The 144,179-nt window shown below is 38.2% G+C and overlaps 5 protein-coding genes and 2 pseudogenes across 7 annotated transcripts in view; 1 reads left to right on the top strand and 6 right to left on the bottom strand.

The window, feature by feature from the left end:
• Positions 1-17,188, top strand: part of Akr1e2 (aldo-keto reductase family 1 member E2) — a 17,468-nt gene extending 280 nt beyond the window's left edge. Inside the window, exons 2-10 of one of the 2 annotated variants that reach the window (XM_026412706.2) lie at positions 2,103-2,270; positions 4,897-5,013; positions 5,788-5,865; positions 7,614-7,736; positions 9,867-9,964; positions 11,835-11,907; positions 12,469-12,552; positions 15,238-15,320; positions 15,588-17,188. In XM_026412706.2, the coding sequence (XP_026268491.2) occupies positions 2,103-2,270; positions 4,897-5,013; positions 5,788-5,865; positions 7,614-7,736; positions 9,867-9,964; positions 11,835-11,907; positions 12,469-12,552; positions 15,238-15,320; positions 15,588-15,630 (867 nt within the window). In that variant the 3' untranslated portion in view covers positions 15,631-17,188. The remainder of the gene's footprint in view (positions 1-2,102; positions 2,271-4,896; positions 5,014-5,787; positions 5,866-7,613; positions 7,737-9,866; positions 9,965-11,834; positions 11,908-12,468; positions 12,553-15,237; positions 15,321-15,587) is intronic. The other variant, XM_026412708.2, reaches the window with a different exon arrangement.
• Positions 17,189-29,318: 12,130 nt separating this feature from the next.
• On the bottom strand, positions 29,319-45,159 carry LOC113199644 (aldo-keto reductase family 1 member C3-like). The gene is made up of 9 exons (XM_026412696.2): positions 45,076-45,159; positions 39,004-39,171; positions 38,117-38,233; positions 37,195-37,272; positions 36,653-36,775; positions 34,454-34,563; positions 33,881-34,046; positions 30,501-30,583; positions 29,319-29,361 (listed from the first exon to the last, which is right to left on the bottom strand). Exons 1-9 carry the CDS (start codon positions 45,157-45,159, stop codon positions 29,319-29,321), a joined length of 972 nt encoding a protein of 323 aa, XP_026268481.2.
• Positions 45,160-50,270: 5,111 nt separating this feature from the next.
• On the bottom strand, positions 50,271-60,501 carry LOC113199195 (aldo-keto reductase family 1 member C4-like). 2 transcript variants are annotated; one of them, XM_026412077.2, is made up of 9 exons: positions 60,418-60,501; positions 59,414-59,581; positions 58,449-58,565; positions 57,511-57,588; positions 56,828-56,950; positions 54,705-54,814; positions 54,056-54,221; positions 51,618-51,700; positions 50,271-50,313 (listed from the first exon to the last, which is right to left on the bottom strand). In XM_026412077.2, exons 1-9 carry the CDS (start codon positions 60,499-60,501, stop codon positions 50,271-50,273), a joined length of 972 nt encoding a protein of 323 aa, XP_026267862.2. The 2 variants fall into 2 exon arrangements, with proteins under 2 accessions (XP_026267862.2, XP_077658633.1); XM_077802507.1 differs by lacking the exon at positions 57,511-57,588.
• Positions 60,502-81,935: 21,434 nt separating this feature from the next.
• LOC113199189 (aldo-keto reductase family 1 member C4-like) lies at positions 81,936-96,658 on the bottom strand. Its single transcript, XM_077802462.1, has 9 exons — positions 96,575-96,658; positions 92,682-92,849; positions 91,719-91,835; positions 90,770-90,847; positions 90,088-90,210; positions 87,893-88,002; positions 87,094-87,259; positions 83,358-83,440; positions 81,936-82,146 (listed from the first exon to the last, which is right to left on the bottom strand). The coding sequence occupies exons 1-9, from the start codon at positions 96,656-96,658 to the stop codon at positions 82,104-82,106; spliced, it is 972 nt and encodes a 323-aa protein (XP_077658588.1). The 3' UTR covers positions 81,936-82,103.
• A 461-nt stretch (positions 96,659-97,119) lies between these two features.
• LOC113200195 (bifunctional phosphoribosylaminoimidazole carboxylase/phosphoribosylaminoimidazole succinocarboxamide synthetase pseudogene) lies at positions 97,120-98,502 on the bottom strand (annotated as a pseudogene).
• An 8,130-nt stretch (positions 98,503-106,632) lies between these two features.
• On the bottom strand, positions 106,633-121,060 carry LOC113200200 (aldo-keto reductase family 1 member C1-like). Its single transcript, XM_026413579.2, has 9 exons — positions 120,777-121,060; positions 116,114-116,281; positions 115,071-115,187; positions 114,167-114,244; positions 113,640-113,762; positions 111,357-111,466; positions 110,727-110,892; positions 108,096-108,178; positions 106,633-106,900 (listed from the first exon to the last, which is right to left on the bottom strand). The coding sequence occupies exons 1-9, from the start codon at positions 120,858-120,860 to the stop codon at positions 106,858-106,860; spliced, it is 972 nt and encodes a 323-aa protein (XP_026269364.1). The 5' UTR covers positions 120,861-121,060; the 3' UTR covers positions 106,633-106,857.
• Positions 121,061-134,635: 13,575 nt separating this feature from the next.
• Positions 134,636-141,367, bottom strand: LOC113199179 (aldo-keto reductase family 1 member C3-like; annotated as a pseudogene).
• Positions 141,368-144,179: the final 2,812 nt, after the last annotated feature.

The raw sequence follows: 144,179 nt of genomic DNA, 5'->3' as shown, positions 1-144,179 counted from the left end.
GGCCTGCCTCCCCTCCCTCCTTCGGAAACCTGATGCAGGGGCCTAGGTGCCCGCCTGCTGCGAAATCGGGCGGGCCCAAACTTTCCAAAACAAAATCTTTTTTTTTTTCCTTTTAAAATTATAATTATTACCCTCTGATAATTGTTCAAAATAACGGGGTTCGTTATGACAGTTTCATATATTCTTAAACAGTGCGTTGATCATATCTACCCTCCCTACTGCTCTTTCTTTCCTCTTTGCCCCTCCTCCTGTTCTCTTTCCCCTTCCTTAATAGTAGCCTGCTTTATCTCCCCTCCCCTCCCCTCCCCTCCCCTCCCCTCCCCTCCCCTCCCCTCCCCTCCCCTCTCCCTCCTTTCATTCCTTCCTCGTTTGAGAGAAAATATTCAATAATGGTTCTTTCTGAGTCTGGTTTATTTTTGTAATGTAGAATTATCCCTTTGTGTAAATGATGGAATATTTAGGCAAACACTTGTCTGAAAATGGGGAGTGCAGCTAGGTATTTCAAAATGGTAGGTGAGATCCAGGCCAAGTCAATAATCCTGAAGATGTTAAGTTTGGGGAAGCCAAGAGGAGAGGCTGTTAGGCTTGGGTAAGGCAGAAGACTAGAAGCCCAGGAAGGTTATCTCTATCGAAGAGATGAGGAAATGTTAGAATTGCCAACTTGGTTTTTAAAATAAACTTTGGAACTTCAATTTCCCTATCTAGAAATAACCCCCTTAGTGGCTGATAGTATTAGCAGTTTGGACTTTTCCCTGCCTGAACTTTGTAATCTCTGCCTGTGATTTGAAAGACAGCACTGACTACCAACGTGCTCTTAAAAAAAATAAATTTAGTCCTTGATAAAAAGATGTTCATATGAAAAGTCAAATGGGAGTTATTGATTGAGTCAGGTTTAGAATACTCACTCAGTCCCTGCTAGTCCAATGTTTAAATTATTTCTCCCATCTGCCAGCCAACTTTTGAATGTCAAGGATATGCTTTGTTCATATTGGTTCTCAGCAAATAGCCGGGAGTGTGATATTTCGTAGCCATCTTGATGGATTAAATTGATTTCACTTTTATGTTAGTGTTGTAGAACAAGTTGAGAGAATTTCTTCTTTTTCTGTTATGTGAAAGATTTCATGATAAATTGGGATTAATCTTCTTGGAAATTTTCTAGAAATGTATGTAGCTTTAAGTTGTGGTTTTCTTTTATTTCTAGTTGCTTCATTTCTTTAATAATTAACTATTCAAATTTTATTTCTTTTTGAGTTAAATTTCTCTGGGGATTCTTCTATTACCTGGCATTTTTCCAAATTGTTGGCATAAGTTCTTTTTTTGTGGGGGGGGTGTGGTTTCAGAAAGCCACCTTTTTTTATTTATTTATTTATTTATTTATTTATTTATTTATTTATTTATTTTTATTAGTTGCTCAAAATATTACAATGATCTTGACTTATCATACATTTAATTCAAATGGGCATATGTTCTTTTAAATCTATTTTATATTCATATCCTGCTTTTCATTCATGTCATTTTATTTTTTAAAATTGATGTTATTTGACTAATCTTACCAGAATTTTTGTCTATCATGTTAAGGTTTTTCAAATAACTTATTTCTAGATTTTCTGGTCTTCTCTCTTACATCTTTGTTTCCAAGCTCATTAACAACATTTTTATTTTTATTTTCTCTTTTCAACTTAAGATGGATGTTTGATTTACTAGCTTTCAGCCACTCTGAATCTATTGCTTGTTAAATGAAGACAGTTATACTGATATATTTTATAGTTGAAGTTCAGAGGATGTTGTCAATTACCCTTCAACTGAGGATATAAGAATCCTCAGTTTGCTGAGACTATAAACTTTCTCCCACAATCTTCCCATAGTTCCAGTCCCTTGCCTTGCTAGAGCTCAATTTGCAGTAACTGCTTTCTTTTCTGAATTTCTCTATTGCTGTGGGATCCAGACTACTTATGTGGATTTGTGCCTATGCTCATTTGTGTGGTAGATTACCTTTATGTAAGTATGTATCATTTGCTTCTCTATTCTCAGGTGGTCAGAGAGAACTGGGGGTTGCATTTCTCTGACTTTGATGGAACACTTTTCTTCTGCTGATTTTGCAGGCATCTCCAGGAGAAGCTGCTGAGGCAGTGAAGGTGGCCATTGATGCGGGGTACCGGCACTTTGACTGTGCTTACTTATACCACAATGAGAATGAGATAGGAGCAGGAATTCGACAAAAGATCAAGGAGGGTGTTGTGAGACGAGAGGACCTGTTTGTTGTCAGTAAGGTAGGTTTTTTAGCTGCAGGGACAGTGGAGTCCCTGCCACTGTACTCTTAGGCAATGGAAGAGCTGAACTTGCCTTGCTTGGAGCACTCACCAGTCTCCTGATGGGAAGAGATGGCTTTGTTTTCTGCTTGAACCAAAACTAACAAGAAGTATCACAGCTTAATAAACATGCTAAGTTATATTGTATGTAGCTTTATTTGCTTCATATTATGCATTTGATCACTCAGGTAGGAGTGCAGAGATCCCCCAATTGGTAAAATGTTCTTTTTTTCCTTCTATAATAATTTATCACAATACAAAGATGTCTAAAAACAGAGTTAATCATTTTCCTCTTCCCTGGCCACATTCCAAATCCTGTATCTTCCTCTTTCTGACTGATTCATGTGAACAATCTTCTGCACTTTCTCTGGCTGATGCAGTGCATGTGCTCATATGCAGGGTATTGGTTTGTTTGCTTTTTCAGGAGCAGAACTACACCAAACACATTATTCTACAGCCTGCTTTTTTCACTTATTATTATTAAGTTCTCTTGCTCCATCTTTTTTGCTAACATATATTTTTATTTTTTATTGTGCATTATAATTATACATATTAGTATAATTCACTATGCCATATTAATACATGCACATTACATAATTTGAACATTATCATTTCCTAATACCTTCCCTTTTCCTCCCCTCCTCATAATCCACTTGCTGATCTCTACTGATCTCCCTTCCATTATTATTATTTCAATTAGGTGCATTCTTAAAATTAAAATTGATTGAGTAATAGGCACTTTGGCTCCAGAGGTGAGTAGGATAAAGTTTCAACCTTCATGAACTCTGTCTATACAGAAATTCCCAAGCTCAGAATTACCTGGAGTGATTGGAAAAATGCAGATTCCAAATTCCCCAGCAGATCTGCGGAATAGGAAGCTCTGGGAGTGGTGCAGGTAAAGAAGGTTCAGGATAGAATTGCAAACCGAGGGAGCAGATTGCATATAGACACAGGGAATGAACCACAGAACAGATGCAGGGATCTGTAAGAAGCTTGATGTTCCTGGATTACACAGTGGGAGGTGGCAGGGTGATGAGAAATGAGGCTGGGCCAGGCTGTGAAGGTTTTGGTATGCTATTCAAGGAGCCTTTCCTTTTTCTGGAGACAAAGTAAAACCAAGAGGTCTTTAAGTCAGGCAGTGTGTATTATAGGTAAGTGATATTTATGTTGTATATTGGATATTGTAGCAGCTGAAAGGAGCATGCATTTGAGACAGGCAGGAGACCAGTAAAGAGCAGTGTAGGTGGGAAGTATTGAAAGCCTAAACTGCATCAGGAGAAGGATGCAGAAGAAGGGAATGAGTGCGAAGGATATTTAAAAAGGTAATCCTTCTAAACAGTACAGGAGGTAGACTAAGTAGTACAGAATTAATGAATTCCTTTGCTTTTGACCTTGAAGCAAATGTTAAAACCAGGAGACCAGAAGTCATGGGTCCAAGTTCTAGCTGTCATTCAGGAATTGTGAATATTAGTTGTTGGACAGCTCATAGTCACAGTGTCAGCATTTGTAAAATGAGAGTTTGAATCTGATAATCTTCTGAATGAATTCCAAATCTAAACTCCCATAATTCTGAGACTTAGTGAACTCTCTATAGGAAGTTTGCCTTTCTGTTTTACTGAAATATAGTTAAATTTTATCATTCATTGTTGCTGTCTAAGCTGGGCAGAGGCTAAAGGAGAAGCCTTGGTGTATGCTTGACCAAGAAAGGAGACTTCTGAATATCAAGGTAGTGAGATGGGTAATGGGATTTCTGAGTCTTGCCCTGCAGTCTGAGGATGGGTTACTTCTGAGTGGATCACAGCCAGCAGCAGAAACTTGGGGATTTCAAAAAGTCATAAAAAAATATAATTCAGTCAATATACTTACTGCCTAGAAGCAACTACTGTTAACAATGTGATGTATTTGCATTTTGTTTTTGTCTGTCCCCCCATTTCTGTTAATATACTATACTTGTCATTTGATTTCATTTAGTCTCCTTTCTTTTACTTTATCTTATGAATTTTCGTGTTCACTTGCTGTGATAGAGCCTTCAGGTCAGCTTCTGTCACAATTAATAAAAATATAGGAGAAGTAATGAGGAGAAAAGCAATCATAAATTTTTCTATTTCCTAGAAGTGAGATGGAAATATCTACATTAATATAAGGCAACATATGTTAACTCATCTGGTTTAACCCACATGGTTATCTACCTTAGTAACGGAGAACCTTGAACATAAAGCCTATTTGCTTTGGAAACAAAACGTTTGATTGTTACTTCTATCTTTTCTGCCCAATGGCATGGTTTTCTTTTTCTTGTAATGGTTTCAGTGGATCCAAATAACCATCAGCCCTCCCACCAAATGTCTTCTGGTGTCCTGAATGTCCCCTGTGTAGGAGGGAGGCAGCAAAGCCCTGTGTGTAGACTCCTGTGGAGCTTTGCTAAGGGTGCTGCCGCTGTCCTCTCCTGAGAACCTGCCCTGTTGTATTTGTTGTCATCTCAACTTGAATGTTTTGGTCTCCCAGAGAGTAGCTCTGTAGGAACACGGAGCGGATGCTGTGTTGGCTCTGGATAGTGGCTGTGTGACTGTGGTCTCCCTTCTCCCTGTAGCTATGGTGCACCTATCATGAGCCGTCCTTGGTGAAAGTGGCATGCAAAAAGAGTCTGAAGGCCTTGAAGCTGGATTACTTGGATCTGTACCTGATGCACTGGCCAATGGGCTTCCAGGTACTGCTCAGTAAGTGGTTAGACTTATGTGGGTGTTTAAAAATATATCAAGATGGGAAATAGCTGTGAAGTAAACAATTACTTCTCATTAACACGGAAAATACCTCTAAAATATGGATCGGGCCAGAACTTTCAAAATTTTTAATGCTTAAGGATTAATAAAAGGATATGTATTTTCTGCCACTTGCCCTGTGACAATGTTAGTGAGGTAGGACTGTAAATGAACAAGGGGCAGATTACAAAGCAATATCTACAGCTGCTCTAAGGGTAACTCTAGATTTTGAGACTTTAGGGTATCTTTCTCTACCCTTCACTTCCTATAACCTTTGGATTCTCACTTCATTATCTATCATCATGATGGTGGTTCTAAGAAAAGGAAAGATCCTAGTAATGGAGTCACAAGAAGACTTAAGACTTGAAGGAGATCCCCGTTAATACCCCATTCCTAGTCTGAAGTTATTAAACATTTAACAATAAGCAGGGAACCAAGATCTTTATTTCTTACCTTGTGAGAAGTGAACAGTGAACTTCAAGGCTGGCATAGACTTTGCTGACCACTCAGTCTTCACAACCCTTGATTTCATCAAAGTAGAGGCTGAGGCCTGCAGAACGGAAGTGGTCAAGCCAGATTAGTACTGCTTAGTGACAAGGCCAAGGCTTAGATGGATGTCTCACAACAGAGCTCTTCCCAAACATCTGGATTCTCTCTCCCCCTAGTTTCTAATCAGGGATGATCACAAGCCCCAGTAAGCTCCTTTCTTCTGGTTCTCACAGCCTGGAGAAGAAGATGTCCCTTTGGATCTCAGCGGTATAGTTATACCTAGTGATACAAGCTTCCTGAAAACATGGGAGGTAAGCTGAGACACCTCCTCTGGCAACATCATCCCTGGTGATACACCTCCAGATAGGAATGGGTATGAGACTTGAATACCTTATGTTCAGACCCTGCGTTGTCTACTTGAGACACAGTATTTGCAGTGTAAATTAGGAAAGAAGACCTGAAGAACTCGGAGACCTCACATGACTTTCTTATTACCTTTCGCTTATGGTGGTATGTCTCTCTGAAATATTATTTTAGGAATAATTAATACAGACCTCCTTTGTTCCCACCCAAAGTTTACTTATTTTTAATTAAAATTATCACACTTTTGTTTCAGAAAATATAGAAGAGTATAAAAAAGAAAATTCAAAATTCCGTGTTCCTGTTACACCATGATAGCCACCAGTAGTACGTGGTAGTTCCTTTTAGTTCTCTTTTAAGCAGACAGGTTGTGAGGGCCCAAGTCAGTGGTGAGGGGAACCAGGGAAGTGGTGGATTTGAGTGTTTGGATGCCAACTGCCAGGCTGGTGCAGGGAGAGCCCGGTAAGATTCCCTGAGGGCTCTAGCAGAGCTGGCCCAGTGCGGGACAGAGCCTGGTCATGTTTGAAGCCCAGGAAGAAAATGCACTTGCTGAATTCAGGACAGAACTTAAATTCAGGAGATGACATCTGGAGCCACTGGTGTGAGGCTGCAAGGTGAAGCCAGGGGGGAACCTGGGGTCACCCAGTTAGAGACATGAGAGAAATGACAGGACACACTGGGCTGAGCACCACTGTCCTCTCCTCTTATGAATAAGGGGAACGTGGAGACGTGCTACCATGTGTCTCAGGTGTCAGGAGCAGTGCCCAGGGGCTCCTGCCCTTCCTGTCACATTGGGGTGCCTCTCTTTAAAGATTTGGGGTAAATTCTAGGATTTTCATGTAGCACAAGCAAGGTTCTGGTGTTGGCAGCAGCACGGCACCAATGGTGCACCTGTGCTCATCAGTCACTGTCCTCATGACCTGGTAGGATTTACTCCTGACCATCCACACTGACAGGAAGGCCGAGCACTTCTGAAGAAAGAGGCAGGCTGGCTTGTGGTCAGTGGCAGCTCATGGCTTCAGGTTGCTCTGCTCGTGAGTTCTTTAAAATGCTAAATGGCTAAGGTGGAATAGGAGAGTGACGGTGTACCACTGTGCTTTAAGAAGATGGTCACAGAGGTGAAAAGGAAAGTGGAAAAATGAAACCAACAGGGCCCACATTGCCAAGCACCAGATCAACAATTATTGAGGGCAATAGAAATATTAGTACTTAAAATTAGCTGGGTTTGCTCAATGCCAGCATTATATCATTTGTATATCATTTCATGTAGCCTTGAAACAACCCTCCGATGGGTGTAGACAATATTGTCCTCATTTTGTGACTGAGGAAGTTGAGGCTTATCAAGGTCATGTAATTTGCCCAGTATCTCCCACTATTAAGAGATGGAACTGGGGGCTGGGGCTGTAGCTCAATGGTAGAGCACCTGCCTCACACATGTGAGGCACGGGGTTTGATCCTCAGCCCCACATCCATCCATCCATACATACATACATACATACATACATAAATAAATAAATGTATTAAAAGATGGAACTGGGACTAGACCTACGTTCAACGGTGGTTTTGAAGTTTCAAGTAAAATATTTTACAGTTTGGGGTGGATCCAGTTTTAGAAGTCCATGCAGAGTTGGTGAGAGAGGGAGTTTATCAGATAAATAGACAGAGCTTGTACATACAGCAAAGTGCTTTGTTCTTTTAGGCCATGGAGGACTTGGTGATTAAAGGGCTCGTGAAGGACATTGGTGTGTCAAACTTCAACCATGAACAGCTTGAGAGTCTTTTGAATAAGCCTGATTTGAAGTTCAAGCCAATAACTAATCAGGTGAGCTGGTAGGAGGATGGGGAGGGCTTAAGTAGGGTAGTTGGCTGCCCAGCTATTACCTCTGTTTGGCTATGCTGGAAATGGCAGAATGCATGAATCACAAAGGAGGTGTTTTTCTCCGATGTTTGTCAAAATTATAACTTAAGTTAGCAGTTAGGCAATGTCACAGTGTGAGCAGGCAAGCGGCAATCTTAAAGCCTTGTATGATTGGACAGCGCCATTGACATGTAGGGTGTGATCTGGAGCTTGATTCTCTATGCACACCTGTAGGCATATCCTTGGGTGTATTCAGAAGGGGAGGTCCTAGAAGGCCCCTCCTCCTTATCAGAGGAAAGCAGCCCTTCCCACTGCCTCTCCTGGCCCTTGCAGACTGGCAGCAAGAAAGGGACAGATGACCCAATACCTTCGGTGCAGCCCCTCAGGCTGCAGAGGTAGAGGTACGTATTTTTTTCTTAATGCAGAGAAAAGACTTGGGAGCAAAGGACTATTTTGTTTGCTAATCTGACTGACTGGCTTTGAATGTCCAAAGAGCATTTTTGCAACACTTTATTTTACTTAAACTTTTCATTTACATAGACAGAGACGCTCACACCTGTGAGTGGAGCTTTGTACATTCTTTAAACTGAGCATAGCTCCCAACCTGCATCTAGTATACTGCTTCTCCTTTCCACTCTGTATCCCTGTCCTGCAGGGGTAGCCACTGTTCTGATGTCCAGTGACATTAACATTTATAGTTGAGATAGTAACGTGCCATCATTTCTCGTGTCAGGGTGCTTGCCCACAGCGTTGTTTGTCAGGTCCCTCCACATGCACGTGGGAGTACAGACTTCCTTCCCATTTCTGTGTGGAATTCCACTGTGCAGATAGTGAACTTGCCCATTTTACTGGTGTTGGCCCCAGGGTGGGCACTTGGTAGCTTCCAGTTTGCAAAAATTAAGATTGAAGCATCACTTTCTTCTTTTTCTCTCCTTTTTCTCAATAAATAAGCTTTTTTTTAAAAAAAAAATGTGATATATAACATACATACAGAAAATGCATAAGTCATAAAGAGTGTAGCTCAAGGAGTGTTCACTAGTGAACATATTCTGGTATTCAGCACCCAGAACAAGAAACGTGATCCTCAGCCTTCTGTAAACTCTATGTCCTGTGCTATTCCCCATAGGAGTAAGTCCTATGGGGACATGAAAACAGTGACTGATGAGCTTGGGCTGGAGAGGCAGTGGTGTTCCCCTGACTTCTAAGACAGGGCAGCCTTTTCTAAGACCTCATGTGCACACAATCTACTTATGTGCATGACAGCTTCTGTTTTGAGTCAGAATTTTTTCTTGAGCAGCATTTTAAATACCTAAGAATGGCTGTTGCCTGAGCAACCAGGAGCACAAGAACAGGACCACTTTTCTAGGTTTTCCCAAAAGCTTACCTTGCTGGACACACAACAGTCCTGAGCAGTCATAGTTCTTTCTAATTCCATCTGAGCAAACACTTATTTTAAGTCCACTTATAATCTGGAATAGCCAGGAGAATTCAGAGCATATGGAAGGGACCACAACCCTGCTCTCAAGTTTCTCAAAATGTTCACCAACATCACCTATAGTGTGTATTTGTCATATGTGATACCTTTATTTCATTTATTTATTCAACAAATATTTGCTGAGCATCTTCTCTATATCTCCGTTGCTCTCAATGTTGGGGTACACCCATGAACAAAACCAGTTGAGACAAAAATCCTTATTTTCATGTAACTTAAATCCTGGTGACAACAGACAAAATAATGAAATGTATGGGGTGTGTCAGATAATTGTAGGTACTGTAGATGAAAATAAAGGACAGGAGAGAGGTAGGAGCCACAGAATGAAGCAGCTTTTCTCTGAGTGACTGAGGAAGGCCACACCAAGCAGGTGATGCTACAGCAAGTGGGTGTTTATGAGGGTGCAGACTTGTAGGCCTTTATAGGACCTGGCATTGTGGCCATGGCATGGCCCAGCCTGCTCACATGCAGATGAGGATATTTAGGCCTCGGCCTGGGGCCTGCAGCTAGTCAACGGTAACCAAGACACCAATCCCATCTTTTAGAACTTTCTTAGCATGCTGTTATCTGAATTGTGTGGTATGCTGTGATTCTGTTTATAGATTGAGTGCCATCCATATCTTACTCAGAAGAATTTGATTAGCTTTTGCAAAGCCAGAGATGTGTCTGTGACTGCTTACCGTCCTCTTGGTGGCTCGAGGTAAGGATGAGTCAGTGACTGTGTTATTTGGAGTCCTGGCAGCAATAGATGCCACCCTCTCCTTTCATCTGGAGAACTGGAAGAACTCCATCAAGAAGGATGGGCAGAATGTGGGAGGTCGCAAAGGGCAGTCACACCTCCCAAGTCCCTGGGCTGGAGATAGGGAACTGTTACTGGAAGCTAGAGTCACTTTTTCCCTTTTTAATTTACATAACCAGCCTCAAGTGACCCCTTTTGCTGAGCTCCCCAGTAGTAAATCAGTCAGCTACTGACTTCTTTAAAGGGACTTTTCACAGACCTCTTAATCATTAGATAATGTTAATTCCACGTGTTATCTTCCCTTCAGCCTTAAATTTGTACTGTGCTCCCTTAATCAGCTACCACCACCCACTTAGCCACCTAAGCCAGAACTATGGAAATCATCTTTCCCCTTCCCATGGTCCACCAAGACTTACTGATTATGGTGCCAAGAGAACTCAGATGTCTTTTGATCTCTGTTGTCACCATCTCAACTTGGGTGAAGCAAGGATTCCCTCGGGTTCTTAGAGAAGCACCTTAGCTCCTTCCCAGAGCTATCCCATTCCAGTGCACTGCTCAAGGGTAGCTGAAGTAGCTGTTTTCATATAATCATGTCACTTTCCTGCTCAAAAATTTTTCAGGTCTTAGCTGGCCCCTGAGCTGTAGCTGGCCTGGCCTCTGGCTGCCTCTGGCTTCCTCCCTCCCCTTGCTGCTGAACTTTACTGCATCAACCACACAGGACTCCCAGTAGTTCCTTGGATAGAAAAGGGTCTTTCTACTCTCTGTGCTTTTGCTTATACTGATCTTTTTACCCACAAATCTATGTTTTCTCAATTCATACCCTCCTGTTTCTAAATGAAGTTCAATTCAGCATTACCTCCTCCAGGAAGCCCTCCTTCACACAGTCCATGCCACCCCATCTTGTCACTATTTTATTATTACTTTGTCCCACTGAGTAAAGTCTCCTGAATGCAGGGACTGTATCTTATTCATTCTTCTGCTCTCAGAACTTAGCTCAGTGCCTAGATCATATTAGGATCCTAGGACAGGCTGAAATTATTTGAATTTTATCACTTGCATGTTTTCCATATGAAATGGGGCATATGTATTTGAACTTGGTAGCAGCCAAGGAATACTTGGAAGGCTGGTCATAAATCAAAGCTGAACTTTGGGATAGAAGGGCCTCTGATGGATGAGTGGGAGAGCCAGCAAAGGAAGGGATACAACATGGGTCTTTGGAAAGAAAATTGGGCCGTATTTGCTACCTTAGGGACCCTTTGAGGACTCTAACTAGCCCAGTGCTTGAAGCACAGTAACTACTTAAAAATTCATAATAAATGGCTCTTGAAAAAATGGTTCCCCACAGATGTATCATAGTCTTTCAAAAGTTCTTGTAGTGAAGTTTTCATGTGTTCAGTGTCCACCTTTTCATGGTATTGGAGATATACTTTTCTGAGATTCTCTCCATCATCACAAGATTACCTGGCAGTGCTGGAGACCTCGGCCAGGTCTGAAAGGAGACAGCCCAGCCGAGGCATTAGAGGGCCTCTGTGTCATTGGGCCTGCCACAGCTTGGAGAGCCCACTGCATGGTGGTTTTTGTTGCCACTTGGTTCTTGATAAGAAGTTCAAAATGCCATGAAAAAGGGATGATATGTAGATATCACCAAAATTTATCCCTGATTTTCTCCAGACAAGTATTTGGGGTGATGTGCTTTTCTGCATCCTTCAAATTTCCAACAGTGAGTGTGTATTGTGATTAGAAAATATGGAACCTTTCATTTGGGGGAAAGGTTTTATTTTAAAGAAAGAAACATCTGTGCTGGCTTACCCACTGCGCTGTCTCTCTCTAGGGAGGGAACGGACTTACTGAATAATCCCACGATTCGGAGAATTGCAAATCACTATAACAAGTCATGTGCTCAGGTACTGGGGAGGGCTGTCACACCTGGGAACTACTTTCCCATATCCTCTCCCTCCTGAATTCCTGAGGCTTGTCAGTTTCTAGGAAAGGGTTAGCTTACCTGGATGAGTCCAGGACTCACCAGAACTTCCCAGTGTGGAAAGTGAGTCGTTGCCTCATAGTCCCATTGATTCAAGGCTTGTGCTCCTGCCCCCTCCCCTGCCAGGACTCAGGAGGAGTTCGCAGGCAGTCCCCTCTGCCCCACCACTGCATGGGAGTCTAGTGCAAAAGGGAACAGAAGAGTCCTTTATTACAATGGCTTGTTCTTGCCCTGATTTCTCTGGAGACTGGACACATGTTAAGGAAATCCCATTAAGGTGTGAGCACATCCTTGATCTCTCCTTGGGCCAATGGCAGTTACTACTGAGAGAACTGTTTGGAAAATGCCAGTGAGATTTCTCAAGGACTTAGCAGGAAGGAGACTTGTGGATTCTTGCTCTATGGTAAGGCTCAAGCTGTTAGGGAAATGACTTAGGTTTGACCTCATGAGAATACCACTGTGTGATGTCAACTCTCCTCTGCAGATTCTGATCCGGTTTCAGATCCAGAGGGATTTGATAGTGATTCCCAAGTCTACCAACCCAAAGCGGATTCAAGAAAACATCCAGGTAGGTGTTTTCTTTCTTTGATGCTAGAGGGTTTGGGAATTTATATTAGTTAGGGTGGGCTAGCCACCATAACAAACAGGCCCAGCATCCTGTGGCCTTGACACATCTGCTGTCTATTCCTCTGCAATGTCTTGGCAATCAATCTTTCTCTCAGTGACCTAAGGCCCTGGGTTCCTTCCATCTCAAAGCTTCCCTGTCCACCAGAGCTTGGTTTCTTTGCCATGCAGCCCACCATCGGAAGGAGGGAAATGGATCTGATAGGAGAAATTGGGGGAGGCCAGACTTTGGAGTGCACCTCACTTCCTTTCACATTCAGTGGGCTGACATGATGATGGGGCCACACTGACCCTCAAGGGAGGCTGGATGTTGACCAGCAACATAGTCATGAGGAAGAGGAAGAAGGTTGGTAGCATCTCGTCCATCTGCCACATGGAGGCATGCTCACTGGTTGCAGGAGAGCATGGACCTTGGGTGGTGTTGGTTGAAGGATCTATCCCTGACTCCCATTTAGAGACTAGAGAGGTAGGAGTAAAAAACCAATGGGTAGGTATCTTTATTTACCAGAATATGTATAAAACATAAAAGATGGTGGTTCTTGTAAGGACAGCATTTTGAAACTCAACCAAGAATCACAGAAGTATGTGAAGTTTATTTTTAGAACTAGGTGTGCCTTCAACCCAGAGCACACTCCATAACACAGTAGTTAAGATCTCGGACTTAGGATCTGACAGGCCTACACACCACTTAGCAGCTGTGGGTCCTCTCTAAGCCTTGGTTCCCATCAGGTGCATCTCACAGGATACTGTAGAGTTAAACATAATGTACATAGTGATTGGCACAGTGCCTGGGGCAGGAAAATGCCTGGCATTAGCTGCTAGTCATCATCATGGAAAATCTCTCATGTAGCCCACACTCATTAGTAACGTCAGTGCAGTGTAGACCTGTGTGTGCTGGGGATTGCTAGGTGCCTGGATCTGCAGTAAACATAGTTCTCTGCCCAGAGATTGTGTCAGTCTTTGGGCTTCCCATCTCCTGTGCGAGGCACTGCTGGATTCTCGGGGCTCAGTACAATAGCTGGCACAAAGCATGCATGCCCAGATGTACCCACCAATTGACCTATTTGGGGCAGTGTCGATGCCTTAGGGCTCACTGTTTGTGTGTCAGGCTGATTGGTTTGGGAACAGCCTCTTTGTTGGCAAGAGCTGCATTCCCAGTAGTGGAGGCAGGGTATCCATGAGGATACATTCTCAAGAGGAGACCTTGAGAATGGGGCAGAGAACCTTGCAGTGCTCAGTCCTTTCCCGACTGGGCCCTTGCCTGTGGGTCACAGATTCCCTTTCCCACCTGCCACCTGTGCACTACCCTTCATCATTCCTGGAGCATCATGGTTTTAAACAGTTCAAATCAGGTAAAGGTGACCAGCCAACTCACATACGTGAGGAATGTGAATTTAGCAAGTAAAAGTTCTCTCTTAGATGGCTTCTGACAGGCTTCTGGAACGTAGGCCCAGTCTTGGGCCAGAGGTTAGAATTTGGCATACAGTAGCTGACATTGACTCCTACCTGGGCCCGGCTATGGTGCTCTCAGCCCCCACAGGGCAGCCAGGATTGCTGCTGGAAGGTCAGATACTCAAGAAGATCATCCGACTCTCTGAATCTGAGGACCTCCAACCCATGATGGTTCATAGCTGCACAAAGGTTTGGCAGACGCTAGAAGAGCCACACTGCCCTTCAGTTCACCTGTAGCAGCTCAGCTCTCAGTGCTTTGGATTGGCATGGCCCCTTATGGAAATGGATTTGACTCTAGGACTTTGGGGCACAGTCAGGGTGCCCTGTTCCTTTGCATTAAGTCAGCCACCCACTGGGGAAGATGCTGTCCCTGGGCCAGCCAGAGACAACCGCCTGATCTTAGGGACTCTCTAAAGCTGTTTTCTTCCCTCCTTAACCCAAACTACTCCACTAGCATATCTGCTCCTCCGATCAGAATTCCCACATTGTGTGTAACCAATTTCTCATGGCTTCAAGATGGTCATCTCCTGGGGTAGAGGCTGGCTCCCACAGGCCTCTCAACCGCCAGGGTATATTGGAATCACTTGCTGTGCCTTCGTGCCCTTCTCTGATCAGCCCCTCCACACTGTTGGGTGACACTCATGAAGCACTGTTGTTGTGGGAGTGGGTCACTGTCATCATCCTCAAGTGTGAATGAGGATGGGAGGGGGCAAGAATACTATTCCAGAAGAAACAAAACGTGATTACTCAGAAGAATGGTTCTGTGACATTGATGCTGATAGTGAACAGTTTCAGGGGCAGGTGGCTCCCTAGTTGGTGGGGTGTATGAAACAAAGTCTTCGTCTTTTGCAGGGGAGAAGGTGGGTCAATGGAAAAAACTTTTTGCTGCACCTTTTGACCGTTTCCATATGTTCTTTACTTCCAAAAGATAAAAGCAGCATGTGTCCTATCTTTTCAAGGTTTCCTAAAGTAGCCAAGGGTAAGCCAACTCCAACCAAGGGATTCAAATCAAAGTGCATTTCGGCCAGGTCGGCTGTGATACAGGGCAAGTTCCAGAGGCCTGATGAAGTATTTCTTTCCCATCCTCTTGTCCCTTGCAGGTATATTACAGTGGTTTGTAGGTAGTATGCAAATTAAATATGAATGAGTGAATTTCCTTTGAAAATTTTATTTCCAGGTGTTCGATTTTGAATTAACAGAGAATCATATGGATGAAATCATGAGTCTTAACAGGAACCTTCGATTGGCCACATTCCCCACGTAAATATGCCTCTTTTACTCCTTTGTAAAATAAACAGAGAAATATTCCAATTGGATGGTTGACTCATAGTTAGTTACAACATAAATTCTAGGTTAATTAATCCTTCTTACCATAATTCTTCCTTGTTTGAAAATGGGCCACCAAATGAAGTCAAAGACTAATTTATAATCTAGGACATTAAAAATACATAATTATGTCATTTCAAATGTTTCTCTTAAAATAATAATTCTTTGTTTCTATTTTTTATTCACTTTTCTGTTTTTCAGAACTGAAAGCCACAAAGACTATCCTTTCCACATAGATTTCTGAGAGAGCGTCTCTTCTGGCTGCTGCTGTGTTCACACAAATCGGAAGGTTGGCACCATTGAGCCACCTCTGCAAGGCTCTGTGGTTGCCATAGACCAGCGTTAGCCAGGTATAGGACAATAGAGTGAGTGTCAGGGGATGCTTTCCTGGAGCAGAGCCTGCTTCTCCGAGAAATTCAAAGAACTAAGTGTCATCTAAGAAATGGAAAGAGTGTAGTTCTCTGAGGGCTTAGGAACTGTCCAGGAAATCCCCACAGTTCTGAAGGATCATGTCATGCAAGTTAATCCATGTGGCTTCTATGCTCTAAAAAAAGATATCCTGCTTCCTAGATGGAGAGGTAGCAGTGCACCCTCTACATGATCTTAAAGCAAAATCCTTACCTGTATGGAAAGGAAACCAGTAAATCTAGAGCTCCATCTTCGTCAATACAGAGGTTTTTTTTTTCTTATTTTAAAATCTAAATTTTAATTTTTAATACTATTTTTAAATAAGGTCTTCTAGTAAGTCAAATTATTCTTGTGGAAACCCCAAATCAGAGGGGAAATATGGCTCCTGCCCCCCATACCCCCTGGTATGGCCTATCCTCCCTCACTGTAACAGGAAGCAGCCTCCCAGGTGAGCCGAGTGTGAGGTGGTCTGAGGCACTGAGTGCTGCCTTTCCCACCCCTCAGAGTATCTAGCCTCATTCTACACACAGTTCCATACCAACTCTCTGGGGACCCTAGGGGATAGATCTTCTGTCACTGACCTCAGGCTCCTACCCAGGGAAGTTAAGAAGAAAGAATGTCCAATGCTGCCCCACAGTGTTCCTTATAGCCTCTCCCCTTTTCACATGTCTCCACTTCCATCTTAGTATGAGCCTGTCAGCATTTCTGGTGCAAGACTCAGGGTAGGCAGGGTGTGATGTCCCAGCGGCTATAGGAGCTGGATGGGGATGGCTTCCCTCCATATCTGTTCCATTCCCATCTTATCCCCATTGGGCCAACTGAGTTAGGAGAGCAGGTTCTGTAGTCAGTAGTGGTGACTTTCAAGCTCTGTGATACTGAGCAAATGAGTTTGCTTTCCAGAGCCTCAGTTTCTGCATCTGTTCAATAAGAACAGGCTATTTCTCAGTTCCTCATACAGATTGTCTCCTAGAGGTAGGAATATCTCTTGGGGCTCTGGGCCCCAAGAGGGTTTTGCCACAAAAAAACATCTATTACTAATACAACAGCCTCATGTGAGAATCATCATGGCAGAGGTAGAATTGGGGTCAGTTTTGTATGGATTGATCAAATCTCCAAGGAAAGGTTTAATAAAAAGACTGTCCTTAAAGACTCTGGGGAGTGCAGGGGTATTTGGGGGTCTCCTACCACCTGCATATTCTCAGGCAGTGTCTAACTACTCCTTCCCTGCTCCACAACCATGCACTTTAATTTTTCCAGGTCCATGAAAATTTTGACCAAGGCATAAGAGTAGTTATGAAGACAGATAGAACCATTTTATTACCCTAAGGCAATAATCAGCCAGGCAAACTTAAAATATAACTGTTAGGTGTTTAGGATGCCATGCAACTGGGCAAAACCCTTTCATTGGAAGTTGTTTTTTTTTTTTAATTTTCTGATCTTAGCTGAAATGCCAAAAGAAAAACTTTTAAGTGGATTTGTGTTTCAATTTGTATTTATTTTAATAGAAGAAAAAAGAAAGAAAATATAAAAAAGATAAAAAAATAGAGGTATTATTGAAGCCAATTCTTACCTGCTCACTGCTTGAAAGCCAATATTAGGAGAGGAGAATTGGTGCAGAGGAAATCAGGTTTCATCAAGGGCAGCACCTGCCCCCAAAAGACCATTTTAGAGAACCCAGGTATGCCCCAGGGCTTTTATAGAGTAGGAAAGGAGGTGCAGCCTGGGACAACAGGCAGGAAGGTGTGTCTTTCCTTCTCTCCTTTTTTTCTTTTATTCTTTCTGTCTAGAACACCACAATTGACCTTGGGCTAGCTTGTTCAGTTATTTAGACAAATACGTTACTTTTCTGTAAGTTAAACATCTCAACAGTTTATGGATTGTGTGTTAGTTGATGCTCAGGATTGCAGAGTAAGAACGGGTGTTCTACATTCTGATGTTATCCAAAGGTGCACAACATGTTCTGGGGTCTGTAAATCTGAAGAAAGATTATTTAGCCAGTAACATCTAGATCATTTAGGTGCAGCTTTTTTTTAGAATTTAGGATGTCAGACAAAAGGAGAATGTTGTGGTTTAGATCTGGAGTGTCCTCAAAAGCTCATGTGTTAGGCATTGTAGCATGTTCAGAGGGCAAATGACTGGATCATGAGGGCTCTGATCTCTCCAGTGGATTATAATTTGACTCCACTTACTGGGAGGTGGTGAATACTACTGGCTGGGGCAGTGTGGCCTTGGGGATTATATCTGCCCCTGAGCCCTTCCTGTCTCTCCACCCTTCCCAGCTGCCTTGAGCTGAGCAGATTTCCCACCACCAATGTTACTATGTACACCCAGCAAAGCTTACTTTCAAATTTGAGGGGGAAATAAAAATTTCCTATGACAAGAATAAGCTAAAATAATTAATGAGCACCAATCCAGTGCTACAATGAATATTCAAAGATAAACTTTACACAGAGGAAATACAAAATGATTCTCAAAGGTTACAAACAGAAGTTTGATAGAAGAATAATCCAACAAAAGACAGTCAAAATGGGATAGAATATACAAAAAAAAAAAAAAGGCAGGAAACCACAAACACATATCCATACTAACACTGAATGTTAATGGTCTCAACTCCCCATTTAAAAGAAACGGATTGGCAGAATGGATCAAAAAGCAAGATTAAACTGTATGTTGTTTATAAGAGACTCATAGGCAAAGACATGCCCAGGCTGAAGATGAAAGTATAGCAAAAGATATTCCAAACAAATTGTCCAAGGAAACAAGCAGAAGTAGCTATTCTCATATCTGACAAAACAGATTTCAAGCAAAAATCAATCAGAAGTGACAAAGAAATCCACTGCATCTTAGTAAAGGGAACAATCCAACAAGAAGATATCATGATATTTATTCCCCCAAAGTCAATATACCCAATTACATGGAGAAAATACTCCATGAGATTAAATCCCATATAGAACCCAAAATAATAATTAGAAAAAAGTAATTATTAAATAAAAAGCAGCATGTAAGGCCATCAATTTCCCAAAATTACAAGAGACCCCATTGGAATTTCTGGATCAGCTTATGAAAGCCCTTCAGCACTAACCCTGGATCCCAAAACCCCAGATGGCTGTCATGTCCTTATGACATATTTCCTCTCACAGAACTACCCCAACATCTGGGCCAAACTAAAAAAGCTCTAACATGGCCTGCCACCTCCCAGACTAAGAAATTTCAGATGCTTGCCCAGGCCCTGCAGGGTGCTTCCTTGGGTCGCCGCCCATCACCGAACCAACCCCCCGTCCCTGTGCCTGCTTCAAGTGTGGCAAGGAGGGACATTGGGCCAGGGCATGCCCCACACCACATACTCTGCATACTCCATGCCCTAAATGTCAACAACAAGGTCATTGGGGCTCTGACTGTCCTAGATCCTGTAGGAGGCCTATGGCCAGGGAACCCTCTGACCTTCTGGGCATGGCAATCGATTGATAGTGTCTTGGGTCCTTGTCCCTGGCCGTACGATCAATAGACAGGAACCCAGGATGCGGATTCAGGTGGCTGGATGCAAGGTCGACTTTCTCCTTGACACCAAGGCTACCTTCTCAGTCCTGACAGAATTCTGAGGGCAAATAGTGCTGTCCACCTCTCCTATTGTCGGGGTAATAGGAGGAAAGACCATCTATCCAAGAAAGACTCCCCTATTACTCTGTTCCATAGACAACTTCCCATTCTCTCAGACATTCCTAGTTATGCCCCAATGTCCAGTTCCTTTGCTCAGCCGAGATATTCTCTCTAAATTCAATACAACAATCAACATATGAACTCCTGTCATCAGTCAGGCCCCAGCATTGGCCTGTTCATCTTTTCTGGCCCTTTTGGCAGAAGACTGGCCATTTTGCTCCACTTGTGAGGCTGACATGAAATACCATACTAACCTGGTTGACCCAATTGTATGGGATACCCACACTCCCTCCACCATTTCCTGCCCACCAGTTAACATTCATCTCAAAGATCCTAACACCTTCCCAAATCAGGCTCAATACCCCTGTCCACAAAAGCTCTTCTGGGCCTACAACCTATTATTCAGGACCTTCTTAGCAAGGGGTACCTCCGTCCTGCTTATTCCCCTTACAATACTCCCATACTAGTGGTAAAAAAGCCCAACGGGTCCTATTGCTTAGTTCAGGACCTATGACTCATCAACACCTCCGTTAGGCCCATACATCCTTTGGTTCCCAACCCATACACTCTGCTGTCTCAGATCCCTCACACTGCCACCCACTTCTCGGTCACAGATTTAAAGGATATCTTTTTGCCTTTAACCTGGACTGTCCTTCCTCAGGGATTTCAAGATATTCCACACCTCTTTGGACAAATCTTGGCCTCTGACCTCTAATCTTTTCACCCCCAGTGCCCTGAATCCACCCTCTTGCAATATGTTGATTATCGTTCGGCAAATCTATTTGCCCACCTGTGGGGAGGAAAGCACCCCACCACAGCCTTTAAGGCTACAGTGGCCCTCAGGGACTCCTTCCTTGGGCAGATTCAAAAGTCCTAGTCCTCTCACCTTAAGACTCCACCGCTAGAGAGACACTTACTCTCCCCTTCCTCTCCCCTCTTTGCAGCCCTGGGAGTATCCAGCCTCTCCAGGAGGGGTTCCGAAAAGCCTTGGTCAAGGTCTTTCATGGCTTCAGGTCCATCCAGGACGAGAGCTTTGACTGTTAGTATTTGGTGACGACCAATCTCTGCAGCTCGAACCTGCCACTTAGGCACTCCTGATTTTTTGGCTCTAGCGGGGATGCCCCTTTTGTCAATAAATCAGTTTCCTCCTTCTCTGCGTCCTCTTCCCTCCTCCTTACATGGGTAATGTGTCCTCTCTGATGGTCGACTCTCCCCTACAATGCCTCTTGGATCAAATATAGCACCCAGGCCTGGCCAACTTATCCCTTAGACAACCCAAGCAGATGGCCCCTTTTTGGGTCCCTGGATCCATCCATTCTAAGGGATCTCTTCCAGGCTTTCTTCTTGCTCCAATCCAATCCTGCTCTCTGCACCCCTTACAAACCTCTACAAATTCTTCTAGCCTGTCCAAAGGGTGCTCAACAGATGACACAGTTCTCCTACTTAATTTCTTGGCCTTAAAGGCCCAAATAGCATGTATCTAGGGTTCTCTATCTCTCAAGGGAAAATGGCCATTACAGTGGACAGAAAACAGCTTATTGTGTCTATACCTACTCCAAAGACCAAAGATGACTCTCCTTCTTGGGTTTGGCTGGGTACTTCAGGGCCTAGATTACTTTTGAATTTCTCCCTCCTCACCAGGCTGCTATATAATCTAGCCAAGGGCCCCCAAGATGAACCCCGACCCTCAGCGATAGGGAAATCCTTTACAAAAAGACCCTCCTCTGGGCACCCACCCTGCATCTCCCTGATCTCTCCCAACCCTTCACCTTCTATGTAATGAAAAACAGGGACAAAGTCTGGGCGCTCTGGGTCAGGAATATGGCCCCACATTTGCACTACTGGCCTACCTATCCAAACAGTTCGACCCCACCATCAGGTGCTGGCTTCCATGCCTCAGAGACCTAGCAGCAGCCCATGACCTCCAGAAAGAAGCACACAAGCTTACCTTTGGCTCCCCACTAACCATCTCATCTCCTCACCATCTAAAGGATTTCCTCACTTACAAGGGGCTACAGTCACTTCCTCCTTCCAGGGTTCTAAACCCTGCCTCCCTCCTCCCATCTTTTCCCTCACAAGATCCCATCCACAAATGCCTGGAGGTATTAGAGACGATTTTACCCTGCCCTACCACCATTTCTGAGGGACCCCTGCTCTCTTTGGACCTTGTCTGGTTCTCAGATGGTAGTTCCTTTATACACAAAGGGGTTAAAGTGGCGGGGTATAGAGACAAAACCTCTCCCACCCAGTACCACCAACCAACAAGCTGAACTCATAGCTGCCACAAGGGCATGCGAGCTAGTGGAGGGAAAAACCCTCTCCCTATATACAGATTCTAAATACATCTTCCATATTCTGATCTCCCACACAGCCATTTGAAAAGAAAGGGGAACTACCACCAGAGGGACAGCAGTCATTAATTCCACATTTATTTCTGGCCTACTACGAGCCTCCAGGCTGCCTTCCCAATGGGAATAATCCATTGCAAGGCCCACCAAACTGACTCCTCCCTTACTACTATGGGGAACTCGGCTCGATTAGCCGCCCTATAGAGCGTTATCTCCTCTCTGCTACTCTTTGTTACCACCAGGGATTGGCCCAAAGATCCCCAACAACTCTTCCAGTTTCTTCACTCTCTATTCCATTCTAGTCCACAGAGTCTCACTAACTTTCCTTCACTCGTTTTTCACCCTTTCACCATGCGATAAGATCCTCCTACAACAGATCACTTCCGCTTGTCAGATCTTCCAGAGAACCAATACCAATACTCCATTAAAACCTAAACCTTTCCCTTCTCATCAGGCCCGTGGTCATACCCCAGCTGCAGACTGGCAGATTGATTTCACCAACATTCCCTGAGTAAAAAACAAGCCTTTCCCACTTCTAACAAGCAGGCCTCCATGGTAGTTGACTCACATAATCCCCCATTTTGGATGCCCACTTCTATCCAATCAGACAATGGCCCAGAATTCACCTCGCAGGTAACTCAGGGACTGGTTCATGTGCTATCACTCCCTTGGCATTTCCATTGCCCTTACCACCCCCAGGCTTCTGGAAAGGTTGAAAGGACCAATCCATCCCTTAAAGAGACCCTCACAAGCTCACCAAGCTCACTGGGTAAAGGTGCTTCCCTTGCTCTCCCCTTGCTTTGTTGTGCATAAGAGCCTTGCCAAAGAAGCCTTCTAATCTCTCACCTTTAAAAGTCATATATGGCCATCCCCTCATTCCTCCTGGATTGCCTACAGAACCCCTACCCATCTCCAAAACCTATGTCCTGCCCCTCCTCTTCCATCTATGCTCTGAACTCTGGCACTATCAAGACTGGCTCCTTCCTGACCCCAGTCTCTCTCAAAACCCTACCTCCTTAACACCTGGTCAAGTTGTTTACTATTGCCCTCTGAGGGAACAGCCCCCTCTAAAACCAAAATGGAAGGGCCCTGCTCAGGTGATCATGTGCACTCTCTTGGCTGCCAAACTCAAGCTGTCTAAAAACCAACTTACCCCATGGATTCACATTTCCAGGCTTAAGCCCTGCACTCCTACATCTTCATCAGAAGAGCCAACGATCGTCACCTATCATTAAGTACTCTTGTCATCCCTCCCCACAAGATCTCCTCAAGCTCTGCCTCTCCTGTGTCTCTGTTCTTAGCCCAATGTTCCATAAATGGGTTCTGCTAATGCTCCACCTCATTTCTGGCCCCTCTTGTGTCCTCTCTTTGCTCTACATTTCAAGGCAGGTGACCCTAAGGGCCCCCTCCAGCCATACCCCCTTCTCTTCCTTACAGACCCCCTACTTGTTTGGATCTGGCCAGTAGTGGGACCGTTGTGTGTTGTCCTTTTGACAAACCACTTAGGTGTCCAGAACATGGTGACCCCTGAATAAGTGTGATCATAAGAGAGAACTTTACCAGTTGCCTTTTGGGCCTAAGGAGGAACATGTGTGTTTTGTTTACCCTCCCAGTTTCGTAAGAATTTCAAGTATCAGTATTTAAAATTGAGGTGTTTCACATAAAACCTGGAGAGATCTGACTGCTCTCAAAGGGAAATATGGTAACAATGGGCCACCGTCCTCCATTGGTCCCCTTCGAGAAAAGCAAAGAGAGAAGCAAGCTGGTACATCCAGTTAGGAGAAAATTTGAAGAGCAGCCTTAATAGAGAGGGGAGGGAGATAGATTGTACTAGGAATGAAGAGTGGAATTGAGGGTGTTAGGTGTAAGACAGGCTGGTCTGCAGGTCATGCCAAACAAAGTTAGCTGCAGGGTGACCTGGCTTCTCAAACCCTCTGTCTGGTTCTTTATCACCTATTTGCTTTAAGCCCAAATGCCCAAGCCCCCGCTCAAGGCTAAACACTTAACCCCACTTGTGCCAACAAGGCAGCTTACAGACCCAGAGACCCCATTAGATTTGAGCTATAAAAACTCCCTGTGCCTATTCCTTCCCTTTATCATAAAGTTCATTCAGACTCAGGTGGGTAAAATTTCTAATCAAGCTTTTAACCAGCTTCTCCTCAGGAATTACCAACTCCTGGCTACTGATGATACCTCCAGTCGAGACCTATACCGAATGGACTGACATCATCATGGATCTGTGGTGGCAAGGAACCTTTGATACTGGTCTTCTCTGCCCTCCTGTGGGGGCCCCTTACTTCCCTCCTCTCTTTCTCCTACACCGACCCATCTCAGCAGGAAGCAGCCAGAATGAGTCAATGCCCACTCTCATTTAATAACAAAGAGGAGGAAATGTTGGGAGTCGCCCCCGGCTCCAAAGACTAACTTCCCCATCCCCCAAGAAGAGCTATCCAATGGTGAGCCCTGCGACTCACATGATCCTGCGTCCAATGGTGAGCCCTGCTGGCTCATGATCCTTACCCACCAATCAGACTAGCCCTGCTGGCTCACATGATCCTTACCCACCAATCAGAAAGCACCCCAGCCAAATGTCAAACCATTCAATCATTAAACTGTCATAACTGTCAAACCACCCCTGGCTCTGTAAATATGTAAAGCTGTTCCTCAATAAACGGGCATTTTCTCTGATGGCATTCTTTCAGTAAGGACTAAAGAGGAATTAGTAGAGGTTAGCTGTTAGCATGAGAGAAGTGAGAAAGAAAATACAAGAAGACAGATTAGAGAGAGAAAAAAATATATACAGATTTTTTTAAGTCAAAAATATAAGAATATACAACTAAACTGTAATATACTATTCTGACTTTCCACTCTCCAATAAATTGATGTGTAAAAAATGTTTTAATTCTGAGATGTTTGAGATGCAAGAGAGAAGGGAAAGAAAAAAAAGAAAGGAAAGAAAAGTCTCTATGGGAAATTGCCAATTGCTTTCATTGGCTTTCAAAAATTTTCTCAGCTTTCCTTCTCTGCTGGTAGGTGGGGGTTGTCTGAAGTTTGATATTAGCTCTAGTCCGGTGGGTGTCAGACCAGTTGGCAGTGCCAGCAGATAGCAAGATTCTCTCACACCCTCTTCCAGTCTTCCCACCCATTGTAGCCAGGGCCTTCGGTCATGGCTCACTTCAGGACTTACTAAGCAGATGACAGCCCAGTTTTTTCGAGTTTCTCCAACCTGTGTTCCCCCCAGCAAACTTCCTCCAGTCTCTGTCTTTCCACAGGCTTCTCAGGCCCAGACTGGCCCACATAGACCCTGCTGCAATCTGATGGACCTGGGTTTCAGCTTCCCCAGGCTCAGCCTTGCTGCAGTCCTGCGATCTCTGTGCTTTTCCAACTTGCAGGGAGACCACCAGGGATACACTCACACAAAGGAGCAATACTGCAAAGAGGTCATCAGATGCCTGCCACTAGCACACTCAGCAGGAAGACCTCAGGTGCAACCAGACCTTCAGGTACTCCAACAATATATCATACAAACCTGGACAGTGTCCTCAGACTGAGGCAGCCACACCCTGAAATGGTGGAGGTAGCTGCAGCAAACCTGCAGGGCCCTTGGCTCTGGACCCCCAGGTCCTGGCTGGTGTCCCAAGATGACAGCTGCCATGTGCTGGTACCCTGACAATGGATTTCCAAGTAGCAGCGGGCACTCTGTGGTCAGTCTGGGGTAGTCTGCTGGCAAACTTCAGATGCTCAGCAGGTAGATATCAGGTGGCTGGTGATGTGCAGGGTAAAGGTAAGCAATGGGCACCTGGATTGTGGATCAGTGGTGGAAGATGCCTATAGACTCCAAACATCCCTCTCAGATCCCAAGAGGAAACTGTCTTTAAAAATGAGGTCCTTTAAGGCTGCTGTTATTGTGACTGTTAACTTTACCCATTTCTTGGTACACTGCTTTTATTCTCTTAGTTTAAATTTCTGCCCAAGATATATTGATGTCACCCCCATTCATCCTAGACACAACTGAGTTTCCAGATTTGGGGCATTTTCAACTTCTGGAATTTGATGGTTTCAACTCCTAGGAATTTCTACTCACACTTAAAGTATGCTTGAAGTAAATAAGATGAAATCTTAACTTTAACCATTCCATAAGCAGTTCTCTTGCTCTGTAGCTTCTACCACATCTCCATGCATCAAATTCCTGATCCACCAGAGCTGCAGTCATTGAGTCTCTCTTCTTTCCTCAGTTAAGTTCCCATACAAGCCAATGTATTCACATTGCATTGAATAACAGAGTAAATGAAAGCTGGTCAGGCTCCTCTTACTCTGCATTTCTCCTGTAACTGACTTACTGCTGGGTGAAGCCTGTCAATTTCCCCTATTGGTCTGTCCTTGTACCAACTAACTAGGAGAAACATGTCTATAATGAGAAGTAATCATTCTGCTTCTATTTACATGAACCCATTCTTTTAAAACTGAGTATCCAACCAAAAGACTCATTTGGTCTGTAGTAAAGCTTAAGGTATTAAAAGTTTTTAAGAACATGCTAAGCAGGTCAAAATCTAGGCAACTAGAAACCTCAAATATAAAAAAAAATCATTGTTTTTTCATTATGACTTCAGTGACCAAGATGGTTGTCTCCCCAAAATTCCTTTTCCTCCAGATTATTTCTTTGGGTCACTTACCTTAATTCATTTGGCCTTACCATGTGGTAAACCATGGAAAAGACCCAGTATGAGGTAATCCACATGAGAAGAATACTGCTGGGGGTTGCCTTCCCTGTAAATATCTAAGAAGTTTATTAAACAAAGACGTGGCTCCTCCTCCTACACTGGATATTAAGCTGCTGTGCTGGGTGGTCTGCTGTCGGTCTGAGAATGGTGTCAACCCCCAGAAGTGGAAGAGCCAGGAGCAGATGGGAGAATTTTTGGACTCATGTGAACAAGATCCAAAACTTATTCTTTCTTTGGGTTTTTTGTTATAGAAATAAATCTGTCTATGAGGTTTAAGCCAAAATGATATTTGTATAAGCTTTTTTTGCCTTGATGTAGCCAAACAAAAGCAATCACCAGAGATAACAAGTTTCTCCTTGAAACCTCTAGTCTTCACTGCATTTTGCCCACATGCAAGAGCATTCAGAATCACTAAGAACTTCTCAAAGCCTCTGGAGACATAAGCCCCATAGGTTTCTTTCTTTCTTTCTTTTTTGTTTTGTGTTTTGTTTCCATTCTTTAAAAAAAAATTTTAATTGATTTTTTAAAAAAAATGATAGCAGAATGCATTACAATTCTTATTAGCACATTTTTTCATATCTGTATATAAAGTATGTTGACACCAATTAGTGTCTTCATACATGTACTTTGGATAATGGTGTCCAGCACATCCCACCATCCTTGCTAAACCTCTGTTTCCTCCCTTCCCCTCCAACCCCTTCTAAGAGCTGACAATGGAATGTGCAGAAGCTGTAGCAAAGTCCCAAAGGGCCTCGTTTTCTCCTCCACTCTTCTAGAATCATGGTCGATGGAAGAGACTCCTGGTGATTATTTTAATTATTTTCATTTAAAAATGAAAAGAAAAAAATGAAATTTCTTCTATTTTCTAGGGTACACTAAGATTTTGTTGCAGACCTTTTCTAAGGTGCATGAAAATGGCACCTAACAAAAGTGGTACCTTAGAATTTATTTTTTGCATCTCATGCCATGAAATCTGGTGCTTTCTAGACTATGAGTATCAAGCTGCCTCTCTGATCTGCTGAGGCATGCCATTTAATCTCCACAACTATCTAAGAGGTTAAGCTGCCTCCTGGCTGGCAGGATGAAGCAAGGTGTTCTAGAGATGATAAGCACAGCCATGTTACCTCGTATCTCCCAAAGTCTGTGACAAAATATGACACAGTGACTTTCAGTACACTAACTTTGCTTTGGGGAAAGAAATTGATAGCTCTGTTGACACCACCCTCAGACCAAGACCACACTGTGCAAGGCAGCTTTGGCAATGGTGGGCAAAAACACCCTGAAATTGCCTACCATTTGGAATACTGTTTATCTTCATTGCGTACTTTTAGTTCATTTACACAATTGACTGTTTATAGATTTTGTGTAGTGCTCATTCACTTACTCCAGTGCTTTCTTGATGTTTTCCATGGGAGAAATATGTTTTAAAGTCTTTTTTTTGGGGGGGTGCATTATAGTGATATATAAGAGTGGGATTCATGATGCCAAATTCATACATGCACATAACATTTGATTAATTTCAAACTTCAATACCTCCCTTTCCTGTCTATGAGGTTTAAACTAGAGCTTTTCTAGTCCAACATTTTATCACATCACTCTGTATTCTAAACTTCAAAGTGATTTATGAGATTCCTTTCTATGTATGCATCTTAATTGACAGAAATATTTCCAAATATATAGTAAATAAAGTTGATTCAGCTTTTCTTCTTGATGCTAATCATGACTCCAGTAATGGCATTGGATAAAGTATGCAAAATGTTCTTTTTTGTCTGCAGAATATAATTATCAAAAGAGCACTTGGTGGGCGGAAGACTAGCAGAATAGAGAAAGGGAATCAAGAGGGAGGGAAAAGGGAAGGCATTGGGAAGTAACTAAGGAATGAAATCTACTTATTATGCTATTTCCGTGTATGCATATAACACATCAAAGCAATAAATCAATCATCCACAAATACACATGTACATATATTTCACAGTAATTAAAATAACAATAGTAGAAGGAAGGTCAGAAGAGTAGAGCAAGCAGATTAGGGAAGGAGAACAAGGAAGGGGGAGGTATTGAAGTTTGAAATTGATCAAATGTTATATGCATGTATGAATTTGGCATCATAAATCCCACTCTTATATATCAGTATAATGCACACACACACACACCTGCAAAAAAAAAAACTTTGAAACATATTATCCCTAGCAGAAAAGTGCTCAATTCTGGATTTTTCAAACTTTGCACATCTGACTCCTCATGCTCCTCCCTGGCCCATTCCCCTCTCAAATCCTTGACAACCATTTGAAAGGAAAACCTCATTCTCCAGGTACCAGGGCTCATCCTTGCCATAGGTACTTCATCTTATGGACCAAAAGCCACAATCTAAACGCAGTATGTTTTCTTGTTACTCCATGGACTAGAGAAGCACTGACTGGTAAGTATCAATCACTACTTCCCTAGAGCCTGAGAACTCCTATCTACTCCCACCCCAGAAAGGTGATACCATCTCCAAACCCTGGTTACATGTCATGTTAATTTTTGCTCAAAATGAATAAAAAATAAACTAATCATATATATAACAGAGAAACTGGAGGTAAGAAACTTGAGGGAAAAACTTTATTTTATTTTCAAAAAAATTGATGGATATTTAGTGCTTCCTTTACCAAACTGATGAATTTTACTGTAGCAGAAAGTGAGATGCTAAGAAATATGTATTAACAGAAATGATTTGTCCAGTCAGCATCATTTGAGCTGTCTCCCACATAATTATCAATGTGGGGGATCCTAGTAGAAGTCATGAAATGGTGTCCATGTTAATATTCATCATCAAATGGATACTCTGGGTGGTCGGCCATCCTAAAATAAGAAAGGAAAATGTGCAACATAGACTCAGTGACTCCATTTTTATAGGGGTAAAGAAGTGATACCTATGGAGCTCCATTATATTTCCTGAGTGGCTGTAAACTCTGCTGCTCCTACTTTCATGAACCTAGTTTTATTGAAAATGTCTATTCCCCTGCCAAGAACAGAACTCAAGACACCAGAATTCACTTATATTTCTCTCTTTTACTTAGCACTATCAGTCAATCTACCAAAGCAAAGAAATCCTTTCTTTATTGTTAGTGAAGCAGAAACAGATTTGCACCATGTTTATTTACTTACTTTGAGGAGAAGACACTTCCATTTATGCCATGTTTAATGTAATCACAAGTTCAGATACTGACCAATACAAAAAGTATTTTAGGTGTACGGTATATTGCTAGTAATTTCACTAATTTATTCATTATTTGCTCACGGCCCATCACACATGTCATGCTTCTAGATTCAGATATGGAAAGAATATTGTTTTTAAGAGAGATCTGCAAATCCCAGGAGCTCACCAAATTTTCACAATTTCCTTTTAGAAACAATACAACAGAAGTGTTGCATTTTGAAATTTTTTATAGGTAGCAAGAATTGCCATTTGCTTTTTACTGTTCTTCACATTATGTTCCTACTTCGTCTTTCATATATACTAACACAAAATTAGTAATGATAACAATATACCTGTAACTCTTTAAGAACATGCAATTATGGATTATCTAATCCCCTTTCAAACATCATCATATTTATTTGTATTATGAATTAACATTCCCACAGGCAGAAAAACATATATTCCTTGTTACCCTCATTTATATTATTTGTCCAATTTCAGACTCTATAACCATAGATCAATAAAGAGTACAAATTTGGGGATGACAATAAATTCTCTTCAATAAGAATGTTTTATCTGCACATTCTTCCCTTGGTTTTGATCTCCTCAAAAAAAAACTATTTGTTTTCCTCTGCATTGAGATGTCTACATTTTCAAACTCAAAACCAAATGTTCTCCAACAGTCTCAAAGGAAAACTTTTGATAGTGAAATGCCATGTCTGGGTTCTGATAGAAACTGCACTGAAAAGGAGGGAAAAACTTGAAAACAAACAAAGGCCACCCCTCTGCCAAAGTTACTTACAATGGCCAGGCAACATATCGAAAATTTCTGTTCAGGCCATCTAGGTCTTTCATGTCTTCTGCAGTCAAAGTGAAATCAAAAACCTATTGCACAAATAGAAAGATTTTAGCCTATGTAGACTGCATGTTGCCAATCCTGGAAATCCAATGAAATCAGAATGTTACAGAAACATTTAAAATATTTGAGAAGGTTCCAATAGTTATTAAAGACATCAAACAAAACACTCATGGTCAATAAATGTAAGTTGAAAATATAAAAAATTTCAGTTTTATATGTAATATATAGAAACTGCACCAACTAGTGTCAAAGAGAATGTTAAAAAGAAGCTGTAGCAAAATAAAAGTAATGTTATTCCAAGACTAGTGTCAGGTATGTAAAGGACACAAAAAATCTGGAGGAAACATTTTGAAATCTGTAAAATAATTCAATAATTTTTAAGGATACAGTTGATTTCTATAATAGTTCCATCAATGAACAGTCAAAACTCCAACAAATGATTTTTATTCAACATTTTTAAGTCAGGAATTGTTAAAGTACTAATTATATCCTGTACAAATGGCAAAGGACCTAGCTCAAAGAGAATCACCTGGAGTAAATTTGAGACATTTTAAACATGGAAAAAATTTTCACAAATTGCTCACATTCTGAAACAAATGGATGCTTAAATATTTAGTAATTTCCTTAAGGAAATAGCAATAGAGGGACTGGGGCTGTGGCTCAGTGGTAGAGTCCCTGCCTCAAGTGTGTGAGGCACTGGGATCGATCATCAGCACCACATAAAAATAAATAAATAAAGATATTGTGTCCATCTACAAATAAAAAAAATGGTGAAAGAATAAAATGTTGATCATTTCACAATAGATGAATTAGATAAATAGGATTCACTGCTTTATTCTTTAAACTTTTCTGTACATTTGGAAATTCTCAAAAAGGAATATGTTATCTAAAGATCATCACAATTATCACTTCTGTATGAGTAAACCTAACAGAACTTATACAAATGCCTTCATAGACCAGCTAAATGCAATATTTTAAAGACTAGCTAAATTTCTGGACTCATGTCAAAATCATGGATTAGAATCCTTAATATTTCAAAAGTAATTTATCTCCAAATTTATGGAGAGGTCAATGCAACATCAAGCAAACAAAGACAATCTTTGTAGAGACAGATAATGTGATTCTAAATTCTTTAAAATAGATCAAATGTTCATTATAATAGATCAAACTAGAATAGCCAAGATATTGTTAAAGGAATGAGAGTTAAGGGAATGCTTTGCAGTGTTTGAGAGACAGGCTGATTTTCCAAGATAATTAAGACAATGGGAAGGAGCAAATAAGACAAGTGATGACAGAAATGTAGTCAGAAATGTATCTGTTGCTGGGAAGTTGGGCTAGTTATCTAAACATTATACGTGTATCTGGATCCTTATTTCATATAATGTTTTTAAAAAATACTGCAATTGAATTAAATTTGGAATTAAAGACTGTAACCCATTTGTAAAGTAATATAATAGAATAACATTGAGTTCCTTCCAGGCACTGTGGCACATGCCTGTAATCCCAGCAGCTTGGGAGGCTCAGGCAGGAGGATCATGAGTTCAAAGCCAGCCTCAGCAGCTTAGTGAAGTTCTACGCAATTAAGCAAGACCCTATCCCTAAATAATATATTAAAAATATTAAAAAGAGCAGGGGATATTTGCAAATGGTTAAGTTCCCTGGGTTCAATCCCTGGTACAAGAAAAGAAAAGAAAAAAAAGGAATAATGTTGAATTCCCATTATAAGATAAAACATGACACTCATCAGCCAAAAAGTCAAGGCATGAAGACAACAATAAGAGAAGGAAGTTTGTTTATGAAAATATCTAAAAGGAGAATGAACATATTTCAACAAATACATCTGAATCTGAAGAACAATATCCAAAATATATAAATGTGGTCAATTGTTTGCAAAATTATTTGCCCAATAATTAACAACTCCCAGTCTCCAAAAATCCTTCCTATGTGAATTTGCAGCTTCTTTCACTAAGAGACCGTGCCTATTTCCCCATCTCTTCAGTCTTGCATTGTCTATAACTTACGGTGGCTATTAGGTCTTGGCAGAAGCAATGATGTGCCCACTCTGAGCATAGGCATGAGGAGGCTCTGCAAAGATCCACCCACTGGCTAGGAACAGTGTTATGTGATGAGGTGAAGTCAGGGTTGTCTACAGGTAGATGTGAAGTTTTATGGAGGGGAGCTCAGACACCCCAGAGAACAGAGCAAGCAGGACTGAAGCAGAGAGACCACACTGTTCTGCAGATGCATACGAGAGTTCATTACAGAACAGGAGCAGCCAATGTAGCTGGAAGACATTCACTGAGTTCAGGCTGAGCCAAGGCAAAGAGTCAAACCAAAGAATCATGAGATAAACAAATGCTCTTTGAACTAACCTCAATATAAAGGGTGGTTTGTTTTGAAATTGCTCTAAGTAATAGTTCAAAAAAAGTACTCCTACTTGAAAATAAAAACATAAACAGCCCATTTAAATGGATAATGCATACCCTGATAGTCAACAAGTGAAAAACTCAAAGTGAATAAAATATGAATATCAAAATATATTGAGTATTGGGGGAAGTGTAAAATAAAATCATCACGTATGAAATAAAAATCACCTGATCTGAATTCCCATTTCAGAAAATAAAAACAAATACAAAGATGCCACTTTCAATGGTTACACAATTGTTTTAGACAACTTTTCTCTCTGCTGTGACTCAAGGACCCAACCAGAACAATTGTGGAGGAGTAAAAGTTTATTTGAGGGCACAGAGCTCTTAGTCCATGAGAGACCAGCTTCCTTCCTCAGGGGCAAGGCAGAACACCTTGAAAGAAGAGTGTGGCAGGGGAAAGCAGCTCACATGGTGATCAGAAGGAGATAGATGTCTCCTCTTGCCAGATACAAATATGTACACCATAGCCACACCCCAATTCTCACCTCCTCCAGAAACACTCTAAAACTATAGTTACCATTCAGTTAATCCCTACAAAGGTATTAATTCGCTGATTGGGTTAAGACTGTCATAACCCTATCATTTCTCTTCTGAACCTTCTTGCATTGTCTCTCTTGTGAGCTTTTGGGGGATACCTCACATTCAAACCATAACAACACATGGCTGGCAAGGCTGAAAAACAAATCTCTGTGTTTTATCCTATTCTATCCAGCTACATTGCCTGTCCCATTGTAGAGTAAGAGAACACACTTCTGAAAGCACCTGAAATCTTACATGCAGAAGACAAGCTGGTGATATTGACTTTGCCCCCAAACATCCTTATATGTTTCCAAAGAAGCACAATTGTAAGGAATACAGCATAACAACTTCAATGCCTGTAGCCCTCCTCTATACCTGAATGTTCTCTTTGATCCTGTTCTCATTGAAACTCTTGGCCAGAACTACAACCCCACGCTGCAGCTGGTAGCGGAGGGCAATCAGGGCTGGGGATCGCTTGTGCTTTTTTGCCAAGGCACCAAGAACTGGATCATCCAAGAGAACTGGGGAGTTCTGGTCAACCCTGGAAGGAAAGACAGAGATGCTTAGGTGCTGAGGCCAAGTTAATTAGGAGGTTTCATTTGTTTCTCTTTTTTGAAGGATACAGTTTACTGTGGGTTGAATCCAAAGGTATTCTACCACTGATCCATATGCCTAATCCTGTTTCAACCTCCCAAATCACTGGGTTTACAGGCAAGCACCACTGGACCCACTCCCATAACAGGTCTGTTGGGACCACTCCAAATAGGGATCCTCAAATTCAGTCCCTGGAGCAGCAGCATTAGTGTCTTATGGGATTTTCTTGGAAATGAAAAATTTCCCCTCTGCCAAAATCAGTTGAGAGTTATATTGTAAAAACAGAGTCTTGTAGGACTATGTGTAGTTCATAAACAGTAGCATTTTAGGTAAACTCCCTTAAGCTCTCATTACCATCGTTTATCTCGTTGAGTTCCCAGAGCACTAAAAGCCACCAGAACAATGTCTTTTGATTTGCAGAAGTCCAGCAGTTTCTTCTGATTGTGATAAACATGACATTCTACCTGCAGTGGACAAGATAGAAGGTATCTGAGTCTACTAAATGCTAATGTTAATATGAAAAGAAATTTTTTTTAAAAAAAAGCTAACTTAAAAAAATGGAAACCTTGACTTCTAATTGTGCCAGAAATAAAAAAAAATTGGTCAAAGACTCATGAGTACATGTTTGAAAGACATTTGATAGATATTCTGCCGGTGACATTTGGGTAAATTTGTTCATCAAAAGCAATAAAACCAGATTCTAGAACTCAGGGAGCTTAGAATAATTCCCCCTAACCATAGTCTCCAAGACCAAGATCCAGTTGGAACCAGTCAGTACAGGACAAAGTGACACTGACTGGAAAATCCCCTTCTACAGGGCAAGAACATGTACAATGGAGATTTGGAAATCTGAGGCAACCCCACTGTCAGTCAACAGTCAAGAGGTGAAACTAGGCGGGACTCTGAAATCTTCCATGTGACTCCCAATAAAACTGGCAAGGAACATCTGCATTACATCTCTTTCCTCTCTGTGAAGATTCGCTTTCATCTTTGAGAGTTTCATATTTTACCTTTTCTTACGCTAATAAATTCATTCTTGCAACGCTGAGCCATATATTTAAAAATTTCCTACTGAAATGCAAACCCAATAATGAGGACTCCACTGCCAAGGTCTTGATTTGTCATAAGGAATTCAAATCCAACTCCTAACTGACAGAAAATGGAAATTTAAAAACAAGTTAACTCATATGATAAGTTAAAAAAAAATCCTAGTTCAATATTATGTGGAAAAGTTCCGGGTGAACATTCTATGTGAAAAGAACTTAAGAAACATGACAGGAAAAAAAAAAACATGTAAACCAAAGTTGCATGCTGGAAAAGAGAATAACTATAAAAGATATTTCAGAAAAGCAATGGGAAATTTGAATGTAGATTGCATTTAGATGATGTGAGAAGACTTACTACTAACTTTAGATATAATAATGAAAATGTGCTATGTGAGAGATCATCTTCATTCCTAGGAGATATTCTCTGAAGTTTCTAAAAGTGAATAGTCTAGTGTATAATTGACCTTGAAGAGATTTAGATATTATACATAAGTATGCTGATAAACCCACAGAAATCAACATTTTACAGTGAACTCATATGTCAAAAATATTAGATAAAAATTTTAAAAATATGGATGTCCTGTGTCATGTTCTCAATTTTTATGATTGTTTAAAAAATTTCATGATTAAAAAATTGGGGTAAGATTAATACTAAAATTATTTTCTATTTTTTAACATTGATATTAGAAATTTATACTGCTCAATCAACTTACATGAAATTTGTGAATTTTATATGGTCTGTTTTCCAACCAAAGACCAATAATCCATGACTGAAAGTTGTAAAATAATAAGTGAGAAGATAGAAACATGTAGAGAATACATGTAATGGCACAGTTGATTTTATATCAGAAAACATGGAGGAAAGCAGGTAAGAATGGCTCAGGCATGACGTCAACTGTATATTTTAAATGCTGATATTAATATAAAAATATATTTCATCCACTTCAGTACCATCATTAATAAGTTAATTCCTCCTAGGCCTTTAACTTTCACAAGCTCTGAGTTACTTTTCCTGTATATATGCCTCTGGATTCATGAACTTAAATAAGAAATAACAAAGACTCAGGCACCCAACATCCACACACAGCCTATTCACTGATCTCCTAGGTTCCCTCTTTTCTTGCTCACTGCCCATTCCTATGTACTCACCTTCTTTCCTACACACAGTTCCCCCCACAGCACATTCACCCATCCAGGATCTGGTCATCCTTCATTGCTCAAGGAAAAGCTCACCTTGCCTCTGAAGTCAGATAAACAACCACCCTTCTTGATCAACTGATTCTTCCATAACCTGGGCACTAAGCTCTTCCCCTCATTTTCACTAAGGATTCACCCAGCACAGGTACAATTGAGACTCCTCCACACCATCCAAGATAGTGGCACTAAATCTAGACTCTTCTGTTCAACAAATGTGAATGAACAGAAGGACAGGACCAATGGACACCTGACAATGATACAGAAACAAGGAAGTGTTATAAGAGATGGCAGTGAGGCTCAGGGCTCTCACCTGGTTGCAGACAGGCTTATACTTGAGGCCTGGTTTATTCAGGATCATCTCCAGCTGCCTGCGGTTAAAGTTGGACACCCCGATGGACTTGGCCAATCCTGCGTCCTTGCACTTCTCCATGGCCTTGGGAGGAAGGGGTTGGGAAGAGGCATATGTACAGTCAACTATGTCACTATGAAGGCAAGACAGAACTGTTAAGAGGAGCACTGTCCAGGAATGACAACAAAGCTGATGAATTGATTGTGAAGAGGAGAAAAATGGTAAAAATTATATGGGAAGGTGTTGAGAGCCAGTAAAAGAATTCCTGTGTCCTCTTCAGGGCATCACACATGACTGCATGTGGAGGCAGGAGAGTCATGTCCTCATTGTCCTCAGTCCTCCTCCTCTATTTCTCTCCGTTACATTCCAGGAATGTGTTCCTCTCCACCCCCCTAGCAAAAATCCCCTTTTAAACATGATGATTTCTAGATCCATAATTACAGGAGCTGGCATGAACTGTCACCTACTTGGCTTCCTGTGAGGTCACTCCTTCAGGCACTCACCTCCCATGTGGCACAGAGATCCACTGAGTCATATAGATTTTTTCCATTTTCATCTTTTGGGTGAAGCTCTTCCCCTGGCTGAAGTAGAAGTGATCATAACAGTAACTCTGCTGAATTCATATGTCCACACACAGTAATGCTGCTAGGTATATCCAGGGGAAGGGACACTAACCCTTCTTGAAATAAGTAAAGCATCACTCTATACTCATCTATTTATAAAGTGTTTACATGTGAATGTGTAAGGAATACCTTTCAGTGCTTAGCTTCCTATATTCTTCTCTTACATCAGATTATCTATATGTTCAATTTTACATGTATCTATGTATATACCTATAATACATATAGATAATTACATATATATACTTATATTTATAATTCTATATGATTTTCTTAATCACCTAATGAGGTCTCATGTTACATTTCCTGACCCTATATTTTGTCCTGGGGAAAAACCTTCCACTGGGAATTCAGAGGATGCATAGGCTTGATCTTCTGCAATAATGGATTTCAGTGATGACCCAAGATAAACAGTTTCTTTATCTACCTGAACACATGTGGGTATAAGTAAGTGTACCAAAGATCATCAATCAAGTTTCAATTCAAGATTTCATGTTGGAAGATGGAGAGACCCTCTCTAATATTAATGACCATGGTATTTGAACTGCCCCAAAGTTGTATGAACCATCAGTGCAAAAGACTGAGACCAAAACTAACCAAACCTCCATATCCAGACATAATGATTGAATTGAGATGTCTCTGAAGATTACATCTAATCATGAATCTAGACATAATCTGGACTTTCTATAATTCATATGATCTAATTACATAATTGTATAATTGAAACTAAATTCAACCATCCCATGGTAATGAGGGTCATGCTGATGGCTGAAATTAAATAGGTTTGATGATGCAAATTGCCCACCTTCATCGCAGTTGGGATATGAATAAGGTAGAGGTCAACATAGTCAAAATGAAGTTTCTTCAGTGACCTTTTCAAACAAGATTGGACCAGCTCTGGCCGATGAAAAGTGGACCATAGCTACAGAGATTAAAGTAAGGAAACATAGTTTGGATATTTCTTTAAATCTATATTAAGATATTTATTTGTCAATTGCTTGGAAACTTGATTACAAGAATGATATCTCTTTAAGTCTTTCGTTCCACTAATCTGACTAGTTCATGTGAACTGGATTATATTTTGGTTATTATTTGTAAAATGTTTGAACTTTGGAAGGAATTAATCAAGAGATATAATTTTTATCAAACAATAACATTATTTAATATCTGAATAGTGATTCATAGAGATTACAAAGCTATTGTTAGTCTATCTCATCCATTCATTTCGTTAGATAAGAATAAATATTTTTGTTTACAGAACTGAAAGAAACACATTTTGAATATTTAATATGTGCTAGACACAAATCAAGATACTTTAGCTAGATCTTCTTTTGTACCCATGGAACTGTCCTACATTGTTCTTTGATAATGACAAATGTAAAAGTAGATATTCAGAATGATAGAAATTTTACAAAATCACCCAGGAGATAATGAATCCAGAATCTGGTCATAACTCTATCTCATTCTACAAACAATACAAAGTCATAGAGCTGAAGGGAGACTCAGAAAAGTAAAGAATTTAAAGTTGTACCTTTGTAGACTGTGAACAGTAATTTATAATACATCTCTGTTTTTGATACTGGATCTTATATGTGAATAAACAAATAATCACATTCTAACAACCCATCACCTAACATAATTTCACTTCTTCACATCATATTGCAGTAATTTTTTACACTGTATACAGAATACCTTTGAAGTATAGAATATGTCTTCTCTCTTCACAGTGCCATCTGCAATCTTGCTTCTAATGGCCAGTCCTACCTCCTCTTCTACTTGGTATGCATAAGCACAATCAATATGGCGGAAACCAGCTTCTATAGCTATTTTGGTGGCCTCTGTGGTCTTACTCTTAGGAATCTAAAGGAATAACCAGAAGGTTTTTTTTTGGAGAATAATACTATGAAAAATAACTCACCATGAGAAAAGTGAACAGTTCATTAGACTGGAAGAAATTTTATATTTCAATGTTGTCTTCAGACTACTTAATAACATGATAAGGGGATAGTACCCTGAACTTTGAAGGCCCACTTTTCTCCTATATAAAACATGACAAAGCAGCCAAAGAGCAATTCTGAATATCATGAGCAGAATCAGTGTTCTCACAAAAGCCAACTTTGCCCATGCCTTGGGTTAGTTTAGTATTTGGAGTAATGACCCCAAACCAATTTTGTCTGTTTTCCCTAGTTAATTACAGGAGTCTGGCATCCAGGAAGCCTAGACACAGAAATCCTAATCCAGTGGCATCACAGGACCCCAGGAGCAATTCAAGTTCATTGAGTTTCCGGAAGGACTCAGAAGACAGCATACAGGAATAATCATGTAATAATTATGTGATGAAGTCACTAAGTATAATTAATGCAGGTGAATAGTTCATGGAATGACTATAGAAGAAATACTGTGCAAGATTTTATAAATCTTCTCCCAAAGAAGAAACACAGATTATACTAAATTCCCGATGGTGAATTTTGAAACCATATGAGAAATATTTGTGCAAGAAAAGCTATTGAGATAATTTTCTAAGGGTTTCAGTTGTGATAAGGGGATGGTACCCTGAACTTTGATTAAATTGACACCCTATATATACTAGGAAACAGCACAATTCCAGTCTCCTAGAGAAAGGTAGATATATCATTCTAAAAGTGGGGGGATAGAAATATGTCATTTCCCTGAACGTCCATTTCTGTTCCCCAAATCCTGGCCAATTATGAAATAATGAGAACAAGCCTGGCCCTGTACATCCAGATATGTAATATCTTTTCTTTTTTTTAGTACCAGGGATTGAACTCAGGGACATTTGACCACTGACCCACATCCCCAAACCTATTTTGCATTTTATTTAGAGACAGGGTCTTACTGCATTGCTTAGTGCCTTGCTGAGTTTCTAAGGCTGGCTTTCAACTCACAATCTTCCTGTCTCAGCCTTCTGAGACACTGGGATTACAGGCATGTGCCACTGTGCTCAGCCCAATATATAATATCTTAAAGGACCCTGACTTTCTCTTGTGTACATTGGAAATGAGGGCAAGATAATGTTGCCTGTGGAAAGATTCTTTTTCCATGTATTCCAGGAGAGTGGTTCCTTGGCATGTTGTTAATATAAGCAAATAAAATAAGATATTGCTGAGGATGTTACTGCTTCTGCAGCCTAACATACAATACTGCTCTGTTGAACCTCTTGAAAGGGAGAAAATCCTTGCAATCCACATTGGAGGTAAGTCATTAATTTCAAGAATATAAAAAGATCAAAAATTTCCACACTAAAAAAACAAATAGCTCAATCAACAAAGGAGTAAAGGAACACAATAGACACTTCTCAAGAATAGATGCAAAAAGTCAACAAGGACATGAAAAATGTTCAACATCTCTAGAATATAGAGAAATGCAAATTATTACAACATTGAGAGCTCAATTCACTATTGTCAGAATGGCAATTATCAAGAATACAAATCACACTAAATGTTGGTGATGATGTGGAGGAATGATACACACATACATTGCCTGTGAGACTGCAAATTGGTGCAACCCCGCTGAAAAGCAGTATGGAGATTCCTCCCTCAAAAAATGAGAATGGAACAACCATTTAACCCAGTTATACCACTTCCAGTTGTATATTTAGAGGAATTAAAAATCAACGTACTACCATGATGCAGTCACATCAATTTTTAAAAAAAAATTTAACTTGTTTTAATTACTTATACATGACAGTAGAATGCATTTATGCACTTTGATATACATAGATTGGATATAACTTCTCATTTTTCTGAGTGAAAATGTTGCAGAATCATATTGGTCATGTAGTCACATATATACATACAGTCATAATGTCTGTTTGATCCTACTAACTTTCCTATCCCCACATCCCCTCTCCTTCCCTCCCATTACTTCACTCTAGCTAATCTAAGATAATGCTATTCTTCCCTAGTGCCCCCTGCCTTATTGTGCAAAGATCTCTCATGCTCCTGGATAGGCAGAATTAATATAGTCAAAATGGCCATATTAAAAAAACATTATACAGATTTAATGCAATCTCTATTAAAATCCCAAAGACATTCTTCATAGAAATAAAACAAGCAATCATGAAATTTATTTAGAAAAATAAGAGACCCAGAATAGCTAAAGCAATCCTTAGCAAGAAAAGTGAAGCAGGGGGCATCAAAATACCAGACCTTAAACTATACTACAGAGCTATAGTGACAAAAATGGCATGGTATGGGCACCAAATAGACTTGTAGACCAATGGTATAGAATAGAGGACACAGAGACAAACCCACATAAATACAGTTATCTCATACTAGACAAGAGTGCCAAAAACATTCACTGGAGAAAAGATAGCCTCTTCAAAAAATGGTGGTGGCTAAACTGGAAATCCATATGTAACAAAATGAAATTAAACCTCTATCTCTCATCCTGCACAAAAATCAACTCAAAGTGCATCAAAGACTTGACCTAGGCACTAGAACAGAGACCTTGTGCCTAATAGAAGAAAAAAACGGGCCCAGATCTTCACCACATTGGTTTAAGATCTGACTTCCTTAACAAGACCCTTAAAGCACAAGAAGTAAAATCAAGAATTAATAAATGGGATGGATTCAAATTAAAAAGCTTCTCAGCAAAGGAAACATTTAATAAGGCAAGGAGAAGGCCTACAGATTGGGAGAAAATCTTTATCACATACACCTTCAATAAAGCATTGATCCCTAGAATATATAAAGACCTCAAAAAACATAACACCAAATAAACAAATAACCCAATCAATAAATGGGCTAAGGAACTGAACAGACACTTCACAGAAAAAGAAATACAATTGATCAACAAATATATGAAAAAGTGTTCAACATCTCTAGCAATTAGAGAAATGCAAATCAAAACTACTCTAAGATTTCATCTCATTCCTATCAGAATGGCAATCATTAAGAATACAGGCAAAAAAATAAATGTTGACGAGAATGTGGTGAAAAAGGCACACACATACATTGCTGGTGGGACTGCAAATTGGTGCAATCACTATGGAAAGCAGTATGGATATTACTCAGAAAATTGGGAATGGAACCACCATTTCACCCAGCTATCCCACTCCTTGGTTTATTCCCAAAGGACTTAAAATCAGCATACTATAGTAATGAGCCACAATAATGTTTATAGCAGTTCAATTCACAATAACTAGACTATGGAACCAACGTAGGTGTCCCTCAATAGATGAATGGATAAAGAGAATATGGTATATATACTGAATGAAATATTACTCAGCATTAAAGAAGAGCAAAATGATGGCATTTGTCAGTAAATGGTTGGAGTTGGAGAACATTTCATAGCAAAATAAACCAATCCCACAAAACCAAAGGCCTAATATTTTCTCTAATGTGCATATGTTAATTCACATCAATGTTTATAGCACCTTAATTCACAATAGCTGAACTATGCAACCAACCTAGGTGTCCTTCATCAGATGAATGGATAAAGAAAATGTGGTCTATATACACAGTAGAATATTACTCAGCCATAAAAAAATGAATTGATGACATTTTTCAGTAACTGGATACATCTGAAAACTATCATGCTAAGTGAAATATGCCAGTCCTAGAAAACCAAATATCAAATGTTCTGTAAAGATATGTATGCAAACACAAAAACTGGGAAAGGGAAGGGAAAGAATCAAAGTTCAGAGGACTAGAGAAGAGGAATGAAGAGAAGCAAGGAGTGATATGCATGGGAAAGGCAGGGGAATGGATCTGAGTTAACTTTTCCACCTTCATTTATAAATAAACCACCGTGAGTCCCCAAATCATGTGAATTCAAAAGACTGGTTTTCAAATTAATATAAGGTCTACTCCACATTTACATCCATATGTCAAAAAAATATATTGTCAGGTAAAAATAAAATCAAAATATAAAAAAAATGTAGGATAAAACCCCTCTGTTTGTAGTAACTGGGATAGAACTGAGGGCATGTGGAAAGAATGGGTGTCACTCACCCAAGCAGTGATCACAGGACAAAACATCATGAGGAGGAGGGAGTCCTGCGTGGAAAAGCAATGTGAGGGAGGCAGGTGCTGTGGTTCAGCCTGTCACTGCTGGACCCTCGCATGGGCATTTCTCAGTAAGGACTGATGCCTGAATGCACTCTCCACATATTTTCTCTGGTCTTTGGCAACCATTTCCATTTCTCTGGCACAACTGGACTATCAACATGGCTGCAGAATACATAAATAAATTCCAATCTCCATACCCGTTAGGGATAGCCAGTTTCCTTGTGTGTTATTTTTAAAAAGTGAAAAATCAGATGCCAGCCAAGGGAACATTGATGATAGGCTCAGGAACAAAGAGCAATATGTTATGTTAACTCTCGAACACAACAGTATCTCTGTAAGACAGAACTAAACACTGGCTGGAAAAAAAAATAGTATACTCTCTATTTTTTTTTGAGAGAGAGAGAATTTTTAAAATATTTATTTTCAGTTTTCAGTGTACTCAGCATCTTTATTTTAGTTCTCTGTGGTGCTAAGGATCGAACCCAGCGCCCCACACATGCCGGGCAAGCGCGCTATGGTTGAGCCACATCCCAGCCCCAAATGTATACTCTTATGATACAGAGTTACAAATAAGGAATTGTACTCATCTTATAAGGCATTAGTCACATAAACATCAGGCCTTAAAGCTGACTCACTCTCTATTGTGGAAGATTTAATAAGAGTGAAGTTGACAATTATTGTATGGTCTACAAAATTTGTATGACTTGAAAGTTCATTTTTTAAAGATTAAAAAGGCAGAACAAACACAATGTTTTATGTTTCAAAATTTTGGGAAGCTTTCTTTTTCCAGGAGATCAAGATAAATGCCATCCTAGGTTTTACTGGCCTCTGTTGATTCTAGCCCTGAGTTTCTTTGGCATAAGGACACTTGGACTAGGACTGAAGCCTTAGTGTCCCCTTCATGACACTTTTCCCTACAGATTTTCACAAATCCTGTCATAAGACTTCACACTTGCTCACTGGATTCCTTAAGTCTTGCAGAAGAATAATCTTTAAATTCAAACTTAGAAATCTAGTTTCTTGCCACATAATTAAGTGGTCAGAGTATGATAATGGAATACAAAATTCATTCCAGGATAGTGAACATAGCTCACTCCACTTCAGAGGGTCATCTGTCAATATAATACACAAAACCAATGATGATTAATTGACAAACACCCTTCTTAGGTCATCGTTTGACTTATCAGGTTATTATACTATACATTCGGGTAAATTTCCACAGTTGAGAACACATAAAAAATTCTCCTCTGCCAAGGTGCAGCATTTTCTGTGAGATGCTGAAGCCTTCCTCAGACTAGAGAGGAAGTATGCCCCGTCATTTATTCTATGCTTTTCATCTCAGGTACATTTTACTACACAGATGTCTTTGGCTCTTGCCTTCTTGGGAGGAAAATATATTTCCTGAGGTATAGAAATAAAGAGAGAAAACATTCACAGTGCAAACAGAGTGCTGACATTCATCTTTTCTACCAAGTTGGTCAATAGACTGAAATGGGGGGTGGAGGCTTAGAGTGGTCAGAACACTTGGTAGGTGACCACACCATCATGCAATGATGGAAAGCAATGTCTGAAAACTGTCTTTCCTGATAATGGAATAGCTCCCGCCTGAACACAGGACCACCTGAGCCTCCCAGAGTCACACAGGAAGCAAGTAACTTGACAACCCAGATTGGATTCCATTCATCCTGTGTCTACTTTCTTTTGAACCCTCAACCCAACCCCTTATTGTTACCTCTTCAGGTTTATAGGTGCCAAAGCCCAGCCTAGGAATGAAGTGACCATCATTGAGCTCCACATACTGATGTTTGGAATTCATTGCCTGTGACTCCTCAGCCTGAGTAGGTTCTGCTTCTGCTTATTCTGCCTTCACAGGGCAATAAATAACTGGAATTCACAGCTCCAACTGCTTGTCTAATGGTTATCCAATTCTACTTAGTGTCTAATGTTTAGACAATATTTTATAGGAAGTGTGAGGTTAAAGCAATATTCCCTATGTGAGAAGAGAATTCAAACCAGTTCACTTATTCCATATGGAAATTATGTAAATTACTACACAGTGGAAAAATGTTAGTTTTTACTGAATTTTTCCATATTTTATCAAGAGTTTAATATATGAGATTAGATGATTATTGACCATTTGTTAAACTAGAAACCTCAGATCCCTGGTACTTTGCATTTTTTTCTTGATTTTATTTATTTTTTTGTTTATTTTTTCCTTATTTTTCTAATTTGGGGGGAAGGTACCTGGGATTAAATTCAGGGGCACTTGACCACTGAGCCACATCCTAAGCCCTGTTTGTATTTTATTTAGAGACAGGGGCTCACTGAGTTGCTTAGCTACTTACTTTTGCTGAGGCTGGTTTTGAACTCATGATACTCCTCCCTCAGACTCCCAGGCTGCTGGGATTACAGAAGAACTTACCATCGCACCCAGATTCTTGAAGCTCTTCTTGACCATATATTATTAGAAATGATGAAGTATAATATACCATGCCCACAAACACAAAGATTCTTAAAACACGATTATGGACCATGTTTTGGAGTCTCAGAAATATAATCATATGTAAAAATCAACAGAAGTTAGTCTTTTTAATTTTCCCATTGGTAACATGCTTTCCACAATTTGACAACCAAGTCCCAAGAGATGCAGTCCTGACAAGTGTGCAGTAAAAACTGCACTCACTTGACATTCTGCTCAGGGAAAGCCAAAAAAATTACAGCTTCGGGAAATCAGTTTGCAATAGGCAACAAGAAGCTAAATGTTATTACAGTTTTCACCCATTAGATAATTTATGGAGAAAAATATCAATAAGTAGGATGCAAAATGAAGGCATTTTATAATATATATGACCTTGCTTAACATGGTCCATAAGAGTAAAAAATGGAAAAATCTTAAATTATTATGGATTTTGGAATAGTTGTGAAAACATGGATACCCTGATGAAATGGAATATTTGTAGCAAAGAAGAGTCAGACATGAACATTTATTAATAAAAATTTCCTCAGTTACATAGAGGAATACGGGCTCAGTTTAAAGGGGGTTTATTTTAATAATGATATAATATGTCCATAAAGTATGCATAATAGAAAAGGAAAGAGTACAAACTGTAATTAGACACTCCTGCATAGTGAGACTAGAATTGATTTCCTTCCTGGTTTTTAATCACCTACACCTTTTTGTCATTCTTAAAACTGGAAAAAGCATTTATTAATATGAATTAAAAATCTCCACCCCTTACACAAATCCTCTTTACTGTAGTTTTGATTTTTTTAAGATGAGCCCTCTCCCGCCCTAAACACACACAGAGTAAATTAAAGTGACTGTTGAGCACTTTTCCAAATTAGACTGTCAAAAGTAACATCAAATTTAAACGTAAAAAAAGTCATCCTTTTTAACTTTGTCATTGCCAACATATTTTCTGGATGTTCTTATGTTGCATTTTAATGAAAATGTTCACTGCTGATGCATGTGCAGTCCTGAGAAGTGTGCGCTCAAAATGGCGATATGCCACGTTGCCAGTGAAGCAAAAGTGTAGGAATGGACTTCACAAGACACAACACAGGCCAAGGTCTTTCTGAAAAGTGGAACTCTGAGTGAGTGGTAAATCTTCTGCAGTCCTTTCAATTAATGTTTCACTTTTGTAATCTGAGAAATGTGTTTACTAACCAAAGGAAAAGCTCTGACCCTGAAAATTAAATAGAAAGGAATTTCATGGCAGACAACCAGCCCTATATACTCTCTCTCAAGCTGCTTTTGCTCAGTGACACAAATCTCACTGAGAACCCTCAGGCTTCACTATTGATTTTCCATTTACTACTAAAATTCTGCCTAGCCCCTCCCATGGTGTACAAACTTGGATTCTTGTATATCCTTACTTTACCTGAGTTGCATATCCTGGATCTTGTCTCCATCTCTGTTCTCTCTAAGATGGGAATGTTTGTCTGTACTGATCCTGGACTCCAGCTGGTGAACTTGGACATGGTAGCATGTGCCCAAGACTATATCTGGATGTCCTGGACACAGGAAGAAATCCTTTGCTCTGCATCAACCACACCTCACCAAACTTCCATGGTTAATGCTCTTTATTACAGTGTCTTGAATTCTATTGATAATTTGAAGGCCAATTTAAATCACAGAAATGATGAAATCATGTGATTACACAAAGAATAAAAAATCAAGGTCAATATGTAAGTATTCATGTCAAAAAAGGAGTTTGTATTAATCCATAAAAATTCTGCAGATTCTCAAATGATAAACTCTAAAGAGAACTATGTGTCAAAATATATCCAAACAATCCTCCACTGGGAGAAATTTAACCCAATCCTGGAACAAACCATTGTGTTATTAAATCTGAAATATTCCTATATTATCTACATAAATTTGCATCCATAAATTCAGGTAAGATGTAGGCCCAGCTCTGTTTTTTTGTTTTAGGGAGTTATATTGAGACTATTGCAATTGTGATACTGTTTGGCAAATATTAGAAAAATTAGCCATCCCAAACATTAGAGTTAAGACCTTGGGTAGCTCCTCTGGTCACTAGTTTGTTTCTACTCAGACACAGTCTTCCCAAATTTTCTGATCCCTTGAGGTTGGTCTGCTGTGCACATCCATGAAGATCAGCTCAGCTACTTAACAAGGGCTCCAACTGAAAAACAGATGGCTCCTACCTTGGGATTTCAATGTCTAATTTGGAATATAGAAAAACAAAATATTAAAAAAGGTTTATCACAATTTGCCTGAAAAGGTAAGGACAGGGTCATGTTCTAACTCTTTTGAAGAAACATCAGATAATGAGGAGACTCTTATTCTATAATCCAGGGAAATTTTCTGTCAGAAACTTAAATATCCAACAATAAAAATATTAAATTTTTGAAGGCTTATTACCCTAAGTGAGAACCATATTGTGATATTATATAGATCAATAACAAAAAAGGTAAAAGGTGCCTTTAATGTTTCATAAAGTACTGAGTATTGTGATATTGAAAAATGCTAGTTTCAGATACATTCAGTTGTATGAAACAGAAAATTCAACTCAACTTGGTTGAAAATTCGAGGAAACTGATGCAGGTTACTAATGTGGGGCAAGTAAGAGTTTCCTAACAATTCTCCTAGAAATATTGTTATCATACACATGTATTTTAAGAAAAAACAGCGCTAGGTTATTTATCCGAGATATTTCTGCTTTGTGATAGAGACCTTGAATATCTATATCATAAAGCCTAGAAAATCCAAACATCCTTCTCAGATACGAAGTGGAAACCACATCTCAAAAAATGTGGTCCTTTAAGACTGCTGTCCTTGTGACTATAGTAACTTTATCCACTTCTTGGTATACTCTTTCGTTCTCTTAGTTTAAATCGGTCTAAGATATGTTGATGTCACCCTCATTCATCATAGACACAACTGAAGTTTCCAGTTTTTTTAGCATTTTCCCTAAGTGTTTCTACATATACCTAGACCAAACTTGAGTTAACACCCTGAAATGGCCTATGATTGTGAATGTCCCCCTCCCCCCTTCCTTCCTTGTGTGCTTTCTTTGTTGCTTTAGAGCATTGACTGCTTATGGAAGTCGTGTAGTGTTAATTCACCCAAGACTAACGCTTTCATGATGTTTTGAAGGGAGAATCTGGAGCTTTTCTACTCCAACATTTTCTCACACCACTATTCTAGATTTCCAAGTGATTTATGGGATTTCTTTCTTTGAATACATCCTAATTGACATAGATATTTCCAAACATACTGTAAATAATGTTGTTTTCAACTTCTCTTCGTGTGGCTAATCATCAAGCTATGACATTGGATAAAATCTGCAAACGTTCCTTTTTGTCTACTGCCTCTAATTATCAAAAGAACATTTGGTGGAAGGAAGAACTGCAGAGTAGAGGAAGGGAAGCAAGAGGAAGAAAGAGAGGGGACAAAAGGTAAGCATGAGGAACTACCTGGTGAAAGGAACCTACCATATTGTGCTATTTAATGTACAAATATACCACAGTAACTCAATGAATCCAATCATCCTCATATACACAGGAACATAGAGATCACCTGAATAGAATAACAATAAAAGAAGGCATGTCAGGAGAGTAGAGCAAGCAGATAAGGGGGAGGGAGGAGAGCTAGAAAGGGGAAGGTACTGAGAAATAAGATTGATCAAATGTTATGTGCATGCATGAATTTGGCATCATGAATCCCACATTATGTATAATACACACACACACACACACACACACACACACACACACACAGAAACAAAAAAATCTTCATCATATGTCCCAAGCAGAGGAGTGCTAAACTCCTCTACCTTTGCACATCTGAACCATCATACTCACTCCAGACCAGATGCCCTCTCACCCCTTTGACAACCATCTGAAAGGAAAAGCTCATCCCCCAGTTTCCAGGAGCTCTGGTCCTTGACCTGCAGGAAGATAGCCCTTGGCCTGCTGCTCCTCCTTGCCTTATGTGCTTCGTCTTGCAGACTGTGAACCATGGTCTTCATGCAAAGTATTTTCTTCTTATTTCATGGTTAGAGAAGCATTGACTGATAAATGCCAATTGCTACTTCTTCAGAGCCTTAGAAGTCCTATCTTTTCCAATCCCAGGAATGGGTTAGCATGACCAAGCTCCTGCTGACAGGCTTAAAGCCACATTAGTTCTTGTTTATAATGAGTCAAAAAGAAACTAATCATCAATGTAACAGAGTGAATGCAAAATCTTGAGAAAAACAACTTTATTTTCTTTTTTTCAAAAATTGTTGAGAATTTAGTGTCTTCTTTACTGGACTAATAAACTTTGCTTTGACAGAATGTGAGTTGCTAAGAAGCATGGATTAACAGAAGTGATGTGTCCAATCAGGAGCATCTGAGCCACCTCCCGCATCCCAATCGAAGTAGGGGATACTAGTTGAAGTCATGACAAAGGTGTCCAGGTTAATATTCATCAGCAAATGGATAATTTGGGTGGTTGGACATACTAAAATGAAAAAGAAAATTATGTAACATAGACTCAGTGACTGCATTTCTACAGGATAAATAAGTGATACCTACTGAGCTTCATTATATTTCCTCAGTGGTTGTACAATCTACCATTTCGACATTCAGGAACATAGCCATATAGGAGATGGTGTTTTAGTTCTAACTAAATCATACAAATTCTATTCCCTTTCCAAGAACAGAACACAACGAACTCACAGAGACAACAATTCACTCATATTCATCTTCCTTAGCTCTATTAGCCAATCTACCAAATCAAAGAAATTCTTTCTTATTTCTTGTATCAATGAAAGCAGAAACAGATTGTACCACACTTATTTACTTAATTTGTGGAAGAGGAAGAAGAATGTGTCCTTTCCCACAAAGTAAGTAAATAAATGTGGTGAAATCTGTTTCTGCTTTCACTGAGATGTTTCTGTTTCTGCTTTCATATGTTTTGTATAAGGATAAGTTCAGATATTGACCAATACAAAAAGTATTTTAGATGTGCAGTATATTGCTAGCCATCTCACTTCCATTTAAATAATTCATTAATTATTATTTGCTCACTGCCCATCACAGACAACATGGTGTTTATTTGGATATGGAAAGAATGTTGTTTATGAGATATACATGCAAATCTCAGGAGCTAGGCATATATTATTTAGATTTCTATAATTTAGAAATAATACAACAGAAAATTGTTACTTCTTGAAACAATATGTATCAAGAATTGCCGATTGCTTGCTACTGCCTCTTGGCATTATGTTCCTACTTCTTCATTTATATCTATATTTACAAAACTGTTAGTAATGAAAACAATATATCTGCCAATATTTAAGCTCATGTAATCATGGATTGTCAAATCCCCTTTAAAACATCATCACATTTATTTCTATTATAAATTAAAATTCCAACAGGCAGAAGAAACATATATTCCTTGCTTATTCTCACTTATAATATATGATGTCCAATGCCAGATTCTATAATCACAAAGCATCCAAAAAAAGTAAAGATTTTTTCTCATGATTATTAGTTCTCTTCAACAAGGTTGTTTTTTTCTGCACACTCTTCTCTTGATTTTGAACCTCTCTTCTCAAAAAAAAAAAAAGAAAAGAAAACCTCTATCCTCTGCATTAAGATGTCTACAGTTTTTAATTTGAAACTATATGTCCTCCCAGCAGCCCCAAGGGAAGCCTTTTGACACATACTGCAGTGTCTGGGCTCTCATAAAAGCTGCACTGAAAAGGAGGGAAAGACTTGAAAATAAATAAACAAAGGCCAAGGTCTATCAAGGTTACTTACGATTCCATGATAACATAGCGAAAATTTCTGTTCAGGCCATCTAGGACTTTCATGTCTTCTTCAGTCAACTCAAAATCAAAAACCTATCACACAAGTAGAAAGGTTTTAGCATCTTTAGACTACATATTGCCAATCATGAAAATCCAATGAAATAATGTTGTTGCAGAAACATTTAAAATATCTTAAAAGTTTCCAATAGTTATTAAAAAACTCTAACAAAACACTCAAATGGTCAATAAATATCAGGTGAAAATTGAAAAGAAATCACTTTTTACATGTATTATACAGAAACTGCACTAACTACAGACAAAAAGAAATCACAAAAAGGAGTTGTAGCAAAATAATGTAATGTTACTCAAGATTACAGTGTCACATAGTTAAGTGACTCTGAGAAATCTAGAGGCAACATCATGAAACATGTAAGACGATTCAATAATTTCAATGATACAGTTTTATTTCTATATCACATTAATGAACAGTTAAAACTCCAACAATGATTTTTGATCAAATTTTTTCAGTCAGCAATTGTACTAATTATATCCTCTTCAAAAAAAAAAAAAAAAAAGGCAGGTGGGAGGAGGTCGCTTCAAGAATCACCATGTCACCATGTCTAAATTTGAGACATTTTACAGATGAAACAATTTTCAGGAATTGCTATAATACTGAAAAAGAATGGATATATAAATCTTTGGTAATTTTCTTAAGAAATTGTAAGAAAGGAAAATATTGATTATTTTATACTTAAGGAATTATATAAACAGCATTCTCTGCATTCCTCTTTGAACTTTTCTGTACATTTGGAAAGTTGCAAGTGAAAGTGAAAATGAATATGTTATTTAAAGACTATCAAAATTGTCACTACTGTAGGAATAAATACAACAGAATTAATACAAATGCCTTCATAGATCAGTTTACTGCAGTATGTTTAAAGACTAGTTAAATATTGGAAACTCATATCAAAATCATGGAGTAGTATCTTTAATAATTCAAAATGTAGTTTCTCTCTGTATTAAGCGTTCCAATGCAATATCAAACAAACAGAGACAATCTGCATAGAGGTTGATAAAGCAATTCTCTGTTATTTATAACAGAAAAATAGACAGAAATGTAATCCTGTTGCTGGGAATTTTTACTTAGTCATTTAAAAATTATGTGTCTATTTGGATTTTTATTTCATACAATGTTTAAAAAATGCTATTGAATTATATGTGGAATTAAGGAAGGTAAGACTTTTGTAAAGAAATGTAATAAAATACTAGATTTGCCAATGTAAGTAAAAACATGACACTCATTAACCACAAAGTCCAGGCATGAAGACACCAATTAGAGAAGGAACTTTGTTCATGAAAATATACCCAAAGGAGAATGGAAGCACAAGTAGAATGTGGGAGAACATACTTCAACAAACACAACTGCATCTGAAAAAAATATATAGAATATGCCAATGTGGTCAATTGTTTGCAAAAAATGATCTCCCTAATAATTCATATCCCCAGTCTTCAATCTCTTTCCTATGTGAATTTGAAGCTTCTTTCACTAAGAGATGGTGTCTCTTTCTGCACCTCTTGAGTCGTGCCTCATCTCTTTCATTGGCCAACTTTTATTGGCCATTAGAACATGGTAGAAGCTACTCTGAGCTGAGGCATGAAAAGGCTCTGTGTGATTTCATTCATTGTCTGGGGACAGTGCTATATGATGATGTGAAGCCTGCGTTGTCCACTGATGGATGTAAAGTACCATGGAGAGGAGGTCAGACACCTCAGACAAAAGAGCAAGTAGGACCACAGCAGAGGGACCACACTGTCCTGCAGATGCATATGAGAGTTGTTGACAAAAACATGAGTGGCCTGGGTAGCTATAAGACATTCACTGAGTTCACGCTGAACCAAGGCAAAGAGAGAAAACTTAGAAACAATTGTTCTTTGTATTAATCTCAATATTGGGTAGGTTTTCTTGTAACTGCTCTAGTGGTGATTCTAAAATTGTTCTCCTATTGAAAATGAATGAAAAATCAACCAAATAAGTGGTATAAACTGACAGTAGACAAGTGTAAGAACTAAACATGAGTAAATATATGAATAATAATATACATGGAGGATTTGGGGAAATGTAAAATAAAATCATAATTCACAGAAAAAATCACCCAATCCAAATTCTCATTTCAGAAAATAAGTAAAAAGAACATACAAAGTTGTCTTGCACAGAGTTATATAATACATGGCCAGACATGCTGAAATCCAAACCTCTGGGATTTATCCAATCTTAATTCTAAATGGCTATACTGCATATCCCATTGTGGAGTAAGAGAACACACTTCTGAAAACATGAAATCTTACATGTAGAGGACTTGGTCCAATAACATCTTCGCAAGTTTCAAAGAAGCACACATGTGAAGGACACTGTGTAAGAACCCACATTCCCACAGCCCTCCTCTCTACCTGAATGTTCTCCTTTATTTCATTCTCCTTCAAACTCTGGGCCAGAACCACAACTCCACGCTGCAGCTGGTAGCGGAGGGCAATCAGGGCTGGGGATCGCTTGTGCTTTTTTGCCAAGGCACCAAGAACTGCATCATCCAAGAGAACTGGGGAGTTCTGGTCAACCCTGAAAGGAAAGACAGAGATGCTGAGGCCCTGAGGCCAAGTTGGTTAGGAGGATTTCATATATTTTCATTTTGGGGGGGGGGATGTGGTTTACTGTGGGTTGAATCCAAAGGCTTTCTACCACAGAGCCATAAGCCTAGTCCTTTTTATTTTAGTTTTGAGACAGGACCTCATTGAATTTCTGACACTAGCCTTAAGTTTTGAAGTCTTCCTGCCTCAGCATTCCGAGTTACTGGGATTACAGCAAGCACCACTGATCCACCCACAATAGAGACTCAGGTCTCTTTGGACCACTCTAAACAGGGATCCTCAAATGCAGTCCCTGTGTCAGCAGCATCAGTGTCTTATGGGATCTTCCCAGAAATGTAAATTTTCCACTCTTCCAGGGTCAGTTGAGAGTGACCTTTTGAACTCTGGTCTTGTTGGACTATAGATAGTTCATCTTCAATGGTATTTGACGTCTACTCCCTGAGGTTCTCATTACCATCCTTTGTATCGTTGAGTTCCCAGAGCACCATAGGCAACCAGAACAATGTCTTTGGATTTGCAGAAGTCCAGCAGTTTCCTCTGGTTGAGATAAACATGACATTCTACCTGCAGTGGACAAGGTAGAAGGTATCTGGTTCTAATGTTAATATGAAAACAAAATTGCAAATAAAAGAAGCTGAATTTTTAAAAATTCAATTTGGACATTAACATTGTGCCATAAATCAAGAATTTGGTCAAAGACTCATAGACCAAGTTTGACAGACATTTGGTAAGTATTCTGCGGTTGACATTTAGGTAAATTTATTCATCAAAAGAAAAAGAGAAATAGATTCTAGAACTCAGGGAGCTTAGAATAATTCCCCCCAATCATAATCTCTATTAACAAGTCCCAATTTGAACCAGTCAATGTGGGACAAAGGGACCCTGACGTGAAAATCTCCCCTTTGCAGGGCAGTAACATGCACAGTGGAGACTCGAAAAATCTGAAGAAATCCCACAGTCAGTCAACACCCAAGAGGTGAACCTGGGAAGAACTCTTCAAACTTCCATGGTACAACCAAAAAGACTGGAAAGAACGATGGGCATGCCATGCCTCTCCTCTCTGTGAAGATTCTCTCTCTTTTGGGTGTTTCTCCTTTTTGCTTTCTAATCACCCCATGCCTGCTGCTCTGAGCAACATGTCGGGTGCTGTTCTAGTGTGACGCAAAAACCCAGTAACTGAGGACCACTCTGGCTCCTTGGCTCCTTGGCAGACCCTTGGCCTATAAGAAGGAAATCAACTCTATCTCCTAAGTGACTGAAAATGGGAATGTAAAACAAATTAAATGATATATAAGACAGTTAAAAAAATGGTTCAATATCATGTGGAAAAGCTGAACTTTCTGTGTGAAAAGAAGTCAAGAAACATGAGAGAAGGAACATGTGATCCTGAGTCCCATCGTGAGGATGGAGAGAACTACAAAATATATTTCAGAGAAGCAAAGGGACACTTGAACACAGACTAGATTTAGATGACTTGAGAGACTTACTGCTACCTTTAGATGTCGTAATGTAAATGTGCTACATGGGAGACCATCTTCATTCCTAGGATATGTTCCCTGAGCTCTCTAAAAGTGAATCTACAATTTACTTTGAAGAGATGTAGCAAAATATTACACATATTTATAAAGATTCCCACATAAATAAATATCTCACAGTGTTCCACAAAGTCAACAATTTTAGATACAGGGTGGAAAATATGGATGTCCAGGATCATGCTCTGAAGATTTTTGTATGTTTGAAAAATTTTATGATAAAAAAGGTATAAAACTAATATTAAAAATATTTTCAGTTTTAACATTCTTATTAGAAATATATAGTGCTCAGTCTCCATTTATGAATTCATTGTTTTATAAGCTCTGTTCCAAACACCGACTATTACACCATGTCTGAAACTTGTCAAAAGTAAGTTAGAGCACAGAACCATGCATACAATACATGGGATTGCACAGTTGATTTGATATCTGAAAGTATCAAGAAAAGTGAGTAAGAGGGGCTCAGGCACAAGGACAACTGTATAATTAAGTAAAAGTTCCTGAATGTGGATTTCATCTACCATCAGTATCACCATAAAAAGCAACTTCCTCTCAGTCATTTAAATTTATTCTCTTTGTTAATAGAGATAGCAGGGACTCAGGCACCCAACCTCCACTCAAACCCTGACCACTGATCTATTTTCATTCATTTTGCTCACTGCCCATTCCTATGTACTCACCTTCATTCCTACACACAGCTCCCCCACAGCTCATTCATCCATCCAGTGTCTGGTCTTCCTTCATTGCTCAAGGACAAGCTCACCTTGCATTGAAGTCAGATAAATAACCATCCTCCTACTTGATCACCTTTACATCACCAGATTCTGCCACATACTAGGAACCAAGATCTTCCCCTCATTTTTACTAATGATTCAGCTGAGATACAATTGAGAATCCTCCACACATTGCAAGACAGTGGATAATCTTACATCCTTCTGTTCCACCATGGTGAATGAACTGGGGGACAGTACAGGACAGACACCTGGAAGTGGTGCAGATACAAAGAAGTGTTATAAGAGATGGCAGTGAGGCTCAGGGCTCTCACCTGGTTGCAGACAGGCTTATATTTGAGGCCCGGTTTATTCAGGATCATCTCCAGCTGCCTGCGGTTAAAGTTGGACACCCCGATGGACTTGGCCAATCCTGCGTCCTTGCACTTCTCCATGGCCTTGGGAGGAAGGGGTTGGGAAGAGGCATATGTACAGTCAACTATGTCACTATGAAGGCAAGACAGAACTGTTAAGAGGAGCACTGTCCAGGAATGACAACAAAGCTGATGAATTCATTGTGAAGAGGGGAAAATGGTATAGAGAATAGGGCAAGTTGTTGAGAGCTAGAAAAGGAACTCGTGTGTCCTCTTTAGGGCAACAGACATGACTGCATGTGGAGGCAGCAGTTGCGTTTCCTCATTGTCATCAGTTCTTCTCCTCTCTATCCCTCTGTTACATTCCATTAATGTGTACCTCCCTGGGCTGGGGTTGTGGCTCAGTGGTAAAGCACTTGCCTCATATGTGTGAGGCAGTGGGTTCAAATCTCAGTACTGCACATACACAAATTAATAAAATAAAGATCCTTCAACAACTTAAAAAAAATGTATACCTCCCCACAACCCCAACAAAAAAAATCTATTTTAAATTTAATGATTTCTAGACCCACAATTTCAGGAGAAAGCATAACTTTACTTTAGTCCTCTGGGTTTCCAGTGTGGTCACTCCTTCAGGTACTCACCTCCCATGTGGCACAGAGATCCAGTGAGTCACATATTACTTTTCCATTTTCATCTTTTGGATAAAGCTCTTCCCCCGGCTTCAAGAGAAGTGATCATAACAGAAATCATGCCAAATTCATACGTTCATTCACAAAATGGCTGCTAGATATCTATGGGATGGGAGACTAAAACTCCATGAAACACGTGGAACATCAGTTTATATTCATCTATTTCCAAATTCTTTACATGTGGAGTTGTAAGGAATACCTTCAGGTGCTTAGTTTCCTGTATTCCCTTACATCAAATTATCTACATGTATAACTATTCTTTCACACACACACACACACACACACACACACACACATACACACACATATAATTAAATAAGATATTCTCAGGTCTCCTAATGGAGTCTTCTAGTAGCTTATGTTATATTTCCTGTCCCTACATATTGCCCTAGGGAAATATCTCTCTTTCACTGGGTAAGTCACTGGTTGCATGGGCTTGATCTCCTGCAATAATGGGTTTCAATGATGACACAGGCTGAAGAGTGGTCTTTATCTACCTGGACACATGTGGATCTAAGAATATGTATGTGTACCAAAGATGGTCATTCAAGTTTCAATTCAAATTTGATTTGATGCTGGAAGATGAAGAGTCCTTATCAAATATTAATGACCTGAAACTTGAACAGCCCCAAAGTCATATTTACCATCAGTGGAACAGGCTAAGGCAAAAAGCAAGCAAATCTCTAGTACTGCAGACATAATGGATAAATAAACAAAAGGATACTGAGGATAACTTATTATCATAAATCTAACCATGGTTTGGAATTTCTATAATTCATATAAATTAAATTTATATAAATTTATAATAGAATCTCAACTCAACCATCAATGATAATGATAGTCATGTTGATGACTGAAATTAAGTAGGTTTGATGCTAAAAATTGCCTACCTTCATTGCTGTTGGGAAATGAATAAGGTAGAGGTCAACATAGTCAAAACGAAGTTTCTTCAGTGATCGTTCCAAACATGATTGGACCAGATTGGGATGATGAAAAGTAGACCATAGCTACAGAGGATAAAAAAGGAAAGGGAACTAGATTAATACATTACCCATATTTTGAAGATTTGACTAACTTCATGTTGAGACATTTATTTGTCTATTCCTTGAAAACGGATGATCATAGGGAATATATTCACTTCAGACCTTGGGTTTTCATTGATCTGATCCTATTCATGTAAACTGGATTATATCTTTGTCTATTATTAGTCAACAATTGAACTATGGAAAGAATTACACAAGACATATAATTTTTATCAAATAATAACACTATTTAATCTATGATTAATGTTCATAGATATTACAAAGCTATTGTTAGTCCATCTCATGAAATCAGTTCAAAATTAGTATGTTTTGATTTAAAAAACTGAAGGGAAACACATTTTGAACATCTTAATAATCAAGTCACTTTAGCTATGTCTTCTTTACTACAAATGGAAAAGTCCTACATTGTTCTTTGGAAATAACAAATGTATCATGGATATTCAGAATGATTTAAAAGTCAACCAGGAGAAAATGAATCCATAATCTGGTGAATTCAGTGAATTTCTGGAAGACCTCACAGGACTCTGCATACTGAGATAGTCATTTTATTCTATCGAATTTCATAACCAAATGAAATTACCAAAATGCTGTTTGCAGAATCAGAAAAATAAAGAACTTTAAAGTCATAAATTTGTAGACAGTGAGTAGGAATTCATAATCCTTCCCTGTTTTTGATACTATATCTTTTATGTTAATAAACATTGTACAAATAATCACTTTCACAACAACAGATCACCAACAGCTTTTCACCCAACATAGTTTTCACTTCTTTATATCACATTGCAATAATTTTTACACTGTATACACAATACCTTTGAAGTATAGAATATGTCTTCTCTCTTCACAGTGCCATCTGCAATCTTGCTTCTAACAGCCAGTCCTACCTCCTCTTCTACTTGATATACATAAGCACAATCAATATGGCGGAAACCAGCTTCTATAGCTATTTTGGTGGCCTCTATTGTCTTACTATTAGGAACCTAGAGGAACGACCAAAAGAAGTACTTGGAGAACCATAGTATGAGAGATAACTTATAGTGAGCAAGAGAACAGGTCAATAGACTGGAAGAATTTTATATCCCAGTGTTTTCGTAAGACTACTGAATTATGGGATAAGGTGCTAGTACCCTGAACTTTGAATGTCCATTTTTCTCTTCTGTAAGAATGAAACAAATTGCCAAGGAATTATTTTCAATATCTGTCAATATAATACACAAAACCAATGATGATTAATTGACAAACACCCTTCTTAGGTCACCGTTTGACTTATCTGGTTGTTATACATTCGGGTAAATTCCCCACAGTTGAGAACACATAAAAAATTCTCCTCTGCCAAGGTGCAGCATTTTCTGTGAGATGCTGAAGCCTTCCTCAGAGTGGAGAGGAAGTATTCTGCATCATTTATTCTATGCTTTTCATCTCAGGTACATTTTGCTAAACACATGTCTGGGGCTCTTGCCTTCTTGGGAGGAAAATATATTTCCTGAGGTATAGAAATAAAGAGAGAAACCATTCACAGTGCAAACAGAGTGCTGACATTCATCTGTTCTATCAAGTTGGTCAATAGACTGAAATGGGGGGTGGAGGCTTAGAGTGGTCAGAACATTTGGTAGGTGACCACACCATCATGCAATGATGGAGAGCAATGTCTGAAAACTGTCTTTCCTGATAATGGAATAGCTCTTGCCTGGAGAAACAGGACCATCTGAGACCCCCAGAGTCACACAGGAAGAAAGTAACTTGACAACCCAGATTGGATCCCATTCATCCTGTGTCTCCTTTCTTTTGAACCCTCTACCCAACTTCCTACTGTTACCTCTTGAGGTTTAACTGTGCCAAAGCCCAGTCCTGGAATGAAGTGACCATCATTGAGCTCCACATACTGATGTTTGGAATTCATTGCCTGTGACTCCTCAGCCTGAATAGGTTCTGCTTCTGCTTATTCTGCCTTCACAGGGCAATAAGTAACTGGAATTCACAGCTCTAACTGCTTGTCTAATGGTTATCCACTTTTACTTATTGTCTAATATTTAGACAATATTTCATAGGAAGTGTGAGGTCAAAGCAATATTCCCTGTGTGAGAAGAGAATTCAAACCAGTTCATGTATTCCATATGGAAAAAAATTATGTAAATTACACAGTGGAAAAAATGTTAGGTTTTACTGAATTTTTCCATATTTTATCAAGAGTTTAATATATGAGATTAGATAATTATTGACCATTTGTTAAGCTAGAAACCTTAGATCCCTGGTATTTTGCATTTTTTCTTGATTTTGCTTTTTGTTTGTTTATTTTTTTCCTTATTCTTCTAATATTTGGTGGGGAAGGTAGCTGGGATTAAATTCAGGGGCACTTGACAACTGAGCCACATCCCAAGCCCTATTTTGTATTTTATTTAGTGACAGGGGCTCACTGAGTTGCTTAGCAACTTGCTTTTGCTGAGGCTGGTTTTGAACTCATACATTCTTCCCTCAGCCTCCCAGGCTGCTGGGATTACTGAAGTGCACACCATCGCTCCCAGATTCTTGAAGCTCTTCTTGACCATACATTATTAGAAATGATGAAGTATAATATACCATGCCCACAAACACAAAGAATTTTTAAAACAGGATATGGAGCATGTTTTAGAGTCTCAGAAATACAATCATATATAAAAATCAACAGAAGTTAGATTTTTCAATTTTCCCATTGGTAACATGCTTTTCACAATTTGATAACCAAGTCCCATAAGATGCAGTCCTGACAAGTGTGCAGTAAAAACTGCACTCACTTGATATTCTGCTCAGGGGAAGCCAAAAAATTACAGCTGCAGAAAGTCAGTTTGCAATAGGCAACAAGAGGCTAAAGGTTATTAAAGTTTTCACCCATTAGATAATTTATGGAGAAAAGTATCAATAAGTAGGATGCAAAATGAAGGCATTTTATAATATTTATGACCTTTCTTACCATGCTCCATAAAAGATAAAAAATGGAAAAATCTTAAATTATTATGGATTTTGGAATAGTTGTGAAAACATGGATGCACTGATGAAATGGAATATTTGAAGCACAACAAGTTAGACATGAACATTAATAAATATTCCTCAGTTACATAGAGGAATACGGGCTCAGTTTAAAGGGGGTTTATTATAATAATGATATAATGTGTCTATAAAGTATGCATAATAGAAAAGGAAAGAGTACAAACTGTAAGTAGTCACTCCTTCTACATAGTAAGACTAGGACTGATCTCCTTCCTGGTTTGTAATCACCTATACTTTTTGTCACTTTTAAAATTGGAAAAAGTGTTTACTAATAAGAATTAAATACTCCACCCCTTACACAAATCCTCTTTACTTGTGGTTTTGATCTTTTTAAGATGAGCCATCCCCGCCCCCAAACACACACACAGTAAATTAAAGTGACTGTTAAGCACTTTTCAAAAATTCGACTGTCAAAAATAGCATTAAATTTAAACTTGAAAAAAGTCATCCTTTTTAACTTTGCCATTGCCAACATATTTTCTGGATGTTCTTATGTTGCATTTTAATGAAAATGTTCACTGCTGATGCATGTGCAGTCATGAGAAGTGTGCACTCAAAATGGCGATATGCCATGTTGCCAGTGAAGCAAAAGTGACTCCACTGTAGGAACGGACTTCACAAGACACAACACAGGCCAAGGTCTTTCTGAAAAGTGGGACTCTGAGTGAGTGGTAAATCTTCGCAGTCCTCTCAATTAATGTTTCACTTTTGTAATCTGAGAAATGTGTTTACTAACCAAAGGAAAAGCTCTGACCCTGAAAATTAAATAGAAAGGAATTTCATGGCAGACAACCAGCCAAGTTTGCTCAGTGACACAAACTTCACTGTGAACCCTCAGGCTTCACTATTGATTTTCCATTTACTACTAAAATTCTGCCTAGCCCCTCCCATGGTGTACAAACTTGGATTCTTGTATATCCTGACTTTACCTGAGTTGCATTTTCTGGACCTTGACTCCATTTTCTCTAAGATTGGAATATTTGTCTGTACTGATCCTGGACTCCACTTGGTGAACTTGGACATGTTAGCATGTGCCCAAGAAAATATCTGGATGTCCTGGACACAGGCAAAAAACCTTTGCTCTGCATCAACCACACCTCACTAGTTAAAACCTCACCAAACTTCCAAGGTTAAAGCTCTTTATTATACGGTCCTGGATTCTATTGATAATTTGAAGGTCTGCTGCAGTCTGGCTGGGCCCAAAATCATGAGCCACTGAAGCAGGAACAAACTTTATTTCTGAACTCCACCAGCACACTCCACACACGCTCCCCGGGAATTCTCCCGCAAACCATGCACGCAGTGTTCTGTCGTGACACACTACAGGAACAGGAAATCCCTCCTGCAGAATTTTCTCCTACCGCTCTTCCCCAACCAATGGGAACTCTCCGGGAGTCCTGCTAGAGCTTCAAACTAGCAGGCCTAGGCAGACAGCAGGGGTCTAATCTCCAATTGAATGCATATCTTAACATAATCATTATCTTCTCAATGGCTTGCTGGAGTCACCTTTCAACCAAAAATGTCATGCGCCATTCCTACTTGGCTATGGCTCTCAGCATCTCCCCCCTTCTGTTTAATTAAACAACAAGCAATGTGGCTTAGGGACCATGCCTGTTAGGTTGTCCAATACAACATATGGTCCTTACATGTCATCGGATGAGCTGACCTCTAGGCGTCACCCTCCTGTCTTAGGTTGGTAACACTGAAATTGGATCATACCCGTCACTGACTACCAGTCCAGCATACAACCATATTTGTGGATAGGTCTTTGCACCAGTGTGTGTGTGTGGGGCGAAGCTCATTGCCTCACCTCTGTTGGCCCCCAAATTTGGCCTTTGCACCAGTGGGGGGGGACAGGTTCTTTGCCTCACCTCTGTTGGCCCTCAAACCTCAGACCATCACTCACAGAAGGGAGGAGGACACAGAAATGCCAGGACACCAAGCCAACTGACTGCATCTTCGAAAAATTGTACCACCGGTGACACCATCAGCAAAGATACTCCAGCATTACCACAATTCACTGTACCAACAGATAGTTCACAATGTATACAAGTGATACATAGTCCAGGCAAGCTCTGCAAGCAGTTCAAAGCAGAGCAATCCATCAATATGTCCATTTCCTCCCAAAGTAAATCAACTCCTTGATTGAGCACTACTTGTTGAGTTATTATTCATTGATGCATCAGTTTATACAGTTTGTTGTGATAACTAAAGAAGAAGCTACAGTTTGGTTTTATCTTTGTCTTCACCGGCACTGGGATGAAGATAGGAATTCTCGCAATGATGGCTAAAAAAAAAAAATTATGTAACATTCCAACACATACTAAGAAAACAATTTTCTGAACAATTTACATTATCCTGAACAGAATTATTAAATATAATGAAGAGGAAAGGTGAAGGTAAACAAACAGATCTGTTAACCTCCTTTTTTGTTCACATATTAAAACAATCCTCAACAGCTGTTTACCCAATTTAAATTAAACCATTAAAATCACATGAATAAAAAAAAAATTCGGATCCATTTTTTCATGAGCGCTCCTCATATATGATATATGGACATACGCACATACAGACATACCACACAAAACAGAAGTGTGCACACAAATGTACAACACATAAGACAATCATAAAGGCCTTGTAGCTTTACACAGGTGAAATCTCCATTGCAATGTTTAAAAACTCCACAGTCAAAAAATAAACTGAGGAGATCCAACATGGCAGCGGGCGCAGAGAGATCAAGTCTCTGACCTCTTCAACTGCGCGGGCATAGGGAGTCTTAACCCGCCCAAATGCTGTTTGCTCAGGATCACTAGGCAATGCTGAGCTAATGTGGATCTGGGACGAATAGTCTGAGCATCTCAGAACACACACCAAGAGCAGAGCGGTGGAATTCAGGCTCTTGTACCCCTGCGTCTCACAAACAAACCGCTGTGACTCAGCGCTAAACAATACTGCTGAAACAACTGGTCAGCCCTTTTGAGCCTGCGGAGGTTAATACCAACGGAGCCTTCATAGGCAGTGGCCACTGGATTAAGACAGGGCTTGGGAGAGCCAGTCAGGACCCACCTGTTGCATTGGTCACCCAGCAAAGGGAACGAACTGTCCCCATTCCCATGGGATACCACCATGGCAGAGAACTGAATCACCAGAATGCGGCGGAGGAGATAACTTCATTGAAGCCGGTGGTGGCAGGTGGGTAACCCCCTAGCCCCTGCTTGCCACAAAGCAGAAAAACCTCAAGGGCCTCTCCCAGCTCTCCCGTGAGTGCGATAGTCAGACCGAGGGAATTAGGAGTGGCTCAGGACCCATGGCATGGGTACCTGGCTACTGCTCCCACCAATGCTGATAAGTGAGGTCTCTTGCACCAGCTACCCAGGGCGTGGCTACTGGAGGGCAAGCAAAATACGCTAAGGGTTCTCAGCCCCAAGCTCCACAACCTTAGGGTCTGGGGGAATGGCAAGCAGGGAGAGTGTACCAAGTTGTTCAAGAAAATAGGGCTCCCAGGAGCAGCAGACCTGGCGTGTAGCCAGTATTGTGGTGAGCATCACTGGTGAGCAGGGCCTGGTGGGAGGAAAAGTGGGGAAGTGACTAGACACAAGAAAAGGCCCTAGGAACTCAGGATTGGAGACCCGTCCAGTTGGGGAGGAGGAGCTGCTTCCCAGTGATTGGTTCCTGTGTATTGAGAGGAGAAGCTTGGCCAGGTGGGCACAGCTCCACCTACTGGAAGAGAAGTTAATTGAACTCTAAGACTGCATTTTTTAAATTTTTTTTATTATTTGGGTTTTTTTTTTATTTTAATTTTAATTTTTTATTTTTTTGATTATTATTTTTTATTTTTTTCTTTTCTATTTTTTCTTTTGTCTTTTCATTTCTTTTCAATTTCCTTATTCCCCTTTTCTTGAATTCTACCTGTTTACTCTCATTCTCTTTAGTGACTTCTTCCCTTCCCTTCTAATACCTTTCCTCCCAAGCTTCACGACACTGTTCATGTGTAATTTACTAAATATGTATAGGTCAATGTTCTGAGGTGTTATATAGTGCTAACAACTCCCTAGCTACCCCCAAATACTCCAGACAATTCTACTGTTAATATCCCTTATCAGTAGAGCAACCCTCCAAGGTTGCCAAGAGATACCAACCTCAATACCATCACATTATGCGACCTAAATATAAGTCCCAAGACCAAACCCCAGACTGCCATATGCCATCAGAATCTGTACACAGTTTAGGAAACGAATGAATCTGCATTAAAGTGCAACAAAACACATCATCTCTAGTCATAGTCTCCCTCACAAAAGAGAGAGCCCAGGGACACACGAAACCAAATAAATTTATAGGAGTAAACAGTAACTCAGCAGTCAAACAGAACAAGAAGTAACATGAGCAGCATGAAAAAGCAAGGAAGAAAAGGAGTACAAACAATGCAGGACAGCCTAAATACCAAGGAGGACCTAGAGGCATCAGAAAAATGGTCAAATAAAGAACTCAAGGAATACCTTAGACAGATGGAATGGAATCTTAAAGAGGATATGAGACAGAAAATTCAAACAATGAAAGAACAGATTGAAAAATGAATTACATAAACAGATAAAAGAAGAAACAAAGCATCTTTATCAGGAGATAGAGATTAGTAAAAAATCAAACAATAATTCTAGAAATGAAGGAAACTATAAACCAAATTAAAACTGAAATGAGAGTATCACTAACAGAGTGTAGCAAGTAGAAGCCAGAACATCAGATAATGAAGATAAAATATATCAACTTGAAAAGTGTGTAGCCAACTCAGAAAGGCTGCTAAAAAATCACGAGAATAACATCCAAGAGACATGGGATAACATAAAAAAAAAACAAACTTAAGAGTCATTGGGGGCTGGAGATGTGGCTCAGCGGTAGCGCGCTCGCCTGGCATGCGTGCGGCCCGGGTTCGATCCTCAGCACCACATACCAACAAAGATGTTGTGTCTGCCGAGAACTAAAAAAAAATAAATATTAAAAATTCTCTCTCTCTCTCTCTCTCTCTCCTTTAAAAAAAAAAAAAGAGTCATTGGGAGAGAGGAAGATATAGAGGTTCAAACCAAGGGAATGAGCAACCTGATGAATGAAATACTTACAGAAAACTTTCCAGAAATAAAAAAGAAAACTGATGTACAAATTGTAGATGCATACAGGACACCGAGCATACAAAATCACAGTAGACCAACGACAAGACACATTGTTATGAAGATATCCAATATACAGAAAAAAGAGAAAATATTAAAAGCTACAAGAGAAAGGAGGCAGATTACATTCAGGGGTAAACCAATAAGGTTAACAACAGATTTTTGATCACAGACACTGAAAGCGAGAAGATCCTGGAACAACGTATTTCAAACACTGAAAGACAATGGATGCCAACCAACAATTTTGTATCCAGCAAAATTAAGCTTCAGGTATGACAACAAAATAAAAATCTTTCATGATAAACAAAAATTAAAAGAATTTGCAGCCAGAAAACCAGCATTGCTAAGCATCTTGAGCAAAACACTACACGAGGAAGAAATGAAAAACAATAACCAAAACCAACAGTGGGAAGTACTTAAGTAAAGCCAGAGGGCAGAGGGAAAGCTAATCATGGAGAAACAAACCAAATTTTAAAAAAAGAGAGAGAAATAATCAAACATGGCTGGAAGTACAAACCATATATCAATAGTAACTCTAAACGTTAATGGCTTAAACTCACCAATAAAGCCATATAGGCTGGTAACATGGATTAAAAAAACAAATCCAACAATATGCTGCCTCCAGGAGACACATCTGATTTAAAAAGACATACACAGGCTGAAGGTGTAAGGTTGGGGAAAAATATACAACACACACGGTCCTCGTAAGCAAGTAGGGGTGGCCATCCTCATATCGGATAAAATCGACTTCAAGACTAAGTTAATCAAAAGAGATAAGGAAGGACATTATATACTGTTAAAAGGAACCATTCACCAACAAGACATAATAATTATCAATATTTATGCACCAAATAAGTGTGCTTCGACGTTCATAAAACAAACTCTCCTCAAGTTCAAGAATCTAATAGACCACAACATAATAATTATGGGTGACTTCAACACACCTCTCTCACCATTGGACAGATCCTCCAAACAAAAGTTGAATAAAGAAACTATAGAACTCAATACCACAATCAATTACCTAGACTTAACTAACATATATAGAATATATCAACCATCATCAAGTGGATATACTTTTTTCTCAGTAGCACACGGATCCTTCTCAAAAATAGACCATATATTAGGCCATAGGGCAACCTTCAGTAAATATAAACAGGTGGAGATAATACCATGCATTTCATCTGATTGTAATAGAATGAAACTGGAAATCAATGATAAAAGAAGGAAGGAAAAATCATACATCACATGGAAAATGAACAATATGTTACTGAATGATGAATGGGTTACAGAATGCATAAAGGAGGAAATAAAAAAATCTTAGAGATAAATGAAAATACAGACAAAACATATCAGAATCTATGGGACACAATGAAAGCAGTTTTAAGAGGCAAATTCATTGCCTGGGGGCCATTCCTCAAAAAAAGAAAAAACCAACAAATAAATGAGCTCACATTTCATCTCAAAGCCCTAGAAAAGGAAGAGCAAAACATCAGCAAATGTAGCAGAAGGCAAGAAATAAAGAAAATCAGAGCAGAAAAAACGAAATTGAAACAAAAGAAACTATTGAAAAAATTGACAAAACTAAAAGTTGGTTCTTCTTAAAAATAAATAAGATCGACAGACCCTTAGCCATGCTAATGAAGAGAAGAAGAGAGAGAATTCATATTACTAACATACGGGATGAAAAACGCAATATCACAACAGATGCTACAAAAATAAAGAAGATAATTAGAAATTATTTTGAAATCCTATATTCCAATAAAATAGAAGATAGTGAAGACATCAATAAATTTCTTAAGTCATATGATTTGTCCATACTGAGTCAAGAGGATACACACAATTTGAACAGACCAATATCAATGGATGAAATAGAAAGAGCCATCAAAAGACTATCAAACAAGAAAAGCACAGGACCGGATGGGTATACAGCGGCGTTTTACAAAACCTTTAAAGAAGAATTAATACCAATACTTTTCAAGTTATTTCAGGAAATACGAAAAGAGGGAGCTCTTCCAAATTCACTCTATGAGGCCAATATCACCCTGATTCTGAAACCAGACAAAGACAACTGAAAGAAAGAGAACTACAGACCAATATCTCTAATGAACCTAGATGCAAAAATCCTTAATAAAATTCTGGCGAATTGGATACAAAAAGATATCAAAAAAATTGTGCACCATGATCAAATAGGATTCATCCCTGGGATGCAAGGATGGTTCAATATATGGAAATCAATAAATGTTATTCACCACACCAATAGACTTAAAAGATAAGAAACATATGATCATCTTGATAGATGCAGAAAAAGCATTCAACAAAGTACAGCATCTCCTTATGTTCAAAACATTAGAAAAACTAGGGATAACAGGAACTTACCTCAAAATTGTAAAAGCTATCTATGCTAAGCCTCAGGCTAGCATCATTCTGAATGGAGAAAAATTGAAGGTATTCCCTCTAAAATCTGAAACAAGACAGGGATGCCCTCTAACACCACTTCTATTCAATATAGTTCTCAAAACACTGGCCAGAGCAATTAAACAGACGAAAGAAATTAAAGGCATAAAAATAGGAAAAGAAGAACTTAAATTATCACTATTTGCAGATGACATGATTCTATACCTAGAAGACCCAAAAGGGTCTACAAAGAAACTACTAGAACTAATAAATGAAATCATCAAAGTGACAGGATATAAAATCAACACACATAAATCAAAGGCATTTCTGTATATCATCGACAAAACTTCTGAAATAGAAATGAGGAAAAACACCCCATTCACAATATCCTCAAAAAAATAAAATACTTGGGAATCAACCTAACAAAAGAGGTGAAAGATTTATACAATGAAAACGACAGAACCCTAAAGAGAGAAATAGAACAAGATCTTAGAAGATGGAAAAATATACCCTGTTCATGGATAGGCAGAACTAACATCATCAAAATGGCAATACTACCAAAAGTTCTCTAAATGCTTAATGCAATGCCAATCAAAATCCCAATGGCATTTCTTGTAGAAATAGATAAAGCAATCATGAAATTCATATGGAAAAATAAAAGACCCAGAATAGCAAAAGCAAATCTAAGCAGGAAGTGTGAATCAGGCGGTATACCAGATTTCAAACTATAGTACCAGAGCAACAGTAACAAAAAGAGCAGGGTACTGGTACCAAAACACGCGGGTGGACCAATGATACAGAATAGAGGTAACAGAGACTAATCCACAAAGTTACAACTAACTTATATTTGATAAAGGGGCTAAAAGCATGCAATGGAGGAAGGATAGCATCTTCAACAAATTGTTCTGTGAAAACTGGAAATCCTTATGCAACAAAATGAAACTGAATCCCTTTCTCTCACCATGCACAAAAGTTAACTCAAAATGGATCAAGGAGCTTGATATCAAATCAGAGACTCTGCGTCTGATAGAAGAAAAAGTTGGCTCCGATCTACATATTATGGGGTCGGGCTCCAAATTCCTTAATAGGACACCCATAGCACAAGAGTTAATAACAAGAATCAGCAAATGGCACTTACTTAAACTAAAAAGTTTTTTCTCAGCAAGAGAAACAATAAGAGAGGTAAATAGGGAGCCTACATCATGGGAACAAATTTTTACTCCTGACACTTCCAATAGAGCCCTAATATCCAGAGTATACAAAGAACTCAAAAAATTAAACAATAAGATAACAAATAACCCAATCAACAAATGGGCCAAGGACCTGAACAGACATTTCTCAGTGGAGGACATACAATCAATCAACAAGTACATGAAAAAATGCTCACCATCGCTAGCAGTCAGAGAAATGCAAATGAAAACCACCCTAAGATACCATCTCACTCCAGTAAGATTGTCAGCGCTTATGAAGTCAAACAACAACAAGTGCTGGCGAGGATGTGGGGAAAAGGGTACTCTTGTACATTGCTGGTGGGACTGCAAATTGGTGCGGCCACCTTGGAAAGCAGTATGGAGATTCCTGGGAAAGCTGGGAATGGAACCACCATTTGACCCAGCTATACCTCTTGGACTATTCCCTAAAGACCTTAAAAGACCATACTATAGGGATACTGCTACAATGATGTTCATAGCAGCACAATTCACAGTAGCTAGACTGTGGAACCAACCTAGGTGCACTTCAATAGATGAATGGATAAAAAAATGTGGCCTTTGTACACAATGGTGTATTACTCTGCACTAAAAAATGACAAAATCATGGAATTTGCAGGGAAATGTATGGCACTAGAGCAGATTATGCTAAGTGAAGCTAGCCAATCCCTAAAAAAGAAATGCCAAATGTCATCTTTGAGAGTAACTAAGAACAGAATAGGGAGGAAGAGCATGAGAAGAAGATCACCATTCAACAGGAATGAGAGGGGGGAGGGAAAGAGAGAGAGAAGGGAAATTGCATGGTAAAAAAAGGAGACCCTCATTGTTATACAAAATTACATATAAGAGGAAGTGAGGGGAAAGGAGGAAAAAACAAGAGAGAGAAATGAATTAGAGTAGATGGGGTAGAGAGAGAAGATGGGAGGGGAGGGGAGGGGATGGGGGATAATAGATGATAGGAAGGGCAGCAGAATACAACAGACACTAGTATGCCAGTATGTAAAAAAGTGGATGTGTAACCGATGTGAATCTGTAATATGTATACGGGGTAAAAATGGGAGTTCATAATCTGCTTGAATCAAATGTATGAAATATGATATGTCAAGAACTTTGTAATGATTTGAACAACTAATAATAAAATAAATAAATAAATAAATACATAAATACATAAATAAAACTGATCAGAAAAACATTAACCTAGGTCTGTATGAGCTCAAAAAAATAAAATAGAACTTTATGATGTGGGAAAAGGCAATAATAAAATAGATATTGAAAAAAGCATCCTGGTTAATCACTGTCGCAGATGTAAGAATAGCCAAGCTGGAGCTCTGCATATCAGTTGTTATGGATTTGAGTCAAATCATATTCTTTTTGGTCTGTAGAAATCGCTTTGGTTAGTCTCTCTGGAATCCAAATCGGCTGCTGTTCTCCCAGTGGAAACAAACAAACAGAACCCGATTCCAGACAATCACTGGGTCAGGACATTTCCATTCTCCTGTTAGGATATCCTTCCAAAGTAGCTTGTGCTTATGTACATTTTTTGGACACATATGCCCTTCCGCAGCACTAAGCCCTGATGAATCCAAATTTAAAAACTTTTGAGTAAAAAGGGTTATTTTAAGTTTATCTTTGGGGGATATATACCCCTTTCCAATTCCCTCTTTTTGCTTTAATAAGTACATTTTAATAGTTTGATGAGCTCTTTCAACTATGCCTTGTCCCTGAGGATTGTATGGAATTCCTGTTATGTGAGTAATGCCAAATGATGAGCAAAATTGTTTAAAAGAGGTAGAAGTATAACCAGGACCATTATCTGTTTTTAACTGTTTTGGTATGCCCACGGTGGCAAAATTTTGTAAGCAATGTGCTATGATATCTTTAGATTTTTCTCGGGCATGAAGGGAGCCCATCAAAAATCCGGAAGAAGTATCAACACTAACATGCAAATATTTTAATTTTCCAAATTCTGGCAAGTGTGAGACGTCCATCTGCCAAATAAGGTTAGGTATCAGTCCTCTAGGATTGACTCCAAGATTAACTTGTGGCAAAAAGGTCAAACAATTTTGACATTGTTTTATTATATGTCTGGCTTGTTCCTTAGTTATTTTAAAATGCTTTTTAAAGTATTAGCATTGACATGGAACCTTTTATGAAAATTTATAGCTTCTTCTATTGTGGAGAAAATATGTATGTCATGTGTAGATTTATCTGCTAAATCATTGCCCAAACTAAGGGCTCCAAGCAATCCTGTATGTGCCCTGATATGTCCTATAAAGAGTGGATTTTTTTCTGTCCCAGTTTAGACTTTGTATAGTGGGAAACAAAGAGAAAACAGTAGAGGAAGGGGAAATCCTACCAGCATCTTCAAGGGATACTATAGCATTAACTATATACTGAGTATCAGAAAATAAATTAAATACAGAATCTTTAAACATCACAAAAGCTTGTAAAATACATTAACCTCTACCTTTTGAGCTGATTGTTTGGGTACTAAAAATGTAAAAGTTTGATCCGGGGTAACTACTGCTGCTGTACCATTATTTGACCCATCAGTGAATATATTTGGAATATTCATGATAGGTGTTTTTCTTGTCAAGTTTGGAAAAACTACAGGGTGCAAGGACCAAAAAGACATCAAAGGATTAGATGGTAAGTGATTATCGAATGAAATATTAGATTTACACATGATTATTGCCCAAGTATTTAACTCTTTTGCTAACTCATCAATTTGACCATAGTATATGGAGTAATAATTTTATTGGGAAAAATTCCAAACACTCCCTTTGCTGCTTTTTTTTCCTTTGAGTATTAATTGTCCTATAGCCTCAGGATACCTAGTAAGAATAGTGTTAGGAGAATAAGATAAATGTATCCACAATAATGGACCCTCTTGCCAAAATACTCCTGTAGGAATATATTTGTTGGTAGTACAATAAATAATAAAGGCAAACTTATATCAATTCTATCCAAATGCATATTTTCCATATATGTTTAAATAATTTTTAATGCCTTTCTTGCTTTAGGCATTAACATGCGGGGTGAATTTGGATCCGATGGACCTTTTAGGATATCAAATAAAGGTCCCAATTCTCCTGTTGGTATGCCTAGATAAGGCCTTATCCAATTTATGTCTCCCAATAACTTTTGAAAGTCGTTAAGTGATTTGAGTTGATCTACTTGTATTTGAATTTTTGGTGGACAGATCATGGTTGAGGATAATAGAACTCCTAAATAATTAATTGGAAAATTTAATTGTACTTTATCTATTGCTATCTCTAGATTATAATTTTTTAATAAATTTGTAAGTGTGGCATAACATTCTAGCAATGTGTTTTTATCTTTATGTGCTAATAATACATTATCCATATAGTAAAATATTTGTAGTTCAGGATTTTGATTCCTAAGTGGCTGGATTGCTTTGTTAACATAAATTTGACACATAGTGGGCTGTTAGCCATCCCTTGAAGGAGTACTTTCCATTCATATCTCTGATCAGGACCTTCATGATTCAGTGCAGGGATAGTAAATATAAAACGTGGACTATCCTCAGGATGAAGTGGAATTGAAAAAAAAAAAAACAATCTTGAATATCTATAGATAAAACATACCAGGTTTTTGGCAAAGCAGACAAGTGAGGAATCCCTGATTGAGCAGGTCCCATAATAACCATCTCATTATTAATGGCTCTTAAATCTTGCAATAATCTCCATTTACCAGATTTCTTTTTGGTGACAAAAATGGGAGTATTATAGGGAGATATGGAAGGTTGTATATGTCCCTCCGCTAATTGTTGTTTGTCCAGGTCATGGGCTGCTTGTGTCTTTTCTTTAGTCAGGGGCCACTGAGGAACCCATACTGGTCTTTCTGATTTCTAAGTAATTTTGATTGTCTCAGTGGCCCCTTCTGAAAACCCAATCCATGTCTATTTATTCCTTGATCTATTTGAATTGGTGCTGTTATACCTTGTTCTTGTTCTCCTAATCTTTTTTCTTTCCTAAAACCTTGTCTAGCCCTAGTAGTGGACACATTAGGATTGATGTTATTTGTTAATGTCAAAACTAATTGATCTAGGACATCTCGTCCCCATAAATTTATAGGAAGATGATCCAATACATATGGCTGTATAGTTCCTTCACATCCTTCAGGATCCTTCCAATCAAATACCATTGCACTTCTATGGGGATTAGTCACCACACCTAGGCCTGGAAGCATTTGAGTGGCTTGTTGTAATGGCCATTGTTTTGGCCATTCTTCACGAGATATGATGCTAAGGTCAGCACCTGTATCAAGTAGCCCATTAAATTCATGTCCTTGAATATTTAGTTTTATCATTGGGTGAGAATCTAAATCTAAGGACAGCATAGCCCAATCTACACCTGTGGAGCCTAATCCCCTGGAACCTCTTTCTACAGTATGACTGGAAAATTTATCATGTAGGCTGGGTATTATTAATAACTGTGCTATTCTATCTCCTGGTGAAATTACTGATATACCTCTTGGAGAACTAGCTATAATTTTTATTTCACCTTCATAATTGGGATCAATTACTCCAGGACTTACCATAAGTCCTTTTAGTGTAGAAGAACCACGTCCCAATAATAAGCCTACTGTTCCTTGGGGAAGAGGTCCTTTTACTCCTGTGGGAATGATTTGAACTCCCATCTCTGGAGTTAGTACTGCTCTGGCAGAGGTGCAGATGTCCAACCCTGTGCTCCCTCTGGTTTGTCTGATGAGGCATTTAATGGATAATGTGTCCTGGGCACTACCCTGATGGTGTTTCTGGGTTCCTCCACTGCCCCGTATATTTGTGCTTGTGGGCCCCAGAGCATTGGGCCCCCCAGTCCATTTTTTGGCAATGGAGCCTGATGCCTTTCTCCACAATATCGTGGGTAAGCACCTGGTCCTTGTCCGTTTTTTGATAATGGAGTACCCTCTATGGTGGTTTGAGAACAGCAATCATTAGCCCAATGTCTCCCTCTACGGCATCTTGGGCAAATACCCGGTATTCTATTCCTTTGATACCTAGTTTTGTTAAACCTTTTTCCTACGGGGCAATTCCTTTAAAATGTCCTGTTTGTTCACAATTGTAGCATGTTTTGGGCCTGGCATCTAAAGCCTGTTGTACTGCAGCTGCCAAGACTTGCCCTTGTTCATTAATGTCTCTACATAATTTAATATATGTGTTTAAATCTTCATGTTTCCATGGTCTAATGACTTCTCTGCAACAATTATTTGCTTGCTCATAAGCCAGTTGTTTTATTAATGGCATTGCTTGTTCTGTATCCACAAAAACTCTGGCAGCTGTTTGAATAAGCCTATCTACAAATTCAGCGTGAGGTTCATTAGCTCTCTGTATTACCTTAGATAAATGACCTTGTAAATCTCCATGTCCTTGTAAAGTCTTCCATGCCCTAACTGCATCTGCAGCAATTTGTGCATATATAGCAGAATAATATTCAATTTGTTGCTGTTGACCCTCATAAGGTCCTTTTGCTAAAAACATATCTAGATTTTTTTGAGGGTAACCAGCTGCTGCATTTTGGCTAGATGTCTCCGTGCAAAATTCCTCATTGGCAACCTCCCATAACAAATATTGTCCTCCATTTAGCACAGATTTATACATGCTAGCCCAAACTGCTGGCGACATGTCCAAGTTGGTAATGGATTCGACCATGCTTACAGTGAAGTGTGCTTGGGGACCATAGGTTGTTACAGCCTCCTTTAACTACTTTGCTGTTTTTAAATCTAGAGCATGGTGAATTTGTTGCCCTCCTGCCTGCTCAAGTACAGGGCATGCTAATCTTTGAGGTCCTGTCTCAGGATCCCATCTATCAACTATGGGGGTTGAAGGCCACTCAGCTGTCTCTATAGATGGAGCTGTTGGTTGAATTACACCCTCTGGTGATACAACAGTGTTAGTAGCAGCCTCCTGTTGTAGCTTTTCCCTAATAGCCCCTTTTCCTTTAAATTTTCTTCCTCTGTCTGACTAGCTCGAGAGACCTTCTCTTTTGCTTGAAGTAAAATGTCTTTCTCCATGGTCTGAACCCCTAACAATTTACTTAACACTCTTTCGGTTTGTTTTTTACTAATTTCTAATCTACTATAAAGATTACGCAACCCAATAAGATAACACAAAACAAAACTGAAACAGAATGAAACAAAAATGGAACAAAAAATCGTTGTATCAATTTTCTCTTCCTCAGGGACAAACAACTTCAAACCTTGAGCCAACCATTTTTCCCAGTTTGCCTGAGAAAGTTCTAGGGATAGGCAGCTTGAAAGAAAAACAAAATAAATCAAAACCAGAACACATTGTTTTTTGAAATGGTCACCCATTCTCTTGCCTTCCCTAAGGAGCGAGCAATTTCACTTACCTCGGAGCTTCAGGCATTTTCCGCATGGCCCACCAAATGCTGCAGTCTGGCTGGGCCCAAAATCACGAGCCAGTGAACCAGGAACAAACTTTATTTCTGAACTCCACTAGCACACTCCACACATGCTCCCCGGGAATTCTCCCGCGAACCACGCACACAGCGTTCTCTTGCGACACACTACACCAACAGGAAATCCCTCCTCCGGAATTCCCTCCTACCACACTTCCCCAACCAATGGGAACGCTCCAGGAGTCCCGCAAGATCTCCAAACTAGCAGGCCTAGGCAGACAGCAGGGGTCTAATTTCCAATTTAATGCAGATCTTAACATAATCATTATCATCTCAATGGCTTGCTGGGGTCACCTTTCAACCAAAAATGCCATGCATCATTCCTACTTGGCTATGGCTCTCAGAAAAGATCAATATAAATCACAGAAATTATGAAATTATGTGATTACACAAAGAATAAAAAATCAAGGCCATGTGTAAACATTCATATCAAATAAGGAGTTTGTATTAATTCATAAAAATCTTGCAGATGCTCAAATGATAATCTCTAAAGAGAACTTATCTGTCTAAATATATACAAACAATCTTCCCTATCCTGGAACAAACCCTATCCTGGAACAAACCATTGTGTTATTAAATCTGAGATATTCCTATATTACCTACATAAATTTGCATATATAAATTTAGGTAAGATATAGGCCCAGCTCTGGTTTTTTTTTTTTTTTTTTTTTTGTTATAGGGAGTTATATTGAGACTATTGCAATTGTGATACTGTTTGGCAAATATTAGAAAAATTAGCCATCCCAAACATTAGAGTTAAGACCTTGGGTAGCTCCTCTGGTCACTAGTTTGTTTCTACTGAGACACAGTCTTCCCAAATTTTCTGATCCCTTGAGGTTGGCCTGCTGTGCACATCCATGAAGATCAGCTCAGCTACTTAACAAGGGCTCCAACTGAAAAACAGATGGCTCCTACCTTGGGATTTCAATGTCTAATTTGGAATATAGAAAAACAAAATATTAAAAAAGATTTATCACAATTTGCCTGAAATGGTAAGGCCAGGGTCATGTTCTAACTATTTTGAAGAAACATCGGATAATGAGGAGACTCTTATTCTACAATCCAGGGAAATTTTCTGTCAGAAACTTAAATATCCAACAATAAAAAATATTAAATTTTTGAAGGCTTATTACCCTAAGTGAGAACCATGTTGTGATATTATATAGATGAATAACAAAAAAGGTCTAAAAATAAAAGGTGCCTTTAATGTTTCATAAAGTACTGAATAATGTGATATTGGAAAATGCTAGTTTCAGATGTATTCAGTAGTATGAAACAGAAAATTCAACTCAACTTGGTCTAAAATTCAAGAAAATTGATTCAGGTTACTAATTTGGGGCAAGTAACACTTATTTTCCTAATCATTCTCTTAGGAATATTGATATGATACACATGTATTTTTAGAAAATACAGTAGTAGGTTTATTTGAGATATTTCTGCTTTGTGATAGAGACCTTGAATATCTATATCATAAAGTCTAGAAAATCCAAACATCCTACTCAGATACCAAGTGGGATCCACATCTCAAAAAATGTGGTCCTTTAAGAGTGCTGTCATTGTGACTATAGAAACTTTATCCACTTCTTGGTATACTCCTTCATTCTCTTAGTTTAAATCAGTCCAAGATATGTTGATATCACCCTCATTCTTCATAGACACAACTGAAGTTTCCAGATTTTTAGCATTTTCAAATCTTAAGCTTTTCTACATATACCTAGACTGAACATGAGTTAACTCAGATGAAATCTTGACTTTAACCTTTCCATGCTAAGAAAGCCTCTTGCTCTGTAGCTTCTACCAAATCTCCATGCATCAAATTCCTGATCCACCACAGCTGCAGTCATTGGGTCTCTCTTCTTTCCTCTGTGTAGTTCCCATACAAACTGATGTATTCACATTACATTGAGTAACAGAGTAAATGAAAACTGGTCAGACTCCTCTCACTCTGCATTTCTCCTGTAACTGACCTGCTGCTGAGTGAGGCCTGTCATTCCCCCCTATTGGTCTGTTCTTGTACCAACTACCTAGGAGAAACATGTCTATAATGAGAAGTAATCGTTCTGCTTGTGCTTACATGAACCTATTCTTTTTGAGCTGAGTATCCAACCAAAAGACTCATTTGGGTTGTACTATTTACACTCATTTGGTCTGTTATAAGATTTAAGATATTGCAAGGTTTTAAGAATATGCCAAGCAGTTCAACATCTAGGCATTGAGATTGGAAATCTCAACCTAAAAAAATCATTGCTTTTTCATTATGACTTCAGTAACCAAGATGGTTGTGTCCCCAACGTCCTTTCCCTCCAAATTATTTCTTTGAGTCACTTATGCTAATTCATTTGGCATTAGCATGTGGTCGCTATGGAAAAGGGCCCGTGACCCAGTCCTAGTTAATGCCACATGAAAAATCCTTCTGGGAGCTTCTCAGTAAGTATCTCTCTGTTCTAAGTGGTTTATCATACAAAGAGGTGGCACCTCCTCCTACACTGGATATTGAGCTGCTTGCTGTCCTGGGTGGTCTGCTGTGGGTCTGAGCACCCAGAAGTGGGAAAAGCCAGGAGCAGATGGTAGTGTTTCTAGACTCACAGGGACACTATCCACAACTTATTTTCTCTAGGATTTTTGATATAGAAATAAACCTATGAGGTTTAAGCCAAATGAAATATTTTATGCGATTTTTTGCCTTGATGTAGCCAAACAAAATCAACCACCAGAGATAACAAGCTTCTCTTTGAAATTTCTGCCTTCACTGTATTTTGCCACATGCAAGGGCATTCAGAATCACTGACAACTTCTCAAAGCCTCTGGAGAGCTTAAGCCCCATGGGTTTCTCAGGGCTGACCATGAAATGTGCAGAAGCTGTTGCAAAGTCACAAGGGACTCGTTTCTCCCTTACTCTTCTAGAATCATGTTGGTTTCCCATGCACTGAAAAAGACTACTGGTGGTTATTTTAATTACTTTCATTTTAAAATTAATAAAAATGAAAGTTCTTCTGTTTTCTATGATACACTAAGATTTTTGTGGCAGACATTTTCTAAGGTACATAATAATGGCACCTTACAAAAGTGGTGTCATTTTTATGTGCCTTAGAATTTATTTTCTGTATATTCATGTGCCATGAAATCTGGTATTTGCTGGACTATGAGTAACAACCTGCATCTCTGATCTGCTGAGGCATGCCATCTCATTTCAGCAACTATCTAAGAGGTTAAGCTGTCTGTCTGTCCTGGAGGATGAAGCAAGCTGTTTTTGAGATGACAAGCACAGCCTTACTAGTAGGTGTCTTCCAAAGATTGTGACCAGATAAGATGCAGTGACTTTCAGTACACTAACTGTCCTTTGGGGAAAGAAATTGACAGCTTTGCCGACACCACCCACAGACCACGACAATATGCTGCAAGACAGCTTTGGCAATGGTGAGCAAAAACACTCTGAAATTACCTACAATTGTGAATGTCCCCCCTTTCTTCATTGTGTGCATTCTTTGTTGCTTTAGAGCACTCACTGCTTATAGAACTTGTGTAGTGTTAATTCACCCAAGACTAATGCTTTCGTGATGTTTTGATGGGAGAATCTGGAGCTTCTCTAGTCCAATATTTTCTTACATCACTATTCTAAATTTCCAAGTGGTTTATGGGATTTCTTTCTATGAATACATCCTAATTGATATAAATATTTCCAAACATACTTTAAACAATGTTGCTTTCAGCTTCTCTTCATGTGGCTAATCATCAAGCTATGGCATTGGATAAAATATGCAAACGTTCCTTTTTGTCTGCAACTTCTAATTATCAAAGAATATTTAGTGCACAAAATGGGATAGGGAATAAGAGCATGAAAAGAAGATTACCACTAAATAGGAAAGAAAGGTGGGAGGGTAAAGGAGGGAGAAGGGGAATTGCACTGAAGATGGAAGGAGACCCTCATTGTTATACAGAATACGTGTATGATGTTGTGAGGAGAAAAAAAAAAATGAAGTGTGTCACATTAGATGGGGTAGAGAAATGTGATGGGAGGGGAGGGGAGGGGAAGTGGGGACAGGAAGGGCAGCAGAATAAAATAGACATTATTATTGCTGTATGTATATAGGTGATTGTATGACCAATGTGATTCTGCAACTTGGACAATCAGAAAAATGAGAAATTATACCCCATTTGATTCAAATGTATGAATTGTCAAGATCATTGTCCTGTCATGTGTAACTAATAAAATAATAAAATAAAAAAAGAACATTTAGTGGAAGGAAGAATGGCAGATTAGAGCAAGGAAAGCAAGTGGAGGAAGAGAGGGGAAAAAAGGAAAGCATGGGGAAGTACCTGGTGAAAGGAACCTACCATATTATGCTATTTAATGTACAAATATACCAGAGTAACTCAATGAATCCAATCATCCTCATATACACAGGTACATAGAAATCACCTGAATTAGAATAACAATAAAAGAAGGCATGTCAGGAGAGTAGAGCAAGCAGATAAGGGGGAGGGAGGAGAGCTAGAAAGGGGAAGGTACTGAGAAATAAGATTGATCAAACATTATATGCAAGTATAAATTTGGCATCATGAATCTCACATTATGTATAATACACACACACACACACACAAAAAAAAAATCTTAATCATGTGTCCCAAGCAGAGGAGTGCTCAACTCTTCTACCTTTGCACATCTAAACCCTCGTGTTCACTCCAGGCCAGATGCCCTCTCACCCCTTTGACAACCATCTGAAAGGAAAACCTCATCCCCCAGTTTCCAGGAGCTCTGGTCCTTGACCTGCAGGAAGATAGCCCTTGGCCTGCTGCTCCTCCTTGCCCTATGTGCTTCGTCTTGTAGACTGTGGTCTTCATGCAAAGTATTTTCTTCTTATTCCATGGTTAGAGAAGCATTGACTGATAAATGCCAATTGCTACTTCTTCAGAGCCTTAGAAGTCCTATCTTTTCCAATCCCAGGAATAGGTTAGCATGACCAAGCTCCTGCTGACAGGCTTAAAGCCACATTAGTTCTTGTTTATAATGAGTCAAAAAGAAACTAATCATCAATGTAACAGAGTGAATGCAGAATCTTGAGGAAAAAAAAACTTTATTTTCTTTTTTTCAAAAATTGTTGAGAATTTAGTGTCTTCTTTACTGGACTAATGAACTTTGCTTTGACAGAATGTGAGTTGCTAAGAAGCATGGATTAACAGAAGTGATGTGTCCAATCAGGAGCATCTGAGCCACCTCCCGCATCCCAATCAAAGTGGGGGATACTAGTTGAAGTCATGACAAAGGTGTCCAGGTTAATATTCATCAGCAAATGGATAATTTGGGTGGTCTGACATACTAAAATGAAAAAGAAAATTATGTAACATAGACTCAGTGACTGCATTTCTACAGGATAAATAAGTGATACCTACTGAGCTTCATTATATTTCCTCAGTGGTTGTACAATCTGCTATTTCTACGTTCACGAACATAGTCATATAGGAGATGGTGTTTTAGTTCTAACTAAATCATACAAATTCTATTCCCTTACCAAGAAAGAACACAACGAACTCACAGAGACAACAATTCACTCATATTCATCTTCCTTAGCTCTATTAGTCAATCTACCAAATCAAAGAAATTCTTCCTTATTCTTATCTCAGTGAAAGCAGAAACAGATTGCACCACATTATTTACTTACTTTGTGGAAGAGGACACATTCATTTATGCCATGTTTTGTATAAGGATAAGCTCAGATATTCACCAATACAAAAAGCATTTTAGATGTGCAGTATATTGCTAGCCATCTCACTTCCATTTAAGAGATTCATTAATGATTTTCTCACTGCCCATCACAGACAACATGGTGTTTATTTGGATATGGAAAGAATGTTGTTTATAAGGTACACATGCAAATCTCAGGAGCTCTGCATATATTATTTAGATCTCTATAATTTAGAAATAATACAACAGAAAATCATTACTTCTTGAAATATAATAGGTAGCAAGAATTGTCAATTGCTACTGCCTCTTTACATTATATTACTACTTCTTCATTTGTATCTATATTAACAAAAATGTTAGTAATGATAACAATATATCTGCCAATATTTAAGCCTGGGTAATCATGGATTCTCTAATCTCCTTTAAAACATCATCCCATTTATTTCTATTATAAAGTCAATTTCCAACAGGCAGAAGGGACATATATTCCTTGTTTATTCTCACTTATAATATATGATATCCAATGCCAGATTCTATAATCACAAAGCACCCAAAAAGAGTAGAGATTTTTTCTCATGATTATTAATTCTCTTCAACAAGGTTATTTTTCTGCACATTCTTCTCTTGCTTTTGAATCTCTCTTCTCAAAAAAAAAAAAAACCCTCTATCTTCTGCATTAAGATGTCCACAGTTTTTAATTTGAAACCAAATGTTTTCCCAACAGCCCCAAGGGAATCCTTTTGACACCAACTCCAGTGTCTGGGCTCTGATCAAACTGCACTGAAAAGGAGGGAAAGACTTGAAAATAAATAAACAAAGGCCACAGGTCTATCAAAGTTACTTACGATTGCATGACAACATAGCGAAAATTTCTGTTCAGGCCATCTAGGACTTTCATGTCTTCTTCAGTTAACTCAAAATCAAAAACCTATCACACAGTAGGAAATTTTTAGAATATTTAGATTGCATATTGCCAATCATGAGAATGCAATGAAATAATGTTGTTGCAAAACATTTAAAATATCTCAAAAATTTCCAATAGTTATTAAAAACATCAAACAAAACACTCAAATGGTCCTTAAATATCAGGTAAAAATTGAAAAGAAATCACTTTTGACATATACAGAAACTGTACCAACTACAAACAAAAGGAGATCTCAAAAAGGAGTTGTAGAAAAATAATGTTATTCCAAGACTATAGTGTGATATAGTTAAGAGACCCAGAGAAACCTAGTGGCAACATCATGAAACATATAAGATGATTTAATAATTTCAATGATACAGTTTGATTTCTATATCCCATCAATGAACAGTTAAAACTCAAGAAATGATTTCACCATGCCACCATGTCTAAATTTGAGACATTTTATAGATGAAAAATTTTTCAGGAATTGCTATCATACTGAAAAAGAATGGATACATAAATCTTGGTAATTTTTAACTCAAAATGGATCAAGGAGCTTGATATTAAATCAGAGACACGGCATCTAATAGAAGAAAAAGTAGGGTATGATCTACATACTGTGGGATCGGGCTCCAAATTCCTCAATAGGACACCCATAGCACAAAAGTTAACAACTAGAATCAACAAATGGGACTTACTCAAACTAAAAAGTTTTTTCTCAGCAAAAGAAACAATAGAGAGATAAACAGGGAGCCTACATCCTGGGAACAAATCTTTACTCCACACACTTCAGATAGAGCCCTAATAACCAGAATATACAAGGAACTCAAAAAATTAGACAATAAGATAACAAATAACCCAATCAATAAATGGGCCAAGGACCTGAACAGAGACTTCTCAGAGGAGGACATACAATCAATCAATAAGTACATGAAAAAATGCTCACCATCGCTAGCAGTCAGAGAAATGCAAATCAAAACCACCCTAAGATACCATCTCACCCCAGTAAGATTGGCAGCCAATAGAAAGTCAAACAACAATAAGTGCTGGAGAGGATGCGGGGAAAAGGGCACTCTTGTTCATTGCTGGTGGGAATGCAAATTGGTGCAGCCAATTTGGAAAGCAGTATGGAGATTTCTTGGAAAGCTGGGAATGGAACCACCATTTGATCCAGCTATTCCCCTTCTCGGTCTATTCCCTAAAGACCTAATAAGAGCATGCTACAGGGACACTGCTACATCGATGTTCATAGCAGCACAATTCACGATAGCAAGATTGTGGAATCAGCCTAGATGCCCCTCAATAGATGAATGGATAAAAAAAATGTGGCATTTATACACAATGGAGTATTACTCTGCATTAAAAAATGACAAAATCATAGAATTTGGAGGGAAATGGATGGCATTAGAGCAGATTATGCTAAGTGAAGCTAGTCAATCTTTAAAAAATAAATACCAAATGACCCCCTTGATATAAGGGGAGTAAACAAGGACAGGGTAGGGACGAAAGGTTGAGAAGAAGATTTACATAAAACAGGGATGAGTGGTGGGAGGGAAAGGGAGTGAGATGGGAAACCGCATGGAAATGGAAGGCGATCCTCAGGGTTATACAAAATGACATACAAGAGGAAAGGAGGGGTAAGACAAGATAATACAAATCGAAGTAATGATTTACAGTAGAAGGGGTAGAGAGAGAAAAGAGGAGGGGAGGGGAGGGGAGGGGGGATAGTAGAGAATAGGACAGACAGCAGAATACATCAGACACTAGAAAGGCAATTTGTCAATCAATGGAAGGGTAACTGATGTGATACAACATCTGTATACGGGGTAAAATTGGGAGTTCATAACCCACTTGAATCAAACTGTGAAATATGATGTATTAAGAGCTATGTAATGTTTTGAACGACCAACAATAAAAAAAAATTTAAAAAAAAAGAAATTGAAAGAGAGGAAAATATTGATTATTTAATAATGGAGGAATTAGATAAATAACATTCTCTGCATTCCTCTTTGAACTTTCCTGTACATTTGGAAAGTTGCAAGTAAAAATGGAAATATTATTTAAATATTATCAAAATTGTCACTACAGTAGAAATAAATAAAGCAGAATTAATACAAATGAATTCATAGATCAGTTTACTGCAGTATGTTTAAATACTAGTTAAATATTGGAAACTCATATCACAATCATGGAGTAGAATTTTCAATAATTCAAAAAGTAGTTTCTCTGAATTTATTAAGCATTCCAATGCAATATCAAACAAACAAGAGACAATCTGCATAGAGATTGAAAAAGCAATTCTATGTTCTTTATAATAAAAAAGTAGTCAAAAATGTAATACAGTTGCTGGGAAGATTTAGTTAGTCATTTAAAAATTATGTGTCTATTTGGATTTTTATTTCATACAATGTTTAAAAAATGCTATTGAATTATATGTGGAATTAAGGAAGGTAAGACTTTTATAAAGAAATGTAATAAAATACTAGATTTGCCAATGTAAGTAAAAACATGACACTCATTAACCACAAAGTCCAGGCATGAAGACACCAATTAGAGAAGGAACTTTGTTCATGAAAATATACCCAAAGGAGAATGGAAGCACAAGTAGAATGTGGGAGAACATACTTCAACAAACACAATTGCATCTGAAAAAAAAATATCCAGAATATGCCAATGTGGTCAATTGTTTGCAAAAATGCTCTCCCCAATAATTCATATCCCCAGTCTTCAATCTCTTTCCTATGTGAATTTGAAGCTTCTTTCACTAAGAGATGGTGTCTCTTTCTGCACCTCTTGAGTCGTGCCTCATCTCTTTCATTGGCCAACTTTTATTGGCCATTAGAACATGGTAGAAGCTACTCTGAGCTGAAGGCTCTGTGAGATTTCATTCATTGCCTGGGGACAGTGCTGTGTGATGATGTGAAGCCTGGGTTGTCCACTAATGGATGTAAAGTACCATGGAGAGGAGGTCAGACACCTCAGACAACAGAGCAAGTAGGACTACAGCAGAGGGACCATACTGTCCTGCAGATGTATATCATCGTTGTTGACAAAAAACATGAGTAGCCTGGGTAGCTGTAAGACATTCACTGAGTTCAGGCTGATCCAATGCAAAAAGAGAAAACTTAAAAACAATTGTTCTTTGTATTAACCTCAATATTGGGTAGGTTTTCCTGTAACTAGTGATGATTCAAAAATTGTTCTCCTATTGAAAATGAAAGAAAAACAAACCAATTAAATGACAGTACATAAACTGACAGTAGACAAGTGTAAAAGCTAACAATGAATAAATATATGAATATTAGTATACATTGATAATTTGGGGAAATGTAAAATAAAATCATAATTCATAGAATAAAAGTCGCCCAATCCAAATTCTCATTTCAGAAAATAAGTAAAAAGAACATACAAAGTTGTCTTGCACAGAGTTATATAATACATGGTCAGATATGCTGAATACCAAACCTCTGGAATTTATCCAATCTTAATTCTAAATGGCTATACTGCATATCCCATTGTGGAGTAAGAGAATACTCTTATGAAAGCATGAAAACTTACATGTGGAGGACATGCTGGGGATATTGACTTGGCCCAATAACATCTTTGCAAATTTCAAAGAAGCACACATGTGAAGGACACTGTGTAAGAACCCACATTCCCACAGCCCTCCTCTCTACCTGAATGTTCTCTTTTATTTCATTTTCCTTCAAACTCTGGGCCAAAACCACAACTCCACGCTGCAGCTGGTAGCGGAGGGCAATCAGGGCTGGGGATCGCTTGTGCTTTTTTGCCAAGGCACCAAGAACTGGATCATCCAAGAGAACTGGGGAGCTCGGGTCAACGCTGGAAGGAAAGACAGAGATGCTGAAGCCCTGAGGCCAAGTTGGTTAGGAGGATTTCATATATTTCCCTTTTGGGGGAGATGTGGTTTACTGTGGGTTGAATCCAAAGGTTTGTACCACAGAGCCATAAGCCTAGTCCTTTTTATTTTTATTTTTGAGACAGGACCTCATTGAATTTCAAGTTTTGAAGTCTTCCTGCCTCAGCACCGCTGATCCACCCACAAAAGAGACTCAGGTCTCTTTGGACCACTCTAAACAGGGATCCTCAAATGCAGTCCCTGTGCCAGCAGCATCAGTGTCTTATGGGATCTTCCCAGAAATGAAAATTTTCTACTCTTCCAGGGTCAGTTGAGAGTGACCTTTTAACTCTGAGTCTTGTAGGACTATAGATAGTTCATCTTCAGTGGTATTTGTGGTCTACTCCCTGAGGTTCTCATTACCATTCTTTGTATCGTTGAGTTCCAAAATGGGAGTTCATAACCCACTTGAATCAAATGTATGAAAGATGATATGTCATGAGCTTTGTAATGTTTTGAACAACCAATAAAAAAATAAATAAACTCTGAGTCTTGTAGGACTATAAATAGTTCATCTTCAATGGTATTTGAGGTCTACTCCCTGAGGTTCTCATTACCTTTCTTTGTATCGTTGAGTTCCAAGAGCACCATAGGCAACCAGAACAATGTCTTTGGATTTACAGAAGTCCAGCAGTTTCCTCTGGTAATGATAAACATGACATTCTACCTGCAGTGGACAAGGTAGAAGGTATCTGGTTCTAATGTTAATATGAAAACAAAATTGCAACTAAAAGAAGCTGAATTTTTAAAAATTCAATTTGGATATTAACGTTGTGCCATAAATCAAGAATTTGGTCAAAGACTCATAGAACAAGTTTGACAGACATTTATTAAGTATTCTGTGGCTGATATTTGGGTAAATTTACTCATCAAAAGAAAAAGAAAAAAAAACAGATTCCAGAACTCAGGGAGCTTAGAGTAATCCCCCCACACACACACACACCCCATAATCTTTACTTACAAGTCCCAATTTGAACCATTCAATGTGACACAAAGTGACCCTGACCTGAAAATCTCCCCTCTGCAGGGCAGTAACATGCACAGTGGAAACTAAAATAATCTGAAGAAATCCCACAGTCAGTCAACACTCAAGAGGTGAACCTGGGCAGAACTCTTCAAACTTCCATGGTACACCCAACAAGACTGGAAAGCAAGATGAGCATGCCATGCCTCTCCTCTCTGTGAAGATTTGCTCTCTCTTGGAGTTTCTCCTTTTTGCTTTCTAATCACCCCATGCCTGCTGCTCTGAGCAACATGTTGGGTGCTGTTCTAGTGTGACGCAAAAACCCAGTAACTGAGGACCACCTGGCTCCTTGGCTCTTCAGCAGACCCTTGGTCTATAAGAAGGAACTCAACTCTACCTTCTAAGTGACTGAAAATGGGAATGTAAAACAAATTAAATGATATATAAGACAGTTAAAAAAAAAACCTGGTTCAATATCATGTGGAAAAGCTGAACGTTCCGTGTGAAAAGAGGACAAAAAAACATGAGAGAAGGAACCTGTGAACCTGAGTCCCATCCTCAGGATGGAGAGAACTACAAAAGATATTTCAGAGAAGCAAAGGGACACTTGAACACTGACTGGATTTAGATGATGTGAGAGACTTACTGCTACCTTTAGATGTCGTAATGTAAATGTGCTACATGGGAGACCATCTTCATTCCTAGGATATGTTCCCTGAGCTCTCTAAAAGTGAATAGTCTAATGTACAATTTTCTTTGAACAGATTTAGCAAAATATTACACATATTTATAAGGATTCCCACATAAATAAATATCTCACAGGGTTCCGCAAAGTCAACAATTTTAGATACGGGGTGGAAAATATGGATGTCCAGGATCATGCTCTGAAGTTTTTTGTATGTTTGAAAAATTTCATGATAAAAAGATGTAAAACTAATATTAAAAATATTTTCATTTTTAACATTCTTATTAGAAATATATAGTGCTCAGTCTCCATTTATGAACTCATTGTTTTTATAAGCTCTGTTCCAAACACTGACTATTACACCATGTCTGAAACTTGTCAAAAGTAAGTTAGAGCACAGAACCATGCACACAGAACATGAGATTGCACAGTTGATTTGATATCTGAAAGCATCAAGAAAGTCAAGTAAGAGGGGCTCAGGCACAAGGACAACTGTATAATTAGCTAAAAGTTCCTGAATGTGGATTTCATCCACCATCAGTGTCATCATAAACAAGTAACTTCCTCTCAGTCATTTAAATTTCACAATATCTGCTTTATTATCTTTATTAACTGTTCCTCTGGGTCCAGAAGCTGAAATAGAGATAGCAGGGACTCAGGCACCCAACCTCCACTCAAACCCTGACCACTGATCTATTTTCATTCTTTTTGCTCAGTGCCTATTCCTATGTACTCACCTTCTTTCCTACACACAGTTCCCCCCAGAGCACATTCATCCATCCAGTATCTGGTCTTCCTTCATTGCTCAAGGACAAGCTCACCTTGGGTTGAAGTCAGATAAATAACCATCCTCCTACTTGATCACCTTTACATCACCAGATTCTGCCACATACTAGGAACCAAGATCTTCCCCTCATTTTCACTAATGATTCAGATGAGATACAATTGAGAATCCTCCACACACTCCAAAACAGTGGATAATCTTACATCCTTCTGTTCCACCATGGTGAATGAACTGGGGGACAGTACAGGACAGACACCTGGAAGTGGTGCAGATACAAGGAAGTGTTATAAGAGATGGAAGTGAGGCTCAGGGCTCTCACCTGGTTGCAGACAGGCTTATATTTGAGGCCCGGTTTATTCAGGATCATCTCCAGCTGCCTGCGGTTAAAGTTGGACACCCCGATGGACTTGGCCAATCCTGCGTCCTTGCACTTCTCCATGGCCTTGGGAGGAAGGGGTTGGGAAGAGGCATATGTACAGTCAACTATGTCACTATGAAGGCAAGACAGAACTGTTAAGAGGAGCACTATCCAGGAAGGACAACAAAGCTGATGAATTGATTGTGAAGAGGGGAAAATGGTATAGATAATAGGGAAAGTTGTTGAGAGCTAGAAAAGGAACTCGTGTGTCCTCTTTAGGGCAACAGACATGACTGCATGTGGAGGCAGCAGTTGCGTTTCCTCATTGTCATCAGTTCTTCTCCTCTCTGTCTCTCTGTTACATTCCAGTAATGTGTACCTCCTTGGGCTGGGGTTGTGGCTCAGTGGTAAAGCACTTGCCTCATATGTGTGAGGCAGTGGGTTCAAATCTCAGTACTGCACATACATAAATGAATAAAATAAAGGTCCTTCAACAACTTAAAAAAATGTATACCTCCCCACAACCCCAACAAAAAAAATCTATTTTAAATTTAATGATTTCTAGACCCACAATTTCAGGAGAAAGCATAACTTTACTTTAGTCCTCTGGGCTTCCAGTGTGGTCACTCCTTCAGGTACTCACCTCCCATGTGGCACAGAGATCCAGTGAGTCACATATTATTTTTCCATTTTCATCTTTTGGATAAAGCTCTTCTCCTTGCTGCAAGAGAAGTGATCATAACAGAAATCATGCCAAATTCATATATTCATGCACAAAATGGCTGCTAGATATCTATGGGATGGGAGACTAAATCTCCATGAAATACCTGAAACATCAGTCTATATTCATCTATTTCCAAATTCTTTACATGTGGAGTCATAAGGAATACCTTCAGGTGCTTAGTTTCCTGTATTCCCTTACATCAAATTATCTACATGTTTAACTATTAACACACACACACACACACACACACACACACATACACACACACTCACACACACACACGTATAATTAAATAAGATATTCTCAGGTCTCCTAATGGAGTCTTCTAGTAGCTTATGTTATTTTTCCTGTCCCTACATACTGCCCTAGAGAAATGTCTCTCTTTCACTGGGAAAGTCACTGGTTGCATGGGCTTGATCTCCTGCAATAATGGGTTTCAATGATGACACAGGCTGAAGAGTGGTCTTTATCTACCTGGACACATGTGGATCTAAGAATATGTATGTGTACCAAAGATGGTCATTCAAGTTTCAATTCAAATTTGATTTGATGCTGGAAGATGAAGAGTCCTTATCAAATATTAATGACCTGAAACTTGAACAGCCCCAAAGTCATATTTACCATCAGTGGAAAAGGCTAAGGCAAAAAGCAAGCAAATCTCTAGTAATGCATACATAATGGATAAATAAACAGAAAGGATTCTGAGGATAACTTATTATCATAAATCTAACCATAGTTTGGAATTTCTATAATTCATATAAATTAAATTTATATAAATTTATAATAGAATCTCAACTCAACCATCAATGATAATGATAGTCATGCTGATGACTGAAATTAAGTAGGTTTGATGCTAAAAATTGCCTACCTTCATTGCTATTGGGAAATGAATAAGGTAGAGGTCAACATAGTCAAAACGAAGTTTTTTCAGTGATCGTTCCAAACAAGATTGGACCAGATTGGGATGATGAAAAGTGGACCATAACTACAGAGAATAAAAAAGGAAATATAACTAGATTAATACATTACCCATATTTTGAAGATTTGACTAACTTCATGTTGAGACATTTATTTGTCTATTCCTTGAAAACGGATGATCATAGGGAAGATATTCACTTCAGATCTTAGGTTTTCATTGATCTGACCCTATTCATGTAAACTGGATTATATCTTTGTCCATTATTTGTCAACAATTGAACTATGGAAAGAATTACACAAGACATATAATTTTTATCAAATAATAACACTATTTAAACTATGATTAATGTTCATAGATATTACAAAGCTATTGTTAGTCCATCTCATGAATTCAGTTCAAAATTTTTATATTTTGATTTGAAAAACTGAAGGGAAACACATTTTGAACATCTTAATAATCAAGCCACTTTAGCTATATCTTGTTTACTACAAATGGAAAAGCCCTTCATTGTTCTTTGATAATGAAAAATGTATCATGGATATTCAGAATGATTTAAAAGTCAACCAGGAGATAATGAATCCATAATCTGGTGAATTCAGTGAATTTCTGGAAGAACTCACAGGACTCTGCATACGGATATACTCATGCTATTCTATCAGATTTCATAACCAAATGAAACAACCAAAATGCTGTTTGGAGAATCAGAAAAATAAAGAACTTTAAAGTCATAAATTTGTAGACAGTGAGTAGGAATTCAAAATCCTTCCCTGTTTTTGATACTGTATCTTTTATGTGAATAAACATTGTACAAGTAATCAATTTCACATCAACAGATCACCAACAACTTTTCACCCAACAGTTTTCACTTCTTTATATCATATTGCAATAATTTTTACACTGTATACACAATACCTTTGAAGTATAGAATATGTCTTCTCTCTTCACAGTGCCATCTGCAATCTTGCTTCTAATGGCCAGTCCTACCTCCTCTTCTACTTGATATACATAAGCACAATCAATATGGCAGAACCCAGCTTCTATAGCTATTTTGGTGGCCTCTATTGTCTTACTATTAGGAACCTAGAGGAACGACCAAAAGAAGTACTTGGAGAACCATAGTATGAGAGATACCTTATAGTGAGCAAAGAGGACAGGTCAAAAGACTGGAAGAATTTTATATCCCAGTGTTTTCATAAGACTACTGAATTATGTGATAAGGTGCTAGTACCCTGAACTTTGAATGTCCATTTTTCTCTTCTGTATGAAGGAAAGAAATTGCCAAAGAATTATTTTGAATATCATGCATAGAAGCAGTGACCTCACAAAACTAATCACATCTTGTGTTAGTTCTGTATTTGGTATAATGTCCTTAAAATCACTTTGGATATTTCCTTGTTAGTGAGAAGTATCTGGCATCCAAGAAGCCTCTCCATACACATAAATCCTAGTACTCTGGCATTAGTGGACCCTAGGAGCAATTCAAGTTCAGTGAATTTCTAGAAGGACTAATTTATGTGATAACATCACTAAGTAAAATTAACATAGGGGAAGAGGGCATGTGATTAATTACAAAAGAAATACAATGCAAGTTCATATGAATCTTCTCCAAGTGAAGACACACAGAATACACTAATTCCCAATAAAGTACTTTTGAAACCACATGGAAAATATTTTCTGCAACAAAAGTTGTTGAGATAATTTCTTATGGTTTTCAGTGGGGCTGGTTAATTGATACCCTATGCTAGGATACAACACAATTCCAGTCTCAAAAAAAAAAGTTAGGTACATCATTCTAAAGATAAGGGCATAGTAAAGCAGCATAGCCCTGAATGTCTCTTTCTGTTCACTAAAACCTTGCCAAATTATGGAATAATGAGAGCAAGCCTAGCCCTGTTCATTCAGATATACATTATCTTGAAGGACTCTGTCTTTCTCTCATGCACTTTGGAAACAAGGGCAAGCTAATGTCACTTGTAGAATGATGCTTTTTGTTGTATGCCAGAACAGTCATTCATTGGCATGTTCATGATATTAAAAAATTAAGAAAGTGAATATTGATGATGTCACTGCTTCTGCAGCCTAACATATAAAACTGCTCTCTTGAGCCTAAAGAATATTATAAATATTTGCCACCCACGTGGAAGACAAGGCATTAATTTCCAGAATATACAAAGAACCCCAAAACTTAACACACAAATATAAAAGGAGGAAAAATGCAGTCAATTAATGGGCAAAGGAAGTAAAGAGGCACTTCTCAAAACATAGCATACAAACATTCAATGAGTATATAAAAAATGTTCAACATCTCTAGAAATTAAAGAAATGCAAATTAAAACTACTCTGAGATTTTAATTGTCTCCATTCAGAAAGGCAAATATCAAGAATATAGTAATAGCTGGGTATGGTGGCACACAACTTAATCCCAGTGGCTCTGCAGCCTGAGACAGGAGAATGGGGAGTTCAATGTCAGTCTCGGCAACAGAGAGGCACTAAGCAACTCAGTGAGAACCTGTCTCTAAATGAAATTAAAAAAAATAGGACTGAAAATGTTGCTTGGAGTTTGAGTGCTCCTGAGTTTAATTCCCAGTACTACTACTACTGCTACTACTACTACTTCTAATAATAATAATAGAGTAACAAATGTTGGAAAGGATGTAAAGAAAAAGATACACAATATATTGCTGGTGGAACTGCAAATTGATAGAACATTCTGGATAGCAGTATGGCAATTTTTTTAAAAAAATAGGAATGGTACTACCATTGGACTAGGTTATACCAGTTCTCAGTATGTATCCAAAGGAGTTGAAATTAGCCTACTACAGAGAAGCATCCTTATCAATGTTTATAGGAGCAGAATTCAAAATATAACCAACCTAAGTGCACAATAAAAGATAAATGTTTAACAACTATGTGAAATAAATACACAATGGAATATAACTCAGCCATAAAACAAAATGACTTTATGACATTTTCCAAAAAAAAAAAAAATGGCTGGATCTGGAAACTGTCATAAGTTGTTAGAGTTCGTAAACAAGTCTGGATGGTGCCTGGCAAAATGCCAGAGGGAGTGGTTTGAGAAGTAACAAAAGCCAGCCATTAAGTGTGGAGATTCCTTATTGGTTGACTGATGTATCTAGTTTATGCTAATTAAGATAAGCTGTGCAAAATGTATAAATACCTCTGTGGTCCTACAATAAACAGCTCCTACTCCTGCTGTATCAATGTGCACAAGTTATTCGGCACCCCCCCGGTTATTTTGCTGCAGCCGGGCCTCGGCAATAAGTGAAATAAGCCCATCCTAAGAAACCAAAGGTCGAACGTTCTCTCTGATATATAGATACTAACACAGAACAAGGTGGAAGGGAAGGGAAGAATAGAAGTTCAGAAGATTAGAAGAAGGGAAACAAAGAGTAGGGAGGGGAAATAGGAATAGAAAGACAGTGGGCTAAGTCTGACATATATAAATACCCCATAGTGTATCTCCACATCATGTATGTACACTCACAAATTGGCTTTCTAATTAAAATAAGATATACTCCGTGTTCATATGGATACGTCAAAATAGACTCTACTGTCATATATAACTACAAAGAACAAATCAAATTTTCAGGTTAAAACCCCTTTCTTCATGGTGACTGGGATAGAACTGAGGGCACTGCGGAAAGGATAAGTGTCATTCATCTGGCCACGGTTCACAGAACAAAATGTCCTGAGGGGGAGGAAGCCCTGCTTGGCAAAGCAATGTCAGGGAGGCAGGTGCTGTGGTTCAGCCTGTCACTGCTGGACCCTCCCCAAGGGCATTTCTCAATAAGGACTCTGCCTTGTATGCAGTCTCCAGGTATTTTCTCTGGTCTTTTGGCAAACTATGCCACTGCCCTGGAACAAGTGGACTATGAACATCACTGGAGAATACATAAATAAACTCCACTATTTTACCAGTTAGGGAACTTCACCATCTTTGTGAATTATAAAAAAGTGAAAAATCAAAGTTTCCTGATGCCAATCAGGGACCAGACTGATAATAGCCTCCTGAGTGAAGAGCAATATGCTATGACTCCTCTGGCCCACAGCTGAATCTCTATGACAGAACTGAACACTGGCTGGATAAAAAAATGTCTGTACTAAAGATATAGACTTACAAATAAGAAAATGTGCTCATCTTGTAAGGGATTATTAGCATAAGTGTCAGCCCTTAAAGCTAACTCACTCTCTTTTGTGGACAATATAAAACGAGAGAAATTGAACATTATTTCATGGGCTACAAATTTGGATGATGTTTTGAAAGTTCACTTGGTAAAGAGCAAAAAGGCAAATCAAACATGCTCTTTTCTGTTTTATAGTTTTCAGAAGCTTTCTTCTTCCATGAAATCAAGCTGAATGCAATCCTGGGTCCTACCAGCTTCTGCTAATACTAGTCCTGACTTCTTGCTAAAGGTACTTCTCAAGTACCTTTAGTAACATAGATGTCTCTGGATCTTTTCTTCTTGGAAGGAAAAAAAATTCCTGAAGTATAGAAATAAAGAGAGAAACAAGTCCCAGTACAAATCAATTACTGACATTTTCGTTCTACCAAGTTGGTAAATAGACTAAAATGTGGGGTTGGGAAGGGTACTGAGATTAGTCAATAGGTGACCATGCTATTAAACAATAATATAGAGCAATTTCTGACCATTGTCTCTAGCCTGGACAAACAGAAACATGTGAGCCACCCACAGTCATATACAAGTATTTGACAACCCATATTGGATTCCAGTCATCCTGTGTCTACTTTCTTTTGAACCCTCTACCCATCATCCTGCTGTTACCTCTTCCAGTTTATAGGTGCCAAAGCCCAGCCTAGGAATGAAGTAGCCATCACTGAGCTGCACATACTGATGTTCGGAATTCATTGCTGTTACTCTTCAGCCTAAGCAGGTTTTGCTTCTCTTTATGCCTTTAGAAGTTAATAAATAACTGGAATCCACAGTCCCAACTGCTTATCTAATGACTAAGCAATTCTACGTGATGTCTAATAGTTAGCTAATATTATACATATGAAGTGAGGTTCAAGCAATATTCCACATATGAGAAGATAATTGGAACCAGGTCACTTTTGTCTTTTTTCTTTTTTTGGAGCTTTATAATAGGATTTTATTAGCATTTAAAAAATGTTACCTACCTAACAATAATCATATAGTGGGGTAAGAGATTAATTTGAAAATGTTTCTACAGTAATTTTACTACCAATGAAGGAATATTAATATGAACAGATGACCTTTTAATCCATCCATCTAGAAGTGTTTATTCACTAATATATTGTTTTCTGATCTAAAACCATCTTTTCATCTTGCTTTTTCTTCTGCAGCTGAACTAGAATTTGTATTTTTTCGCCTAAAAAAATGAAATGACATATTCTTTCTTATAAACTATGTTCTCTGATTTTCCTGTCAGCCTGCTTCAAGAAAATCCATGTGTTCAGTATGCTTGCTCGCAGTATGGCCCATATCAGATGGTTGTTTAATCCAAATATCTGAGCTGCAAACTGAGCTGATCCTTCTGGAGAATGTATGGTGGAGCAGCCAAGACCACTGGGTAATCGAAGAGAAGACCACACATCCTGAGCTCCCCAGTCTGATGTGAGGGGAGGACAGCTGATAAATGGATATGCAGTGTTACCAGACATCACTGGGCCCAAACCATTGCTTCTGCCTGCCACTGCCACAAATACAGTAGGAATGCCATCCCCTTCATACTCAGCTTTAATCCTCAATGTTTCATCTGGTCCTTTATGGGCAGATGTTACCCGAAGTTCACAGGGAATTCCATAATTTCCATAAGCCTTCTTGATTTTTTCACAGTGGCCGAGATCAGAAGTTGAACCCATCAGTACTACAACCCTGCACTGACTTTCTGATTTCAGAAGCAACTCTACTCTCTCTGCAACCCACTCAAAGTTTTTCTTTACCATTTCGAGCCCTTCAGGAGTTACTTCTTTGAGGTCACGGTAAGACTGTTTGTCTTTCTGCTGGCTTCTATCCCCTGATGGCCAGAGTCTCCAGAAATCATTATCAATAACATCAGCAAGAACAATTTCTTTGGTGGTTATGTCAACACCAAATTCAATCTTCATATCAACCAATGTACAGTTCTGGGGCAACCAGGATTTCTCCAGTATTTCAAAAATAGCTTGTGTAGCATGATTCATGATGTCCACTTCAGTTTGGTCTATAGTAACTCCAGCAAAGCAAAGTTTTGCAGCAATTAGCTGTTCCTCAGACCACTGTGGATCATTATTGGCATTATCCTTGAAAAACATCTCCACTTTTGGTGGGTAAAACTTATATCCTTCTTTGACACCAGAATTTCTTTTAAGAAAAGAACCAGTTGCTATTCTTCTACAAATCCATTCGATTGGAATCATTTCACACTGGGGCGCAATGAAAGCTGTTTCTCCACATTTTCTGGTGAAAGCAGTTTTGATACCTGCTTCTTGTAACAACTGAAAAATACAACTGGTAATTTTATTGGAGATTGCAGCTTTTCCTTCCAGATGATTCTTTCTGGCTGCATTTCCTGCTGTAATCTGGTCCTTGAACTGCAGAAGAACTTTTCCTGGACTATCTAACAATTCATACACTTCTTTTGTTTTACCCTCATAGAGTTTCTTACCAATGTTCAGTATTTCAACTGTCGCCATTATTCTGAACGGACTGGAAGCAGCGACCACTCTAGGAAACGCGGCTGAAATCTGGAAAAGAAGGGTGGCAAGAGCCAGGTCACTTTTTCCATATGGAAAAACATTTCAAGTAAATTACTACATAGTCATAAAAATGTGTTAGTTTTCATAAATTTCCCCTTATATTATTATCATGAGTTATTATGAGAGACTGAACCATTATTGGCCATTTGTTAAAAGTGGAAACCTCACATCCCTGGTTTTTTTTTTTTTTTTTTTTTTTTTTAATTTTCTTTGATTTTTGTACTGGTTTTTTGATGTTGTTGTTTGTTTGCTTGTTTTGTTTGTTGGTCATGATGAAGCCTCTTCTTGATCATACATTATTAGAAATGATGAACTATTACACACCATGCACATAAACACAAAGAATTTTTAAAAAAGGATTATGGACTATATTTTGGAGTCTCAGAGAAATAATCAAATGTTAAAATGAACAAAAATTAGCCTTTTTAGTTTACTCACCTGTAAAATGTCAAACTTCCATCATTTGACTACTGAGTCCCAAGAAGATGCAATCCTAACAAGTATGTAGTAAAATCTGCACTCACTATGACATTCTGCTCAGCAGAAGACAAATGATTACAACTGTGCAAAGTTCTTTTAAAACAGGCTACCAGAGGCTAAAGTTTATTATAGCTTTTACCGGTTAGGTAACTACCAGAAATAATCAATATGTAAGATGCAAAATTAAGACATTTTATATTATTTATTAGCATGTCCAAAACTATCCATAAAAGATAAATACTGGAAAAATATTTATGTATTTTGGAATAGTTGTATAAACTTTTGACATACTAATGGAATATTTGAAGCCATTGAGTCAAACATGAATATTTATTAATAAAAATTATTACATAAAGGAATAAGAGGTTTTAATTGAATTAAAAGAGAAGAACTATATTAATCAACAATGTCATATGTTCATAAATGATTCATGATCAAAAAGGAAAGACTACAAACTGTAAGTAGTCATTCTTTCTGCGTAGTGAAACTAGCATTGGTCTCCTACATGCTTTTTTAATCACCTAGATTTTTGGTCTGTTTTATAATTTGAAAAAGTGTTTACTGGTTCGCCTCCCTGGGTTGAGGCGCCGTGCTGCGTTCCACCCGCATCAGGCTTCCTGAGTGGTCACGCGGGGCAGGGAAGTCCCAGAGCGCGTGGCAGGATGAAGGCACGCAGCGAATGGGTGGGGATGGCGCCGGCAGGGGCCTTGCAGGCCAGGACCAATGGGCTGCCTGCCCAAGCACTCTTACTGCCTGGACCTCTGGCTCTTAGTGCTTCTGGACGTGGTGCTGTTCCTCTTCATGTACCTCTTGCCCTGATGGGTTTGCTGACATCCCAAGATCACTGGATTCTGGAGTGAATTCTGAAAATGAACTATAGTCTTCTTGAACGAAGAAGATGGGATTGTGCTACTGCAGAATTTCAAGTCTCCAAGGGACCTTCCTTTCTTTTTACATATTCTTCTAACTCCTTTGGGGAACTACTGTAAGGGGGGTCCGGCGGAACGTCGGAGGGAGAGACCACACACAAGAGACTTACTCCATGCAATTGGCAAAAGGGGATTTATTGGGGATCCATTCCAGCGCGCTGGGACTCTGTGCCCACTCAAGAAGGGAGCGCAGCTCAGAGCCCAGAACGGAGGTCAGGTGGAGCTTAAGTACACTTTTTGGAGAGGCAGTGGGCTTTGCATACATCAGAACAAATCATCATGAGGTGCGGGGAAATTGAACAACAACTCTGAGATGTGATTGGCACAATCATTGGCGGGCGAGGGTGATTGGTCATTCGTAAGCGGGTTACACATTCAAACTGATTGGTTTGGGCCCTGTGAGGAACTGCACAGGGCCCTAGGCTAAACGGCCAGTAGGGCCTTGTTTTAACTATCTCAGGAATCTGGGTGTAACAGAGGAATTTAATAATACCTAATCTTTTACATTCAAGCTTTCCAAATTAGAAACTTTACCCTTTCACCACTAAATGAATAGTGATCTCATTCAAAGCCAAGCTCCTAAAACTAAATGCAGTGTTTCACATTTAAACTTTTTTCAAACATCTAATGTCTTTATAAGGACTGGTGTAGAAGTAAAATTTGTACTTCAAAGCTTAGCATATTCACAGAGAATACAGTAATGTCTTTACTGTTGTAAGGGTTGGTCTGGGTTTAACTCAGTCACATAATGTGGAGTGTAACTAGGTGAGGTGAGGTAGTTGTAAATTCCAAAGTTATTCAGAATTTTGAAAAGGACTAGTGTTCTGGGGTTGTGTAGAGGCTGTCACTAACACAAGCTGTATAGAAAATACAGTCCACAATCTATTGGCTCTACACATGCTTAGTTTTTAAATGGTCTTTTCATGACCTTTGAAATGCAGGAAGAGGGTCACAAAGGAGATGGCATTACGCAGTGAAAAGCCCGCCTACATGCCCTCTTGAGCACCCTCAAATAGGAATGTTTCAAGCCTGTTTTCTTTTTTTTAAAATTTTTGTATTAGGTATGCTTGTGTCCAAAACATTTGCTTCCATATTGCTTGTAACTTATTTGAATACCTCCGCTGTCAGTGTGATATTTACTCATCCTACAGAGCCCTCATCTTTGGCTGGCAGCATTTTAGACATAGCTGTAGGCCAGACAAAAATTCTTTCCTTTGTAGAGATTGTTCTGTCTTTGCTGTTCTTTTTAAAAATCTAATTGGTATTAAACTCAAATCTAATTGTTATTTTTTTTTAAAAGTGTCTACTTGTATAAAGTAAAAATCTCTGCCTTTTGCACAGATCCTATTTACTTCTGGTTTAGATTTTATGAGATCAAGCACTTCCTCAATCACACATTATTTGAAACAATGAACTCTCTTACCCCCCACACATAAACACCCACAGAGAATTTAAGAGGACTCTTGAGTACCTTTCAAATTCTTATACTCAAAAAACACATCAAAGATTAAAATTGAAAAAAAATATTAGCCTTGATGACTTTCTCATTGGCAATATATTTTCTGAATGTTCTTATTTTGCTTTGTAATAAAAATGTTCATTGCTCATGAGTGTACAATCTTGAAAATTGTGAACTAACACAAGTGCTATGTCATGCTCCTTAGTAAAGGATAAATGACAGCTAAGGACTGTTTTTCTAAAGATAACTAAACACTTGGGGTTTTTCTGAAAAGTGGGATTCTAAATGGTTGCTAAATCTTTCATTGTTCATTCCCCTACAATTAATGTTTTACTTTTGTAAGAAATGTGTTAATTTGTAAAAGGTGAAAACCACTGACCTTAAAAATTAAATAGAAGGAATTTCCGGGCAGTAAACACACCCTGTAAACTCCCTTTCAAACTACTTTTGCTCAGTGACACAAAGGTCACTGAGAGCCCTCAGTCTTCACTGCTGTTTCTCCATTTATTATTAAAATTCTGACTACTCCTCCTGTGAAATCCAAACTTGGATTATGGTATCTCCTGAGTTTACCTGAGCTGAAATTCCTGGACACTGTCTCCATCTCTCTTCTCTCTCAGATCAGAATATTTGTCTGCACTGATCCTGGTCTCCAAATGGTCTATTTGGACACAGTACAACGTACTCAAGACTCTACCTGAATAAGTGTCCTGGACACAGAGCCAGAATATCTTTGCCCCACATCCACCACATCTCAGTAGACAACAACCTCACCCACCTTCCATGGTGAACTCTACTTCTCTATGAATCTTGGAGTTTATTTAGAAATAAAAATCCAATATAAATCACAGAAAAAAGTGAAATGATCAGATTAAAATGGAAATAAAATCTTCTGACCATATATAAACTTTCATATCATATAAGGAGTTTGTATTAATCGATAAAAATATCAGATTCTCAAATAATAATTTTTTTTTAAATTTTTAGATGTTGATGGACCTTTGTTTTATTTATTTAGATGTGGTGCTGGGAATTGGAATAGCACACATGCTATTCAAGCCCTCCACACTGAGCCCCAGCCCCAGCTCCTGAAATGAAAAAACTTAAAGAGAACTTCTGTGTCTAAAATATATCCAACCAATCCTCCACTGAGAGAAATTTAAGGATATTCTGGAAAGAACCACTGTGCTATTAAATCTGAGAGCTAAAAGAGTTATTTCTATATTATATTCATATATTAGCAACCATAAATTTAGGTAAGATGGAAGCCCAGCTCTTTATTTTGTTATAAGCAATTTTATTGAGACTATTGCAACTTTGATAATGTTTAGCAAATATTAGGAGAAGAATCTACCATCTCAAATATTAGAGCTAACACCTTGGGTGGTCCCTCCAGTCACCAGTCCATTTCCACTGAGACACAATCTTCCCAAATTGTCTGATACATTGAGGTTGGCCTTCTGTGCATATCCATGAAGATTGGCCCAGTTGTTTAGTGGGAAACACATGGCTCCTACCTTGGGATTTCAATGTCTTACTGGGAATATAGAAAAAAAAAATATCAGAAGAGGTTTACTACAATATGCCTGAAATGGTAAGGACAGGTGTCATGTTGTAATTATGCAGCAGAAAATTCTGATGATCAATAGGCCCTTATTCTCCTAACTCTGGAAATTTTCTATCATAAACTTATGAATCCAACAATAATATTTTTATTGAATTTATGAAGGCTTATTAACCTAGGGGAGAACCATGTGCTGACTTTACACAGATCAATAACAAAAAAGGCACAAGTTGCTTTTACTGTTACATAGAGTGCTGAACATTGTAGTACTGAAAAATGCCAGGTTAGGATCCTTTCAGTTGTAAAAAATAGGAAATTCAACTCAACTTGTGTTAAAATTTGAGAAAATTGATGTTCCTCACTACTTTGGGGAAACTAATACTTTCCCAATCATTCTATTAGGAATATTGTTATGATATATATGTATTTTAGAAAAATATAGTACTATGTCATTTATTTGAGATGTTTCTGCTTTTTGAGACCTTGAATAACTATATCACAAAGCCCAGAAACTCCAAACTTCCATTTCAGATACCAAGGGGCAATAGCACATCTAAAACGTGGTCCTTTAAGGCTGCTATAATCTTAACTCTGTTATCTTACCCATTCCTTTATTTTATTATAAGCAATTATAAAGATTAGAGCAAAGACCTTGATAGCACTTCTTGGTACACTCTTTTCATTGCCTTAGTTTAATTTCTGCCAAAGTGATGTTGCCATCACCTGTTATTCTTCATGCAGAAGAAATAATGGAAGCTCTCCAGTTTTGTTTTTTTGCTTTTTTGGCATTTTGAACTCAACAGAATTTCTACAGATATCTAGACTACACTTTAGGTACGTAAGATGAAATCTTAACTTTACCCATCCCATAAGCAGACCTCTTGCTCTGTGGCTTCTACTACATCTCTATGCATCAAATTCCTGATCCACCAGAGCTGCAGTCACTGGGTCTCTCTTCTTTCCTCAGTTAAGTTCACATACAAGCTGATGTATTCACATTGTATTAAACAAAAGAGGAAATGAAAGTTAGTCACACTCCTTTTATTGTCTCCACATTTCTCCTCTAACAGACCTGATGCTGAGTGGGGCCTGTCATTTTCACCTCTTTGTCTGTCCTTGTACCCACTATCTAGGAGAAACATTTCTATACTGAGAACTTATTGCTCTTCTTCTATTTACAATGACCCATTTCTTAAAACTGAGTCTCGACGCCAAAGACTCATACTCATTTAGTGTAAAATGATACTTTCAATATTATAGGGTTTTAAGTTTGCCCAGCAGGTCAAAGTCTAGGCAAGACAGGAATCACACTGAATGTACTCAATGTAAAGAAATCATTGAATATTCATTATGATTTCAGTGACTGAGATGGTTGTCTCCCAATATCCCCTTTCTTCCAGATTATTTCCTTGGGTCACTCATTGGCGTGAGGTCATGAAAAAAGACTGTACCCAGTCCTAGTAAATGCCACATGAGAAGAATTCTGCTGGGAGCTGCTCTACAAGTATCCCTCTGTTTTATGAGTTGACTGCTCATCCTAAACAGGATATTGTGCTATTTAGGTGATGTCAACACACAGAAGAGGGAAGAGCCAGGAGTAGATGGAGAATTTCTAGATTCATGTGGACAATATCCAGAGCTCATTCCTTCTATGTTTCTGTTATGGAAATAAACATCTCTATGGGATTAAGCCAATTTGATATTTTTATGAGGTTTTTTTTTTTTGGCCTTATTGTAGCCAAACAAAAGCAACACTGAAGATAAAAGTTTCTCCCTGAAAACCCTGCCCTCAGTGCATTTTGCCTACATGCAAGACAATTCAGAATCTCTGAAAACTGCTCAATCACCCTGGAGAGCATAATCCCAGTGGTTTCTAAGGGCTAAGCATGATTTGTGCAGAATCTGCTTCAATGTTGCAAAGGGCCTCAATTTTCTCCTCCACTCTTCCTGAGTCATGATTGGTTTTCCATGCACTGGAAAAGACTACTGGTGGTTATCTTAATTATTTTAAATTAAAAAAATGAATAAAAAAGAAATGAAAATTATTCTATTTTCTATGATACACTAAAATTATCTGGCAAACATTTTCTAAGGTCATAAAAATGACATAAAAATGTCATAAAAATGACACCTAACAAAAGTGATGCCATTTTTATGTACCTTATAATTTATTTTTTGCATGTAATGTGCCATGAACTCTGGTGTTTGCTGGACTATGAGTATCAAGCTGCCTCTCTGATCTGCTGAAGCCTGTCATCTAATTTCAGCAACTATCTAAGAGGGTAAGCTGCCTGCCTGGCTGGGAGGATGAAGCAAGGTGTTCTAGAGGTGATAAGCATAGCCTTGTTATCTTCCAAATGTTGAGACCAGATAAGATGCCGTGACTTTCAGTGCACTTAACTTGCTTTGAGGAAGGAAATTGATAGCTCTGTTGACACCACCCACAGAACAAGACCACACTGTGCAAGGCAGCTTTGGCAATGGTGGACAAAAACACACTGAAATTGTCTACTTGAAATCCTGTTTTTCTTCACTGCATGATTTCATTGGTGCTTCAGACAACTGATTATTTACAAATCTATATTGTGTTAATTCACCACACTCCAATAGTTTCTTGAAGTTTCCGTGGGAGAAACTGGAGCTTTTCTTGTCAACATTTTCTGACATCACTCTATATTCTAAATTTCCAAGTGATTTACGGGTTTCCTTTCTATAAATGCATCCTAACTGACATGAATATTTTCAAACATACTGTAATTAAGGTTGTTTCGGTGTTTTTTTCTTTTTAATATTGATCATGATTCCAGCTATAGCATTGGATAAAACATGCCAAAAGTTCCTTTTTGTCTTCAGAATAAAATTATGAAAAGAATATTTGGTAGAAGGAAGCCTGGCAGAGTAGAGGAAGGGAAAAAAGAGGAAGGAGGGAAGGAAAAAGAAAGGCATGGGGAGGAAACTGTGGAATGAAATCTACTTCTTATGCTATTTTCATGTACAAACACACCACGGTCAATCAATAAATCAAATCATTCTCATAGATTACATGTACATATATATCACATTCATTAAAATGACAATAATAGAAGAAAGATCAGGAATGTAGAGCAAGTAGATGAGAAGGAGGAGGACAAGGAAGCTATTCAGGAATGAGCTTGATCCATGTTATGAGCATGCATAAATTTGGCATCATGAATCTTGCTGTCATGTCTCATTATAATGCACCCAAAAGGATTGTTTTTCCAAACATATTTCCCAAGCAGAGAAGTACTCAACTCTGCCCTCTTCAAACCTCACACATCTGACCCCTTGTGCTCAGTACAAGCCAGATCCCCTCTCATCTCTTTGACAACCACCTGGAAGGAAAACCTCATTCCTCAGATTCCAGGAGCTCTGGTCCTTGAGTTGCTGGATGGGAGCCCCTGGCCTGCTGCTCGTCCTTGCTATGTGTGCTTCATCTTGTTGACTAAAAACCATAATCTACATGCAAAATATTTTCTTGTTACTCCATAGGCTAGAGAATCATTGACTCATAAATATTAATTGCTACTTCCCTAGAGCCTGAGAACCCCTATCTATTCTCACCCGGAAATATGTTAGCACAACCAACTGTGCTTACAGTCTGGTAGCCACGTTAGTTTTTGTTCATGAGTCAAATTGAGACAAAACATAAATGTAACAGAGACAGTGGAAGGTAAGAGTCTTAAGGTAAACAATTTTATTTTTTTAATTTTACAAAAATTGCTGAAAAATTAGTGCTTTCTTTACTGGACTGGTGAACTTTGCTTTGGCAGAATATGAGTTGCTAAGAATTATGGATTAACAACAGAAGTGATATATCAATCAGGAGCATCTGAGCCAACTCCCGCCTCACAATCAAAGTGAGGTTACTAGTCGAAGTTATGAAAAAAGTGTCCATGTTAATATTCATCAGCAAATGGATAATTTGGATCGTCAGCCATACTGAAATGAGAAAGAAAAATATATAGCATAAACTCAGTGACTCCATTTCTATAGAGGTAAAGAAGTGATACCTACTGAGCTCCATTATATTTCCTGAGTGGTTGTAGGATCTGCCATTTCTACTTTGATAAACATTGCCATATAGGAAATGATATTTTAGTTATAACTGAATTGTTCAAGTTCTACTCCCTTGCTGAGAACGGAACACAAAGAACTCACAGAGATAAGAATTCACTCATATTCATCTTCCTTAGCTCTATTGGTCAATCTAGCAAATAAAAAATTCCTTTCTTATTTCAAATTATTAGAGAAAGCAGAAACAGTACCACATTTATTTACTTACTTTGTGGAGGATGACACATCCATCTCTGCCATCTTTAGTATAAGGACAAGTTCAGATATTGACCAATACAGAAAATATTTTAGGTGTACAGTATATAGCTAGCCATCTCTCTTCCATTTCATTAAATCATTAATTATTTTCTCACCATGCATCACACACAGCATGGTGCTAGATTCAGATGTGGAAAGAATGTTGTTTATAAGATAGACTTGCAAATCCCAGGAGCTCACCATATATTATTAATATCTCTATCCTTTAGTAACAATACAACAGAAAATCATTACTTCTGGAAATGTTTAATAAGTATCAGGAATTACCAATTTCTTACCACTGTCTCTTGACATTATGTTCCTACTTCAACATTTATTTATATCTATATTAACAAAAATATTAGTAATGATAATAATATACCTGCCAGTGTTAAGCACATGTAATCATGGATTGTCTAATCCCCTTTCAAACATCATCTCATTTATTACTATTGTGAAGTGAAATTCCAACAAGCTGAAGGGACATATATTACTTGTTTATCCTCACTTTTAATGTGTGTTCAATGCCAGATTCTATTACCATAAAGCACCCAAAAAAAGAGTAAAGATTTCTTGTGATTATCAATTCTGTTCAACAGGGAGTTTTTCTGCACACTCTTCCCTTTCTTTTGATTCTCTCTTCTCAAAAACTACTTTATCCTCTGCATTGAGATGCCTACAGTTTTTAATTCAAAACTAAATGTCCTCTCAACAGGCTCAAAGACAAACAACTGCAGTGTCTGGGTTCTGATCAAAAATGCACTGAAAATGAGGGAAAAACTTGAAAATAAAAAAAGGCCACATGTCTATCAAAGTTACTTACAGATTAAAGGTAACATATCGAAAATTTCTGTTCAGGCCATCTAGGACTTTCATGTCTTCTTCAGTCAATGCAAAGTCAAAAACCTATCACACAAGTAGAGAATTTTTAGCCTATGTAGACTGCATATTGGCAATCGTGGAAATCCAATGAAATCAGATTGTTGCAGAAACATTTAAAATATGTGACAAGTTTCCAAAAGTTATTAAACACATCAAGAAAAACATAGTTATGATGAATAAACATCTGGTGAAATTTTTAAAAAATCACTCTGACATATATTGTATAGGAACTACAGACAAATACAACTACAGACAAATACAAACCTCAAAAAAAGGTATAGAAAAATAAACTAATGTTACTCCAAGATTACAGTGTCATGCATTGAGAAGACCCAGAGAAATCTAGAGGCAACAATTTGAAATATGTAAGAAAATTTAATAGTTTTCAAGGATACAGTTTGATTTCTATGTCCTATAAGTGGAGAGTAAAAACTCTGATAATGACTTTCTTCAACATTTTTAAGTCAGGAATTGTTAAAGTATTAATTATATCCTCTTCAAAATGCAAAAAAATCTAGTTCTAAAAATCACCTTGTCTAAATTTGAGGCATTTAAAATATGGAAACAGTTTTCATGAATTGCTAACATACTTGAACATATGGGTACTTAAATCTTGGTAATTTCCTTAAGAAATGGTGAGAGAGTAAAATGTTGATTGTTTAACAATTGAGGAATTAGATAAATAACTTTCTCTGCATCCTTCTTTGAACTTTTCTGTACATTTGGAAAGTCTCAAAATGAAAATGGATGTTATTTAAAGATCATCAAAAGTGTCATTCCTGTATGAATAAACCTATCAGAATTTATATAAATGTCTTCATGAATCAGTTTATTGCAATATATTTAAAGACTAGCTAAACATTTGGAAACTCATATCACAATCATGGAATATAATCTTTAATAATTCCAACAGTAGATTCTCTCTGAATTTATTGAGAGTTCCAATGCAATATCAAGCAAACAAAGACAATCTACATAGAGATTGGTAAGGTGATTCTATATTCTTTATAACAGAAAAATAGTCAGAAAAGAAATTCCTGTTTCTGGAAAGTTTAGCTAGTCATTTAAAAATTGTGTGTGTATTTGGATTTTTATTTCACATAATGTTAAAAAAACCTCTGCAGTTGAATTGAATGTGAGACTTTTGTAAACATATTTAATCTAATTCTGTTGAGTTCCCAGTAGAAGAAAAAAACATGATATTCATCAACCACAAAGTCAAGGCATGAAGACAACCATAAGAGAAGGAACTTTTTTCATGAAAATATACCAAAAGGAGAATAGAAGCCCAAGCAGAATTTGAGAGAATATATTTCAACAAATACATGTGCATCTGAAAAGGAATATGTGGCAAATATTAATGTGGTCAATTGTTTGCCAAAATGCTCCTTCCAATAAATCACATCTCCCAGTCTAAACTCTCCTATGTGAATTTGCAGCTTCTTTCACTAAGAGACTGTGTCTATTTCCTCACCACCAGAATATCGCCTGGACTCTAACTTGCCTGGCCATTAGAACTTGACCAAAGCAGTGATGTGCCCATTCTGAGCCTAGGCATAAGAAGGCTCTGCAGGGATCCTTTCACTGCCTGGGGACAATGCTATGTGATGAAATGAAGCCTGCGTCATCAACTGGTGGATGTAAAGTTCTATGGAAGGGAGTTCAGACACCCCAGAGAACAGAGCAAGCAGGACTGAAGCAGAGGGAGCACATTGTCCTGCAGATGCATACGAGAGTTCATTACAGAACAGGAGCAGCCAGTGTAGCTGGAAGACATTCAGTGAGTTCAGGCTGAGCCAAGGCAAAGAGTCAAACCAAAGAATCATGAGATAAACAAATGTTCTTTGTATTAACCTCAATATTGGAGGTGGTTTGTTTTGCCAATGCTGTCAGTAATAGTTCCATAAAGTTCTCCTACTTGAAAATGAAAAGATAGAGGGGGTATGGGGTAATTAATGATGGTGGAATGTGATGATCATTACTATCCAAAGTACAGGTATGAAGACACAAATTGGTGTGAATATACTATGTAGACAACCAGAGATATGAAAAATTATGCTCTATATATGTAATAAGAATTGTAATGCATTCTGCTGTATATATAAATTTTAAAATTACATAAAAATGAAAAGATAAACAAACAGTTTAAATGGCAGTTCACAAACTGAAAGCTAACAAGTGAAAAAATTCCAATGAATAAATACATAAGTATTAAACATATTGAGGATTTGGAGAAATGTAACATAATCTCAGAATGCATAGAATAAAAATCATCCAACACAAATTATCATTTCAGAAAATAAAAAAGAAAACATGCAGGGTTACACAATACATGGCTAGCAATGCTGAAAAACAAATCTCTGTGCTTTAGGCAATCCTCATTCTATGGGGCTACACTGCCTATCACACTGTAGATTAAGAGAACTCACTTATGAAAGCACCTGAAATCTTACATGTGGAGAACATGCTGGGGATATTGACTTGGCCCAATAACATCCTTACAAGTTTCAAAGAAGCACACGTGTGAAGGACACTGTGTAAGAACCCACATTCCCACAGCCCTCCTCTCTACCTGAATGTTCTCCTTTATTTCATTCTCCTTCAAACTCTGGGCCAGAACCACAACTCCACGCTGCAGCTGGTAGCGGAGGGCAATCAGGGCTGGGGATCGCTTGTGCTTTTTGGCCAAGGCACCAAGAACAGGATCATCCAAGAGAACTGGGGAGCTCTGGTCAACCCTGGAAGGAAACACAGAGATGCTGAAGCCCTGAGGCCAAGTCATGTATTTCTCTTTAGGGGGTGAGGTGTTTACTGGGGATGGAACCCAGAGGCTTTCTACCACAGAGACATAAGCCTAGTCCTTTTTTATTTTTATTTTGAGATAGCATCTTACTGAGTTTCTGAGGCTAGCTTCAAGGTTGCAGTCTTCCTGCCTCAGCATTCCAAGTCACTGGGATTATACCAAGCACCACTGCACCTACTTGAAAAAACACACTCAGATCTCTTTGGACCACTCTAAACAGGGATCCTCAAATGCAGTCCCTGTGCCAGCAGCATCAGTGTCTTATGGGATCTTCCCAGAAATGTAAATTCTCCCCTCTTCCAATGTCAGTGAGAGTGACCTTTTGAAATCTGAGACTTATGAGTATAAATAGTTCATCAACAATGGCATTTGAGGTAAACTCCCTGATGTTCTCATTACCATCGTTTTTCTCGTTGAGTTCCCAGAGCACTATAAGCAATCAGAACAATGTCTTTGGATTTGCAGAAGTCCAGCAGTTTCCTCTGGTTGTGATAAACATGACATTCTACCTGCAGTGGACAAGATAGAAGGTATCTCATTCTACTAAATGCTAATATGAAAACAAAATGCCAATAAAAAGAAGCTGAGTTTTTTTAAAAAATGAAATTGGATTTCAAATTGTGTCATCAATCAAGAATTTGTACAAAGACTTATGATGACAGTTTTGAAAGAAATTTGTGGGTATTTTATAAATGGCATTTGGGTGAATTTGTTCATCAAAAGCAATAAAACCAGATTCTAGAACTCAGGGAGCTTAGAATAATTCCCCCTAACATAATCTGTAATAACAAGTTCCAATGTGAACCAGTCAGTGTGGGACAAAGTGACTGTGACTTGAACATCTCCCTTATACAGGGCAGTGACAATGGAGACTTGTAAATCTGATGAAACCCTATTGTCAGTCAACACTCAAGAGGTGAACCTGGGCAGAACTCTAAAAACTTCCAAGTACACACAAGAAAACTGGAAAGCAAGATGGGCATGCCATCCCTCTCCTCTCTGTGAAGATTCACTCTTCAAAGAGAGGAGAGGGATGATGGCATGCACATCTTGGGAGTCTCACCTTTTTGCTTCCTAATCACCCCATGCCTGCTGCTCTGAGCAACATGTATGATGTTGTTCTAGTGTGATGCAAAACCCAGTAACTGAGGAGCACTCTTGGCTTTTCGGCAGGCCTTTGATCTATAAGAAGGGATTCAAGCCTACCTCCTAACTGACTGAAAATGGGGATGTATAACGAGTTAGCTAATATAATAAGACAGTTTGGAAACAAAAAAAAAAAGCCATGGGAATTGTCATGTGGAAAAGCACTGGGCAAATATTCTGTGTTAAAAGAGCTTAACAAACATGACAGAAAGTAACATGTGAATCCAAGTCACATCTGGGAAAATGGGATAAGCTATAAAAGATATTTCAGAAAAGCAATGAGAAACTTGAACACAGACTGGGTTTAGACCATGTGAGAAACTTAGTATTGGATACAGTATTGGAAATGAGGTATGTGAGAAATCATCTTAATTCCTAGGAGATGTTCTCTGAGCTCTCTAAAAGTGAATAGTCCAGTCTACAATGCACTTTGAAGAGATTCAGCAAAATATTCAGCAAAAGAGAAGTATGCAGACATACCCACATGAATCAACATTTCACAGTGATCCCAAAGTGAACAATTTTAGATACAGGGTGAAAAACATGGATGTCAGTTATCATGCTCTCAATTGTTTTATATGTTTGAAAATTTTCCTGATAAAAAACTTCGGTAACAATAATACCAAAATACATTCAATTTTCATGATTTATATTAGAAATTTATACTGCTCTTTCTCTAAATATACATGTGACATTCATATACATAGAGAGTCATATATATATATATATATATATATATATATATATATATGTATTTATAAATTTTATGAGCTGTGTTCCAATCAGAGACCCATTACTTCATGACTGAAAGTCTTCAAAAATAAATTAGAGCACAGAACCATGCACAAGGTACATGTGATTACACAGTTGACTTGATATCTGAAAGCATGGAAGAAAGAAATTTGGCATTTCTCAGGCACAAGGCCAACTGTATAAGAATCTAATAGTTCCTGGATGTGGATTTCATCCAGCATTAGTATCACCATACACAAGTAACTTCCTCTAGTCCATTAACTTTCACAAGCTCTACTTTACTCTTCCTGTTAAGTGTTCCTGTGGGTCCAGAAAGCTGAAATGGGTGAGAGAAAGGGCACCCAATCTCCACACAAAACCTGACCACTGATCTTCTCTGATTTTCAGTCTTTTCTTGCTCACTGCCCATTTCTATGTACTGGCCTTCTTTCCGACACACAATTCCCTCCACAGCACATTCACCCATCCAGGCTCTGGTCATCCTTCATTGCTCAAGGAGAAGTTCATCTTGCCCTGGAAGTCAGATAAACAACCACTTTCCTCCTTGGTCACCAGTACATCACCTGATGACTCCATAAACTGAACACTAAGATCTTTCCCTCATTTTCACACAGCAGAGATACAATCGAGAATCCTCCACACCTTCCAAGACAGTGGCACTAATTTTACACTCTTCTGTTCCACAAAGGAAAATGAACTGGGGGACAGAACCAATGGACCCCTGGCACCAGTTCAGAAACAAGGAAGTGAAAAAGAGACGGTGAAGAGGCTCAGGGCTCTCACCTGGTTGCAGACAGGCTTATACTTGAGGCCTGGTTTATTCAGGATCATCTCCAGCTGCCTGCGGTTAAAGTTGGACACCCCGATGGACTTGGCCAATCCTGCGTCCTTGCACTTCTCCATGATCTTGGGAGGAAGGGGTTGGGAAGAGGCATTTGTACAATGGACTATGTCAATATAAAGGCAAGGTAGAACCGTTAAGAGGAGCACTGTCCAGAAATGACAACAAAGCTTACAAATTGATTATTAACAATAGAAAAATGGTAAAGATAACAGAGCAAGGTATTGAGAGCCAGAGAAAGAATTCCTGTGTCCTTGGGAAATCAGACACTCCTGCATGAGGAGGCAGGAGCTGGTGTGCTCAGTCCTTCTCTGTTTCCCTCTGTTATATTCCAGGAATGTGTTCCTCCCCGCCACCCTAACATTAAACCTCTTTTAAACATGATTTCTAGACCCACAATTTCAGGAGAAAGCATGATGTGATTGTCACCCTGTGGGCCTCCCGTGAGGTCACTCCTTTAGGCACTCACCTCCCATGTGGCACAGAGATCCACTGAATCACATATAATTTTTCCATTTTCATCTAGTGGATAAAGCTCTTCCCCTGGCTGCAATAGAAGTGATCATCACAACAATCTTGCAGAATTCATGCTCATGGATTAAAATGTATATCTAAGGGATGGGACACTAAACCTCCATGAAATAAAGGGAGTATTGTTCTATATTCATCTATTTAGAAAGTGTTTACATGTGAACGAGTAAGAAGTACATTTAGGTGCTTATCTTTGTGTATTCTCTTATATCAAATTATCTCTATATTTACATACATATTTATACACACATACATATATACACATATATAATTAAATAAAGTAATCTCAGGTCTCCGGATTGGGTCTTCTAGTTGGCTCATGTTATTTTTCCTGTCCCTATATAATCCCCTAGGGAAATGTCTCTCTTTCACTGGGTAATTCACTGGTTCCATGGGCTTGATCTCCAGCAATGATGGATTCCAGTGATGACACAGGCTAAAGAGTGGTCTCTTTCTACCTGGACACATGTGGATCTAAGGTTGTGTATATGTAGCAAAGATGGTTATCGAAGTTTCAATTCAATTTTGAATTGATGCAAGAAGATGAAGAATCCCTATCAAATACTAATGACCATGAAATTTGAACTACCCCAAAGTTATATGTACCACCAGGGAAAGGCTAGGACAAAAACAAAGCAAACCTCTAGCAATACAGTCATAATGAATAAATAAACAGAGATGTTTCTGAGGATTCGTTCTAATCATTAACCTAGCCATAGTCAGGACTTCTATAATTTGTATAAATTGTTTATATGAATTTATCACAGAAGCTTAATTCAAACATCAATGATAACGATGGTCATGGCTGAAATTAAATAGGTTTGATGATGCAAATTGCCTACCTTCAGTGCTACTGGGAAATGAATAAGGTAGAGGTCAACATAATCAAGATGAAGTTTTTTCAGTGATCTTTCCAAACAAGATTGGACAAGTTCTGGTCGAAGAAAAGTGGACCAAAGCTACAGATGTTAAAGAAAGGAAATTATACTGGATTAAAATATCATGAGTATTTGAAACATTTGTTTAACTTCAAATTGAGACATTTATTTGTCTATTCATTGGAAACTGTTGATCACAGGGAAGATATTCTCTTCAGGTCTTGGATTTCTACTGATCTGATCTATTCATGTAAACTGGATTATATTTTGGGTTATTATTAGTCAATCAATTGAACTATGGAAGGAACTATAGAAGACATATAATTTTTATCAAACAATAACATTATTTGATAAAAATTAGGTTCATAGAGATTACAAAGTGATAGCTAGACTATCTCATCCATTCAACACATAAGAATTAGCATTTTTTATTTAAAGATCTGAAGGAAAACACATTGAGAGCCAGAGAAAGAATTCCTGTGTCCTTGGGAAATCAGACACCGCTGCATGTGGAGGCAGGAGCTGGTGTCCTCAGTCCTTCTCTGTTTCCCTCTGTTATATTCCAGGAATATGTTTTGAACATTTTAATAACCAAGACAATTTAGCTAACAATTTACTACAAATTGTTCTTTGATAATAATGAATGTAAAGATGATATTCAGCATAACAGAAAAATTTAAAAAGTCAATCAGAAGCTAATGAATCCATAATCTGGTCATAATTCTATCTCATTCCACTACCAATACAAAATCATACCATTGATTGGAGAATCAGAAAAGTTAAGTACTTTAAAGTCATAAATTTGTAGACTGTGAGTAGGAATTCATAATCTTTCTGTTTTGATACTGTATTTTTTATGCAAATACACATTGTACAAATAATCACTTTCTACAACAACTGTTAACCCAACATAATTTTCACATCTTTATATCACATTAAAATAATTTTTACACTAGTTAATACAAGAATATGGCATCCTATAAACTCTTACACTGTATACACAATACCTTTGAAGTACAGAATATGTCTTCTCTCTTCACAGTGCCATCTTCAATCTTGCTTCTAATGGCCAGTCCTACCTCCTCTTCTACTTCGTATGCATAAGCACAATCAATATGGCGGAACCCAACTTCTATAGCTATTTTGGTGGCCTCTGTTGTCTTACTATTAGGAACCTAGAGTAACAACCAAAAGTATTTGAGAGTCATATTATGAGAGGTAACTCATAGTGAGCAAAGAGGACAGGTTGCTAGACTGGAAGGAATTTTATATCCCAATGTTTTCTTCAGACTACCTAATTATGTGATAAGGTTCTAGTCCCTTGAACTTTGAATGCCCATTTTTCCTTATATACTACTTAAGGAAATAGCCAAAGTACAAAATTGAATATCTTGGGCCAAAACAGTGACCTCCTGAAACTCATCTTTTGCCCATGTCATGTGTTAGTTCTGTATTTGGGGTAATGTCCCTGAATAACTTTGGGTATTTCCTAGTTAATACAAGAATCTGGCATCCCACAAGCTCCTTCAGATACAGAAATCCTAGTACACTCACATCAGAGGACCCTAGGAGTGACTCAAGTTCCTTGAGATTCTGGGAGAATTCACAGAATCCAGCATACAGGTATAGACATGTTATCATTTATTTATAAATCATTAAGTAAAATTAATACAGGGAAAGAATGTATGAGATTGATTATAGAAAAAATATTATGCAAGGTTCTATGAATCATTTCTAAATAAAGATTCAAAAATTATATTAAATTCCTAATAATGTAAATTTTGAACCACTTGGAAAATATTTCCTACAAGAAAATATGTTGAGTTAATTTTCTAAAATTTTCATATACTTTTTGACTGTTTGTTCCTCCTGTTTGAGAAGTGTCTGCTTAATTCTTTTGCCCACTAATTTATTGGGTTTTACTTTCTTTCTTTTCTTGGAATTAAGTTTTTTGATTTCTTTTTATATTCTTGAAATTAATGCCTTATCTACACTGTGGGTGGTAAAGGTTATCTCCAAATCTGTAGAATCAAGAGATGTTTTTTTTTTCTGGTTAAATTGACACTCTATGCTAGGACACAACACAATTCCACTCTCTCAAAGAAAGACAGATGTGTGTGTGTGTGTGTGTGTGTGTGTGTATACATATATATGGTTCATACATATACATATATATGGTTCTAAAGAAAAGGGTAAAACACTATTTCCCTGAATATCTCTTTCTGTTCCCCAAATCCTAGCCAAATTATGAAATAATGAGAGCAAGGCTGGACTTCTCCCAGATATTTATTATCTCTAAGAACCTTGACTTCTTCTTCTGCACACTGGAAATGAGGGCAAGGTAATGTTACCTGTGGAAATGTGCTTTTTTTCTTGTATGCCAGGACAGTTGCTCCTTGGCATGTTGGTGAAATAAGCTAATTAAGGAAGTGAATGTTGATGATGTCACTGCTTCTGCAGCCTAACATATAAAACCGCTCTTTGATTCTACAGAACTGGAGATAACCTTTGCCACCCACAGTGTAGAAAAGGCGTTAATTTCCAGAATATATAAAGAAATCAAAAAGCTTATACCAAAAAAAATGTAAGTAAAACCCAGTAAATTAATGAGCAAAGGAATTAAACAGACACCTCTCAAACAGGAGGAACAAACAGTCAACAAGTATATGAAAAAACATTCAACATCTCTAGAAATTAAAAAAAATTCAAATTAAAACTACACTGAGATTTCAACTGACTCCATTCAGAAAGGCAACTATCAAGAATATACTTTAAATGAGAAAACTGTGAATTATATCTCAATAAAGCTGATTTAAAAGTTAAAAAAAAAAAAGAATACAGTAACAGGGAGGGGGCTGTAGCTCAGTGGTAGAGCGCTTACCTCTCACATGTGAGGCACTGAGTTGGATCTTTAGCACCACATAAAAATAAATAAATAAAGATATTGTGTCCCTCTAAAACTAAAAAATATCAAAAAAAAGAATACAGTAACAGTTGGGGCAGTGACGTGCAACTATCATCCTAGCTTCAGGAGGTTGAGACAGGAGGATGGCAAGTTCAAAGCCAGCCTCAGTAATGGAAAGGCACTAAGCAACTTAGGGAGACCCTATCTGTAAATAAAATACAAAAAAAAAATAGGGGTGGGAATTGGGTTCAGTTGGTTGAGTACTCATGAGTTCAATTCCTGGTACCAAAAAAGAAAAAGAATATAATGACAATAACTGTTGGTGAGGGGGAATGTAAAGAAGATGGTACACTGTATAGTGCTGGTGATTGCAAATTGATGTAACCATTCTGGAGCACAGTATGGAAATTTTCCAAAATGATAGGAATGGAACCACAATTCGACTGGGTTATCCCATTTCTCTGTATGTATCTAAAGGAGTTAAAATCAGCGTACTACAGTGAAGCATCCACAACAATGTTTAGAGCAGTGGAATTCACAATGGATAAGCTAGGTACACTTCAACAAATAAATAGTTAATGAAAATGTGAAAAACACACACAATGGGATATAACTCAGTCATTAAGCAAAATGACTTTATGACATCTGCTAGTCAATGAATGGATCTGGAAACTATCATGATAAGTGAAATAAGGCAGTCCCACAAAAACCAAAGGTTGAATCATCTCTCTGATAAGTGCATGCTAACACACAGCAAGTGGGGAGGGAAGGGAAGAACAGAAGTTTGGAGTTATAGAAAAAGAAGAATGACAGAAGGAGGTGGGAATGGGAATAGTAAATATAGTGGGATAAGTCTGACATAACTCTCACATGTTCAGGCTGGGGATATAGCTCAGTTGGTACAGTGCTTGCTTCACATGCACAAGGCCCTGGGTTCAATCACCAGCACCACATATAAACACACACACAAAAAAAACTTTCGTATGTTCTTATATGAATACACCACAGAGAATCTCTACATCATGTACATTTAAAAGACTGGGATTCTAATTAGAATAAGACATACTCCATGTTTGTATAAATATCTCAAAATCCACTCTACAATCATGTATAACTAAAAATAACAAATAAAAACTTTGGGTTAAAAGCCTTCTTTTTGTGATAACTAGGATAGAACTGAGGGTACTGTGGAGAAGATAAGTGTCTTCTTATCTCCAACCAGGGTTCACAGGACAAAATATCATGAGGAGGAGGAAGCTCTGCTTAGCAAAGCAGTGTGAGAGAGGCAGGTGCTGTGGTTCAGCCGGTCACTGCTGGACCCTCCCCATAAAGACTCCTCAATAAGCACTAGTTCCTTGTATGCAGTCTCCAGGTATTTTCTTTGGTCTTTTGGCAATCCATGCCACTGCCCTGGAACAATAGGACTATGAACATGATTGCAGAATATATAAATAAGCACCATTGTTTAGACTACTTAGGGACAGCAGGAATCCTTGTGTGTTATAAAAAAGTGAAAAATCAAAGTTTCCACGGGCCACCAGGGGCCAGATTGATAATAGGCTCTTGAACAAACAGCAATGTGCTGTGTCACCTCTGGTCCACAACTGTATTTCTGTATGACAGAACTAAACACTGGCCTGAAAGAAAATATATACTCTAAGGACATAGACTGACAGAGAAGAAATTATACTCATCTTGTAAGGGATAATTCACATAAAGCTCACTCTCTGTGGAAGATAAAATAAGAGTGAAATGGAAAAAAATGCATCTTCTACAAAATTTGGATGATGTTTTGAAAGTTCATTTGTTCAAGAGTAAAAAGGCAAATCAAACATGCTGTTTTCTATTTGACAATTTTCAGAAGCTTTCTTTTTCCATGAAATCAAATTGAATGCAATATTCAGTCCTACCACCTACTGCTAATACTAGCCATTATTTCTCACAGGTGTAAGAGCACGTGAACTATAGCTGAAGTTCTAGTGGTCTCCTTCATGACACTTTGCCCTACAATGTAACCAGGTCCTCTCACGTGTCTTACAATTGCTCTCTGGATTTTTCCTTAAGTCATGCGAAGAAAAAATGCTATATTCAAAGTTCAGGAACTAATCTCATATCACACAATTAAGTGTCCAGAGTACAAAATTAGTTCCAATCTAGTGAACTTGGCTTGTTCCACTTTAGATTGTAATTTGTCAATACAACACACATGAACAATGACCCAAAAATGACAAATACACTTCCTAAGTTCCAGTTCGACTTCTCAGGGTTTTATATTATACATTCAGCTAAATTTACTGCAGTTGAGAGCACATGAAAACTCTACTCAGCCAAGGTCCAACATTTTCTGTGAGATACTGAAACCTTCCTCATATGCTTCTCAAGTACCTTTAGCAAAACAGATGTCTCTGGATCTTTGTTCTTGAAAGGAAAAATAAGTTCCCAAAGTATAGAAATGAAGAGAGAAATTAATCCCAGTGCAAGCCAATTGCTGACATTCATCATTTTACCAAGTTGGTAAATAGACTAAAATGTGGTGGAGCAGTGCCCAGAATACTCTCAATAGGTGACCACACCATCAGACAGTGATGCAGAGCAATGTCTGACCATTTTCTCTCCTGTCCATGGTGTAGTTTTAGCCTAAAGAAACAGAAGCACATGAGCCCCCCACAGTCACACAGGAAGCAAGTAACTTAACCACTCAGATTGGATTCCATTCATCATATGTCTGACTTTTTTGAACCCTCAACACAACCCCCAACTGTTACCTCTTGAGGTTTATAGGTGCCAAAGCCCAGTCCAGGAATGAAGTGACCATCACTGAGCTGCACAAACTGATGTTTGGAATTCATTGCTGTCACTCCTCAGCCAAAGCTTCTCCTTCTGCCTTTAGAAGTTAATAGATGGAATTCACAGTCCCAACTGCTTTCTAATGGTTAACCAAATCTGTTGTTGTGGGTCACTCAGCTATCTCAGTCCCAGCGGGTGTGGGGCACGTGGACACCGGGAGCTGGTGAAAGCAGGCAGGTGGCAGACCTCCAGCTGACCTCCAGCAAGCTCATTTAATGCGGAAGTGGTTACAGTTGATAGAGGGCACGTTCTCCAATCATACATAAGCAAACAGGTTATATAACATCTAGAAGCCAATCATCTTAATATAACTGCACTAAGAGGAAGTTCTAAATATTGCTACACAGCGGAAGGCAGACTGGAAGGATCATTGTCCCGATGAAAAACAGCTTTCTGAGTTGGGGGAATCGTGCCCCCAGGCCCTTGCCTTTCAGTTCCCTGGCAACGCTGACTTCAATCACTGAGAATGTGCTGGAGCTGCAAACCCTGAGTTACTCACACACAAATCTATTTGCTGTCTCATATTTAGCCAAACTTATTCAGGCAGAGTGAGATTAAAGTAGCATTCTACGTGTGAGAGGAGGACTGGAACCAGTTCACATATTTCACATGGGAAAAAAATTTCAAGCAGATTACTACATAGTCATAAAAATGTGTTCGTTTTTAATAAATTTTCCCCTTACAATATTATCATGAGTTATCATAAGAGATTGAATCCTTATTGTCCATTTGTTAAGCTGGAAACCTCACATCCCTGTTGTTATTTTTTTTTTAAATTTATTGTTGTTTTTGCATGTTCTTTGGTTTTTGTACTAGGGTATTTTGTTGTTGTTTGTTTTGTTTTGTTTTGGTCATGATAAAGCCCCTTTTATCATACATTATTAGAAATGGTGGATGAATCATATGTCATTCACACAAATACAAAGGAATTAAAAAAAAATGATTATGAACCATTTTTTGAGTCTCAGAAAAATAAACAAATGTTTAAAATAAAGAAGTTAGCCTTCTTAATTTTCTCTTTGGAAAAATATTTTCCATAATTTGGCTACCAAGTCCCAAGAGGATGCAGTCCTGACCAGTGTACAGTAATATCTGCACTCACTGTGAATTCTGCTCAATGGAAGACAGATAATTACAGCCTTGGGAAGTATTTACTCTAGGCAACCAGAGGCTGAAGTTTATTATAGCTTTCACCTGTTAGATTACTATCAGAAAATAATCCATATGTAAGATTCAAAATTAAGACATTTTGTGTTATTTATTTCCTTGTTCAAAATTATCCATAAAGGATAAATACCACAAGAATCTTAAATCATTATAAGTTTTGGAATAGTTGTATAAACTTTAGTACACTGGTGAAATAGAATATTTAAAGCAATTAAGAGTCAAACATGAATAAATACCAATGGAAATTATTACAGAGAGAAATAAGAGTTTTAATATAATCACAACATAATATGTTCATAAAGGATGCATGATAAAAAAGGACCACTACAAACTGTAAGTAGTTATTCTTTCTGCATAGCAGGACTATCATTGATCTCCTACGTGCTTTTTAATCACCTAGACTTTGTTGCCACTTTTAGAATTTGAAAAAGTGTCTCTTACATAAATTGAAAAGCTCTACCTTATACACAATTTGTGGTTTAGATTTTGTGAGATCAAGCCTTTTCTTGATCACACTTCATTTGATAAAATGAACTATCTTACCCCACATGCAAGCACACACAGTGAATTTAAGAGGATTGTTGAGCACATTTTAAATTTTGACCCTCACAATAAGCATCAAAGGTTAAAAATGAAAAAAAAAAACTCCTTTCACTAGTTGTATATGACAGAGTCACAGTACAATAAATTAGAACAAGTTAAAAAATAGCCTTTATAACATTCTCATTGGCAATATATTTTATAAGTGTTCTCATTTGGCTTTTAATCAAATGTTCATTGTTGAAGGATATGCAATCCTGAGAAATGTGAACTATAAAAGATGCTACATCACGCTGCTTAGTGAAGGGTGATTGACTGACAGGTCTGGAAACATTATTTCACAAGATACACCAGAAGTCTTTCTGTAAAGTGGGATTCTGAGAGATTTCTAAATTTTCTGCATGTTGTTCAGAACCCTACAATTAGTGTTTCACTTTTATAATCTAAAAAAAGTGTTTACTTATACAACATGAAAACATCTAACCATGAAAATTAAATAGGAAGGAATTTCCTGACAGAAAACAAGTCCTATAAACTCTTTCAAACTGCGTTCCTCATTGCCACAAACCTCACTGAGGGTACTCATTCTTCACTGTTGTTTTCCCATTTATGTCAAAATTCTGCCTATCCCAATCCATGAAATACAAACTTGGATCATGGTATCTCTGAGTTTACCTGAGTTTCAATTCCTGGACATTGTCTCCATCTCTCTTCTTTCTCAGACAAATATCAGAATATTTCTCTGAACTGATCCTGGACTCAGATGGTCAACTTGGACATGGCAGCATGTGCCCAAGGATCTACCTGAATATCCTGGACACAGGGAATAATACTTTTGTTCCACATCCATCACACCTCACTAGTTAACAACCTCAGCCACCTTCCATGATGAGCTCTACTTATCTATAGAGTCCTAGGGTTTGTTGAGAAATTTAAAAAAAATATATAAATCACTGAAAAAGAGAAATGATTAGATTATAACAGGAATAAAATCTTATGGCTATATGTAAATATTCATATCATATAAAGAGATTATTTTAATTTTATAAAAATCTCATGTATTCTCAAATGATGAATTCTAAAGAAAACTTTTGTATCTAAAATATATCCAACAAGCCCTCCACTGAGAGAAATTTAACTGTATGCTGGAATAAACATGGTGAAGGTGAATTATTCCTATATTCTATACATAAATTTGCTTCCATAAATTCAGGTAAGATGTAATCCCAGCTCTTTATTTTGTTACAAGCAATTATATTGAGACTATTGCAACTTTGATAATGTTTGGCAAATATTAGGTGAAGAAGAATCTACCATCTCAAGATAAACAAACTGAGTCAGTACCCTTACAGCCTACCTTGGGAGTAACCCTAATGCCTAAAATGGGGCCACAACGAATCCCTACTGGCGTTTGTGGGCTGTTACCGCCAAATACCATAGGCCTAATTTGGGGGCAAAACAATTTTAAAAAGGGAATTCAGGTGCTGCCAGGAGTGATTGATTCAAATTTTAGAGATGAAATTGAGATTATTGTGTAGACTGACCACACACTCAGCTCTGTTTCAAGAGATGTACAGGCTCAGCTGTTACTCCTGCCTTGTGGCTCCAGGACGCCCAGGTGAGAGCTCAACTTCCTGGTTCCCAGACCAAGTGTACTGGGCTCAATTAGCTCTGCAGGAGCGCCCTCTACTGGATCTTAAAATCAATCATAAGTTTCGTGGTATTGGGGCTGATAGATATCTGTTCTATCTAGTAGATTCTGGCTTAAGAGCTGGCCTTTACATATTGCACCTGCCAACTTGGAGGGTATAGGTCAGATCCCTCAGCCTGAACAAAGTGTTCAGTATCTTCACTGGGAAGATAAAGATAGTAACTCTAGGATTTTCAAGACTTATATCTTCGACACCTTACCAGTAAATTTGTGGGGCTGAAATAATCTAAGAAGCCTAGGTTTGTTATTAATAACTCCAAATTCTATCATGTCATCTGAGGGATTTAATCAAAAATTTACTCCTAGAGAAATTGAGGGAAATTTACAAGAAGGGTATTTGCCTATAACCCAATCTTCCCAACAGAGATTAATTAACACACCCAGCCAAATTTTTTGGTAAGGGCCCTGACTTTATCCCGGCCCAGAGAACAGCAGAAAAAATCAATTGGCTCACAGAAGAGCAAATCTGGGTTAGTCAGAGGCTCTTTACAGGGAAAAAAACTTAAAATATCCCACATGCTAGTTCAAGAACAACTTCAGGCTGGCCATTTACAACCCACGCTCAGTCCTTGGAACACACCCATCTTTGTAATCAAGAAAAAATCTGGCAACTGGAGATTATTACAAGATCTCGGGGCATTAATCATGTTATCGAGCCTGTGGGAGACTTACAACCAGGGCTTCTTTCTCCTACAGCTATCCCTTTGTATTATCATTTAATAGTAATAGATTTAAAAGATTGTTTCTTTTCTTTACCTTTGCAGCCAGACGATGTAAAAAGTTTGCCTTTAGTGTCCCGGCAATTAATTTTAAAGAACCAGTTAAAAGATATTTCTGGAAAGTGCTGCCTCAGGGAATGCATAACAGTCATACCCTATGTCAAAATTTTGTGGCACAGGCTATCATGCCTGTGAGGGAAAAATTCCCTGATGCATATATTATTCATCTGATGGATGATATACTTTTAGTTCATGCTAATCGAGACGTACTCTTAAAAATCTTTGCCCAATTAGAGACTTCTCTCAGAGCAATGGCTTTGTGCATTGCACCTGAAAAGGTGCAGAGAACATCTCCTTTTCTATATCTAGGTCATATAATTGAAGGATGCAGAATCTGTCCTCAAAATTTACAAATAAGGAGTCAAAAAATGCACACCCTTAATGATTTTCAAACACTATTAGGTGATATAAATTGGCTGGTGCCATCTTTAAAGCTAAGTACTGAGTCATAGATTTAAGTCCTTTATTTCAAATATTACAGGGAGATCCTTCTCCAACTTCTTCTCATCAGTTCACAACAGAAGTGAGAACAGCTTTGAGAAAAGTTGAAATTGTTATTGAAAATACTCAACAGAATTAACCCCAAAGAGTCTATATATTTATTGATATTCCCAAATGCTTATGCTCCTACAGGGACAATATGGCAATCATTGGGAGTTATTGAGTGGATTCATTTAGCCCACTCTCCTCAAAAGTCATTAACTCATTTTCATAATTTTGTTGCTCAATTAATTATCAAGGGCAGAACACAAGTTTTACAGCTGGTTGGATCAAAATCTAATATTATAATCAACCCATTTTCTGCTCAATAGTATGATTGGCTTTTCCAAACTTCTAATACTTGGCAAAGAGCTTTTGTTAATTTTCCTGGTCAGATAGAAAGTCATTATCCTCGTGATAGAATTATTCAATTTGCCTTGGTAACTGATTTTATTTTTCCAAAACTTGTACGACCACAGCCAATAAGTAGAGCACTAATGCTATTCACTGATGGCTCAAGCTCAGGTAAAGCAGGTTTTTATAGTCACGCTCATACAGAGGTAATACAAACCTCATGTACTTCTGCTTAATGAGCAGAACTTCAAGCTCTCATTAGGGCTTTAAGTCATTTTGCAAATGAGCACATTAATATTTATTCTGACAGCTTATATGCAGTTGGAGTTACTAAGAATATGGAAACTTCAACTATTGGGTATACATTGTCACAAGAGTTACTCAATTTGTTTTATATCCTGCAAAAAATGGTGCAAATGTGACAACACCCATGTTTTATAGGCCACATATGGGCCCACTCTAATCTTCCAGGGCCTTTAACATCAGGTAATGATAAGATTGATAAATTGGTTGCTGTTTGTCAGCAAATGTCTTGTATGACTGTGCACAAGCTTCACATTCTTTGCGTCATCAAAATGCTTCTAGTATGCATAAAAAATTTTAATATTACTAGAGAGCAGGCTCGTCAAATTGTATGTCACTGCCCCCAGTGTGTTATACACACTCCATCTTTACCATATGGGGTAAATCTCCATGGATTAACACCAAATCAATTATGGCAAATGGATGCAACTCACATTCCTCAATTCGGTAATGTAATTGTAGATACTTATTCTAGATTTATCTTTGCCCGTACAAAAGAAAATAGTCAACATGTTATTTCTCATTTGTTTAGCTGCCTTTGCAGTATTAGGATGTTCTTTACAGATTAAAAGTGATAATGCACCGGCTTATGTAAGCTCTTCTTTTCAACAATTTTGCCAAGAGTTTTGTATTGACCATAAAACAGGCATTCCTTACAGGTCAAGCTATTGTTGAACGAGCTCATTTATCTATTAAGCTAGAAATACAAAAACTAAAAGAGGGAGGTGAGACCCTCTAAAATGACCTCAATCATGCTCTGTTCATTTTAAATTTTCCAAACTGTGACTCAGAAGGTCACACTGCAGCTGAGTAGCACATTTCTTCCACAGCAATAGGCCCTTTAGGTTGAGTTTGGTAGAAGGATTTGCAAACTGGCTAATGGAGAGGACCAGATCCAATGATTATGTGGGGCAGAGGTCATGCTTGTATTTTCCCAGAAGGTGCTTTTCGTCCTATTTGGGTAACCTAAATATGCCATTAGGCATGGAGAACCTAAAACCAAGATTCAAATGACTGAGGACCGATCCAGAGATGCCAGATCTGACTCCCACCTTCAAGAAGAACTCTCAAAGGAAGAGGGGAAAGTAGATGGCCCAGAGAGACCCGATGGTGAAGCTACCCTCATGGAAGCAGCTGAAGAATCTGATGCTGCAGGCTGAACACATGATTGACAGCAAGGAAAAATTAAATCTCCAACGATGATGTTTGTGATGATACTAGCTCTATTGAGCTGTAAGGTAAAGGGGAATCAGGGAGAAACCTATTGGACATATTTTCCAGATCCACCGTTAGTACACCCATCAGTGTGGACTGGGAAATCTATCCCAGTATTTACTAATGACTCATATATGATTGGAGGATTTACAGACACTCATATTACTCCCATTCATGTGGTTGGATTTAATTATTCTGGCTATAGTGCTCAATTACCTTTGTGTTGGTCCCAACGATAAACATGCTGGTGGTCTAAAAGTGTTCTTGGAGGAAAAGACAGCAGTTGGGGGACTTAGACCAGCTAATTGTACTGTTCCTGGAGACTCAAAGCCTTATAGCAGATCAGTTATTAAAATGGGACTTTCTCATAACAAGCCAGTCATTTCAGCAGAACGTCCACTAATACCTCATTGTCCTAACCATTCTGCAATAGAAATTGGCACCTTTCCTAAGTGGATGTATTATATAAATACTTTTTCAGTACAGCATAAGGTGTCTAGAAATAGTGGGTACATTTTGGACTGGTCTCCAAGAACTGACAAAAAACAATTACACAAGGGTGCTGCCATGACCCCTGGAGGATTTGTTAGTAATATCATGACCTTCAGTGAAGATGGCATTCAGAAAGATGTCTGGTGCTTAATTGATGCCTCAGAATTCTTACATTTTACTGACAAGCCTTCACTAGACTTTGTAGGCAAAAACTGTAAGGAGGCTTCCTATTATGGCCTACAGGTCTGTGTTTAATCTCCTTACATTTTAATTACTGGAAATGTAAAAGTTATAAGAAAAGATGACAGGTATCTTGTAGCATGTAATAAATGTAATTTTACTAATTGTAACACCAGATATAATAGAAAGAAAGGAACACTAGTACTTCATCAGCCCTCTTTTTTTCTTATTGCCAGCTAGTATTTCAGAGCCATGGTATGCTGATGCTGGTTTTCAAACCTCACAACGAATACATGCCCAGCTAGTGAGACCTATAGTGCTCTAGGAGTAGTTAACTTAGTTTCATTTATTGCTTCCAAAGTCACAGCTTCTGTGGCCATATCTCAAAATATTCAACATGCAGATTTTCCTAATAATTTGGCTAAGGACACTTCCACCGCTCTTCATAATCAAATAAATATTGATGAAAGGATTGAGACTAAGCTAAATGCCTTAGAAGCTACTGTCATAAATATTGGTAATGAACTTTCAGCTTTGAAATTCAAAGGAAGACTTAAGTGTCATGCTGAGTATAAATATGTGTGTGTTACTGCTGCCAAATACAATGCTTCCCAATGGGATTGAGAGAAGGTTAAATACCATTTTTTAGGTATTTGGCAGAAGAATGATAACAGCTTGGATCTTTTGGAGTTACATCATCATATCCAAGATATACAAAAAAAAAGTAAGATTTATTTTTCAGATTCTACTTCTTTAGCTGATCAAATACTTTAAGAGTTAAATGGCTTTAACCTCTGTAACATTCTTGAACATTCTGCATGGTATATCCTTGTATTGTTCTCATTGCTACTAATTCTCTCTTGTGTTGTGATTGTAGGATGTCGTGCCTTCTGAGCAAGAATTCAGTGACTCAAGATAGTGTGATTCATCACCTGCTTTCTCAAAGAAAGAAGGGGGAATATGTGGGGAGCCACATTGAGTAACCACACCTTCTAGTCCTGATGCACCACGTGATTCTGAATGGTCACTGTAGTCTGGCACAGTAGTGCCATGACTCATGACTCTGTCTTTTCCCCTGCTCAGATAGTAAGAAGGTTCTCCTTGTGGGGCATGCCCCTAGGATTGAGTTACACTCTCCTGTTCCCTTGTAGTCCTGCCCCTTCTGACCTTTTAAGATAGAGCTTTCTAAGAACAAGAGTCCCTCCAATAAAAGCTCACTTCTGAATGTGTTCCCTCTCTCTTCTCAGCCTCTCGTGACTTTCTCTTGCTCTCCCTTTTGGGGAGCCTGAGGCGGATAGCCAGGAAAGCTGTTCTGAAGCTTGTATAAAGGTAAATTGTGTCTGTGTTTTATTTTGTGTCCCTGCAAATTCACATGAGCGATCTTAGTTCAGCTGCCCACACTGGTCAGGAGCAGTAGTCATTCATGTTAATTTCATTGAAATTAGTGTGTGGTCACTGTGAAAAAGGAGCTGTGGTCCAGTCCTAGCCAATACCGTATAAGAATGTTACTGCAGGGGGACTCTGTGTAAGTATCCCTCTTTTCTAAGAAGATTATTTTAACAGAGTTGACTCCTCATCCTAATCTGGATATTGTGCTGCTGTGCTGGTCTGTCTGCTCCCAGCTGCAAATGATGTCAAAACACAGAGGAGAGAAGAGCCAGGAGCAGACGGGATAATTTCTAGACTCACATGGACTATACCCGGAGTTCATTCTTTCTCTGAGATTTGAGTTTGGGGAGTAAACCTGTCTGTGTGGGTTCAGCCAATATGATATTTTTGTAAGATTTTATGACCTGTTGTAGTCAAATGACAGCAACCACTGAAGATAACAAGTTTCTCCCTGAAACCTCTGAACTAACTGCATTTTGCCTCCACACAAGACCATTCAGAATCTTTGAAAACTGTTGATTTCTCCTGTAGAGCATAAGCGAGCCCCTTGGTTTCTAAGGGCTGATCAGCCATGGTATGCACAGAAGTAGCAGCAATGTCACAAAGGGATTCAATTTTCTCCTCTACTCTTCCAGAGCCATGGTCCATTTTCCATGATTTAGGAAAGACTACTGATGTTCAACTACTTTCTTAATAAATGAAAAGAAAAAAAAATGATACTTCTATTTTCTATTGCAAGGAAAGATATCATGCCATTTTCTAAGGAACATAAAAGTGTCACCTAACCAAAATGGCGTCATTTTCATGTACCCTAGAATTTATTTTTTGTCTATTCATGTGTCATGAAATCTGGTGTTTTATGGACTATGAGTATCAAGCTGACTCTCTGATCTGCTGAAGGCTGTCATATAATTTCAGCAATTATCTAAGAAGTTCAGCTGCCTGCCTGGCTGGGAGGATGAACAAGGTGTCTTAGAGATGATAAGCACATACTTGTTACCTGATATCTCCTAAGGTTTGTGACCAGATAAGATTCAGTGAAATTTTTTATTTGTTTTAGTTAGTTATATATGACAGTAGAATGTATTTGTGCACTTTGATATATCATATATTGTTGGGTATAATTTCTCATTTTTCAGAGTGTACATGTTGTTAAATCACATTGGTCATTCAGTCATATATATACATAAAGTAATAATGTCTGTTTCATTCTACTATCCTTCCTATCCCCACATCCCATCCCCTCCCCTCCCCTCCCTTCACTCCCCTCTACCTAATCTAAGATAACTCTATCCTTTTATAGTGCTCCCCTTATTTTGAATTAGCATCCGCATATTACAGAAAACATTCTGCCTTTGATTTTGGGGGATTGGATTGTTTTGCTTAGCATGATATTCTCCAGCTTCATTCATTAATGGCAAATGCCATAATTTCATTCTTCTTTTTTTTTTACTTGTCATTTACATAATTTAATGTTAGCAATAAATGGAAGGTGTTTAAGCTTAATAAATCTGCACGGCCAGAAGAGAAAGATGGAGATTGGTTCTGAGTGGGTCTTTGCTACCACCACCTGTAGAGTCCATCACAATTGTGCATTCAGGAGACGTCGGTAGGTAAGGTGAAAGAACAATGGCCACTAAGTAAGTGGTCCTTTGAGAGTTAATGAAACATGTCTTTCTCCAACAGGAAAAGAATGCTTTTCAAAATTTATAAGACCATATGGACACTGGGGCATATGGATGGCTCATAAAGGCTTCATTCTTCTTTAAAGCTGACTAATATTCCATTTAATATATAAACCACATCTTCTTTATCCATCATCTATTGAGGGACACCTACGTTGATTCCATAATTTAGCTACTGTGACATGAGCTGCTATAAACATTGATGTTTAAGTCCTTTTGGTATAAACTTAAGAGTGGGATAGCTGGGTCAAATGGTGTTTCCATTCCGAGTTTTCTGAGGAATCTCCATACAGCTTTCCATAGTGGATGCAGTCCCACAAGTATCCACCATGGAAAAAGTACATTTTTAACCATATCCTGGCCAACAATTATTGTTGACTATATTTTTAACTATTGTCATTCTCAATGGAATGAGATGAAATCTTAGTGTAGTATTGATGTGCATTTCTCTAATTGCTAGAGATGTTCAACATTTTTTAGACATTTGTTGACTGATTGCATTTCTTCTTCTGTAAAGTGTCTGTTCAGTTCCTTAGCCCACTTTCTGATTGAGTTATTTGTTGTTGTTTTTTTTTTTTTTGTTGTTGTTGTTTTTTTTTGATGTGACTTTTAGTACAGTAAATTGATTTGCAGAAAGAAATTGATAGTTCTTGTACACTACCCATGGACCAAGACCACATTGTGCGAGGCAGCTTTGGCAATGGTGGGCAAAAACACACTGAAATTGTCTATCATTTTGAATCCTGGTTTTCTTCATTGCATGCTTTCACTGGTGCTTTAGGTAATTGACTCTTTATAGAATTTGTATAGGGATAATTCACCAAAATCTAATGACTTTTTGATGTTTTTATGGGAAAAACTTGAGATTTTCTAATCCAAAATTTTGTCACATCACTCTATATTCTAAATTTCCAAGTGACTTGTGAGATTCTTTTCTATGAATGCATCTTCATTGACGTAAATATTTACAAATGTATTGTAATTAGGATTGTTTCAGTTTTTTTTCTTAATGCTAATCATGACTCCAGCTATGGCATTAAATAAAATACTCAAACATTCCTTTTTGTCTACAGCATATAATTATCAAAAGAACATTTGGTGGAAGGAAGAACAGCAGAGTAGAGAAAGGGAATCAAGAGGAAGAAGAGACGAGGAAAAGAAGACATGGGGAAATAACTAGGAAATAAAAATTTATCCTATTATGCTCTTTCCATACATATGACAGTAAATCAACATATCAAATAATCCTCATATATACATGTACATATAGACTATCTGAATTAAGATAAAAATAACAGAAAGAAGGTCAGGACAATAGATCAAACAGATCAGGGGAAGGAGAAGAGAAAGGATGGGGAAAGTATTTAGGAATGAGATTGATCAAATATTATGTGCATATATAAATTTGGCATCATGAATCCCAATATTATGTATAATAGTATGCACACACTCACACACACACACACACACACACACAAAAAAAAAAAACTTTGTATGTCCCAAGCAAAGAAGTGCCCAACTCATCCTCTTCAACCTTTGCACATCTGACTCCTCATGCTCCTTCCAGGTTGGATCCCCTGCCTTCTTCACAACCATGTGAAAGGAAAACCTCATTCCCCAGTTTCCAGGAGCTCTGGTATCTTGAGCTGCAGGAATGGAGCCCTTGGATTGCTGCTCCTCTCTTCCATGTGTGTTTCACCTTGCAGACTAAGAACCATCATCTAAATGCAATGTGTTTTCTGATTATTCCACGGGCTAGAGAAGCATTGATTAATAAATATCAATTGCTATTTCCATAAAGTCTTAGAAATCTCATCTTTTCCAACCCTAGGTATGTGTTAGAATCACCAAACCCCAGCTTACAAGCTGGTAGCCAAATTAGTCTTTGTTCATAGTGAATAAAAAAAAAAAACTAATCATAAGCATAAAAGAGTGAATGCGGAATCTTGAGAAAATAAACTTTTTTTTTTTTTTCAAAAATTGAGTGCCGTTTTCACTGGACTGGTCAACTTTGCTGTAGCAGAATGTCAATTGCTAAGAAGAATGACATAACAACAGAAGTGATGTATCCAATTAGCAGCTGTCTCCTGCATCACTATCTATGCAGGGGATACAAGTAGAAGACATTTCAAAAGTGTCCATGTTAATATTCATCAGAAAATGGATAATTTGGGTGGTCAGCAATACTAAAATGAGAAAGAAAAATATGTAACACAGACTCAGTGACTCCATTTCTAAAGGGGTAAAGAAGGGTTACCTAGGAGCTCCATTATATTTCCTGAGTGGTTGTAGAATCTGTCATTTCTACATATATGAACATAGTTTTATAGGAGATGGTTTTTCAGTTATAACTAAATTATTCAAATTCTACTCACCTGCCAAGAACAGAACACAAAGAACTGACAGAGACAAGAATTCACTCAGCTCCTCCTTAGCTCCCAATCTACCAAATCAAAACACTCCTCTTTTATTTTAAATTCTCAGTGAAAGCAGAAATAGATAGTACCACATTTATTCACTCACTTTGTGGGGGAAAACACATCCATTTATGCCATGTTTAGTATAAGGATAAATTCACATATTGGCCAATACAAAAGTTATTTTGGTGTACAGTTTATTTTTAGCAATCTCACTTACATTTAACGAATTCATTAATTAATTGCTCACTGCCCATCACACACAATATGGTGTGCGATTCAGATAAGGAAAGAATGTTGTTTATAAGATATACATGCAAATCCCCAGGGCTCACCATACATTATTTAGATCTCTATAATTTAGAAATAATACAACATAAAATCATTACTTCTTAAAATATAATAGGTAACAAGAATTGCTGATTGCTTGCTACTGCCTCTTGACATATGTTCCTACCTCTTCATTGGTATCTATATTAACAAAAATATTAGTAATGATAACAATATATCTGCCAATATTTAACCATGTGTCATCATGGATTGTCTAATCCCCTTTCAAACATCATCACATTAATTTCGATTATGAAGAAAATTTCTGATATGCAGAAGGGACATATATTCCTTGTTTATCCTCACTTATAATATATGTCTAATGCCAGACTCCATAACTATAAAACATAGCAAAAAAGTAAAAAAAATTTTCATGACTATCAGTTCTCTTCAATGACTTTTTTCCTACACCCTTCTCTTGAGTTTGAATCTCTCTTCTCAAAAACTACTTTATCCTCTGCATTGAGATGTCTACATTTTCAAACTCAAAAGCAAATGTTCTCCCAACAGCATCAATGGAAGCCTTTTGACAAACAACTGCAGTGTCTGGGTTCTGATCAAAACTGCACCGAAAAGAGGGAAAGACTTGAAAGTAAACAAAGGCACATGTCTACCAAAGTTACTTACAGCTGCATGACAATATCGAAAATATCTGTTCAGACCATCTAGGTCTTTCATATCATCTTCAGTCAACTCGAAATCAAAAGCCTATCACACAAGTAGAAAGATTTTAGCCTATGTAGACTTCTTATTGCCAATCCTAGAAATCATGAAATCAGAGCCTTTGGATTTGCAGAAGTCCAGCAGTTTCCTCGGGTTGTAATAAACATGACATTCTACCTGCAGTGGACAAGGTAGAAGGTATCTGGTTCTAATGTTAATGTGAAAACAAAATTGCAAATAAAAAAGCTAAATTTTTAAAAATTCAATTTGATATTATGTTGTGCCATAAATCAAGAATTTGGTCAAAGACTCACAGTACAAGTTTGACAGACATTTGATCAGTATTCTGCAGGTGACATTTGGGTAAATTTATTCATCAAAAAAAAGAGAAAACTCAGGGATCTTAGAATTCCAATTTGAACCAGTCAATGTGAGACAAAATGACCCTGACCTGAAAATATCCCCTCTGCAGGGCAGTAACGTGCACAGTGGAGACTTGAAAATCTGAAGAAAAACCTTACTGTCAGTCAACACTCAAGAGGTGAACCTAGCAGTACTCAGAAGACTTCCATGGTACACCCAACAAAACTGGGAAGCAAGATGAGCATGCCATCCCTCTCCTCTCTGTGAAGATTCGCTCTGTCTTTTGGGAGTTTAACCTTTTTGCTTTCTAATCACCCCATGCCTGCTGCTCTGAGCAACATGTCTGATGTTGTTCTAGTGAGATGCAGGACCACTCTGGCTCCTTGGCTCTTCGGCAGGCCCTTGATCTATAAGAAGAAATTCAAGTCTACCTCCTAACTGACTGAAAATGGAAATGTAAAACAAATTAAATGATATTTAAGAAAGTTTAAAAAAAACTGGTTTAATATCATCTGGAAAAGCTGAATTTTCTGTGTGAAAAGAGGTTAAGAAACATGACAGAAGGAACATGTGAACCTGAATTTCATCCTGATGATGGAAAGAACTACAAAAAGATACTTCAGACACTTGAACACAGATTGGATTTAGATGACGTGAGAGACTTACTGCTACCTTTAGATGTAGTATTGTAAATGTGCTACATGGGAGATCATCTTCATTCCTAAGATATGTTCCCTGAGCTCTCTAAAAGTGAATCTACAATTTACTTTGAAGAGATTTAGCAAAATATTACACATATTTATACAGATATGCCTGCATAAATCAATATCTCACAGTGATCTGCAAAGTCAACAGTTTTAGACACATGGTGGAAAATATGGATGTCCAGTATCACACTCTGAAAATTTTTGTATGTATAAAAAACTTCATGATAAAAAATTCAGCAAAAATATTTTCAATTTTTAACATTTTTATTTGAAATTTATAGTACTCGATCTCTACACATGAATTCATGAATTTTATAAGTTGTGCTCCAACCACAGACCATTACTCCATGACTGAAAGTTGTCAAAAAGTAGAGCCCAGAACCATGCACAGAATATATTAGTATACACAGTTGATTTGACATCAGAAAGCATAGAATAACAAGTAAGAGGGGTTCAGGCACAAGGCCAACTGTACAATCAGCTAAAAGTTCCTGAATGTGGATTCCATCCAGCATCAATATCACCATACACAAGTAACTTCCTCTAGTCCTTTAACATTCACAAGCTCTACTTTACTCTTCCTGTTAAGCATTTCTGTGGGTCCAGAGGCTGAAATAAGAGATAACAAGGATGCAGGCACCCAACCTCCACACAAACCCTGACCACTGATCTCCTATTTTCTGTCTTTTCTTGCTCACTGCCCATTCCTATGTACTGACCCTCTTTGCTACACACAATTCCCTCTGCAGAATATTCACCCATCCGGTCTCAGGTTATTCTTCATTGCTCAAGAACAAGTTTCAACTTGCCACTGAAGTCTGATGGACAACCGCTCTCTCCCTAATTCACCTTTATATACCAGATGATCCCTTAAACTGAACACTATGACCGTCTCCTTATTTTCACTAATAATTCAAACAACAGACATAAAATTGAGAATCTTCCACACCCTACAAGATAGTGGCACTAAATCTAGACTCTGTTGTTTCACAAAGACAAAAGAACTCGGGGGGGGGGGCAGGGGAGTGGACGCCTGGCAGTGCTGCAGATACAAGGAAATGAATAAGAGATGGCAGTGAGGCTCAGGGCTCTCACCTGGTTGCACACAGGCTTATACTTGAGGCCTGGTTTATTCAGGATCATCTACAGCTGCCTGCGGTTAAGTTGGACACCCCGATGGACTTGGCCAATCCTGCGTCCTTGCACTTCTCCATGGCCTTGGGAGGAAGGGGTTGGGAAGAGGCATATGGACAGTCAACTATGTCACTATGAAGGCAAGACAGAACTGTTAAGAGGAGCACTGTCCAGGAATGACAACAAAGCTGATGAATTGATTGTGAAGAGGAGAAAAATGGTAAAGATAATAGAGCAAATTGTTGAGAGCCAGAAAAGTAATTCAGGGCATCAGACATGAATGCATGTGGAGGCAGGAGTTGTATTTCCTCATTGTCATCAGTTCTTCTCCTCTATTTCCCTCCATTACATTCCAGTAGTGTGTTCCTCCCCGCCACCTAATAAAAAAATCTATTCTAAACATAATGGTATCTAGGCCCACAATTTCAGGAGAAAGCATACCTAAATGTCACCCTGTGGGCTTCCTGTGAGATCACTAATCCAGGCACTCACCTCCCATACAGCACAGAGATCCAGTGAGTCATATATTAAGTTTCCATTTTCATTTTTTGGATAAAGCTCTTCCCCTGGCTGCAATAGAAGTGATCATAACAGCAATCTCACCAAATTCATATGTCCATGCACAACAAGGCTGCTAGAAATACTTAGAGGATGGGAAACTAAAGCTCCTTGAAACACGTGGAACATCAGTCTATATTCATCTATTTCCAAATTCTTTACATGCGGAGGTATAAGGAATATCTTCAGGTGCATAGCTTCCTGTATTCTCTTACATCATATAATGTATATATTTAATTTTATTTGTATATATGTATGTATTTATACATTCACACATGTATAATTAAATAAGATATTCTCAGGTCTCCTAATGGAGTCTTCTAGTAGCTTATGTTATTTTTCCTGTCCCTATACATTGCCCTAAGGAAAAGTCTCTCTTTCACTGGGTAAGTCACTGGTTGCATGGGCTTGATCTCCAGCAATGATGGATTTCAGTGATGACACAGGCTGAAGAGTGGTCTTTATCTACCTGGACACATGTGGATCTAAGAATATGTATGTGTACCAAAGATGGTCATTCAAGTTTCAATTCAAATTTGATTTGATGCTGGAATATGAAGAGTCCTTATCAAATATTAATGACTTGAAACTTGAACAGCCCCAAAGTCATATTTACCATCAGTGGAACAGGCTAAGGCAAAAAGCAAGCAAGTCTCTGGTACTGCAGACATAATGGATAAATAAACAGAGAAGATTCTGAGGATAGCTTATAATATTTCCAAACAAGAATGGACCAATTCGGGTGGAAGAAAAGTGGACCAAAGCTACAGAGGTTAAAAAGGGAAATGAAACTAGATTAATATATAACCCATATTTGGAGGAATTTTTTAACTTCATATTGAGACATGCATGTATCTATGCATTGAAAATGGTGATCACAAGGAAGATAATCTCTTCAAGACTTGGGTTTCCATCGATCAGACCTATTCATGTAAACTGGATTGTATTTTTGTCTATTATTAGTCAATCAATTGAACTATGGAAGAAATTACAAATGACATAAAATTTTTATCAGATAATAGCATTATTTAATCTCTAATTTGTGTTCATAGATATTACAAAGCTATTGTTAGTCTATCTCATGAATTCACTTCATAAAATAAGAATTAGTATTTTTTATTTAAAGAACTGAAGGGAAACACATTTTGAAGATCTTAATAAACAAGATACTTTAGCTATATCTTGTTTACTACAAATAGAAATGTCCTACATTGTTCTTTTATAACGACAAATGAAATGTTGATATTCAGAATGATGAAAAAAATTTAAAAAGTCAATCAGGAGTTAATGAGTCCATAATCTGGTCATAATTCAGATTCCATAAGCAATACAAAATCATACTGCTGATTGGAGAGTCAGAAATTTAAGAACTTTAAAGTCATAAATTTGTAGACTCTTAGTAGGAATACATAATCTTTCTCTGCTTTTTTTAAAAATTGTTTTTTAATTGTTGATGGACTTTCATTTTATTCATTTATTTATATGCAGTGCCTCACATATGTGAGGCAAACGCTCTACAACTGAGCTACAACCTCAGCCCCCTTTCTCTGCTTTTGATACTGTATTTTTATGTGAATAAACATTGTACAAATAATCATTTTCCACAACAACTGATCACCAACAACTGATCACCCAACATAATTTTTAGTTCTTTATATCACACTGCAGTAATTTTTACACTGTATACACAATACCTTTGAAGTATAGAATATGTCTTCTCTCTTCACAGTGCCATCTGCAATCTTGCTTCTAACTGCCGGTCCTACCTCCTCTTCAACTTGATATACATAAGCACAATCAATATGGCGGAAAAAAGCTTCTATAGCTATTCTGATGGCCTCTATGGTCTTACTATTAGGAACCTAGAGGAACAACCAAAAGAAGTACTTGGAGAACCATAGTATGAGAGATAACTTATAGTGAGCAAGACAACAGGTCAATAGACTGGAAGAATTTTATATCCCAGTGTTTTCGTAAGACTACTGAATTATGGGATAAGGTGCTAGCACCCTGAACTTTGAATGTCAATTTTTCTCTTCTGTAAGAATGAAAGAAATTTCCAAAGAATTATTTTGAATATCCTGCACAGAAGCAGTGACCTCACAAAACTGATCATATCTTGTGTTAGTTCTGTATTTGGTGTAATGTCCTTAAAATCACTTTGGGTATTTCCTTGATAGTGAGAAGTATTTGGCATCCAAGAAGCCTCTCCAGACACATAAATCCTAGTACACTGGCATTAGTGGACCCTAGGAGCAATTCAAGTTCAGTGAATTTCTGGAAGAACTAATTTATGTGATAATGTCACTAAGTAAAATTAACACAGGGGAAGAGGGCATGTGATTGATTACAGAAGAAATACAATGCAAGTTCATATGAATCTTCTCCAAGTGAAGACACACAGAATACACTAATTCACAATAAAGTACTTTTGAAACCACATGGAAAATATTTTCTACAACAAATGTTGTTGAGATAATTTCTCATTAAGGACATTTTTCTCGTATGCACTCTGCAGGTATTTTTTCTGATCTTTTGGCAACCTATGCCACTGCCCCAACACAACTGGACTATGAACATGGCTACAGAATACACAAATAAACTCCACTGTCTTTACCCTTTAGGGACTTTTAGTATCCTTGTGCGTTATAATAATGTAAAAAAAAAATCAAAGTTTCCAGATTTCAACCAAGGGTAGGATTAATAATAGGCTCTTGAACAAAGAGCAATGTGCTATGTGATCTCTGGCTCTCTGATTGTATCTCTACACAACAGAACTAAACACTTGGGGGAAATACACACACACCCACACATATATGTTTATATATATTCAAAGGATATAGACTTACAAATAAGAAATTATATTCTTCTTCTAAGGGATTATTCACATAGAGCATCAGCCCTTAAAGCTAAATCAGTCTCTTTTGTGTAAAATATAATGAGTGGAAATGGTATTTACTGCATAGTCTACAAAATTTGGAAGATGATTTGAAAGTTTATTTGTTGAATATTAAAAAGGCAAATCAAACTGTTCTTTTCTGATTTAAAATTCTCAAAAATTTCTCTTTCCAAGAAATCAAAATGAATGTGATTCTGTTCCTATTGCCCTCTGCTGATTCTACCCCTGAATTTCTCAGGTATAAGGGCACTTGGAGTAACACTTGCACCCTTCATGAGACTTTGCCCTACAATCTACAAAGTCCTGGCATGGGTCTTCACAATTGTTCTCTGGATGTTTCCTTAACTCTCGCAGAAGCAAAAAGTTCAAATTCAAACTTCACAGAACTTGACCCCTGTCAAATAATTGAGTGGTCACAAGGTGATATTTGAATACAAAATTCTTTCAAGTCTAGTGAACTTAGATCACTCCACTTCAGAGGGTCATCTGTCAATATAACACACATGAATGATGACCAATGATTTACAAATATCCTTGTTAGGTCCCAGTTTGACTTATCAGGATGTTATATTATACATTCATGTAAATTTCCCACAGTTGAGAGCACATGGAAAATTCTACTCAGCTCAGGTCCACCATTTTCTGTGACAGGCTGAAGGCTACCTCAGAGCAGAAAGGAAGGAATCCTCATCATTTATCTGTGCTTCTCATCTTCTGTACATTTTGCCACACAGATGTCTCTGGATCTTACCTTTTTGGAAGGAAAAAAGATTTCCTGAAGTATGGAAATAAACAGAGACCAGTACCAGTGCAAACCAAGTGCTGACATTCATTCATCTTTTACTAAATTGGTTGAATAGAATAAAATCAGACAATGATGTAGAGCTCTGTCTAACCATTGTCTCTCCTGTGCATGGAATAGTTCTATCTTGAAGAAAGAGAGAACATGTGAGTCCTTCAGAGTCACATAAGGAACAATTAACTTGACAAACTAGATTGGATTCCATTTATCTTGTGTCTACTTTCTTATGAACCCTCAACCCAACCCCTTACTGTTACCTCTTGAGGTTTATAGGTGCCAAAGCCCCACTCAGGAATGAAGTGACCATCATTGAGCTCCACATACTGATGTTTGGAATTCATTGCTTTTCACTTCTTTACCAACTCTCTAGGACAAACATGCCTATAATGGGAAGTAATCACTCTGCTTCTATTTACATGGACCAATGTGAGAGAGGCGGGTGCTGTCTGTTCAGCCTGTCACTGCAGGACCCTCCCTGTAAGCATTTCTCAATAAGGACTTTTGCCTATATGGAGTCTCCAGGTATTTTCTCTGGTCTTTTGGTAACCTATCCCACTGCCCTGGCACAACAGGACTATGAACATGACTGAAGAATGCCTAGATAAACTGCAATGTTCATGCCATTTAGGGACCTTCACAATCTTTGTGTGTTATTAAAAACTTAAAAATCAAAGTTCCCAGATGCCAACCAGGGGCCAGATTGATAATAGGCTCTTGAACAAAGAGCAATGTGCTGTGTAACCTCTGGCCCACACCTGTAACTATATATGACGGATCTAAACACTGGCTGGAAAAATATGTATAGTGTGAGGATATAGATTTACAAATAAGAAAATGTACTCATGTTGTAAGGGATTATTTACATTAGTGTGAGCCCTTAAAGTTAATTCACACTCTTTTGTGGAAGATAAGAGTGAAAATAGATAAGAGTGAAAATAACAATATTTCATGGTCTACAGAGGTTGGATAATGATTTGAAAGTTCATTTGTTAAAGAATAAAAAGGCAAATCAAACACATTCTTTTCTCTTCTTAAATTTTTCAGATGATTTATTTTTCCATGAAATCAAACTGAATGTGATCCTGGGTCCTACCACCCTCTACTGATACCAGCCCTGAATTTCCTAAGTGTCAGGGCACGTGAAGTTCAGCTGAAGCCCTAGAGGTCCACTTTATGCCACTTTGCCCTACAATGTAAACATGTCTTCTCACTTCTCTTACAATTTGTCTCTGTATTTTTCCTTAAGTCATGCAGAAGAAAAATACTATATCCAAAGTTCAGGGTACTAATCGCTTATCACACAATTAAGTGTCCAGAGTACAAAATTAGTTCCACTCTAGTGAACTTAGCTCACTCCTCTTCAGATTGTAATTTGTCAATACAGCACACATAAATGATGACCAATAATTGAAAATATCTTTCTTATGTGCCACTTGACTTCTCAAAATGTTATATTATACATTCAGCTAAATTTCCTGCAGTTGAGAGCACATGAAAAAAATCTATTCAGCCAAGGTGCAGCATTTTCTGTGAGATGCTGAAGACTTCCTCACAGTGGAAAGAAGTTATCCCCATCATTTATTCTGTGCTTCTCATCTCAAGTACTTTTTGCTACATAGATTTTTGTGAACCTTGCTTTCTTGGAAGGAAAAAAAATTGCAAACTATAGAAATAGAGAAACCAGACCCAATGAAAACCAATTGCTAAAATCCATCATTCTAGCAAATTGGTAAATACTCAGTAGGGGACCACACCATCAGTGAGGTAGAGCAATGTCTGACCATTGTCTCTCCCACACATGGAATAGCTCTCACCTGGAGAAACAGAGAACCATATAAGCCCCCCAGAGTCATATAGGAAGCAAGTACCTTGAAAACCCAGATTGGATTCCATTCATCCTATGTCTACTTTCTTTGGGACCCTTAATGCAATACCCTACTGTTACCTTTTGAGATTTATAGGTGTCAAAGCCCCGTCCAGAAATGAAGTGACCATCATTGAGCTCCACATACTGATGTTTGGAATTCATTGCCTTTCACTCCTCAGCCTAAGTTCTGCTTCTTCTTCTTCCTTCACAGGGCAATAAATAATAGGATTCACATACCCAACTGCCTTTCTAAAGGTTATCCAATTCTACTTGCTGTCCATTATTTCATATGGAAAAATTTTAAATAATCTACTATACAGTAATAAAAGCAATTTTGTTTTTAATAAATTTTCTCCTTACAATATTATCATGCATTATGATAAGAGATGGAACCATATTGACCATTTGTTAGCCTGGAAACCTCTCATCGCTCCTCTTTTTTATTTTGATTGGTTCTGGTTTGGGAATTTTTTCTCACATTGAAGCCAATTCTTGATCATAATTATGAGATATGATGAATGAATCATGCACCATGCACACAAAGTATTTTTAGAAAAGGATTATGGAACAATTATTGAAGCCTCATAAAATTAACCAAATGTTAAAAAGAGAAAGAGGTAGCCTCTTTAATTTTCTCACTGGTAAAAATGTTTTCCATAATTTTTCTACCACGTCCTAAGAGGATGCAGTCCTGACAAGTGTGCAGTAACATCTGCACTCACTGTGACATTCTGCTCAGTGGAAGACAAATTATTACAGTTACAGGAAGTCAGCATGTGCTAGGTAACCTGAGACTAAAGTTCATTATATACCTTTAACCTGTTAGGTAAGTTTGAGAAAACCATTAATACGCATGATGCAAAATGTAGACACTTTATATGATTTATGACCTTGTGCAACATTTTCCCAAAAAGAAAAAAACTGGAATAATATTAAATTAATATAAATTTTGGAATAGTTGTATAAATATTGATGCACTGATTAAGAGAAATATTTGAAGAAATTAAAAATCAAACATGAATATTTATTAATATAAATTATGAAATATAGGAATAAGGACTCTTAATTAAGTTAAAACAGCAGGGAATATAATCAACAACATAACAAGTGTATAAAATATGCATGATAAAAAAGGAAAGACTACAAACTATAAGTACTCATTCTCTTTGAATAGTGAGAATAGGCTGGATCTCCTACATGCATTTTAATCACCTGACTTTTTCTGTCACAATCATAATTTGAAAACAGTGATTTATTGTATATATTGAAAAGCTCTGCCTTTAACA

This window comes from Urocitellus parryii, chromosome 9, assembly GCF_045843805.1.
Source record: "Urocitellus parryii isolate mUroPar1 chromosome 9, mUroPar1.hap1, whole genome shotgun sequence".
Classification (NCBI taxonomy): Eukaryota; Metazoa; Chordata; class Mammalia; order Rodentia; family Sciuridae; genus Urocitellus; species Urocitellus parryii.
This window is presented reverse-complemented; position numbering and strand designations above follow the sequence as displayed.

Bases quoted from the DNA above. Each gene is read 5' to 3' on its own strand.
- LOC113199195 (XM_026412077.2), bottom strand. From the start codon at position 60,501: ATGAATTCCAAACATCAGTATGTGGAGCTCAATGATGGTCACTTCATT. The intron at 56,951-57,510 runs GTGAGTACCTGA...CTTCCTCCCAAG, and splicing joins ATCTCTGTGCCACATGGGAG to GCCATGGAGAAGTGCAAGGA. The intron at 51,701-54,055 runs GTAGAGAGGAGG...CTTGTGTGATAG, and splicing joins AAATAAAGGAGAACATTCAG to GTTTTTGATTTTGAGTTGAC.
- LOC113199189 (XM_077802462.1), bottom strand. From the start codon at position 96,658: ATGAATTCCGAACATCAGTATGTGCAGCTCAGTGATGGCTACTTCATT. The intron at 91,836-92,681 runs GTATTGTGTATA...TATTCTCTGTAG, and splicing joins ACATATTCTATACTTCAAAG to TTATGGTCCACTTTTCATCA. The intron at 88,003-90,087 runs GTGAGAGCCCTG...TGTCCACTGCAG, and splicing joins ATAAGCCTGTCTGCAACCAG to GTAGAATGTCATGTTTATCA.
- LOC113199644 (XM_026412696.2), bottom strand. From the start codon at position 45,159: ATGAATTCCAAACATCAGTATGTGGAGCTCAATGATGGTCACTTCATT. The intron at 39,172-45,075 runs GTAACAATAAGG...TTATTCCTTTAG, and splicing joins GCACCTATAAACCTGAAGAG to ATTCCTAAGAGTAAGACCAC. The intron at 37,273-38,116 runs GTGGGCAATTTG...CTTCTACTTCAG, and splicing joins ATATCCCAACTGCGATGAAG to CCAGGGGAAGAGCTTCACCC.
- LOC113200200 (XM_026413579.2), bottom strand. From the start codon at position 120,860: ATGAATTCCAAACATCAGTTTGTGCAGCTCAGTGATGGTCACTTCATT. The intron at 110,893-111,356 runs GTAATGAGAACA...GTTTCCTTCCAG, and splicing joins ACTCAACGAGAAAAACGATG to GGTTGACCAGAGCTCCCCAG. The intron at 108,179-110,726 runs GTAGAGAGGAGG...CTTGTGTGATAG, and splicing joins AAATAAAGGAGAACATTCAG to GTTTTTGACTTTGCATTGAC.